Source organism: Lygodium microphyllum, chromosome 5 (genome assembly GCF_053477565.2).
Source record: "Lygodium microphyllum isolate KBCC chromosome 5, Lygodium_microphyllum_v1.1.10, whole genome shotgun sequence".
Classification (NCBI taxonomy): Eukaryota; Viridiplantae; Streptophyta; class Polypodiopsida; order Schizaeales; family Lygodiaceae; genus Lygodium; species Lygodium microphyllum.
In genome coordinates this window covers 116,241,208-116,385,386 of record NC_141139.1, presented here as the reverse complement: position 1 = coordinate 116,385,386, position 144,179 = coordinate 116,241,208, and the positions used below count along the sequence as shown (strand labels likewise).

General features: G+C 39.6%; 1 protein-coding gene and 1 pseudogene across 4 annotated transcripts; both read right to left on the bottom strand.

Annotated features, from left to right (window-relative positions):
* Nucleotides 1–34,960: 34,960 nt before the first annotated feature.
* LOC148036318 (uncharacterized) lies at nucleotides 34,961–37,009 on the bottom strand (annotated as a pseudogene).
* A 50,720-nt stretch (nucleotides 37,010–87,729) lies between these two features.
* PGSIP6 (plant glycogenin-like starch initiation protein 6) lies at nucleotides 87,730–130,046 on the bottom strand. Of its 4 annotated transcripts, none has more exons than XM_087678309.1 (11): nucleotides 129,534–130,046; nucleotides 128,950–129,070; nucleotides 128,673–128,858; nucleotides 128,429–128,583; nucleotides 127,904–128,011; nucleotides 127,636–127,773; nucleotides 127,349–127,477; nucleotides 107,932–108,063; nucleotides 106,795–106,951; nucleotides 106,550–106,673; nucleotides 87,730–88,115 (listed from the first exon to the last, which is right to left on the bottom strand). In XM_087678309.1, the coding sequence occupies exons 1-11, from the start codon at nucleotides 129,816–129,818 to the stop codon at nucleotides 87,974–87,976; spliced, it is 1,677 nt and encodes a 558-aa protein (XP_087534435.1). In that variant the 5' UTR covers nucleotides 129,819–130,046; the 3' UTR covers nucleotides 87,730–87,973. The 4 variants fall into 4 exon arrangements, with proteins under 4 accessions (XP_087534435.1, XP_087534437.1, XP_087534436.1 ...); XM_087678311.1 differs by having other exon boundaries at nucleotides 128,950–129,075; nucleotides 129,534–129,668; XM_087678310.1 differs by lacking the exon at nucleotides 107,932–108,063.
* Between the last annotated feature and the right edge of the window lie 14,133 nt (nucleotides 130,047–144,179).

Genomic DNA, 144,179 nt, shown 5'->3' with positions numbered 1-144,179 from the left:
TATTTACCTTTTAGATAAGAGGAATTCATGGGATGTATACTATTTTTTATCCACATAGCAAGTATATGTAACATCATTTGGACAAAATCACATCATCTATACCTTTAGGTTACCCTTCCCTAGATATTGTCTTTTAGAGAAGAAGCTTGAAGCAACGTGTGTTAAGAAAGCTTACAACAAACATGATGTTTCCCCAATCACCGATTCAATTATCCCATCAATTAAGGCAAACATCCATGGACGAAACGTCACTCTCTTTGATGTGGCATTTTTTCCACCACTTTCTTATGAAAGCTACTTATGTCGTAGCATCGATTTTTGTTTGCACCAACCTCCATTGCTCTCAAATGAATAGGTGCTCCTATTACTTATCTTTCTTCACAAACTTCTTGGTATATTGTTGTAGGATTTGCTTCCAGTGAAACAAGCATGATCTCTCTCTCTCTCTCAACCATCACAATTTTTAGGGCCCCCATTCAAGACAATCTTGATGGAGCCAACCGATTCGCCATTGCCTCATTTAATATGAACCCCATAAAAATCAACATGTGGATAACCACATTACTGTACTATGGAGTTTAACCACTCCCAAAATAAGATTTTGTTGGCGCGATGTCATTGTATTTCATCTCACATGTGACTATTGTCATTAGTTTTTGCACATTGTAGTAGATTTCAACCAAGAGTGATCCTAGGAGCCTCGCATCATATGACATTGCATAACAAATGCTCTTACCTACCCATGTGGATATGAGAAGCCATTGTAACCCAACCAGTTACTCGATGGGTATGATCAAAATGTACCCACATATTGTAAAGGTCTTCATTTCCTTACTTTTTCATGTGATTCACCAAAAGTAGGGCCTTTTGTAGACATCTTGAAAACAAAATATTTCTCTCTAGGTAGACCTTGGCCAAGAAAGCAACTTTCATGAAACAAGGTATACATTAATGTCTTCTTCAAAAGCAACACAACATCATAGCACTCCCCTACAAGCATTACACTCCTCTTCTCTTGTTGTATAATATGTGAGAATCTATAAAATGTCCACAAATTTAGCAACAATTAACCAATGTGGGAGACTAACAAGTTGTATAGCTATGATTTTTGACAAGAGGTACCAACTTTTCAATAAATTTATAAATTCACAATTCCCCAAGGGATTGCCATTGGAAATGTACCTTTACACTATCAATGACTTTATGATAAGGTCCCTTGCTATAGTCATCTATATCTTTCGTGGCCTTGCAGTCCTATATATTCTTAAAATCTACAACACCATCTTCTTTGTTTTTGTAATCATTGACTTAGACATGCCACACTTCACTAAGAGAGTGTTGACCAATATAAAGCATTAGTCTTGTGATATTTGCATTATGTGGCATGACATAGTATACCACATATTTGCAAGTGTCTACACAAATGGTGATAGTAATGACATAATATAGCATTGTTACCATCCTTGGGATAATGCCTAAGTTCCACTTTGTTTATTAACAAAACCTTGAAGAAGACATTGTTAAATTTATGATTGGTATATAGTAGGGACAGTTTATCCCCTGCAGTACTCTAGGGCACCTACACAATAACTAACTCACATAGTGCAAGGGAGTGACATGTTAGATATCACAAGCTTAGTCCAAAGGTGACCATTGTACTTTTGTCTATGCCATCCATTCTTGAGACCTTTCCATAGGTGGGAGGTAGCTCATATATTTTGTTGCTATCATACATTCTAGGAATCTCGGTCACTATGACCCTATCCTTCGTTGCTTGTATCTTTGTTTTGAGTACAATATTGCTCTTCCTCTCAATTATCATATTGATAACATCACTTCGATGAAATAGTCCTCCTTTGATAGTCTAAGTTCTTGATAACTTAGTCTTTTTGGCATCCTATCCAATTCAATAACATTTTGAGAACCCGCACGTGATGAGCTGGCACCTCAAAACAAAGGGCAATCATCAGTACTTATGGTAGAAAAATTTTCTTTGGTGCCAATATCATTGTCTATCATGTCCCATCCTTGACTAGAGTTGCCTTCTTTGGTAGTTAGTGGTGCGTATACAATCTCATATTTAATAGAAAGAGAAAAGTTAAGCATGTAGCACTAGTTTCCCTCAACATCCACTCTCTTCCATTTTTAGACATGCAAATATTGAAGGAGTTGGAGTTGTAAATGATCCATTGATCATCCATAGCCACCACCCTCTCTATACCACCTCACCATGCAAGCAAAAAAGACGAGAAATTCCATCATTAGACATGCAACTATTGAAGGAGATGGAGTTGTAAATGATCCATCGATCATCCATAGCTGCCACCCTCTCTATACCACCTCATTATGCAAGCATAATTTGTTGGGCTTCTCTTTATTATTGAACTACTTTCTTGTCTATATATCCCCCTAGGGGCTCTTTCCCTCTTTCTCTCTCCATATCTCTATCCCCCCTTGAGCCCCCCTTGAGCCCCCCTCTCTCTTTCTCTCTTTACCTTCTCACCATCATCACACATGCTCTCTCTCTCTCTCTCTCTCTCATACCTTTGTGAAAGTTGTTAAAGTCTCACTAATATTCTATTCACATATGCATTGATACCTTATGTATGGGAGGTTATTATACAAACCCATACATTGACATGTTGTGCTAGCTTTTCTTGTTTTTATTTTGAAAAGAAATATAATAATACTTTATAACAGTATAATCATTTAATAACACATAATGTTTCACAACTCCCTTTGTGATTTAAATACAAGGTACATGAGCCAAGACCAAGTACTAATATAAAGTCTTCCAAGAGACTAATGTCGTGTAAAATTGACATGTATTTGCTCCTAGTTTGTATTGATAGTGCGAAGTATCATTAACCAACTTCTATTGCAATCCATTTGAAAATCAAGAGGTCCAAATGTTTGACAATTTCTACGATGTTGAAACGACATTAAGAGTATGCTTTTTTAATTCATTGTGCAAAAAAAAGAAAATTTTAGTTTTATTTCATGCAATAGCATGGAAATTTTGGGTTTTATAAGCAACTTATTCAAGGCCCTATGTACTACAACTGGTTGTGGTGGTATTTCCTTGAGAAGTTCACTATGAGTGACTTATGGAGTCATGTAAGTGCAAGGGAGGGGGGTTTTTCCAAAAATTACATAAGCATATACATTAGGGGTAGGCCCCTATTAATTCTCCCCCACCTCCTCTAACCGTCAAAGTAAGGGAGGGGTTTAGGGGCTCTTTGGTTGGGCCCCCGGGGGGGGGGGGGGGGAGATGGGTAGAATTTGAGTGAATTGATTAAGCTAGGCTTTGAAATTTATGAATGCATCATCCAAAATATTAGTAATATGATATTTTTTAATTTCATGACTAGCTTTTGATGTTTATAAACATATTGTATTTTGAGACTAGACTTTAAATTATAAAATACATATGACGCATTTAGCAAAATTTCTTACTAGTTGAAGACAATACTTGTTTTGAAATTGAAAGTATAACCTACTAATATGTGAAAAAAGAGCTAAAAGGGAGCTAAAGGTGGAGGCTTGTTGAGAGGGGGAAGAGGGGGGGGTGGGGCAACCTATTGAAATATATTGACTTGTGCATGAGTTTATAGCATGTATGCAAGACCTTTGGCGAGCGGCCTCATCCATGCTCTTGTATATCACCACATGCATGTCATCGACTCCGTTACCTGCGAAGGTTACCCAGGTGTGGTTGGGCCATGGCGCACTCACGCCATCAGTAGGTTGCCCCGCAGGTTAACGCTATTGCTGCGTCGCTCTAGGTAGTTGCAACACCATGGCATGGCTCTCACCTCCAAGCACCCCCATGGCTTCAAGCTCAGTGAGAACCAAGATACAATCCTCAATCCCCTCTTTCATTCCTCCATGCCTTTGGCATTGCTATTTGCCTCAACGATCAACCCCATTTGGAAGCTCTACGAGCTCTACACTACCATAGACCATTTCAAGGCTCTCTCAGCTTGCAAATGGGGTCCATGGTTCTCATGTGAGATTAGACGATGAGCTAACATAACACTTATAGTGGAGATAGGGTAATGTTGATTGTAGTAGGTGCTCTGCATGATTCAATTGCGGCAAGTGCATAAATGAAGTGAAAGTCCAAATCTCTAAGTCTACAAAATAACACTCTATTATTGCATTTTGAAGCTGAAATGCAATCCATGGATACCCAGGTTAGTTATTTTATTCCCTTGTGGTATGTAGAGGAGTATCAAAGTTACGCAACCAACAACTTGAAGAGTTTTCTCCATATGCCAATCATAAAATGGCCGTCCTGATTTGACACTACTGCTACCATCCCAACCCATGGTTTTTGAAGACGGCTAAACAATAGTGTTGCTACACTTGGAGCTGTGTATGATGTCACCATCAACCTAAAATGAGCTTATTTTGAATAATAGTCCACTACCATAAAAATAGTGCCAAACCCATGAGACAATGGAACTTACATAGGTTCTAGCATCTTGTGGGTGCAATCAAGCTTCCATAGGTTCTATAACGCTAGTAGGTTTTAGTCCTTGTGTCTTTAGAATTTGGCAAGTTGGGCATGTCCTCACTAATTGAATTATATGCTCCTGTATATAAAAGAATATTTGAATATTTTCTAATGTGTAAGTTTGACTTGTATACCTACCTTGTTTGTAGTCAATGGTCCTCTCTAAGGAAGTTTTCCAATCTCATCTAAATCGTATAACTTGCTCTATGTTTATAGTAATCCATCCTTAATTATATGCATGTTTTCTTCAATGAATTTTTAATAGGCTTAGAAAACTCGCTTATAATCAACATCATGGCTTATAGCTCATCCTTCTAGCTAATCATTCAACATCTCATTTGTAAAACCTATTTTATGTAAGATCTCAATATCAAATTCTGTTAAAAAGCCTTGCCATCTAGCTTACTTTAGGATCAACTTTGGTTGATGTTAAAATTATCTCAAAGAAATGTTATCTAAGAAAATGTTGGTATGTCTATGATGTACATAATGACTTCATCTCCTCAAGCAAGAGCCAATATTTTCTTTTCAAGCATGGACCAACTTTTTTAAGGTGGAAAAAACTTATTAGACTCATACCAAATTGAGTGTCCATCTTGGATAAGCATGCCCCTAGATACATATTTGGAGGCATTCATGTGAATCTCGAATGGCCCTATGAATTGTGATATTGTTTAGGGTTAAAGGCTACATGTGCCTAACCACTTATATTTACTTGTATACTATATCCACACACCTATACACTATAGGTGGGGAGCAACCATTTACTGCCACTTTAGTCTTTATTCTTTGAGTGGCAATAGAATAAGGGAAGGCATGTCACACACTGTGACTATTAGAGTTCCCATACATTGGTCTCTCTCTTCTTGCTTGAACTTCCATGGCTCTTGTTCCCTTCTTGCTTCCACTTTCATTCCACCTTTCAATAGGTATTGGATTAAGCATTCAAGGAGCTTCTTAATCACTTTCATCAGCCTGAGAAGAAGAGATTCCCTTCAAGCTTTCATGGCTACCCACCCTTCATCCATCCAAGGTATGCATTGAGTTTTAGCTTGCTCTAGGGCTTTCAAGACTTGTTCCAAGGCTTCAAAGGGACCGACCCACTGAGCATTGTTCATTGGCCAACGAGCTAAGAAGCATCAATAGAGAGCACAAGAGTAACCAATGCAATTTGCATTGATTTTTAAGCCCCTATTTCCTAATATGCGACTCATACTTCAATCACTCTTGGCTCTTGGGGGCTTTTCCTACCACTTGTCATTCATCCCAATATTTCTTGGCTTATCCTTGAGCACTCTTTGATGAAAAGTTCTTGATCGATAATATACTCATAGTTTGGTATAGATCTGCCCCGCTATGTACACTATATAGATAGCAAACAATGAGTTTCATAATGCCCATGTAATGCTTCAGTGATGCTATTTGCTTGAACATTATGGCAATGCTTTAAGATGATACTTGGATTGGATAGACTTCATTCAGCTCAATTTTGAAGGGTTTATGCTTGCTATAGTAACAATTTGGATAGCAAGCATACAACAGTGAAGCTTTATGCTTTGAATGCATACAAGTACTTTGGGTCCTCTACATGCTTATATGAATGCTTGGCATTAATATATGTGCCCGTATATGCTTATGATGCACTTTGAGCTTTGCATTTGAGCTCTATTTGATGTATTTGGACTTTGGACATTTGCTTTAGTGATCCTTTACTTTTGTGAGTTAAAGACACATTAGATGTAGATACTCCTAAATGTACTTATCATGTATCTTGATTGCCTAGATGTTATGAGCATTATGAATTGAGTTTTTCTTTGCTCTTGGACATCCCAAATTCACATTCAGTGGGAAACACTTGTATTTTTTCTTATAAAGCTTGGTTCTTTAGAGGCCATGAAAGTCTCTTGCTCATGTAAATGCTTAGTCGATGTATGCATACACTATTCATGTAGATATTGAATCTTGTGGGGGCTAACTTGCTTTTGAGAATTCGGCTATCCTATACCTATCATTGTTAGTGGTGGTGGATACTTGATATGCATTGGTTGTATACATCTATGTATTTGACACTTTGTATCCTTTAATAGTTCTTAGTGCTTTATTGCTACACTGTTAGTTGCATTCTATTTATCCCAGATTGCTTCTTGGATATTCCTAGCAATGGGAACTTACTCTGTCTCTCAGTTGCCTTTGATTTATGGTAATTTATTTCAATTTTATGGACAACAATGCTAAATGGTGTTTATGAGCAATTTCTTTGAGTGTAGATGCCTTGTTTTAGCACTTCAATGCAAATTATCTATGGACAGTTATATACTCTATTGTTCCCCATATCTTGCCCGCCTCTTTGGCGGCTCATTTTTGGGATTGTTTGGTTGTAATTATGGCATCCCATACCCTTGTACTTTGCAATCATTTATAGACATAATAATGGTAGATTCTTCCAATGCATCTATCCTCAATAGTTTTATTTTCAACTTTGAAAAGCTTGATAATAACAACTTCGAATATTGGAAGATGCTCAAATATGGTAGGTCTTGGTGTAGAAGAAGAAGATTAGGCTATTGAAAGAAAGGGACATAAAGCAAAAAAATTGGGATAGAGAAGATTGGGATGAGTTGGATGACTTCTGCAAGTATATGTACTCTCTCTGTCTAAGTAGGTGTATTTCAATGTTATCTCTACTATTGGTGGTGCATATAATTTATGGAAGTAGATATGTGATCTTTATGAAAGTAGAGTTATGCATCTCAATTGTAGTGGTTGAATCTTATAGGCCTTCATATGAAGGAAGGAACCCCTACGTCTACTCATTTGAATGAGTTCCACTCTATTTTTAGCTAGATACATTTCATACCACTACAAGTACTAATCCTCAGAAGGATGGTTTTAAATGCAATGATATAGAGAATGCTTTACTCTAAAGAAGTAAATAGGAAGAACATTGATGCAACCCACACTTCTCATGCATTTAGAGTTAGAGGCAAAAATTGTGGAAATGATAATAATAACTATGGTACAGACTCATAGCCCAACAGGGGCAAGATTTAGTCCCATGAGAAATCCTATACTAAGTCCCGCAGTTGTAATTCCTCTTTAACATGTCATTATTATGAGCAATAGGGCCACATTATACCGCAATGCCATAAAATGCACAATGATGGACACAATGGGAAAGGCAAGGGAAAAGTACAGAAAAATGCAAAGTCCACTGAAATTGTGCTTAAGTCCAGTGTGAAGATAGAGGAGATAAATCCCTTGGAGTATAGTTCTGATGATTGCATTCGTGCTACTTTATCACTTGATGCTACTCAATTGACCGATGCTTCATCTACTTATTCTCAATATTGGCTTCTTGATGCATGGGCTTCATTCTATGTTACCTTGCATCACCATTGGTTTCAAAGCTACCGTAATGTTACGGGTTCTATTAGACTAAGAGATGCCACTACATTGGATACCATTGGTATATGTGATATTAGAATGTATTTTAGTATTGGTGCTCCTTTTGTGCTTCATGATATATGTTATGTCCGAAGATTGACAAAAAGACACATTTCAGCTAGACAGTTGGATGATAACAAGTACCATGTATCATTTGGTAATTCTTAATGGAAGATCACATGCGACATTCTTATTTTTACTAGAGGTGCCAAGGTTGGCAACCTCTACCCTTTACTTATTTCTAGGTATATTGACCATGTTTTGGCTGTGACCGATCTTCCACATATATCTTTATGGCATTATTTCCCTGGGTACATGTCTTTGAAAGAAATAAAAGCATTGACTCATCTTTGTACTGTCTCACGCCCTTGGATTATTCTTGTTTTGATTCATGTGATCGTTATTTGTATTATAGGAACACTTGTACTTCACATAAGAAGTTTTGTTTTATGCATGTAGGTGAGCCTTTGGCTCTTATGCATTCAGATGTTTGTCGCGCAATGCCCTGCCAGTCCTTCGTGTACGAAGTACTTTGTTACATTCATAGATGATTATTCGCATAAGATTTGGGCCTATCCTAGTAAGCAAAAGTTTGATGTTTTTATCCACGTTTGAGCACTTTCTTGCCATTATTGAGAACCAATTTGGATATAGGCTAAATGCCTACAGTCTAACAATGGGGTGAATATGTTTCTAAAGCTTTTGGCCAACTTTGCGATAAGGGAAGTATTAAGTGTCAGTTGACCACCCCATACACCCCACCCCATAATGGTATTGCAAAGCACATGAATAGAACTATTCAAGAAAGATTCCATAGTATGCTTAGCGAAGTAGTCTATTAGGCTGATACAGTTACTTCTATATCACATGTGGTTGTTGGGGGTAAAGGTGGCTTCGCCTAGCCGCCCGTGTATTACTACACTGACAGTCACTACCACTGCACACTGTAGGTGGCTGGCGCCCATCACTGTCATTTTATTCTTTATTCTTTTAGTGACAGTTTGAATAAAGGAAGGCCCGGACACACATTGTGACTGTTGGAGTTCCCATTTCTTGTCTCTCTCTTTCTTGCTCTTGCTCTCCTGCCATAGCTCTCGAGTGCAAGCTTTGATCCTTCTCACCTTTCAACTGGTATCAGAGCTCGGCTTCCCGACTCTTGAGCTTGGTTCGTGGCATTCTTAGCTTCCCATCGACTCCCCACTCGCATTGGGTCTCCTTCCTGGCAGGCATATCCGACTCCTTCGAGCTCCTGTCACTCCCCGGCTTCCCAAGCACCTTCCCGACCCCTTTGGGCACCCTCAAGGCATTCACGTAGAGGTATTGCTTCACTCTTTACAGGGTTTACCTTAGTTTTCAGCCCTCTTGAAATAGGGCAGCCATTACACTCCCAGCTCTCATTTCATATGTGGGCTACTCTCCCCTTGTTGCTGGAGCTTGTTTGAGGCCTTCCTTGGCTTTAACTAGACCCCTTCGAAGCGTGGCCACCGTTTTTTGCAGCCCCAGGACCAGCATTTACAGTTGGCAGAATCATGCAGCCCTCCCATTTGTGTCTTTAGCATTGACAGTCACAACAGCAGCTCTCCCCCTCCGTTAGCACTTGGAAAGGCTCCATTTCGGGCATATGAACATGCTTTGATGCTTGGTTTTGATGGTTGATGTGTTGGCATAGCATTTGGACTGATTTAACACTATTTTGGGACTATCATAACAATCCACAGGTAGTTTATGACAGTGTTACACTGACATTTGATGCTACAGCTTGTTTGGCATTGTCATTTGATGCCCGGTTGGTCCCGTTTGATGCCTGGATGTTAGGGGAATGTATGCCTATTGTTTGGAAACCATTTGGAGCTGATTTTGGTGCTGAAATTCTTAGTTTTGAATAGTAAATCACTGCTGTACACAGTTGGGTTGAAGTCATTTTACTCATGTATGCTTATGCCTATGCTTTTTGGGCTAAGTTTTGGGCATATATGGTGATGTATTGACACTTGGGGCTCGACATAGAGCTTGGTTTTGATTCGGGATCGTTGATTGAGCTTTAGCTCGCTTTACAAAGAATTTGGATGCTCCGTCTTGGATGTACTTATGGCATGTATGTTGCTTATGTCTGACCGGTCTTGACATGCTTAGTCTATGCCATTACTACATGCTAATTACATTGTTTGGAGCCTATTGCTACTGGAGCTCGGTCTTGGCTTGACCTTGGATTCCCAGAGCTTACTTGAGATATTTATTAGCTTGCCAGAGTTGTATCTTGGGATGTACTTGATGTCTTATATGCTTATGGATGCTACATACGGATGCTCTACTGCCTACATGTCCAGGATGTACCATTGATGCTTGATCTTGGACACTTGTCACTGGTGCTTGTACATGCTTTGTTCGAGCTTTGTTGCTTGATATTTATGGCTTTTGTGCCAGTAGGAGCATCTTTGGATGCTTGATAGCCATTGAGCAGGCGGTCTATGCTCTTTGAGCTTTTGAGACTATTTGGGATCTTTTACCCTTCAGGATGATGCATGGTTCATATGTCTTGGTTCCTTTGATGCTTATGAGTTGACTCTTTGCTTTGGGTCCCTCTCTTTGTGAGTTGACACCTACTTGTGTCAAGTCTTGGTAGTGGCAGGAACACTTTGCCCCGTTGACTGGGGGGTGTACCTAGCAGATGTTTGTATGACATGTTTGGGTGTTGGATTTATGCTTATCGACTGTCATATGCCTATGTTATGCCCACATGATGCCGGCTTTGGTCTTGGCAGTATTTGATTGACTTGGGATTCGATTTTGGCACTGTTAGCTCTCATTTACTGAAATGTGTAATTTATTACAGCAAGCATATATGTATGGACTATGCTGAAATATTCTAAAATGATGTAATTTCACTAGTATTTGGTGGGCAGCAGCTTTGGTTACACTTTTCTCGCCATTTTCTCTCGATTTTGGTGATTTTTTGGTCATTTTCTGCAGTAAACAACAAGCAATTTTGAACTATCTACAGTCTTCCAGCCTGCATTATGGCGAGTTTGTCCACTGATCATGCTATTTTCAACATCACTAAGCTTGATGGTACGAATTACTCTTATTGGAAGAGCCAGATTTGGCAGGTGTTGGTGCAGAAATTGCAGATCAAACCTTTGAGGTTGAGTGGGCATCCGCCTGCAACTATGCCAGATGAGGAATGGCTTGAGCTTGATGAGTTATGCAAGTCCACTATTGTATTATCTCTCATAGAACAGGTTCATTACAATGTCTTTGAGGAAGAACAGAGTGCATGGCAGTTGTGGGATAAAATCAAGAATCTCTATGACAAAAAAAGTCCAGCAAGTCAGATGTATTGGCTGAGACAGCTTATGGATCTGCGCATGAAGGAGAATGTGACTATGTCTGCTCACTTGAGCCAGTTCCATGCTATACTCAAGAACTTGACTTCGCAGGACATCACTTTTGCCGAGGATGTCACTCCTCTTTTCTTTCTTGGTACTCTTAATGAGTCATGGGATGTATTCCGCACTACATTATGTGCCTCTACTGCTACCTTGAAATTATCTGATGTTGAGAGTGCTCTTCTGCAGGAAGAGGTTAACCGTAAGAATTTGGATGCCTCTCGTGTGTCGCATGCTATGACAGTTAGAGGTAGGAATGATGGATATGGAAAGCATGGCAGTGGCAGTGGCAGTGGCAGTGGCAGTGGCCGTGGACGGGATTCTCAGAAATCTCGGTCCAAGTCTCGTGGGAAGTCACGCAGCAAATCCGGTGGGAAGTCACGTAGCAAATCTCGGTCCAAGTCTCGTGGGAAGTCACGTAGCAAATCCCGTGGCAGGAATGCCGATGTCACTTGTCACCATTGTGGGAAAAAGGGCCATATTAGGCCACAATGCCATGAACTACGCAATGAAAGGTGCAAAAATAAGGAGAAAGACAAAGTGCAGGATAAGTCTTTTGATCGCAGCATAGTGCCTGCAAAGTCCAGTGTTAAAATTGAAGAGATCAATGTTATGCAGCCTGAGGATGTTGATGATGATGATTATATCCTTGCAGCTTCTTCTAGTGCTTCGCAGATGACAGAGATACACTCTATGTATGCACAGTGTTGGCTCTTGGACTCAGGTGCGTCCTTTCACGTGACACCTTGCCGAGAGTGGTTTCATTCATACCGTACTGTTTCGGGCTCTGTGCGCTTGGGTGATGATAGCTCTCTTGATATTGTAGGCATTGGTGCTATTAGGCTATAGTTTCCTTCTAGCAGCGGTTTTGTTATGCAGGATGTACGTCATGTACCTGCTTTGACACGTAGTCTCATGTCAGCTGGACAGCTTGATGACGCAGGTTATCATGTATCTTTTGGAGACTCTACATGGAAGATCACTCGTGGCAGACTTGTGATTGCGAGAGGTGCCAAGGCTGGCAGCCTCTATCCCTTGATTGTATCAGCTTCTTCCCTTGATCATGTTTTGTCTGTGGGTTCTATCCCACATGTATCTCTTTGGCATGCCTATTTGGACCATATGTCTTTGAAGGGAATGAAAATGCTTTCTAGTTTGCAGTACTTACCGCCCCTTGATTATGCATGTTTTGATTCATGTGAGCATTGTCTTTATGGCAAGTATACTAGGTCTACGCATAAGAAGTCTGCTAGGCCACGCATGAGTGAGCCATGTGATGAGAGGGGTATTAAGCGTTAGTTGACCACCCCCTACACCCCTCCCAGAATGGTTTTGGCTGAGCGGATGAATAGAACTATCCAGGAGCGTGTACGCAATATGCTTAGCCATGCAGGCCTACCACAAAGCTTTTGGACTGAGATAGTTAGTACAGCTGTGCATGTCATAAACAGATCACCTTCTAGTGGTTTGGATTTCCAGGTTGCAGAGGAGGTATGGGCTGGAAAACCTCCATCTTATGTGCATCTCCGTGTCTTTGGATGTGAGGCATTTTGTGCCTAGGGACAAGAGAAGTAAGCTAGATCCTAAAAGTGTCAAATGCATTTTCCTTGGTTATGGGGATGTAGGCGAGATGGGTTACCATCTCTGGGATCCGCAGTCAAGGAAAATCATCCGCAGTCATGATGTAGTCTTTCATGAAGACAAGATGCATCGGCAGCCTGAGAGAGTTGTTGAGATCTATAGGATCATATTTCAGGAGGAGCTGAGAGCTCCCGCACAGCCTACAACTGCAGTAGATGCTCATGGTCAGGGTGTTGGACAGGCAGTAGAGCCTGCCATGAGACGGTCTACTAGAGACAGACGTCCACTTGATAGATTTTAGCCCTCGATGCATTATGTCTTGGTTACAAATGCAGGAGAGCCTTTCACTTATGATGAGGCTATGCGCAGGGATGACAGTCACTCCTGGGAGAGGGATATGCCGTTTGAGATAGACTCCTTGCATAAGAATGACACTTGGGATTTGGTTTCCTTGCCTAAGGGCAAGAAGGCTTTGCCATGCAAGTGGGTGTACAAGCTGAAAAGTACCCTTGGATACCCCAAGCCGGCATACAAGGCTAGATTGGTAGCAAATGGTTTTAAGCAGGAGCATGGTGTGGACTTTGATGAGGTATTTTCTCCTATGGTTAAGATGACCACCCTGCGCTTAGTCTTGGATTTGATTGCTCAGCTTGACTTGGATTTATACCAGATGGATGTCAAGACGACTTTCTTACATGGGGACTTGCATGATGAGATTTATATGGAGCAGCCTAAGGGCTTTGCAAAACCTGGCAGGGAGCACCTAGTGTGCAAATTGAAGAAAAGTCTTTATGGCTTGAAACAGGCACCTACGGAGTGGTATCATACGTTTGATGCCTTTATGCAGTCCCAGGGCTACAGCAGGAGTGCTACGGGTCCATCTCTTTATACGAAGAAAGCCTGTGATGGTTCTTTATTGATTTTGGTCCTCTATGTGGATGATATGTTGATAGCAGGGAAAGCTCATGATGAGCTAGATGCTCTTAAGGCTCAACTCAAGAAGAGCTTTGAGATGAAAGATCTGGGACAGGCCACTCACATACTTGGTATGTGCATTAGACGAGATAGGCATCAAGGACTCCTCTACTAGTCACAGAGGGAGCACATTCATAAAGTCCTTGAGCACCCTCTTATGTAGAGGAGGTATGGACTAGAAAACCCCCCTCTTATGCGCATCTCTGTGTCTTTGGATGTGAGGCATTTTGCCATGTGCCCAGGGACAAGAGAAGTAAGTTGGATCCCAAGAGTGTCAAATGCATTTTCCTTGGTTATGGGGATGTAGGCGAGATGGGTTAATGTCTCTGGGATCTGCATGTGCGGAAAGTCATCCGCAGTTATGATGTAGTCTTCCATGAAGACAATAGGCAGCCTAAGAGAGTTGTTAAGATCCGCAGGGTCATATTTCAGGAGGAGTCGAGAGCTCCCGCACAGCCAGTTGGATAGCCTATAGCTATAGCAGATGCTCATGGTCAGGGTGTTGGACAGGCAGTTGGGTAGGCAGCAGAGCCTGCCGTGAGACGGTCTACTAGAGACAGACGTCCACCAGATAGATTTCAGCCCTTGATGCATTATGTCTTGGTTACAGATGCAGGAGAGCCTTTCACTTATGATGAGGCTATGCGCAGGGGTGATAGTCACTCCTGGGAGAGGGCTATGCAGTCTGAGATAGACTCTCTGCATAAGAATGACACTTGGGATTTGGTTTCCTTGCCTAGGGCAAGAAGGCTTTGCCATGCAAGTGGGTGTACAAGCTAAAAAGTACCCCTGGATACCCCAAGCCGACATACAAGGCTAGATTGGTAGCAAAGGGTTTTAAGCAGGAGCATGGTGTGGACTTTGATGAGGTCTTTTCTCCTGTGGTTAAGATGACCACCATGTGCTTAGTTTTGGCTTTGGTTGCTTAGCTTGACTTGGATTTATACCAGATGGATGTCAAGACGGCTTTCTTACATGGGGACTTGCATGATGAGATTTATATGGAGCAACCTAAGGGCTTTGCAAAACTTGGCAGGGAGCACCTAGTGTGCAAATTGAAGAAAAGTCTTTATGGCTTGAAACAGGCACCTAGGGAGTGGTATCATAAGTTTGATACCTTTATGCAGTCAGGGCTACAATCGGAGTGCTATGGATCCGTGTCTTTACACGAAGAAAGCTCGTGATGGTTCTTTATTGATTTTGGTACTCTATGTGGATGATATGTTGATAGCAGGGAAAGCTCATGATGAGCTAGATGCTCTTAAGGCTCAGCTCAAGAAGAGCTTTGAGATGAAAGATCTGGGATAGACTGCTCACATACTTGGTATGTGCATATTACACGCGACAGGCATCAGGGACTCCTCTACTTGTCACAGAGGGAGTACATTCATAAAGTCCTTAAGCGCTTCCGCATGCAGGATGTAAAGCCTATTGGCTGTCCATTGCCTTCTTATGTGAAGGTATCACAGGCTGATTGTTCGCAGACAGATGAGCAAAGGGCCGAGATGGCCAAGATTCCCTATGCATCCGTAGTGGACAGTCTTATGTATGCCATGATAGCCACTTGTCTAGATATTGCCTTTGCATTTGGTGTTGTGGCACGCTATATGGCTACACCTGGCAAGAAGCATTGGGATGCCATGAAGGGTATCATGAGGTACCTGAAGGGCAATGCAAATATGTGCATATGCTATGGCAGCCAGGATACAGGAGTCGTGGGGTACACTGACTCTGATTATGCAGGACATGCAGATAGTAGGAAGTTCACTTCCGGCTATGTATTCATATATACTAGAGGTGCTGTTTCTTGGATGTCCAGGGTGCAGAAATGCACAACCCTTTCTACTACCAGAGGCCGAGTATGTTGCAGCCACTGAGGCTTGCAAAGGAGGCCATTTGGTTGGGTCGTTTGGTTGCTGACCTTGGTATTGATGCTATCTCTACACTCCATTCGGATTCTATGAGTGCTATTCAATTAGCCAAGAATCCAGTCTTCCATGCGAAGACGAAAAACATTGAGGTGAGGTATCACTTCATACGTGGGGTCGTTGAGGACAAGTCTGTTGATCTTGTCAAGATCTCGACTGACCAGAATCCTGCATATCTGCTCATGAAAAGCTTCTCTACAGAGCGCTTTGCCTTCCTCAGGAGGTTGATGGGCGTGGGATGAGATGACGTCTTTCCTCATCCTGTTGTACATGTGTACATGTTGTACTGTCTTTTTTTTTCTTTTTCTTTTCACTCCTCTCTAGGGCAGATTCGCCTTTAAGTGGGAGGTTGTTGGGGGTAAAGGCGCTTCCGCCTAGCCGCCCGTATATTACTACACTGACAGCCACTGCCACTACATACTGCAGGTGGTGGGCGCCCGTCACCGTAACTTTATTCTTTATTCTTTTAGTGATAGTTTGAATAAAGGAAGGCCCGGTCACACATTGTGACTGTTGGAGTTCCCATTTCTTGTCTCTCTCTTTCTTGCTCTTGCTCTCCCGCCATAGCTCTCGAGTGCAAGCTTTGATCCTTCTCACCTTTCAGTGGTGGCAAACTCTTGAGTCCCTTACTTATGAGGAGGCTATGCATAGAGGTAGAAGAACCATACACAAGACTTAGTTTCCTTGCTTGATGGAAAGCATGCATTGCCATGCAAAGTGGGTGCACAAGTTAAAGAGTACCCCTAGTCAACCTAAGCTATAAGGCCAGATTGGTTGTTAAGGGTCTTAAGTAGGAAAATAAAGTTGATTTTGACAACATCTTCTCTCCTGTGGTATTAGATATCTAATGAAGGTTTGATGTGTATATGCCATAGTAGCAATGGAAATGAGTGAGTTGACGAGTACCCCTAGTCACCCTAAGCTAGCATATAAGGCCAAATTGGTTGTTGAGGGTTTTAAGCAAAAAAAGGAAGTTGATTTTGATGAGATCTTCTCTCCTATGATATTAGATATCTAATGGTGATTTGATGTGCATATGCCATAGTAGCAATGGAAATGTGTGGACTTTTTGATATCTTTGTTCAAATGATTGTGAGCCTTTCAATATCTTTGTTTTCAATCTAAGTATTTGTCTTTGTCATCACATCATGTTGCATGTTGCTATTAGTAGCATGATGGTGCCTCAATGGAAATAGCCTTGTGATTCAATGACGTATCATGTTAGTCTTGTGTTCATTACATAGCACTTGTTTTCCATTGACTATGTGGGTGAGGATTTTTCAACTATTAGATTAGTATCTTTAAATTTTCGTAGATGTCGCAACATTTGTTTTTCTATATGTTGCAAATGAGGGATGGTTTGTGATATGCAACATTGCATGACACTTTTCTATTGTCGCAAAGCATGCAATTGCTCATTCCTAAACCTTGACCTTGCTAGTTGAGAGTGCATATATGTATGAGAATGAGGAAGCGGTATGCATTACATTCTTCTATATTGATTTTGAGATGTATTGCATGAAGAGATGTGTCCATAAGAACTAAATTATTTCTTATTGTTAAGGCGAGGAATCTCATGGTCACAATCTTCTCAAAGAAGAGATATTCTTGCCTCATCATGAGGGATAGAGGGGAAGAATTTTCACAAACCCTCTTCAATACAAAGTGGAATATATTAAGGGGAAAAAATCAAGATTGTGCCATATAAGCATACTAAAGTAAGCAACCAATATCTCCAAGGAGAGTAGGAGCACACATTACACTTTTATAGGTAATGTTATATTCAAAGATGTAAGCAATAAATGTGTCTAATGCTTATAAAAGATGTTTTGATAGCAACTAATGGGATACTTTGTGTAGATGGCTATTTTCTACTTCTACTGAAGAGAGAGACACAATAAGCAATGTATTCACTGGATGTGGTGAGGTTGGTCAAGAATGTAAGGATCTTGATTGACATTACTTGGGCATAGAGAAAGACAATCATGCTGATTTTCATACCTTACATGATATTTAGATTTATGTAGTTTTGTAAACTCTATTCATGGCACATGTTGAAGATGAGCTATTTCCTTCGTATGTAATTGTCTTTATCACAAGTTATTGTTAATAATGTTATGTTGTGTCTGTCATTGTGCCTTTGACAACTAAGCATGAAAGAAAAATGAGATACTTTTGCATGAAACCACATAAGATGTAGATGACCGATGACATTTTCTTATTGTAATGAATCTAACTCCTTTCCCTAATGAAATACATGTTAAGCTTGCATTGGATAAAAATTTGTGTCCAAGTGGGGTCCCTCAACACATTTTGTGATACAGTTAGTTATCATAGTTTTTTACGTGCCTCTCTCTTTAGTCAACTCAAATAATTATCTTGCTTTTGATTTTATGTTGGAATACACATATATCCAATCCTTTTATGCATACATTACATTGCATATTTTTTCCATACATACCCCTTATACAATTGAATCCATCTTTAAATAGTTTTATTGACATAGTATTCTCACTTCAAGAGCTCTTCATTCATATTCTTTTTATACACTTTTTTACCCACACACATGCTATACACCACAACTTTTTGTGCACACATATAGAGTGCATCACACTTGTGCACATGTATTTTTTTCAATAATTTTATTTAAAAACAAAATAATAATATTGTGTACTTGATTTTTATTCATTGTCCATAGCACTTGTTTGTAAACTATGAATTGAAAAGAGTAAAAAATATGGATCATGAAAAACTTTCACTCAATAAGTTAAGTTTGCACAAGGAAATGTTTTTACTTCTTATGAAGTTTGATGCTAAACACATTTTATCACTATCATAGGAACCATACTCAATTACATTTCTAAGTGTTCATACATAATTGACACTAATTCATGAATGATAAACAACCTTATGCTTGCACTTCCTAGTCGAATGTGCCACAAGAAAGAATAGCCCTTGTGGATTTTGGAAGAACAAGTACACAAATGTGAATGCCCTTAAATTTCCTTACTTTCAAGTCATATGACCTAAAAGCTTGCCTATCTAGTCCCATAGCTGAAAAGTGTTTAAATGTACGTGTGGTGCTATAGAGGCACATGTAAGTGAGTCCCATAAGCAAAAGTGTAGTGTATGTCCAAGTTGAAAACCTACAAAACAATGTACTTGCAACCATCAAATCAATCAAGTTCTTCTCCATTTCATTATGGTCTCATTTTGTTGGGGGTAAAGGCGCATGTGCCTAGCTACCCATGTATTAATTACACTGACAGTACCCGTATACTCATACACCTGTACACTGCAAGTTGTGAGCGCCCATCACTGTCACTTCATTCTTTATTCCTTCAGTGGCATTTGAATAAAGAGAAGGCTGATCACACATTGTAACTATTGGAGTTCCCACATCATATCTCTCTCTCTCTCTCTCTCGCTCTTGCTCATTCTACCAGAGCTTTTGCTTTCACTTTGTACTTCCACTTCAAGGCTCACTCCCTTCAACTGGTATTAGAGCCATCTTCCTCACGCAACTTGTGGAGAAAAACTTCAGCTCACAGTTTTAATGTCAGCCATGGATTCTTCAACTCGAGGTATGCATTGAACTCCACCTTCTTCCCAACTTCTTTCCCCCTTATGAGGCCTAATCTAGGGTCTTTCTAGAGGCCATTGAACATTGCCACAAGGCCTACTGAGGAAAGTGCTTGAGGCAACCCCTTCAGCATGATTGCACCTATTTGGGTTGCCCACTCCCTTGACAGTCTTAGCCCCATCCTCCAACTCGTGGCAAAACTCTTGACACTTGGCAACCTTTGGAATCTTCCTCGATATCGGTCTTGTCATCTCACACTATCATTTTTATTGCAAGCAAACCACCAAGACCCATGGATTGCTTATTGTTTCAAGCATTTTAAGTTGAGAGCTATGATAGCCATGCACACTCTTCCACATATGATGTAGTGAGCTTACCTTTGAATCCAATCGAGTGTCTTCTCCCATGAATCCACTGGTAGCTCCATGATTCAAGATGCACTCTCAAACAAGCTCCATCTCCAAGCTCCGCGAACTTTGACCTCCATAGCCATGTGTGCAAGAAGGAATAAGAGAAGAAGAAGAAGAAGAAGAAAAAGAAGAAGAAGAGAGGAGAAGAAGAGCTTGTCCACATTCCCTCACTCTCTCATGCACACACTCTCCCTTTCTCACACACTCTCTCTCCCTCTCTCATACACAAGAAGGAAGCAAGAGTAAAAAGCAAGCAAAGAACAAGTTTGGCCACACACAATAATGAGCTTCTTCATTCATTTTTTAACTTTTATACATGCCCTATCTCCTCCTTGGATGGCCATCCTCTTTTTGGTTTGGCCTTTATCCATTCCTCTACTCTCTTTCCTTCTCCTTCTCTCCCTTTCTCACACACTCTCTCTCCCTCTCTCATACACAAGAAGGAAGCACACACTCTCTCTCCCTCTCTCATACACAAGAAGGAAGCAAGAGTAAAAAGCAAGCAAGTTTGGCCACACACAATAATGAACTTCTTCATTCATTTTTTAACTTTTATACATGCCCTATCTCCTCCTTGGATGGCCATCCTCTTTTTGGTTTGGCCTTTATCCATTCCTCTACTCTCTTTCCTTCTCCTTCTCTCCCTTTCTCACACACTCTCTCTCCCTCTCTCATACACAAGAAGGAAGCAAGAGTAAAAAGCAAGCAAAGAACAAGTTTGGCCACACACACAACTTTTTCATTCATTTTTTAACTTTTATACATGCCCTATCCCCTCCTTGGATGGCCATCCTCTTTTTGGTTTGGCCTTTATCAATTCCTCTACTCTCTTTCCTTCTCCTTCCTATTAGTGTAGGCCTCAACCCGCACCTCTCATTTCTTACAACTTACACCAGAGAGAGCTCAGTGCTCTTTTACAACTTACACGGGAGAGAGCTCAGTGCTCTTTTATAAAATGAATTTCCATGAACCTGGCACTTTTTTTGCTAATTATTAGGGTGTATTTAATATTGTGTGCTTCCTTTTATATTTGAGACTTTTTTCTTGCACTTCATATCCTTAGATTTTTCTAAGTGCACCTTTGTCCTCCGTCTTTCACTTGCCTTGGTATTGTCTTCCATTTCCTATTTTTTGACTTTTCCACCTTGGACTTCTAAGGGTGTAACATTACCCCCTTCTAGCTAGGTGCCATGGCACCTGATGGTGGCACGGGCTGAAATTGTAGAGGGTTGGCGTGGAATGGTCCTTAGGGCCTTTGGAGAGGTGGGTCGTGTTAACAATGCTCTATAAAGTGAGTTTGGGACGTTGTTGATGGGGTGAAGATAGATGATTGGTTGAAGAAGGCCTCAATAGGTATTAGCTTGCCACACCGCTGTACAATGACCCTGAAAAGAAAAAGAGTGCACTTCCTAGGGGGTTATGTCTACCTTACTATGCAGTGCACTGTGCAAGTGATGGTGGAGGTAGGAGATGGGTCGAACCATAGGCAAGCCTAAGGTGTTGTCCCACATTTGAGGACCCAGTTCGTGTAAATGGAGGTGTTGTGAGTGACTTAGGGAGATAGGTCTATCAATCAAGTCCTACCCTTGATTTTCTCTAAGTTGTGATATGAAGGAGGGATAGGGTGATCCCTAAGTGTAGTGATTGTGACACTCATAAGGTACAGATGGGCTGATTTGATTTTTGTGTTCCTTTTGTTTTCCACTTCTTTCCTTTCTTTTCTTTGTGTTTTATTTTTTATTTTTTTTCTCTTCCTTGTTCTTTAATTTTTCTTCTCTCACACACACACACACACACACACACACACACACACACACACACACACACACACACACACACACACACACACACACACACACACACACACACACACACACACACACACACACACACACACACACACACACACACACACACACACACACACACACACACACACACAAATTACAAAGGGAGTTCATTAAGTGGCATCTCGTTCTTGTGCGTTTCTTGTGCGTAGGGGCCAAGCTACGTGGAGGCTTAAGGGCTTTGCTTAGAAAGACCATGCTCTGCATATATGCCTTCAAGTTAGTCCTTGAGTGGTGTAGATGACAGAAACGGGTGATTACACCCAATGAATCTACTGTCACTCATGTCTTCTAACAGGTTCATACAAAATGTTGGCAAGAGGGTGGCTCTCATCATGAGGTGGACCATTGCATAACTATATATTCATGCATTAATATCTAAAAAGAAGAGTGATAACCACCCTTTCTTTGTAGTAGGTTTTTGTTTTGATATTATTCCCAACATGCTGAGATAGTTACAAGTGGTAATGAAAGTGGGATTTGGGCATCAAGAGAATTTTTGGAGGAAGCCTACTATTGATGGGGCCAAAGGTCCATTTCAATGAAGATTAGGCTTTCTTCAGGGGTCGAGATATTCACATTGTAGATCAGAGGGAAGTCATATGTACCATACACGTGCCTCCTGATTGAAGTCAACTCCAACTCTCCTCGGGTACGGCATGTAGATAGGATCATCCCTTTTGTGCAGTAAGGTGCTACAAAAAGCCATCCATGCCTCTAAGTTAGAGTCTCAAATGTTTCTACACCACTTAAGCTGAGCTTCATACCCTTTCACTCTTCAAGGCACCTCTGCCACCTTGTCTTCCCAGTAATTAGTAGGCTCATGTTGCCACCTTGTGGGGTGTCTCATTCTTTCCTCCAACCGTCTCTTTCCCAACCTCACCAAGAGCTTTATGACTTCCTCCACCACCCTTGGAGATAGTACCCTATCTAATGTACAAGGGAAGGTGAAGGAGAATTTGAAGGAGTGATTGTGGTTCTCCCATTGTTCCCACACTACAAGTTCATGGCCCTAGTTTACAAGGTCACACTCCTCGCTTTGAGAGATGGCCACTTGTGGAACTTGTAGTGGCTTGGCTTGGAGCTTCTTGTGGGCTAGTTCTACCTACTCTCTACATTTGTGCCTCATCTCCACCATCCTTTTGAGTGGTATGGCTTTCTCTTTTGGTTATGCTTGTGGGTGCAAAGGGGGGCCTAGTTCATGCACTTGTTCTTCCTTTGGTCATGCTCAAAATCCAACCCTTCATCTTGGATTGGCTCTATTGACTCTTGTGGAAGCAACTGCTCTTGCTACTTTGACTCCACAAACCCTAGCAAGTAAAGTCTTTGCAAGGTTAAGCTAGCTTATATCAATTGAGCTCATTGCTCCTCCACTTCCAAGCTAATGCTAGGCTTGGGTGCCTTGGCATGGAGCCCATGTCATAGCACTCTCCTTACCAGCTCTAACTTTCTTTTTACTTTCCCGATTTTTTCTTCTTCTCTTGATTGCATGACATTCAACACTGCTTAAAAGCTCATTGTTGCTCCAACATTCCTATTTCGATAGCTGCAGCTTTGCTCTTTGCCGCCATGATGTGTTCACTCTCTGAATGGGCCAACTTGTAAGCCAAGTCTTTGATTCTATCCTCATTCTTGTGGCTATCCATTCCTCTACTTTCTCTTTCATATGCTCTAGCCCATGATTTTGGTACTAGACTAGAGTGGTAAATACTTGCTCTTGTTCCCGCCATAATACATGCATTTGTTGTTGCTCCCGGTTTCAATGCTCTACTTTCTCCCTTAGTATTGCATGTTCATGAAGAGATGCTTGAAGTTGGCTGTGCAACTCTACCAACTTCTTTGTAGCCTCTTTATCCTTTTGCATCTTTGCCGCGTGTAGCTCTTTTCTTGCCTCCTCTCTTTGCTTCTTCAACTCCTCATTTTCCAGCTCTAGCCGCTTGTTTTCCCTTGAGTTGAAGGGTCACATATTTTCTAGGGCTATATGATTGTCTCTTTCTTCATCGTACAGATCCTTTAAGCTTCTTCTCCTTGCCTTGCCTTTAAGGCCTCTTTTATTCAATTGTCTCCCGGTTTAAGATGGTCATTACCCTTGTTTTTTCCACCTTGAAGGTGTTAACCCTAATGCAAAGAAAGTGAAAAGAAAATCAAAAAGACGCGGGACAAAGTGGAAAAAGGCGGCCCAATGGAAAAACTGGAGGAAAAGGGTCAAAAGCGCAAAAGGTAAACTCAAAAGTCCAAGGCAAGTGCAAAAGGAAAAATACGCATTTCAAATGTAAAAACGCATCCTAAATCCTTATAAAAGAGCGCCAAACTCCCTCCTATGCAATTTGTAAATGTAGACAGGCACAGTTGAAGAAACAATATAAATAGGAAGGGAATAGGGAAAGAGGACCTAGGCTAAAATGATTGGTCATGTAAAAAAGGGATGGGTGCCCAAGAGGAGTAGGGTATGTATAAAAAGGCAAAAAGTGAATAAAGAAGCTCATTCTTGTGTGTGACCGAAACTAGCTCTCTTCTTCTTCTTCTTCTTCTTCTTCTTCTTCTTCTTCTTGCTCTTGCTCTTCCTTGTGCTTGTGCTTGAGACAAGGAGTGTGAGGGAATGAGAGAGTGAGTGTGTGAGGGCGAGGGATCATGGTGGAGAAGCTCTCAATCTTCTCATCTCTTCTTCTTCTCTTCTTTTCTCTTCTCTTGTCTTGTGCACAGCAATGGAGCTTGGAGCTTGGAGCTTGGAGCTTGAGGATCAAGCTTGCACCTTGGATCGTAGAGCTACCAGAGAGCTTGAGGGAGGAGGCAACTTGATTGGGCATGAAGATAAGTTCACTATACTCATAAGTGTGAGAGTGCGCAAGGCTATGTGAGAGATAGCCATTGTACTTGGCTTGAAACACTTGAAACAATAAGCGGTTCGTGGGTGAGAAGCTCTCACATTTTGGTTCCATTGTTAGGATGCACGGATTCAAGCTTTGAGTGCTTGCATGCTCCAAATCAAGTGATGAAGTAAGAGCTCACTCTGAAACAACACTTGGTTTTAGGTAGGAAGCAAGGGAGCTAGAGGCTATTCAATTTCTTTTGTGGATTAATTTAGGTTTGGAAAGCTTTCCATGCATTGGTAGGAGTTGTGCATTTTGATCCGATTTGAGACATTAAGGTTTGGAAAATAAGGAAAAAAGAAGAAGAAAAAGATAACTCTCTGGATAACCAAAAAATAGGAAAACAAGGGAAGAAAGGAAATAGATTTTTTGTGTCCAAGAAGGAAAACAGAGTGTGAGGGGAGAAAGAGACAACACAAAAAGTGAAAAAAGGGGAAGAGAGAGCTCATTTGCATTCAGTGAGATTGAGAGAGAGCTAGTGAGAGAGAGATAGGGAGTGATAGGTCTACAGGCTACAACACCTATGATCCTTGCCTTTGATGCTTTTAGCCCTTCCAAGTATGCTCTGAATCCTTGTTGTTGGTTGTTGCATTGTTCTATAATCCTAGGTTCTGTAAATAGTGAGAATTAAGTCATTAAATAGGGGGTGTTTGTGCCATTCAGTAGGTTTTCGGCCACTGCTCAGATGGCGACTGTAGGCCTCGAACGGTTCAGTCGTGACCTATCTAGCTCAAATGTTCGAACCACTTAAGTGACCACTCATACATCCAACTTAGACGGGGCTGACCATTTGGCCTTGGACATTTGGCCTTGGATAGCCACTTAGATACTCGAACAAGTGCCTCTCGTCCAAGTTTGGAACTCAGACCAATTGTCCATAACCTTGTTTTAACTAATTTTAGACCCTTCAGGGGCTTGTTAGGGCCTATTCCCAACTGACCAGTAACCAGGTTGAAGTCTGGACCAGTAGGTGAAACCATAGGACTGTTTACACTTAAAAAACCTCAATCTAGCAGTCCATGGGGAAACTGAAAGAATCGACCATTGGCCGCCGCTATCTAGATAGAGACCTAAGTTGACTCACTTGGGGACTGAATGCCCAGACCACTTGTTACAACCCATATAGAACCCAATTTCAACTATTAGGAGTAATCGAAACCCACCCAAAAAGCAGCAAGAATGGAAAACTGATTGACGTAGTTGATTCCATCAAAGGTCACACTCGGCAATGTAGGCATTTAAGCATATATGAAAGCTGAAAAGCCTAATTTTGCACAATGCACATTGGGTCACACTGCTTGTGTATAAGTGTTACGCATTGTAAACTATTGGATTAACAAGGAACACTCTAAGAGGGATATTTTATAAATAAATAAATAAATAAATATATAATATTACGAATTTATATTATCAATATCTATTTTTAGCCTCTTATATTCATGATGATGACATTCTTTGTATTAATAATATACAATCTCGACCACTTTTATTTAATGATATGTCTAGATTAATGATAATGATCGATTTCATCCAAATTCAAATTAGTAAAAAGCTTGGCACTTACTTTTATCCTTCCTTTCTTTTATCCCTCTTGTGTTTTTCTCTCTTTTGTGGTAGGCTAGTCCTCTGTGTGTGTGTGTGCCATGGATACAGAAATTTGACCTTCAACAAGGCATTCAAGCTCCCAAATCACATCCATATTAGTGTTTAACTCATTTCAAATAGATGGAAGATGGATTCCTACTATCATTATCAAAGGCAATTGGATCACCATGCAACAGGCAAAACGTGAGAAAAGACAAAGATATGAGAGCTTGTTCATCTTTGCTTGGAAGGATAGAATCCGATATTTCAAGCTTAGAGTAAAAAAAATAGCATAAAAGAGATACTGATGTAACATATGTTTATGTATAGAGAGCTATATTTGGAACCTGGAACTTCAAATCTTTCAATGCATATACCAAATTGTAAGAATTTGTTTCTTAAAGTCTTTCTTTTCTTGAACTTGGTTTAGGGATTTCCATTATAATATTTGTTTGTCTTGTAGATGTCTGTCCCTCTAATCTTGAGGAATGGCAACCGGTCGAGTCTATTGTTGATATTATTGATGTTATGTATGGTTTGATTAGAGAATAAATGTACAAAGGTAGAAAGTAGACAGAGCTTGCAGAGAATAGAATATTCTTTTACGACCTTTCTTATATTGTCCCTATGCAGCGTAGCCAATGGGGATCAATATTCCCTCTTCCTTTGCCAGAATTTTCAGCCTTTGAGTGGCCTTTACCAAGTCTAACTACTAGTGAGGGCTATAGATGAAAAGTATTTTCTAAGATACAGAGAGCATTAAAACCTAATATCTCAAGTAAGCTAAGCAAAGTTACTTTGTTTATGCATATTAATATATTTATTGATTTGTTTTCTAATGCTAAGATAAGAAGATCATCAAAGGCCATGCTTTTAGTGAAGAGACTAACATATTATCTTGTCATATAATTTATTGATGAGGGATGGGACACTAGGACAAAAGGAAAGAAGGAAAGATTATATGTAAGATATATTGACTCTATAGCTTGTAAATATATGGTTGCTACTCAAAATTTCATCGTTAGCTCTTATTATAGTAGATGGCATCATGTTGGTGGTAGTCTGGTTGCTTTAGACAAAAATCTTGATAATTTTAGCAAAGATCCTATAGTGGATCTTGATGTTTGGTTAAATGAGGACATTATTGCAATCCTAAAGGGTAGATCGTCATGTATGCTACATCAAGTAAGGATGGATTTACAGAATGAAGATATTGAACTACCATGCTCATTTGTGTTCCAACTTAATAACAAATGAGTAAGTTTTTATATCATATTATATCTACTTAGGTGTATATCTTATTCCACTTCTTGATCAACAAACATATGTAACATATTTTTTGCAGACATCAATGAGGAGAGAGAAGAATATACAATGCAAAGATATTGAAGAAAGGATCTCTTTACTATCAATATAAAATACATGTATAAATATTGTGGTAAATTTTTGTCAGTCATCTCCATGACTTATATACACAAGGGCTTACAAGCAATGAGGCAAAGCTACTTATTTTTTTTAGGACTTTTCTTAGGAAAAGGGACTTCCTTTCTAGGAATCCTTTTGCCTTTCTTTGATGCTTTGGTTGCCCTAAGTATTGAAGGCACAGCTTCATCTATTGTAGTTACATGCACCTTCTCTCCTTCATTGTCCAAGCCTCCACTACTGTTTGTTCTTGCTAGTTTCATACAATTGATCATTATGTACTTCATGACTGCTCTTATATACCAAACATGCTTACTTATATAGCAATCCCTTGAAAACTGCTATACATTTGTAAGAAAAGATTTTTAGTTTATAGTTATTTTTTACAATAGACTATATTATTATCATTGAGATAAATAAACTTAACCAATATTTCACATTATCTTTACAAGTTTAGTATCTTTTACATTACCTTTACAGGTTTATCATCATTGAGATAAATAAACTTAACCAATCTTCTGGCATTTGCAATTACTCTCCAGTCACAAGAGTGACTATCATATTAATGAGGACATGGCAATCAACAATATAAAATAAAACTATGAAACTTGTTTATAGTAGTTTATAGAATAAATTTTCTTATTATGTTCGAAACATACTAATCAAGACCTTATCGCAACTTGTCTATATTGCATTGTTGCAAGTAAATCAGAAGGCATGTGAGGCTTTTTCTCTAGCACTTTAATTAATCTTTTTATAGCTATGTACCAAAAAGACAATAAATTTTAGAGTAATTGCAAAAAAAAAAGATCAAAATATCAAGGAGACCCTAGATTATATAACTTACAACTTAGTATTTACATGGCTTCCTTTCAAAGAATTGATGAGGAAACCTTGCCTCTCCACACAGACTATTCCAATTAGGCTCCAATGACAATTGAAAACAATCATACCTCAATAATTTAGCAAAAAAAAAACTCATAAAATCTAACAGAATATCAAATTACTTACTTTTCATTGTATGGAATTAGAAGAACCTCCAAATTTTCAAAGTCAATCTGATTGAAACAATGATTAAATGCACTTGCATCAAGCTCACTCCTCATACAATATGAGATAGATGGATCAAGAACCTCAATTTTCTATTGTATATCAAAGGGGAGTTTATGCATTACACACCTAGCAAATGAATGGAAAAAGTGAGCATAAACATGAAAGCCTATTAGATCTTCTGCTAATATCACTAGGAAAAAAGCAACAAACATTGAAGCCCTTACGATCAGCCCTTTCAAGAAGGGTAAATAGCTCTTTTTCAAAAGATGATAACTGCTTTTCTTCCTTTTCTTTTGCCTTCTTCCTTCTATACTCCCTCCATTTATCTGACTGCTCTTCTGTGGCCTTTTTCTATTTGTCATGTAGTCTTGTGTTCTTTTCATGAGTGACATATTCACTCGGGGAAGTTACTATATGTATATCCTCTACATCACATGCGTTCAAGGACTATTTATAAATATCCTTATCTGTGAATTTTTCATGAATAAAACATAACCCTTTTCTATTCAATTTGTAAATAACCCATTTATATTACACCCTTATGTATGTAAAAAATGTATAAAAATGGTATTTTAAAAATACCTTATTTTGAACCCACGTGATGCACACATATATTCATGAGTAACTTATCCGAGCATATTCAACCTTAGGACCTGGATTACCTTTCTTTTTTCTATATGGAGGCACATTTAAAATCTTGAAAGTCTTCACATTAGTAAGGGGGACTAGCTCAAGGACCTTTGCAAATTTGTATCTCAACCTCCTAAGAATTATCATATCTTTGTCCATAAGTGTAAGCCTATGTGCATGAGCAACACATATATAGGAATCTTGAAAAAAGTCAATAAAAAAATCTTTCGCAACCTCCTGAATGCAATTGAGAGCTGCCCTTGTCTATCTAAAACTATCAAGACTATGCTTGTCACAAATTTCTTTGATAAGCCTTTGAAAGGGTAGTTTTGGAATTGCATTATCCAAAGCCTTCATTGCACTTCTAATTTCCTTCAAGCATCTAACATGCTTTGATTTCCTTGCAAGTTTAGAAGGCTTGGAGAATTGATGGATCTTTGAAGCAAGGCCTCTAGGATCAACTTTCTTCTTTCTTGCAGTAGCCTTAGTTCTAGCCATCTGAAATCTCCAAAAGAAACAAAAAAACCTCAAAATTAGGATAGCCCCAAGTCAAACAAGAAAAATATTGACATATCCAAGGATCTTATGTGTCCACAGTTATTAGCTTGATGTATGCCATAGTTGCTACACATCATGAGGTACTTGAATGACACTGGTGTTTGCTTCAAAGTGCATAAAAGATTACTCATGCATTTTGTGTTCTACTAGTGTAGACCTCCCATGGCAAAAAATGTAGTCACAAGAGAAAGCTTTGTAGATGGTTAGTCAATCTACTACCACTCTTACTATGAGTACAATCTAAAATTTCCCAACCCCAAACCAAAATGCACACCCTGTCTCTACAACAAGTTCTCAAGCCCTTAAAAAAATAGAGCAGGTGGTGTAGTAGGAGAATATGGCTCTCTAGACCCAAGTTCAATAAGCAGAAGGTAGAACTCTCGGAGCAATAATAAAAGCATAGTGCAGAAGAAGCCCTCCCTTTGACATCAAGTTGACGTATAAAATGCGAACTAAACACTTTGAGTGAGAGCGTGTTTCATACATCAGAACTTTTTGGAGAAAATTCAGAGAAAACAATTACTCTCCTTTCGACATCGAGCTAACGTATGAAACACAAAGTTAACACTCTAGGTGAAAGAAAGATATGTCATTTTCGTGAGAGAGAGATAGAAAATTCAAAGAAAACAATTTCAGATAGAATTCGGAGAAAATAATTTCAAAGAAATTTTAGTAAAATTTCAGAAAAAATTTGGAGAAAAAATTGAAGAAATTTCATTAACAATTTTGGAAATTACATCACTATTGATCTAGCTAAGATTTGTCAAAGGAAATTAGAGGCCCAAGACTTTAGCAAATACTGTGCATTATGGAACCTATGTGATGAAAACTTACCTTGTACGCTGGTGCTAAAACATTTTGAGCTGTAATGAAGTTGTCGTGCTAGAGAATTGGAGTACGAAAAGAGCTTAGTGGTTGGAAAATTCACTTTATGGCTCAAAAATTCTTTTTAAAAGGACCTTTCCTCACACGCGTAGTAGTTATAATGCCCAATTTATTTCAACGTGTGGTGGGTATACCATTGTCACCTCGAAACTTGTGCCACTTTTGACTCACATTTTTGGACATTATGGCACTTTTATGGCATTATTTTTCGAGTGAAAGGGAATATTTCTAGGCCTTCCGTTGATCAATGAATACAGGAAGTTAGACTGGTGTTTGCATAAACTTTCCTTCTATGCATTTTTTTCTCTCCCCTACAACCACATACTTCCTGCATTGCAAGCCGAGAGTATATGTGATTCTAACAAAACCCATTCATTCTCAAAAAGTAATACATTTCTAAGCTAACAAACTTCTATTTGTCTTTTTTTTTTTGTGTACAACATTGAAAAATGATTGAATCAGCTATTTTAAGGCATTGGGAATGATAAAATCAGTTATTTTAAGGCACTGAGAATGATAAAATCAATTATTTTCTTTTGAAATGATTCAATCACTCAATTTTTTTCGAATGAAATGTGATAACGATCTACAAAGCCTCTTTGACCTCCATTATCGTGTTTCATAAGTCTTCAAATCAAAAATCACAAATGCATGATGAAACGTGAAACATGAAACATGATACTGAGTTTGTTGCCTAAAGACTTAGCTCGGGTTTCATAAGGCAATCCTCTTTTCATTTCACCCTTAGCATAGCGAAAGTCATCCAATTACAAGTTATAACTAAGTTGTTTTCAAACATGTATGATATGTTATACAAACATATGCAAAATTGGAGTACAATATATGGATTTAGACATAAGAAATGTGTAGAATAAAGTGTCATTTTAGTCCACACTTTTATGTTTGGTGGTCCAAGAGGAGGAAGAAGATATTGAAGCTTTGCTCAAGTTCCCTTAATGAGCATGCTTCACATCAAAATGATAAACTTCAAAGCCAAGAGTGAGCACTTCACAAAATGTCAAAAAGCCAAAAAATGGCATTGATGGGATTTTTCTAACAATCTTGCTTTGATCTTGTATATATGTAAAATGATGTGGTTCTAATGTCCTATGTACACCAACTTACACAAATTTAATTTTTTGATTTGGATGTAAGTAAATGTGGATTTGTACTTTGTATTCCTAAACTTGTCTTGTTGTTTTAGAATTTGGTTCTGTGAGTAATCAGGATGACTAAAATGAAGATTTCTCTAGAGAAAATGGAGGAAGATGATCTGAGGATACGTGTGATGAGAAGCTCTTTGATTTCCTCCGTGCAACTAAAAATTCATCCAGATTCAGTTATATTAGAGATATGCTCAATGTTTCCTTTGATTTACAAGAGCTCTTGAAGGAACTTGAAGACAAACTGAAGGATTATAGGGAGCGTTATGTGATAGACATGTGCAGGGCCTAGAGATTGAGGGATTTGTCCAATATAGTGATGTAGTGGAAGCTACCAATAGTTCTAAAACAACTTTGCAAACAAGGTTTATCCTCATTGATGAGGAATTCAAGAAGTGAGAAGCAGATTGCCATTTTCATCAGAATTAGTGTCAATGTCTTCTTGTCCACAAGGATGTTGGATTTCTTATATATCTTTAATATATGGATAGTTGTTCTTTAGACACTATACAAGAGAAGAAGACAGAGGATATTGCAAGTAAAGATAAAGAGATTGAAAAGAAGGGAAAAATGTTTCACGAGGATGTTGAGAACCAACTAGTGTAGAGATTTGATGTTCCTTTGTTTAAAAGTGAGAACATTACAAAAGTGGAAGAAAAAGAGATAGAGTTGAGTGCAAAGATTGAAGAAGGTTCTCTTGATTGTGTCCCAACATTTTCCAATTACCTCATCAACAAAAAGAGATATGTATTACTAAATGATATTCAACACATTTTTGATCTTATAGAAGATTATTGCTTAGCAATCCTTGTAGCATGGGGCCAAAATGATAAGAATTTTATAGGTTATGAATAAGAATTACTAGCAAGTCTTGATTATGAGGGAGAGAATTTTTAAGATAACTTTGTAGCCTTGCATTCATGTATTAATCAGATCATAAAATATGAAAAGGAGGGGCTAGAGGAACAATTCTCACAAATTCAACAGAGGTATTGATGACATGGGGTATGAAGAGAAATTGAAGTCTCCATCAGAGGAGAAACCAAAAAGTTCAATAAATTTTTATGGTGATAGTCTTCTTGAATTATATGAAAACCCTAAGGTATGGAAGATAATTTTAAGATATCCATTGTGGTTTATATAAGAGTTTGTTATGCATTATAGACAAATATTATTGGATATTTATCTATTGACATCTTACACTATTGTGGTTTATTGTGCAGATAGAAATTGAAGATCTAGACAATTTTCTTGGAAGAGCTAGGGGCTCAAGGCCATTGAAGCTTGGAAAAAGTCAAGGCCTTAGTCATTATATTGGAAGCTTAAACAATCAAACAATTGCAATTTATCACACCAGGTTGTTAAGCTCTCCAAGCCTACTAATGATGGCTTTGAAAGCTATCTCCAAGGTGATTGGATCCCAAGTTTTCAATAGAGGATCAGATAAGATAATTTTGGCGGAGAAGGAAGAAGTAGTAAGAGTTTTTTGGCTTAATGCATGGATTTAGTGAATTTAGGATAGGATACTTTGGAGTTCTTGGCTCTTATCGCTCTCCCATGTGTAGGAGATGCCAAGAATTTGAAGCTCGTTCCAAACTATAGGAAACAAGAGTTCTTGAAATGTAGAGGTCTTATTGAGTGGGATGAAAGAAAAGATTCCTCTAGAGGCCCTAGTGAGTTTCTAGAGACTCTTCTACAACAATAGAGTCAATCTAAATGATGTCATGGGTTTTTTGAAATCCATCTTTTTCCATCTCTTTGTCTATTTTGTAACCATTCTAAAAATCTTTACTTTGCACGAGAGTTTAAATATCACTTGTTTCTTCTTTGGGTAACAGTTTATATAGTCCTTGCCAAAGATTATGTATTACATGATGTGGTTGCATCTTTGAGCTTGAATTTGTGCCAAAATTTATTTGTAGAACCATTGGAAGATCTCTAATAAATTGTTTGCTTTGTATCTTCCACCTTTATGTCTTGTGTGTCTACCACCATCTTTTCTCTCTCTGAAGGGCCTGGGTGTTTCACCCTCTCCCCGTACTCTCACCACCGTTTTACCTCCTCGAGACGGAATGATGCTGGTCCCACCCCGCCCCAGTCCCGCTCCGTCCGAGTATTCCCTTAGCAACATTGAATGCACCTCCCTCCTCTCTCTCTCTCATCTGCCACATTTCCAAATAGTTTCTTTCGAGTCTTCCAAATAGTATATTTGGATGCAATTTGTAGTAGAAGGGTTTTAAAAAATATAGCACATCTAGTCTCTCTCTCCTCCAATCTCTCCAATACTTGCACCTCTCGTACAATAGCCTCTTGGGCACCTTCCCGACCTTTCTCGCTAATTCTTCTATCTTTCCCGCAAAATCTTGTTCCCGCAAAGATACATGTACTTTTAAACATGGAAATAGATGCATTGTAATACGGGAATTTTGGTCTAAGGTCTCAAAGTAAATTATTATCTGTACCTTCTAAAGTTTTATACACTACCTATAGGACATAACGAGATATGATTATGGGTGACTTAATCAATACACTGACATATTTTACAAGAAGTTTTAAGTATCAAGAACTAAACTTTGTGGTTAAGTTAGGAGTAGAACTTGTTAAGTCTATTTTGCAACTGACATGATGTGTGACTTTGGGGGGAAGTAACTTATGGAACTTAGGCAAAGGGGGTAAATAAGGGAAAACCCAAGCGCGGCATTTTTCGCAAACATTTTTGAGAGAGAGCGAAAGAGAGCGAGAGAGATCAAGTCGCAAGCTCAATGAAAATGCTAGCATCAAATATTACTTTCATTCAATATTACTTTGTCTTACTCTCATTCACTCATTCTCTCACACTCAAAATTTCCTCCCCCTCTCTCACTCAATATTACTTTTTCTTACTCTCATTCACTCATTCTCTCACACTCAAAATCCCCTCTCTCTCTCTCTCTCTCTCTCTCTCTCTCTCTCTCTCTCTTTTTAAGCTTACTTCACGCACACACACACACATGCATGCACAACTATAATTCATTAAAACTTGATAGGGCTAATACATATGCTTAAAGGCATAGAGAATAAAAGCTCAAATATTTCACAATTTAATAAGAGTACCATAAGAATATAACAATGTAGCATTCCTCCTATCTAGAGGCATGGGCTTCTTCATCTTCTTTATCGGCTCTAGCATCAAGCTTCTCTTGCATTGAGGGCCGTTTGGTTTTGGGTGGAGCCATGAATGATGATGTTGTGGGTGATTCTACCAATCTAGAAACTCTTCTTTTAGTTAGCCGTTTTTCAATGAAAGGCTTAGCTCGTTGTATGGTATTTCCAAATCCATCATTGGTGGGCACAAAAGCTTGTGTATTGCACATATCTTCTCTACGAGCTTCAGAGCTCGAAGTTGGCTCAACATTTTCTTCATAGAAGAACACGCCTCAGAAATAAGCTCCATGTTACCCCCCACCAAATCCAATACATCGTGGCATAGATGTTGCAATGCTGTGGATGGGTGGGTGTCTTCATGGGAGATATTAATCATAGTTGTATCCATGTCTTGGAGATTATCCACATCCAACAGCGTGGTTGGCGTGTAAGGATCATGTGCAACCTCATCCTGTATCACATGAGAGTTACTTATAAGTCCTTTATATTTTCCTCTTGCTTCCACGCCTTTATATAAGTCCATACATTGTGCCACCACTGTAGTATTCGGTACCCCTAAAAGAAGTAGCACCTTGATTTGATGCTTACATATGTTCCCCAACTCTGCCCACTTGCATGTACAACATGCCCATTGACAATCCGCATTATAAACTGTGTATTCAATAGTGTCTTTGGACATGCTTCTTACATACGCACATGAAGCCCTTGCACCATTCATTTCGAATCTAACATACTCAACTGGAATCTTCAAAGCCCTCTCATATGAGTTGGCCACTATCTTTTCAATGTTATTGTTTCTCACAAATCCACTTTCTTTCATAGCTTGCACATACCAATAATATGGAAGAGCTGAACTTGTCAATTTATGAAGGAGCCAATCCACTCGTCTGCCAGTCAATCTCTTTGAGCTACCTAAGAATTTGTACTTTAAAGTGCCATGGTATGCCTCTATAGCACCATTAGTGTCTTGACCGGAATGTGGAAGTGTACGTGTTGCACGTATCCACATACCTTGCAACACACACATAATACAACTATTTAAAATATGTATAAAAATGAAAATATAACAAAGTAATCTGAAATAGATAATTAGGAGTCCTCACCAATCTTGGGCTCCCAATATGTTTTGAAGTAGTGCAAGAATGTTATCTCATCTGCAAACTCCTTTTTAAATATATCTATCATATCCCTTGCTTCCTCCTTTATAGCCACTTCTGTTGCCTTGCATTCACCTTTCATATTCATAATATTGCCTAGAGCTCGGAAAATCGCAGCTCTTTTTGGCCATTGTGGGACTTTTTTAATAAGATGCTTTAACCAACAACGACGGACATGCCATAGGCACAAAAAAATAGGCAAATTAAAGACAACCCTACACACAATACATTCGTAAAAAATGTAATGCTTTTAGTCCATGAATTAAATGTTTTCCAAAAGGACGCATGCATGTGAAATGTACCTTAAAGCATCTATCTCTCTTTCAGCATCATCCACCAAAAAAGCTGTTGGCTCCCATGATTTGTGAAAATCTAGCATGTGATCCCTAAACTTTGTGAGCCAAAATTTGTTTACCTCAAATGTTGCACTTGAGGTTAACACCCAAGCAATTGGGACACCATTTCGGTGGGAGTCAAATACAAGGATTGTGTATAAATTGAACTGTCAAATGCGAGTTTCAAATATAAGCAAAAAGCATAAAATTTTGAGAAGTAAAAACTATAAGTACGCAAGAATAATATTAATAAATTACCTTATACTTGTTTGTACCAAATGTTGAATCCATTGCTAATAAGTTGCCATTTCCATATCTATCACACATATCTCATTGCCATGGTGTTTGAATCCCCAATATGAAATCCTTATTAGTAGAAAGATTTTGTTCCTAATACACAAATGTCATTTCCTTGTTTTCAATGCACCATCTCTTTGTGCTTTCAGCATCATTGTCATGTAATTGATATTGGTCAATGGCACTTCCTAGATATATTCATAATATCTTGGATGGAGAGAAAGTCATCTCTTTCCATAGGATGATTTGGATTGTTGCTTTGGCACTGATGCACATATTGAATGTGACACTCCAATACTTGTTGCGGTGAAAAACCTTTGTCTAACATACTGGACACCCATATTTTTTTCTCTAGTGACATCCATGGGGAAAATAAGGAATGTGAATAGACATTTAAATCCTCCATTGCAATGCCATGACAAATCATATCTGCATCATCAGTATGATACGGATTGATAAATGAGATAAATGCCAAACTAGTGTCATGGGATAGGCGAGTCACTATAAAATGACACAAACAACCCTTGTTAAGTTGTCCCATTGTTTTGCGTGGTCGACGTTTTCTTGGTTGTCCTTGACTGGTCAAGATGTCATTGGGACATAAAACCTCCACATTTCGAGTGTCCTTAGGACCATAAGCACACCAAAATCTGTTTTTGTAGGAAATGAATGTTGTAGCTATAAGTGTGGACAAATAATAAGGAAATCAATATAAGTAGCAAAACAATTATATACACTTACGTGATCTTCTCTATCCATGTGTTGTCTAATGGTTTTTTCAATTCATTTGGTTGTCGTCGATGGTGAGAGTACTTTTTGAAAGTTGTAGGAAAATCATTATTTTTTCCTTCCCCTTGTGCAAAATCATTTACTCGACACCATGGAATAATTGCCCTTCTCAAAACCTTATATTTTGATCTCTCGTCATAAACGAGCTGCCATTGTAAATGCTTTGCGCTAAATATGCCGACAGGCAATGTCAGGGATTGTGGGCTTGCCATATTTAGCAGAAGAGAGTGAGAATATGGGCTATGTATTTGCACAAAGCAAAGTTATCCCATCAATATATTTTATTATATAGACTAAATCTTACTTTCCTCTAAAGTTGTTTGTTCTGTAAAGTATGATTAGTTTACATATTATTGTAGTGTAAAAAAGGAATACATTAGTGCAAGCTCGACTCTCTCTCTCTCTCTCTCTCTCTCTCTCTCTCTCTCTCTCTCTCTCTCTCTCTCTCTCTCTCTCTCTCTCTCTCTCTCTCTCTCTCTTGTGTCATACATTAATAACTTTGAACTTCATGTTGTGCATCACTAATGATTTTGTGGTTACCTAATATAATACTTATAAAATACACATTCTTATATGAGCAAATACGAAATGTAATAGAGGAACTTTATTTCTTGTAGCATATACATTGATGTAGTTTAGCTACATATAGAAATGTATCTATTGCTCATAGTACATGAAATATAGTTACAACTTCGATTACATTTCATGCTTTGCATCATTAATAGTTATGTGCATACCTTTCACCATAGTAGCTTAAAATCAATGCAATCGAGTAGCATAAATTCCTATAGTACAAACATTTTTAATTGCATCCATTATGTGATAGAGTAATGTTGATTCTTGTAATACATAGATTGATGTAGTTTAGCTACATATAGTGGTGTATCTATTGGTCATAGCTGATGACATGAAGTTAAAACTCGGCACACTTTATGCTATAAAACTTTAATAGTTTTGTGAGTACCTTATATGCATTCATTGCATACACTCTTATAGCTCACAATACATACACTTTTAAAGCTAATATTCAATGCAATTTATAGACTACAATACATGCATTCTCAAGACACATAACAAATGTAATAGAGTAGGATAGAACTTACATTCTTATTTTTTGATTGCTCATAACAAATGTAATGGAGGAGCACAAACATACATTCTTATAGCTCAAAATCAATGTAAAAGACCGGAATAATGTTCTTATAGTACGTACATTCTTATAGGTGATAATCGATCTACATACATAGCTAGAATAATCAATGGTACATCAATAGTGCAAAACATTATTTGCACTATAGTTGCATATAGCCCTAAATCTGATTTAATGGTGCCATATATTCAATATTCAAGGCGTTTTGGACTGAATAGTCATCTCCTTTATGCATCATAGTCTGCCATATATTCTGCATATTCAATCATAGGAAGTTATAGGGAATCAACACAATTGCTTACAGCAAAAGAAAACACGGCCTGATCTAGACTATAAGTACATCGACAAGAAAATTGACCAAGGGAACCTATACAAGCAGTCCCAATAGCACGCTGACCTATACGGCCAACGTCCTTTGCTCTGTGGTGGTGGGCAGATGGACTCGAATGCAGCTCCAAACCTCTCGGTCGTTTGTGAGAGGAAGAGGGGGACTGGGCTGGGAGATGCACATAAAAGATGGAGACGTAGGGATTGCGAGAGAATAGAGAGGGAGGGAAATCCAAACCTCTCGATCGTTTGTGAGAGGAAGAGGGGGACTAGGCTGGGAGGCGCACATAAAAGATGGAGGTGTAGGGATTGTGAGAGAATAGAGAGGGAGGGAAATGTGGCGGATGAAAGGGAGGGAGGGAGAGAGATGGAATATGGAGATTGTGGAATAAGTAGAGGGAAATGTGGCAGATGAGAGAGAGAGGAGGGAGGTGCATTCAATGTTGCTAACGAAATACTCAGACGGAGCAGGAGGTAAAACGCAGGTTGCTAACGGAATACTCAGACGGAGTAGGAGGTAAAACGCTGGCGAGAGGGTGAAACACCTGGGCCCTTCGGGGTGGGCCTCCTTGCCACGTAGGCAAGGAGGCCGATTCTTAACGTGAGCCGCGCTGCATGTGCAAGCACCATAGTAGGGCGACACCTTATTTTCATGCATGGCGGAGGTTGCAATATCTTAGCAATGAACGGAAAAAACTCCATTCACTGCACGAAAAACAGAAACCTTCCCCTGAAAATGTAATGCCATTTTTCAGCTCTCCTACACACTTCTTGTGCATCTATTCTGCATTGGTACAATCCGATAGCACACACTTGAATTGGAACTATAGGATCCCAACATACTTCCATGCTTTCCAACTAGTTGCCATTACCAATATATTAGGAAATTTGGGAATTTTGAAACACCTTGGGAATCCCCAATACCTTTATCATTCGACGACATGGTCAAATCTTTTTATCTTACTTAAACATGGAGTTTACCCTAAATTCTATATAAGTTACCTTCTCAAATCCCACTTTCAAATATGCATCAAGATTTAGCCGTGTGATCAAATATTTATCATTTATTTGAAATTGGGACTTAGAAAATTCCCAAATTATGATATTCTTTCTTCTCCGATATCTATACTTGGTCTACATAGACATCTTCAATTGCTCAGCCAACATGAGCCTACACAAACCATCCATGACTTTCATAAACTTATATGTAGGAGATTCAAACCTACATTCAACACGCATCTTCAAGGGTGCCTTTCATATGCTTCTCTTTTTTAGAAGCCTTGAAGGTGCCAGTTACATGTGAAAGTCTTCCTTGCTTCCACTCCATATACTCATCCTTGAACATATACATATGATATGCCTCAACTGACATGTTCCAAACTGAACTATAATCAACCCTACACGTTTTCCACTCGAACTATAATCAACCCTACACGATTTCCACTCCAATGACAACAAACATGTACACCTTTACATGCTCCTTGCTCAATAGCAAGGGCCATTAATCGGACACTAATGTCCACCAACAACAACCCTTCTCTTACTTGAGCATTCTTTCATACTCAAAAATAACAAATAAAGAGACAAAATTACCAAAAATCTTTGACCCCTATTGATAGCTTCTTTGATAAGACATTGGCAGCACGTGCTTGTTGAAAACACCACTTCTAGCTTTCATGAATATATAAAGCACTAATAATCTTGAACAATGATAGTTCCATAAGATTTCATCTCCTTCAAAATCATAAATCAACAATAATAATGAATATATAAACCAGTAATAATCTTGAACAATGGTAGTTCCATAAGATTTCATCTCCTTCAAAATCATAAACCAACAATAATAATGAGTGTGGAAGATTTTTAAGGAAGGGTATACAATGATATATGCTACATACATTAAAAAACACCATGATCAAGAGCCCTAAACCTCGACTATGATACCATGTTAATAATCCCAATGTGAGGTTGATCGTGGTGTGTACAACATGATTGACAAATAATTATGGTGGATTATAATAGACAAGGAACTCCATGGCTACAAAGAGAAGGCACACTCAAATTCTCTCTTCTTATCTTTCATTGCACGATACATATATAAGGGAGGAGATGCTCCATCAATGATCCCTCACACTTTCCATGTGTGTCCCCAAGTGACATACTAGTACTCACACTTTGCATGTGTGCACCTATGTGGCATGCTTCTCTCCACACCTTATATCTATGTCCGCACACCATAAAATATCTAGCACATAGAGTGCTTTCACACATATACACATACACCCACAACACCAAGCTTACATTCTCAACAATGACAATACCCCGCTCCCCCCATTTATGAGGATATTTCATACTATTGCCCTCTAATACACATGTGGAATTTCACATTAAAGACAATTAGATCTTTTATGCTCCCCATATTATCTAGGCCTCAATAGTTGGCCTTCCGAACTCTTGTTGAATAGAAACTAGCCACATAGAGAGCAGAGATATAATCTTTCAGGTACCTCGATTATCACTCATCCTCTTACGTACAATTGATACTCCAACCTCAACCTGTATATCATAGATGATGAGTATGGTAATGCAATCCTTGTGAATTATTGATCCATACCAATCATGATGTTAGGATGAGAAAGGGGAAGAGATTTAACATAGTTTAAGAATCCCATTGAGTGCTAGAACTATGGACAACTCGAACATGTGTCCTCAAGGTGCTTGCAAAAAATTGAGAGAAAATTGAACCACCCAAGGATGGTCAAGAAAATCAATGATACTTAAGAGATTGTTACCATAGTGAGTTGTAGCTTTTAAAACAATAGAACATCATCCAATGTCCTTAATATTCTTCACATTAGGAGAAGAATCATGGATATATATTCACACTAAGGTAGCACCCTTGTATTTACCTAGAAATGCTAGATCACCTAAATGTAAGAAGTGATTGACCCTCCCATAAATTCTGACGCTTCCTTTCTAAGTGTGGGGATATGTTGAGAGTGGAAAAAGACTATCCACACTAGGCATCGCACTTGAATATGTAGAAACCACCTCATTGAAAGTTGCACACGGTGTTAGATGCCTAGGTCGTAAGAGGCTTTAGATCTTGTAATGGACATTCACAAGTACGTCATAGAAACCCCCTTACTAGGGCTAGAATCTTCAAGTAAGGAAGAATAGCAATGAGTCATGAGACTCATAGTGAGCTCATAGTGTAGGGATAGCTCACATTGCCCATGTGAGTAAGGCCATAGCCTCATTTGTGCCTCTCACTCTTTTTGGAGTAGAGATTATGCACGACGAGGATACCATATCGATCCCAATAAATGCAATCACACAATCCCAAAGCAAAAAGGCTAGTATCAACATTATAGGACCATCTACTAATAGATTCATAATAAGAAAAAAGAGTGCTAAGCACATTGATACTTCAAAGATCCTATGACATAAGAAAAATCCCCCCCTTCCCCTATATATGAGGGTATTTTGTCCTAACCCTCTCCTAATTGACACATGGATTCTTGCATTAAAGACCAGTAGATCTTTCACTCTCCTTATGCCACATGCTAACATGTCAAGATCCCATGACGTTGTCGTGACACTGCACCTCCACCATTGCAAACCTAAGGGTGGAGTTTTTCACCAAGAATTTGAACACATTAGTCAGTGTCATTAGGAATTTATTTTCCGTTGTGTGTATCTTTTTGTTTGCATTTTGCATGATGCACGAGCACATATTGTTGGCTTACTTCTTGCATCTCTTTAGGGCAGGGGAAGGACAAGAAGTGAGTTTTTTGAGCAAGTTTTTTTGGCAGCCCCTGTATTCTTATTCCACATAGTTCACTTATTCCAGTCTTAGATGTATCCACCTCCACTTCCACCACCACCACTGCTGCTGCCACCGCTGCCACTGGCACTACCACCATCACCACCACCGCCGTCGTTACTAGCTCTACCACATCACTAACTTCGCCACCACCTTCACTCACTCATACACACACACACACACACACACACACACTCTCTCTCTCTCTCTCTCTCTCTCTCTCTCTCTCTCTCTCTCTCTCTCTCTCTCTCTCAAATTATGCCACCTATCTCACCATCACTACTCCCTCCTACTCCCTCTCTCCCTCTCTCTTTTGCAACCGAAAAAAAATTTGTGCTAGTACTTTGGATTGATAGAATATGTATTATATTATATTAAGAAAGGTGTTTCAACAAATAGTTCTCTCTCTCTCTCTCTCTCTCTCTCTCTCTCTCTCTCTCTCTCTCTCTCTCTCATGTTTGCAATATAGAAACATTTGTGTAAGCACTCCAAATCGATAGAACTTGTATTACATTATTGGATTGTGACATGTGTTCCAACGAACAATTCTCTCTTTACCGATATATAGCTCTCTCTCTCTCTCTCTCTCTCTCTCTCTCTCTCTCTCTCTCTCTCTCTCTCTCTCTCTCTCTCTCTCTCTCTCTCTCTCTCTCTCTCTCTCTCTCTCGTTTGCAATACAAAAATATTTTAGATTTGATAGAACTTGTTTTACATTGGATTGTGACATGTGTCGCAACAAATAGTTTGTTTTTACTTGTAAATGTTAGTTCTCTCTCTCTCTGTCTTTCTCATATTTACAATACAAAACAATTTCTACAAGCAATCCGGATCTAGATTCATATTACGTTGATCTTTGGTAAGTGTACTATTGTTTCACAAATTGATAGATAATGACAGTAAAAGATTATCATAAATTTAATCATAGCTAACCAAAGTGAGATATGCTTGTATTTTCTCAACAAAATAAAATACATTTACTCTAATAATTAGCAAAGTTTTTGCTTTGCTAGCCACACTATGGGCGACTTTGGAAAAGTTCTTCTCTTTCCAAATATGAGATGTAAGTTCTCTTCTGTAAGCATGGGTTGATGTATAAACATATCTTGATTTGCATCCATTCTAAATACTCACTAAATATTTTTCTTTATACATGGCTCTAGCAACCTTATTAAACATTGGTTAAAAAATAAAAACTCATTATTAAATCTTACACATTTTTAGATTATTTATTATGGTGGCAAGAAGGGATATTAATTGGTGAAAACAAGTATAAATTCGATGCTCAATCAATATGCTTAATGAGAGAGAGAGAGAGAGAGAGAGAGAGAGAGAGAGAGAGAGAGAGAGAGAGAGAGAGAGAGAGAGAGAGAGAGAGAGAGAGAGAGAGAGAGAGAGAGAGAGAGACCATCATCTTGGTCTCTCATTGTGCATGTCTTTGCTAAGTTGACATCATGTTGTTGAAATATTAATATTCATAGGCTATAAAATATAGTTATACTTGTTTGAACTAATCACATGTGTGTATATGTGTGTGTGCACGTGTTAAGACTTCTAATATACACATAAATACATGCACACATACATATGTATATATATTAATGAGAGAGATAGAAACAAGTTTTTAATGAGACACACACACATACACGCATACATGCTTGCACACACACATATGCATAGAGAGAACAATCAAGGCAGGTATGTCTAGTGTATATTAGAGAACAAAAGATGTAGCTTTAAATATTATTGCTCATATAAACTCTAATCCACCTTAACTAAGTAATTTATCAATGGTTTGTCTAGTCTTTAAAATAAAAAATTTATTCTAGGTTCTTTGGATGTAAGGAATTTCAATGGAATGGCTTTAGGACTCAATGGAGAAGAGAGGGAGGAGAGAGAAATAAAAATAACTTTTGAATGAGAGAGAGGGAGGAGATAAAAATAGTTATTGATGAGAGACAAGAAAGATCTGTCTTTTTAAAAATCATTGATAAGAGAGGAGAGAAAGAAATGTGAAAAGTAGTTTGGATAGAGAGGTACCTTTTTCAAATTAATGTAGGAGAGGCCCAAAAGTAGCATTATAGTATCATAGGAGAGAGTGCTAGGAATTTCAATGGAAGGGTTTTAGGACTCAATGGAGAAGAGAGGGAGGAGAAAGAGATAAAAATAACTTTTGGATGAGAGAGAGAGAGAGAGGAGATAAAAATAATTATTGATGAGAGACAAGAAAGATGTACCTTTTTAAAAATCATTGATAAAAGAGAGGCCCAAAAGTAGTATTGCACTATTATAGGAGAGAGTGCTAGAAAAATTTGAAGCCAAAGAAGGGGGCGCCAGTCAGGGTTCAAAAAAAGACGGGAAAAGACGGGTTTGCTTTAACCTAGAACTTGTTCACCTTGACAAAAATCCTTCTCAATTCTTTGGAAGAAGGAAATAAATCCTCTTCAAATTTTTCAAAATATAGTTATATTTTTTAAATATATGTATAAGATACCATCTCAATGGAGGATACTTCCTTCTCAAATGATAATGAAAAGGATTTACTTCCTCTTCCTCAAAAATTATTTCTCAAACCCTGGCACCAGCTTTGGCTTCAAAATTTTCTAGCACTCTCTTCTATAATACTACCTTAGACCCTCTCCTACATTAATAGCCTTGGATCTTTACACACCTACACACACACACACACACTATCTCTCTCTCTCTCTCTCTCTCTCTCTCTCTCTCTCTCTCTCTCTCTCTCTCTCTCTCTCTCTCTCTCTCTAACACTACAATATTATCTTTTGACTTTTCTTACATATTAATAGCTTTGAATCTCTCTCTCTCAACACTACAATATTATCTTTTGACTTTTCTTACATATTAATAGCTTTTAATTTTTATCAAAAAACACACACACAATCTCTCTCTCTCTCTCTCTCTCTCTCTCTCTCTCTCTCATGTGGCTCTAAAATTTTCTACCAACTCTCTCCTATAACACCACAATACTACCTTTGAACTTCTCCTATATTAATAGCTTTGGATCTTTATCAAAACACACACACACACACTCTCTCTCTCTCTCTCTCTCTCTCTCTCTCCAAAAATTTCTTTTAACTTTCTCTTACAATGCTACATTTGGGCCTTTCCTATACATTAATAACTTTGGATCTTCAATACACACACACACCCACTCTCTCTCTCTCTCTCTCTCTCTCCCCCCAAATTAGATCAAATTTCTCTATTTAAAAGTTTTTAGCCCAAGTACAATTAGACTAAAAAGTTACATTTTGATTATAATTTCAATAGTATAAAACTTTTTTAAATCTTAAGAGCTTTATTTTTCTAAATACACAATGCAAAAGACAATATCCATTGTACGTTATGTTGATTATTAGTTTTCTATGTTATGAGAAACAAAATCATTAAAATATATCATAAATATACACATAATTTGATCTTTCTAGCTAGTAATTATTTTTTATCTCTTCTCTTTTATATATATATATATATATATATATATATATATATATATATATTCTCTCTTGACTCTATTAAGTCCTAATGACTCTAAAGAGAGAGAGAGAGAGAGAGAGAGAGATGTGCATACACACATGCACTACTTAATTTATTGCTTAGGTAATAACTAAAGTACTAATCATTTTTTAGTTAATTACTAAATAGAAATATAAAGAGAGGAAAGAGAGAGACAAAGACGAATAAGAGGAGAGAGAGAGAGAGAGAGAGAGAGAGATTATGTGACTTACTTAGACTATTTTTTTGGTCGAGAAGGGGGTTGCTAGCAACTTGTCAAGAAGAGGATTGCTTGCAACCCATTTTTGAGATGAAATTTTTTTCACAAGTCTCCTCCATCATTTCTTTGAGAGGAATTGTGAAATTTTTTTCCACCGAACAAGGGGTTGTCGGCAACCCCTTCTCAGTGAATTTTTTTTTCACAAGTCCTCTCTAAATTTTTTTTTACTAAACATGGAGCTATCAACAACCTTCCTAGCCAAAAAAAAATTCATAAGTTCCCTTACAAAGATGGAGGCAACTTCTAAATTTTTTTCACCGAGAAGGGGCTGCCGGCAACCCCTGTCTATGGGGCGACAAAAAATTTAATGTCCCCTTAGAGAGCTGATGTAGGGGACTTGTGATTCAAAGCTCTCTCTCTCTCTCTCTCTCTCTCTCTCTCTCTCTCTCTCTCTCTCTCTCTCTCTCTCCGAGAAACGGTTGCTAGCAACCCCTATTCAGCAAAAAAAATTCACGTCTTCTCCTTAGAGAGATGATGATAAAGTCACATAATCTCTGTCTCTGTCTCTCTGTCACTTTCTCAATGAGAAAACTGCTATAACATTCAAGTGGACAAAGATTTGTTCTTCTAGTTCACATAGGAGATAAAGAGAATTTCAAACCAAATAATGATACTGAGTCTCAAAAGTCATGCAAGTTAGTAGCATGGAGACTTCTCTAGAAGCATAACTCAGTATCCTTTTATAGAAGTATATTTACAATGGTATATTGTCAATGTGCTCTCTATATGTAATACAACTATGAATTGTAGGTTCATGTATAGGCGATTGGAGAAGGGGATGTTGCAAACTTTGCCAAGGAAATATAGGGATTAGGTATACTTGAAGGAGGAGTAGCTCATATATAAGAATCACCAGATTGAGCAGCATTGGAACAAGGAGGTGTACCATGGATGTTATATCTTCCTCGACTATGTAAAGGTGAATTTTCCTCCAACGAGAATTCATTATACCAAAAATACTTGAAAAAAAACAAGTGCAAGAGACATAAGGATCCAGATTCCTAGTAAGTAATTCCACATGTATTCTTTAGAATATGTCACACTTTTATATCTTCTTCAAAAGAGAATATGGTTGATCATAGGAAAGCAATACCTACAGTGCATTTGTTCTTGTAACTCATTCTTTAGTAAGGAGTCAGGGTGAAGCCACAATTTCTAAAAAGTCTTGATAATATTGATTGGCCACACTTTAGTCCTACAATGATACTATTTGTGGATGATAGCATAAAGAATATGCAATATAACCCACCTAACTCCTTTACATATCCATTTACATTTCAAGAAATCCCATGGATACTATCCTGTTCAAATAGATGCTTCCCTATTTGACTGAGAAAAATCCTTTGAATACCATCCTCTTGAAATACATGCTTCCATGTTTGAGTGAGCTAGTAAGTTTTCATAAGGGAGTCTAGGAGTTTGTTAGAGAAGACCCATTTCACCCTCCTACAATGGAGCTAGTTTGATATTTAATGTTTGCAATAAATATGTTTATTTGCTTTGCATATAGCAGTTCACTAACATGCAAATGCATTTGTGGATTTAGATTTTTTTTTGTAGTTTTTATAGTAAGTCATGCAGTATAATGTGAAATATATCAGTATATTAAAATATTTGATTGTTGAAGTTTGGAGTTTAAAATGAATAATTCTTGAAAGGAATAACAGCTACAAGTAATAAAGTAATACATAAGTATATTTTACGGAGATTGTGAAGCAATTGTTTGCAAGGGTCTATTGTAAACAAATGGATAACTTCAATCTATATGTTGTTGGAAGAGAGGGAGAGAGACAGAGTGGAGCGGAAGATGAGCCTCAGCTCATTGTTGTTCTTCTTTCATTATTCTTCCATCATACTAACTGAAAGAGACTTACACACATGGGTATGACTAACCAAGGGTTAAGTCACTAACTACACCGACTTATTGAATATCACACACGTGTATAGCTATATCTAGCTAATGTCGGTCACACACATAAAGATAGACTGACTGATGAGTAATGAGAGCTTGATATTCTAACACTCCCCCTCAAGCTCAAACCATCTGATAAACTCCAAGTAGTTGTCTGAAATATATGAACTTTTCTTTACCAAGAGACTTGGTAAATATATTTTCTACTTGGTCTTCAGTCTTCACATGAATCAAGTCAATCTGCCATGTAAGAACCATTTCTCTTATGAAATGGTACTAAACCTCAATATGTTTGGACCTAGTATGGTAGACAGGATTGCTAGCCAACATAACACTGCTAAGGTTACCACAATGCAATCTCACTCTGCTTTCTAGCTATATTCCCAAGTCTTTCAGAAGTTTCATTAACCAAACTGCTTCGCAAGCCGCTAAGGCAGCTCCTCTGTACTCAACTTCTATACTAGACAATGCATCAGTAGATTGTTTCTTACTCTTCCAACTAATCATACTGTTGCCCAATCCAAATGCATAACCACTGGTTGACCTCCTATCATAGGCACAACCAGCCCAATCAGCATCAGTAAACCCTATCAAGGGATTTTCCATATGCATAAAATAGCCCATAATTTGTAGTACCCTTTACATATCTCATGATCCTCCTGACTGCATCTAAATGTGGTTTGCGAGGCTTCTGCATGAACTAACTAATTAGCCCCACTGCATAACATAAGTCAGGACGAGTAATAGTCAAGTATATCAAGCTGCCCACCATTTGTCGATACATGGTCACATTCTCTATGTCATTCCCAACATCAATTTGAAGCTTGATATTTTGATCAAGACGTGTCTCCATAGGCTTGCATTCAGCCATACCATACTTCTATAACATGTCATGAGCATACTGCTTATGTAACAGTCATATACCTTGAGGCGTAGAGACTACCTCAATTCCAAGAAAATACTTTAGTTCACCAAGGTCTTTGACTCTGAATTCAACCTGTAAACATAATTTAATTTCAGCAATGCCCTCTTCATCATCTCCAGTGATTATAAGATCATCTACATAAACCACTAGAAACACATATCCATGATCTGTCTTCTTCGTGAATAGGCTGTGATTTGTATCACCCAATCTAAATCCATCTTGCTGTAAATAACTGCTAAACCGAGCATTCCATGCTCTAGGTGCCAGTTTCAGTCTATATAAAGCCCTTTTCAACCTTACATACATGTGTAGGAAAGTCCAAATGAACATAGCCTTTAGGCTGCTCCATATATACTTCCTCAACCAAATCACCATTCAAGAAAGCATTCTTGACGTCCATTTGCCATAATTTCCAGCATTTGCATGCTGCCAAAGCAATGACAATTCTGACTATTGCCATTTTAGCCATCGGATTGAAAGTCTCCTCATAGTTAAGGCCATATTGTTGTGCATACCCTTTTGCAACCAGCCTGGCCTTATAGCATTCTAATGAACCATCTGACTTGCACTTAACCTTGTACACCCATTTGCAGCCAATGGGGACTTTGCCTTCAGGCAACTCAACCAATTCCCATGTCTCATTTTAAGCCATGGCTGCATACTCCTCATCCATAACATTACACTAGTTATCATCTGTAACTACATCATCAAACTTTGTAGGTTCTTTGTAACCTGTCACACTAGCCATATATGCATAATGGCAGGCTGAATAACCAGTGCATGTAAACGTGTAAATTGGTTTTTTAACTCTCTTAGATCTCCGTAACTGTGGCTCACTCTGAGCTTGCCTCTCATGAGGCGGTACATAACAACTCTGCCTTACTCCAGGCATCATAATAGACGGAATGCCCAACTCACTATCCAAAGTGTCACTGTTAAATGACTCATAACCTTCTGTAAGTGGACTTGTCACATCCTGAAGCATCTTTTCTTTTCCCTTATCCAATCTCCCCCTCACTGACATATCCGTATTAGTGGACGTAGGAGTACGACTCCACAAGCATCCTGACCAAGGACTTATTGTAGGTGACCCATCACCTATAGGACCACTCATAGATGTACTCACTGTAGGTGTATTTTTAGCATTACTAGTGTTGGTTGATCCATCACTAGCCACTACAATAGGATTACCATACCACAATGCCAACTCATCAAAAACAACATCTCTGCTAATCAATGTCTCATGTGTAGATGGTACATAATACTTGTAAGCTTTCCAGTCTTATGCATAACTAAGGAACACACTCTTGACAGCTTTAGGATCCAATTTCTTCCTCTTTTCATCAGGAGCATGCGCATATGCAATGCTGCCAAATACCTTCAAGTGTGAAATGTCAGGTTTATGACCATACAACCTCTCATATAGTGTTATATCATGAATCCTTGCTTCTATTCAGCACATAAACAATGGTCACTACTGCTTCAGCCCAATAACCATTTGGCAAACTCTTCTCATTTAGCATAGCTCTTGCTGATTCCATCAGTACCCTATTTTTCCTTTCTGCTACACCATTTTGCTGCGGTGTATAACTACAAGTTAATTGTCTACTGATCCCATGTTTAGCAAGGTACCTGTCAAAGTAATTAGAGACATATTCTCCACCTCCATCTGATCTAAGACATGAAATTTTACAGCTCAACTCATTTTCAGCATGCTTCTTGAAGTCCTTGAATGCATCAAATACATCATCCTTATGTTTTAGTATGTAAAGCCAAGTATACCTGCTGAAATCATCAATGAAGGATACATAGTAACAAGCACTACCAAACGAACCATTATGAGACGAACCCCATACATCTGAATGTACCAACTACAAGGGTCATGAGCTATTCCATACATGTCTCATAAATGGAAACCATGCTTGCTTTCCAAACTGACATACATCATATACATATCCGAAATCATGATACTTGAACTTAGGTAGTCCAAGCACAATCTCCTTCTACTGCATAGATTTCAGCTTTTGTACATTCACATGGCCAATCTGCTTATGCCATATCTCAACATCCCATATAGCACCATCATCATGTGCAAACATGGCTACTTTCAATTCTGGAATTGACACATCAAGAGTAAACATTTTGCCATCTCTTTAGCCTCTAGCAATCAATTTGCAGCCATTACCATATTCTTCAACAAAGCATCCATCTCTATTAAACCTCACATGCAAATTATGTTCTGCCATCTATCCAAGTGACAAAAGATTCTTGGTTATTGTAGGTACATATAGTACATCATACAAGCTCTTTTTCTTGCCATCAGGCATCAATAACAGAAAAATTCATGTGTGCTGAATGTCATGTTGGGTGTCATCCCCAATACACACACATAACCATGTGAACATACAACCATCTCATCAAACCATTCTCCATGGGGTGTCATATGATTTGAAGCCCTTGAATCAATGTACCATCTCTGATCTCTATTCTACCTAGATGCATTCTTAGACACATGCTGCATGGAAAACAATGTGTCAACCTGCTCATCATGAGCACCGCTAGAAGATGCATAGTGCCCATGTTGTTTGCCCTTTGCCTTCATATCTACATGCTTCTTGTAATAATCCTTTGCAATGTGTCCATATCTGCCACAGTAATGACAGTCCTTATCTCTGTTTGACTGATCATTTGACTGCCATGAACCGAATCCACCACCTCTACCATAAGGTGATCTTCCCCTGCCTCTAAACTCACCAGATCCACGTTGGCCTTGTGTATTTGTGCCATGCCAAGCATTCTGCTGATGTTGTCCATAAGTATTTCGAGTGCCCGGGGCGGGGGGAGGGGGGGGAGGGGGAGTCCACTAGGGTTTATCGTATGGTACCATGTGAGTGTAAGGGAGGGGGGTTATTTAAGGGAAGGAATGTACATTTTATAAGATGAGGTTCCATAAATAGGGGGTAGATAAGGGGTATTTGCATATATTTCTTGCACGCACGTGACGTCTCCTTATTAATACTAGTGGATCCCCCGTGTGCGAGTGTCTTCTCGACCTCAAAAGAGCCATGGCCTCTGCCGCCTCTACCACACTGGCTAGAGTAAATAATAGTGTCTTTGCTTTGAGACATACTAGAACCTGTATTCAGCCCAAGCTTAACTTCCTCATGCAGCAACAAAGCAATTAGCTCATCCCAATCAGGGGATTTAGCTCTCACAAAAATAGACGTATCAAATGCTTTATACTCTTTGCCAAGTCTATTCAATGTCACTGTAATCATATCATCCTCAGACACTGAAGATCCAATGGTGGCAAGTTAATCCACTATGTTCTTGATCTCTGTAGTGTAGGCCTAAATGCTTCTGCCATTCTTAGACATCTTAGGTATTCAATGATGTATACAACCTGTAAGTATCTAACTTCTTTTCCTACAGTTCACAACCAGTTTCCTTCTATTCAGGACAATTTCCTGTAATTCTGGATAGTTTTTCTCACAACCTGCTTGTTATAAAATGTATTCCAACAATGAAAAAACACAGTCTACTGAGCATAAACCAAGCTCAAATCAGTTCAAAACATTATATGGTAGCGGCAAAACATCCCAGCAATAAACTATGTCCATAGAAGTATCAATGTTTGTACTGTATGCAAGTAGCAATACCAAATATAGCCATCCCACTGCTATAACCAGCACTATTTTCTCTATTAAAACAAGAGTATTTAAACCTCAAAACATCCCCAAAATATCTGATTCAGTTGCCACTCTATGCAGGAGTGGATACATGTCCAACCGATCAAAATATATCGCATGTTACCAACAAAATATCAGTCCAAACTTTGGACTTTCATCACTCACAATATCCCAAAAATCATCTACTACTCAAGTGGTGTGATCCAAGCATTTGTCAGTAACAAATAAGCATCATAGATACTTCAATCCTATAGGTATATTGTTTCCAAATTCAGAACACCAACCAGTTCACTATTTCCAGCCTGTAAATAAGCTCCAAAATTGAGCATTTAATACTCCAATATCATGCTCAAATGCATGATAATAAGGGCACATACATTGTTAGGATGAAAGCCACCAGTGCCCTGGAATCACTTGTTGTTTACTATAGTAAACAGTGTTGAGATATCGAGCTCCACTCGTGATACGCCAGGGTGACCGTTGTGTATTTATGTCACCGACTTGTCAGTTGCAGACGCGGTTGGTACACCGCCCATGAATAATAGCTACATGATAGCTATCCTTATCTACTCTAGTTCGTGGCTCAGTTAGTATGCCACCTTAGTTAGTTGAGTTTGGTTTGAGACCCATATAGAGGGTTCTTCTATTTCTTTGTACTTGAGTTCTTTTGGCTTACACAACTAAGAAGAGGAAAACTGTTTTCAGCCTCCACCCTTGTGTGTCTTCCCCCATTGTGCAAGCAAGAAAGCTTCAAGCGAGACTCCTTCCTTCTCTCCCACAATCTTGACATGGTATCAGAGCCTTGTTCGTGGTAAGGAGCTCAAGAAAGCAAGCCAAGCTCGCGGTGTTCTGGTAAGAGGAGCAGTGTTGCTTTCATTTTCTATTTTGGGAGCAGATCTCTGCAGGCAGCACAGCCGGAAATTGCAGGAGTGCATTGTGTCAGGTTGAGACGCCCTTCGCGGTGAAGCAAGAGACCCTGTTTTTTTGATTTGAGGCCATTTCGGGGCCTGTTTTGGAGGCGGAAGTTTTCTGCACGCACTCAGGAAAAAGCCCTGTTTTATGCTGTGCGACCACTGTTCTACAGGTCGGTGAAAAGTTACCACAGATATTGCATCGTATGCTCATGTGCAGAGACATTGGGAGTTACAGAATCATCCTTGGTTCCTGTATATGCAAAATCGTCACTAGGAAGTGACTGTGTGGTTAAATACCACTTTCGTCAGTTTTGCAGATTTGCCCTTGTGAGGCTGAAGCTGTGTTCTCTGCAGTGACAGAATTTTTTGCAGGATTCTGTAATGGCGTCTGATTCTCTTTCACAGATTGTAACTGAAAAGCTTGACAAGAACAACTTCCAAGCATGGAAGTTTAGAATGACGAATTTCCTTATGGGAAAAGGATATTGGGAATTTGTTGCAGGAAATGAAGAAGAACCAGTTCTTCCTGATGTTCCCAATCAACAGCAAATGCAGGCATTTAAAGCATGGCATGAGAGAGCCAGGAAAGTTATGTACTGGCTGTCTATCAGTATTTCAGACTCTATGATTGTGCATATTCAGGATGCAAGTACGCCAAAGGAGGCATGGGATACTCTGTCAAAGATGTATAGCACAAATACGCAAGCCAGGAAAATGCAGCTCAAGCAAGAGTTGCACAATGTGCAAAGAGAAAATATGAGCATCAATGACTACCACATGAAGGTGAAGAAGATTGCAGATGCACTTGCTTCCATTGGGTCGCCAGTGGAAGATGATGATTTAGTTTCTGTGACATTGAATGGTCTAGGAAAGGATTATGCACAGTTTCGGACATCCATTTCAGTTCGTGAAAGATTTCCTGATTTTGAGGAGCTGATTGCTCTTCTAATTTCTGAGGAGCAAAGAAATGGTGGTGCATCTTCTTCAGGAGGAACTTCAAAAGAAGCTGTCTTCTACTCAAATGCTGGAAGAGGTAGAGGCAGAGGTAGAGGAGGCCGATTTGGAGGCCGTGGCAGAAATCAGAATATGCAGCAAACTCAAGAAAACCAGTCCTATGAAGGAGGACGTGGTAACTCTAGAGGCAGGGGGAGCCAAAGAGGTCGTGGTGGATGGCAAAGAGGCCAAAATGCAAACAGTAATGTTGAATGCTACTATTGTGGTAAAATGGGTCATATGGCTAAAGACTGCTATAAAAAGCAGAATGACATCATGAATGGAAAACTGCAACAAGGAAATTATGCATCCTCTAGTAGACAGGGTGATGACAGAAATGAGCATCTGTTTATGGTGCAGCATATGAACAATTCTGTGACAAGTGCAGAAGAAAGAAACGATGTATGGTATGTTGACTCAGGTGCATCAAACCACATGACAGGTCATGCAGAATGGATGGAGGATGCAAGGAAAATGGAAAAACCAGGATTTGTGGAGACTGGTGATGATACTGCACATCCTATTGTGCAGATTGGAAAAATTCCTTTGTCTATGCAGGATGGGAAAAAGAAATACCTATCCGATGTATTTCATGTCCCGAATATCACCAAGAATCTGGTTTCTGTCGGTCAAATGGTTGAGCAGGGCTTGCAGGTCAGATTTAATCCTCATGGATGCTTTGTTGAGGATATGAAAAATAAAGGTCGCTTGATAGCAAAAGGAAAGAAGAAGGGCAGAATGTTTACGTTGGATGCAGACATGTCTGAATTGAGTGCAGCAATGTTTGCACATGGGACCGGTGTAGTTGCAGATATTGATATATGGCATAAACGCATTGGTCATGTTAATGTACAGCGACTTAAATCAATGCAGGCCCAAAATATTGTTGCAGGATTGCCAAAATTCAAGGTTGCAGAAATGCATAAGGTATGTGAAGCCTGTCAGTTTGGAAAACAGGCAAGGAAACCATTTCCTAGACATGTTCAAGAGAGTAAGAAGCCATTGGAATTAATCCACTCTGATGTGTGGACTACTAAAGCTGCATCTCTTGGAGGCTGTCATTATTTTGTCAATTTTATTGATGACTATAGGAGAAAAGTTTGGGTGTATTTTATGAAAAAGAAAAGTGAAGTTTTTGGGCATTTTAAAACTCTTAAAGCTATGGTTGAAAAAGAAACAGGCCTGCAAATAAAATGCCTAAGGTCAGATGGAGGGGGAGAGTACCTCTCAAATGAGTTTGCAAGGTTCCTGCAGGAGCATGGCATAAAGCAGCAATATTCATGCAGTCATACCCCACAGCAAAATGGAATTGCAGAAAGAAAAAACAGACATATTGGAGAGGTGTCTCGTGCCATGCTCAATGAAAAAGACCTGCCAGATTTTTATTGGGCTGAAGCAGTTGCTACAGCAGTCTACATAATGAACAGGACTCCCACTGCAGCAATACATGGAATGACTCCAGAGGAGAGGTATACTGGTAGGAAACCAGATATTTCTCATTTGAAAATTTTTGGTTGCATTGCCTATGTACATGTGCCAGATGAGTTGAGATCCAAGTTGGATCCAAAAGCTGAGAAGTGCATCTTTATTGGTTACTCTCTGCAGCAAAAAGGGTATAGATGCTATAACCCTTCTACTCGTAAGTTTACAGTGAGCAGAGATGTTGTTTTTGATGAGATGAGTAGCTGGTATAAACCAGTAAATGTGATTGATGATGTAGATGCACAAAATGGTAATGCTGCACAGAATTCACAGCAGCAGTCACAAAATATTAGTGGACCAGGAGCATCCTCTAGCAGTGGTTCACATTCTTCACCATGGACAGGTAGATTGAGATCAGGAGAATCTTCTCTAAGCAATGCAGATAGTGGTATGCAGGTATCACGAAAAGAAAAAGAGAAGGTTGATCAGCCCATGTTTGATGTGAATGCAGGTCACTCTTATGTGGATGGTGAATCCAGTGGCTCAGAACAGAGCATTGATGATGAGTTGGGTATTCCTTCTATTGTTACACCTGGAGTAAGGAAGACCAGGGATGTTTTGAGAGCACCTGGGAGTGAACCTACTTTGCGCAGGTCTACGAGAGCTAGGTACCCTGTGGATAGGCTGAAATATGATGGATTTACAGCCATTCACTATGCATATATAGTTAAAGTGATACAGGAACCAGAACCCACTTCTTTTGAGCAAGCCATGGGAAAAGAAAAATGGGAGAAAGCCATGGATGAAGAAATGGATGCCTTGGAAGCAAATGCTACATGGGAATTGGTACCTTTGCCTAAAGGTAAGAATGCAATTGGCTGTAAGTGGGTTTATAAGGTGAAGCACAATGCAGATGGTTCTGTGAACAGATACAAGGCAAGATTAGTAGTCAAGGGGTATGCACAAACATATGGCATTGACTATGAAGAAACATTCAGTCCGGTTGCAAGGATGGCAACTGTAAGAGCAGTCATTGCTATGGCTGCATCAAAGGGATGGTCTTTACATCAGATGGATGTAAAGAATGCCTTCTTGCATGGTGATTTGCAAGAAGAGGTCTATATGGAGCAGCCACCAGGTTATGTGCATGCTATTCATCCTGAGTTTGTTTGCAGGTTGAAGAAAGCCTTGTATGGCTTGAAGCAAGCACCTAGAGCATGGTCTGACAAGATAGGACAGTATCTTGTCACTATTGGCTTTCAGATTTCCAAGGCAGATTTCTCACTTTATGTGAGAAAAACAGAGAAAGGTATTATGCTACTTGTCATTTATGTTGATGATTTGATTATGACATGTGACAGTGATGAAGATATCCTTCATGTGAAAATGCTATTGAAGCAGAAGTTTGAGATGAAGGATTTGGGAGAGCTGCGTTATTTCTTGGGCATTGAGGTGATTAGATCACCAAGTGGGATACAGCTCTTGCAGAGGCAGTATGGATTGGACATGCTGTCCAAATATGGGATGACAGGCTGTAAGCCTATTTCAGTTCCTTTGGAGCAAAATGTGAAGCTGAGTACAGATGCAGGTGAGCTTCTAGAAGACCCTACTATGTACAGACGCATAGTAGGAAGTTTGATTTATATGACTATTACCAGGCCAGATTTGAGCTATGCTGTTGGATTGGTAAGTCAGTTTATGCAGGCTCCAAGGAAACCACATTTGGATGCGGCTAGACGCATACTCAGGTATGTGAAGTCCACATTGCAGTATGGACTATTTTATGAGACTGGGGTTCAGATACAGTTGCATGGATACACTGATGCTGATTGGGCTGGTAGTATTTCTGATAGACGATCTACCAGTGGATATGTGTTCTCTTTCGGGAGTGCTGCAGTCACTTGGAGCAGCAAGAAACAGTCTACAGTTGCCTTGTCGAGCACAGAGGCTGAGTACAGGGGTGCAGCAATGGCTGCATGTGAGGTAGCTTGGTTGCATAAGCTACTTTATGATATGCATCAGTCTACAGATGGACCAGTTGTCATTTATTGTGACAACATGAGTAGTATACACTTGGCAAATAACCCAGTCTATCATGCTAGAACAAAGCACATTGAGGTGCATTATCACTATGTGCGAGAGAGGGTTTTACTAGGTCTTATTGATCTAGTTTATGTCAGCACAAAGGATCAGGTAGCTGACATATTTACGAAGGCATTGGGCGCAGAGAAGCTGCGCAAGTTCAGAGACCTGCTTGGTGTGCAGGAATTGGGATTGAGCTCGAGGGGGAGTGTTGAGATATCGAGCTCCACTCGTGATACGCCAGGGTGACCGTTGTGTATGTATGTCACCGACTTGTCAGTTGCAGACGCGGTTGGTACACCGCCCATGAATAATAGCTACATGATAGCTATCCTTATCTACTCTAGTTCGTGGCTCAGTTAGTATGCCACCTTAGTTAGTTGAGTTTGGTTTGAGACCCATATAGAGGGTTCTTCTATTTCTTTGTACTTGAGTTCTTTTGGCTTACACAACTAAGAAGAGGAAAACTGTTTTCAGCCTCCACCCTTGTGTGTCTTCCCCCATTGTGCAAGCAAGAAAGCTTCAAGCGAGACTCCTTCCTTCTCTCCCACAATCTTGACAAACAGCCAATCTGCACAGGTCTGTGATGAATATCTCAAAATCTGTGAGGAATTTGAAAAAACTTTTTTCTGCAAAGTTGTAGACCACGTCGAAACTATCAGATTGGACAGGGCCATTTGTCCAAAAACCATTTCTGTAGCAAGATATAGCTTTTGCAAAAAAATGGGCTGCAAGCACAGTCTCCTTTGATGACGTTTTCTTCAGATCTGATGTCTTGATGTCAAATGGCCACTGCCAAGCCTTCAAGCTTCAGGCGTTTAGCTCTAATAAGATGAGCCTCAGCTCATTGTTCTTCTTTCATTATTCTTCCATCATACTAACTGAAAGAGACTCACACACATAGGTATGACTAACCAAGACTAACTGTGGTTAAGTCACTGATTACACCGACTTATTGAATGTCACACACATGTACAACTGTATCCACCTAATATCAGTCACACACATAAAGATAGACTGGCTGAAGAGTAATGAGAGCTTGATATTCTAACATATGTAAGCCTAATCAAATGAGAAAGAGAGAGAGCAATGTGTAAGTATAAGTGGGTGTGTCTATAGTTTTCTCGTGTGTGCATAACTAAAGTAGTAACACATCAATATATAATTATAAAATATGTACAAAGAAGAGAGGGGGGATGTGAATGTATATGTAGTGTGATATCTCATATTATGCATAAGTAATTGAACTATTAACATTGTGATAATATTATCAAAGATAAGCACATAAGATTAATCTAGTGATGTAAATAAGTTGGGAGAGAACTACTAATTCATTGTTAGAGAGAGAGAGAGAGAGAGAGGTTGTTATGCAGAAAGGAGGAGAGGAAAATGGATGATGTGGATCCCCAACATATGAGAGAGAGATGTTTTTTAGGAGAATGACATGTCGAGGGTTAGTCTCTAACATATGAGAGAGAGAGAGAGAGAGAGAGAGAGAGAGAGAGAGAGAGAGTGTGTGTGTGTGTGTGTGTGTGTGTGTGTGTGTGTGTGAGAGAGAGAAAGAGAGAAGAATATGTAAGTGTATCTGGTTTTGCTTATGTGTGCACAATAGAAGTACTAATACATCATGATGTAATTATAACATATATACAAATAATTGAGAGAGGGGAGATGTGAATGTATACGAAGTGTGATATCGCTTGTGTATGTGTAATTCAACCACTAACATTGTGGTAATATTATAAAAAATCATCACACAAGCTTAATGTAGTGATGTAAAGCAATGGAGAGAGAACTACTAATGTGTTATTAGAGAGAGAGAGTTGGAGGTAAAAAAGAAAAGAGAGAGAGAGAGATAGAGAGAGACAGGGTATTATTGAGGGGGAGGAGGAGAGGGACATGCATGTTGTGGGTCTCCAAGATATGAGAGAGAGAGAGAGAGAGAGAGAGGAGGAGGAGGAGGAGAGTAAGATGTGGTGGTGTAGTGGTGGTGCTAGTGGTGGTAATGTTATTATTAAAGGGGAGTGAGATGTCGGTGGTTGGTCCCCAACATATGAGAGAGAGAGGAGAATTGGTCATGGCTCTAATGAGGAGGGGGAGAGTAAGATGTGGTGGTGGTGGTGGTGGTGGTGGCGGTGGTAATAGCATCAATGGCAATGGAGGAGCAGCATTGGTGCTTGATATATGCCCAAAATAAAAGAGGACCAAGTGGACTATGTGGAATAAAACTTGAGGTTGCCAAAAAAAGCTCACTTCTTGCACGCACTCTTCAAGGCATTAATATAAAAGAAATGCTTGCTGGGGCTGTAATTATGGATGAGGCCACAAGATTCCCTTCGGTCATACAAAATCCTACAACTTTGTTGGCACTTTGTTGGTATTGGTCATATGATGGAGTGGGATCCAAGGACATGGTTGTTTTACCGTGCAAAGACAGTTTGTTATTATTTAGTTGATATTTGCAACAATTAGTTATGGATTCCTTGGGTAAAGAGTACGATTTAGATGGAAGTCTAGTCAATCAGGGTCTTGCAATGTATGGTAACAAAGGCAGCACTAATCAACATGCTTACATTCAACAACTACAAGAAGGAGCGCATATTCTTTTTGCAACATTCATTGTAGTGCTCCGTGATAGGCCACCTAGCCATGATTGGGAGCTTCAGCCTGGTGTCATATGTGGAGATTATCTTTTTGGCATGCTATAGAGAGGACGAGATCTGCTTTGTATGCCAATAAACGGAAGTCTATCACTATGACAGTAGAGGAAGTGACTCCATGATCTATAGGAGCTCTTATAGATGGCAAAAAAGCTGCAACAACAGAAGTTTTAGCTCTTCAGAAGCGAGTTTCGACTGTTCTGAATTATGCTAGCTATGTAGAGGCCTGGACTGTAGAAGAGATTGTAGAACGATCTCACTTCCCTCACCCGACTGAGATGATATACAAGATTTTTGCACACATGGCATCAAACGACAGAGCTCTATTTGCAGAAGGGATATGCGGTTCATCGAAAAGCATAAAGGTTTTTACAAGGGGAATGTAAGGTGGAGGATCTGTATGGATAGGTGATATTTTGGACCACCAAAGAAAGACTTGCCTGGTTACATATGTACAATACAACCTAGGTTGACACAGATGGCAAGCAGGATAATGATGGTGTATTGGAGCAGAGTTGGCGCAGGGCTATGGACGCTCAAGCAGGAGAAGTTGTCTTTGCAGAAGGCTTCAAGAAAGCCTTACCGAGTTTTCCCCCTACCTCTCGAGAAAGTAAACTGTGTGGAGCCGTTGTCGTCCACACAGTCAAAGAAGAGGCTTAAAGAAGCAAATGAAGGAGCAGTGGTTCAAGCAGGTTGATGATATAGGAGAAGAAACTCTTGCAGGGAATGTGGAAGGAGCTGAGGCAGACACAAATATGGACATTAACAATACGGGCTAATGAATGGGATGATGTCAAGGATGAAGGGCAAATCAATGACATCAGATATGATCACGAAAAAGCTTAGGGTGGACTCAGACCCGGCAGACAAATAGGCATCCCAAATACAGATGGCCAATCAAATTTCAGCATGGAAAACTATATGTTCACACACATGGTGGAAGGCCAAAAAATTTAGGGGCCTTTTTTGACACGTCATGGCCAAGTTTTTGCTCCTCTCTTCCGACCTGCCCAGCACGGATATTTCTCCTTCGTACCATGTCTTCTCTTTGGCCCCTTTCCTTGTCCACCACTAATGTGAATGAGATGGCGGACAACTCTTGGGAAATCCTTGTGGATGGGTGGAAAAGGGGATTTTCCACCCTTTTGTCCACCGTGCAAGTGTGAACCCATCCTTAACAAAAGCTAAGGCTTTCCAATTTGGAACTTTAAGCGTTAGAAAATAATTGAAAGCTTTTCAAAATAAAAGCATATCAACGTGTGAGGGTATAATGAAAACTATTTAAGAGGATGAGTATGAGGGGTTTTACATACCCTCCTTGATTCTCTTCATCAAGACCAAGTATATGAGAGGCTCTTGAGTCGAGCTTAATGCTCCTCGCCACTTCAAAAGCTTTGCCAACAAGTTCGAGATATGGGCCATCAAATCAAATGTGAAAGGCTAGAGGTTAAGCTTGTATCCCTCGCCTTCTTCGAAGACCGTCATCGAATTTTGGAGAGAAGGCTTGAGGACAAGCTTTAAGCCCCTTGCCTACATCGAAGTTTCGTCATCACGAGTCGCTACTATGAAGATTGGCTTGAGTTGAGCTTTAAGCTTATTGCCTACTTTTGAAGATCGTCATTGAGTTCCTTGAAGTGGCTTTTGAGTTTGAGCTCGATGCTTCTCGCCTTCCTCAATTCCACCTTCTTCTCTTCTTTCTCAGATTGATTTTGATCATATCCGAGAGTCTTTTAAACACGTATCTTGCTTATATCTTAATTCAAGAATTTGTTTTCACATTCAACTTGAAACTAAAACTCTTCTGGATAATTATTTTATGTTGAATTCTCCCATCTTAAAGTGTCCCTGCAGAGAGTGACTTTCAAGAACCCCCCCCCCCCCCCCCCCGGGCGCGAATTCTGTGCGACAATGTCAATAGAATCCCACCCCCTCCCCTCCCTTCACCTATAAAATGATGACCAATAGAGAGTAATTGAAGAAGGAGACAGGTGAGAGCAGAACAATGCTAGGAACATAGGAGAGATAAAAGACAAGCACATGTGAGAGAGAGTGATAAGGTGACTTCTAACGTATATTTTCCTAAGCCATAATTCCGACCCACCCTCTTTTATCCTCATCCATCATCTTTTAACTCATCCTATCTGCCTTCTTTATCCCATATTACCCACTTCTTTTTTCTTCCTTCATCATGCCTCTATGTAAGAAGCTCAACTGGTCGAATAAGACAGGACCCTCCAACATGGTGGGTTTATCATTAGTAGCAACACTTTGTACAGGGGAAATGGCAGCCAATGATGCTATCCATTCCAACATACAAAATCATGTATTCCTTTGCCTAAGTTGTCATATATAATTTCTAAAATAAATAGTATTCTCCTAGGAAACAATTGTGGAATAATAGAATATCTATCAAATTATTTAATAGATAAATTTTCAAGTTTTTAAATTAACCATAAATATACACTTAATCCCACTTACGATTAACAATTTAATAGATATTTTATTTGGTTTTTTATTTACATATATGTTCTTTAAAACCTTGAGATTTACCCAAATTTGGGATGCATCTTTTATCACACTTTTTAATGAATAAATTATTACTATGTCATTCATGCATGTACATCAATATTTTAGAATGTTACAATTCTTGCATAAAGCAGACCTTGGCATTAAAAATAATGCATAGTTAATTCATTGAATTCTTTAATGCATTTCTTAAATTTTAATCCTTTGTTCAAATCTCATTAGACACCCAATTCTGATCATAAAGCAATTATATATTATTTATCTTGTAGTTAGGGAATAAGATTCAAAAGACAAAAAGATATATTAAATTGATACTTAAAAATTATTATCATAATCTAGAAATTAAAATAGAATGGTTGCACCTAGCTAAACGTTGGTAAAAATATATAATTCTGGTAAGTGATGTGTGGGAAATTCAAACAGTAGCTAGGATAGACCCTAGACAACTATCAAACATCAAGGATGTTTAGGATCGGCCACCACCCTAAGTGTAAGAGAAATCTGAGGATTTCTAGGTCTCACAGGTGGTACCTGATTTTTATCAAAGATTACTTCTTGATACCAACACCCCTCATTTAAAATCAAGAAAAATTATGTGGATATCACAAGAACACGAGAGCTTTGATAATTGACTACTGCTCCCATCCTTAAGCTATCAAACTTTACAAATAATTTTAAGTTCATTATCGATGCCAACATCATGGCATTAGGATGTGTTCTTACTACTAAAGAAGGATATCTAGTGGTGTATTATTCTCGCAAGATTAAGCCTTACAAGAAGGACTATACTACAGATGACCTTGATCTTTTAGCAGTCATTCATGCCCTAAAATTATGGCATCACTATTTGCTCAGGGAAAGGTTCACTCTTGTGTCTAACCACAAAATTCTCAAGTGGATATTTACCCCAACTTAATCTCAACATGAGATAAAGGTGATGGATTGAAATCCTCCAAGGATTTGAATTTGAAATAAAGTTTGAACTTGCAAGGAAAATCTTGTAGCTAATGTCCTAAGCAAGAAATCCCTCTTAAGTTTATTACTAATAGAAGATTCGACTAGCAAAGGATTCCTTGCAAGTCTAATCTCCATGCTTAGCAATCCCATCCTAGAAGTTTTAGTAGCTCAAATTCCTAAGGACCTAGATTACCTTGAGCTAAAAAGGCACATTCAATTTGGGGCAAATAGCCAAAATGCAAAGTCCAAATTCAAGCCTTACCACACTGAGGATGTACTTCTATACTATTAGCATAGGTTGTGTGGGCCCAATAATTTGGACCTCAGAAAGAAGATTCTATGGGGTGCCCATGATAATCTAGTAGTTGGACATTTCGACTACACAAAGATTGTAAATGCATCAAGAAAAATGTATCATTGGCCATGATTGAAAGTTGATGTATTAAGGTATGTAACTCAATGCTTGAGTTGTCAGCGACGAGTAAAGGCTGAAAGGATCACACTCCTTGGAGAGTTGCATCCTATCAACATTCCTCAAATGAAGTGGGAGTTCATCAGTATAGATTTTGTGGTCAAACTTTTGATAATGCAAGGAGGTTATGACTCAATCTTAGTAGTTGTGGATATGCTCACAAAGGTCACGCACATTATTTTTGCGAAAACTACCTTCAAAGCATTCAACATTGATGAGTTGTTCATCAAGGAGATGTTTAGGTTGCATGGGCTGCCAAAAAGGATTTCAGCACAATAGGGATTCATTTTTCACCTCTAAATTCTGGACTTGTCTCCTTCAAGCCATCGACACACAACTCTATTTTGATATTTCTTATTGTCCTCAAATCGATGATTAGACTAAAAGGGTCAATCAAGTGCTGGAAGACATTCTGAGGGCCTATTATAGTAGGGAGCCCAAAAGATGGATTGAATATTTACCCCTTGGTAGAATTTTCCTACAGTGCTTCAGGCCAACAAAGCATTAGCATGATCCAATTTTTCCATGTCGCTCAAGCATATCCTGAAAGCATTTCTTCTCTGAGGGTATCAAGAAATCACCATTTCCAATTTTTAATTCAACAAGAGTCTCTGTTGAAAATTTATGGCCTATATGCTCTGGATTCCCCAAAATTGGCTGTTTGGCAGCCCTCTCTATTTGTTGATCACTGTTAGGTGGAAGCGATACAGCTATCGGCTTCACCTTCTTATCCACAGTCTTGTATTTCATGTCAACCCTGGCTTCATTATGATCCTCTGCATTACTCAAATCTTGCTGTAAATCAGCAATTCTGCACTCTAGTGGATGAATATCCTCAGCCCTCTGCTCTATGGATTGCATAGGAACAGCCCTAAACTCTAGATGTTGAAATATTTCAGCAGTAAACTCTGTTGGCTGAAAGTTTTCAGCCCTCTGTGTCTCTATAGGCTAATCATAATCAGCTGGAAACTCTATTTGCTGAATTTCTTCAGCACTCAACACTTTTTGCTGAGTCACCTCAGCCTCTGACTCTATCTATGACACAAAATCTGAAATTTCATGAAACATCTCCAAGAATTGCACTGATACATTACTGTGACAACTCTGCATATCAGTTTTCAGCATATTTTCCATCTCTGTCATTGTATCTGCACAAACCATACTATCATACATCCCATCTATATGCTCATCATCCTCTAAAATACCTGCATTTTTCAAATCTTTCTCCTTCCTACATATGTACTGCCTGGTAGCTCTAGGCAACTTAGAAGTCTTATGATAACTCATCGAACTATTTGCTGAAATTCCAACAAAATTGGAAACACTACTGCCAGGAGGCGAGAACTCCAATCTCCTCTGCTCTGTACCACCGTCGTCTCGCGGGACAGCGGTACCTAATGAAAACCCGAATCCCTCACAGTGGGCAAAGGTGCATCTCGAAGAGTATCCCTATTTCTAGCATGGTTAACACACAGAGTCATAAACTAAACTGCTCTCATACCATCTTTACTGCGAATCCGTGCATAAGCAGATCCATCATCCATTACTTTCATCTCCATGCGCACCTCTGTGATGAATGGCTGTCCAAGGATTATGAGATAAGAGCATGAATCCTGCACAAAGAAATGGAAATCCTCATCTACATCTCCAATAGAAATCCTGATACTGGGACAGGCAGCATACAAATCACCTGCAGTGTTGTTGGCGGCTCTCATACGCCACCCATGCTCTGCATCCATAGGCCATCTATTACTTTCATAAACTCCACGAACTATGAGATTAATCTCTGAACCATGATCCACCAAAGCAACATAAGGCACCTGTTTCTCTCCAATTTTTACCATTGTTTCTGTAGTTGCCATAGCCCAATGACTCCGCGAAAAATGACTACGCGGTATCAAGATAGGCTCATCAGTTTTAGCATAATGCATAGGCTGAATCCTCTTCTCTGTCTGCGGAAAAACAGAAGCATTCTCAACCATAACCTCATCCTCATCCTCATCCAACTCCCCAATCAAAACTCCCTGTGTATTAGTAGTAGGCAATGCATGTCTTTTCCTCTTCAGGACTTCTTGAAACTGATCCTGAAACTCTCTTTTCGAGATGCCCAAAACCTCAGAAATAGTAAAAGTCACCTCACTGCCAAGTATCTTGTCATTAAAGATTTTCTTCATGTCCATAGATGTCTCAATATCGGACATCAATCTAAACCCTGGCTGCTTCCTCTCTTTAGGCTCTTGCCTCTTTTCTTTCTTTTGAGCATCTTCCATCTGTCATTCTGGCCCTGGTCTCAAAGATAGCCCTGCAGCAGGTACCCCCTCTAGTCTTTTTAGCTGCATTTGGATTCTCTTCATCCCTCTTACGCTTCTCCTCAACAAGCACATCTGCTCCTTGAGACTTAGCCAAGTAGGCATAAATAGTGTACCTGTCAACAAGCGAATCCCAACCTGTCTCAGATCTGATGCTAGAACCTGCACTTGTTTGCCATCTCCATAGCATAGGTCCATAATGCTGACTGATTCTCTGATCCTTTCTCAATCTGGACTCCATATGCAGAAGCATCTCCTCTAGCTGCCACATAAGAAGTATGCACAGCCATATCATCTACTAATTTCTTCATTCCGCCTTTTCCAAAATTGGTAGCAAGCGGAGCTCCTATTTCAATCAACCAGATCTTACCATCTTGTCCCCAAAATACCAAATTCTTCCTCCTTGCATCTTGAAAAGATTCACAATCCCTGCAATGCTAATGGTCCGTACTATCACACCAAATACATCTTCGATCTCTCCTAGGTGCACTAGGAGCACTCCTAGGTGCAGTAGGAGCACTAGATGAAATAGTAGGCGCGGTCGAAGCAAACTGCTCTTTCAATTTTCCCACCAATTCTACTTTAACTGACTCCAATGTCAAATCCGTTATGCCTTTAATTATGTCATCAAGAGAGGAAGGAACCGATGGAGCGGATGGTTTTGGAGCAGAAGGAGCCGGCATCGGTCTTGGAACAGGAGGAACAGGAGGAGTAGAAACAGTAGGCACCGGCATAGGCCAAGAAACTGGCTGAGGAAGAGAAGAAATGACAGGGGTAGAAGCAGGCATAGAAGCAAAAGATGGCGTCGGTTTCATGGATCCATTCTGTAAGCGGGTCTTCCATATCCTCCTCTTGGTCAAAGTCGAGACTGCATCCTGGGCATCTTGCCAATCCGTTTTAAGACCCATAGGCTTCGTGCGATCATCAAGAAGCTCTCCTAATTCTTCCTGAAGAGCAGGATCTGCAGCTTGCAAGAAAAGCTCAACTTTCTCAACATCCAATGCTCTTTGTTCAATGGCATCAAGCTGACTATACCTCTCTTCAAATTCTCGTATCAATTCTGAAGCAACTAGACCTTTGTTTGGCATGTAGACCCACTCTCGGAATGACCGCCGTGTAGCCATCCCAAAGTCCTCAAGAAAATACTCCTCTTTCAGGGCCTTCTTAAAATCTTGCCAATGCGAATTTTGAAGGAAAATATCAGTCACTTTTACCCTCAAGGTAGGTGTGACAAGGCGAAGGAAATATTTACTCATAAGTCCTGTTGATACTCCAAAAAATCCCATCTTGATCTCATACGTCTTCAAATAAGCCGATACATTACAACCATCAAATAGCTTCTTTTCATTCTCAACTGCTTCAATCGTCTTAGTCGCGCTGATTGCATTCTCTTGCTCCAAATATAGTTGCCTTTGCTGAGACAATTGTTGTTGATGCAACTGCTATTGCTGTTGCATATACAATTGTGTCTACTGATTTTGAAGTTGCATATACATAGACATATTCTGCAAAATTTTCTTTAAATCATCCGTTGAAGTACTTGAAGCATAACTCGATGATGAAGCTGAAGTAGAGGACAAAGTAGGAATCGTAGAAGGGGCTGAAGTTGATGCTGAAGTATCTCCCATCCTGAAATTTTTTTAATGCGACGCTTTCACGTCGGGTTCACCAAAGATGTCGAAGGGTTTTTGAAAGAAAAGTCGCAACCACAGAGGACCTTGACTAATTTTAGGAAGAGATACTCTACAAGTTGTCCGTTGATCAATACTGTATAAGAAGCTCCAAGATAATCTATATGTTAAAGACTAGACTCTTGTTATTTCAGAGAGGAACACTCTGCAGGTTGTTTGCTAATTAGGGATTGATCACTATCTTCGATGGCATGTATATCAGTTCTTAAGCTCGCCCCTTGTTGAAAACCCTGCTTTACCCATATGCAAGGTGAGTGTCAGAGTAGCAATGCTACTATATTGGTACATGGAAAGTTAGCAAGTGCTGGATTTGCCGGATTCTAAAGCAGAGGAGGCGGCAACATATCACGAACATAAACAGAGCACTAAGACAAAGCCAAAGATGGTGACAGTCATGTTCATGTCTGTGGTCATCACTGTCAGGAATGAAGACTGATTGTTTGCCATCAGCAGGGCCCTGTACAGGCTCTCCTAGGCTTCTCTTCCACAGAAACAGCAACTCAATTTCATTCCAGATGCATTGCCACCAATCTTTTGATAGAGAGAGCACAAGAATGCTAATGTGTTTTATCTATAGTCTTTTTGTGTCAAAAATTCCTCAAATTCTGTCCCATTAAGTGTTTTGTAAACTAAATCCCAGTTTTCAATTTGATCTGACAAGTCTCTTGTATGAATCTTCACTTACTAGCTCTCCAGTTTGATTTGAGGAACACCCAAAAATTGCTGCACCTCATACAATCTCTCCTTATTTTTAACTAAGTCTTCATAATACACAATGGTATGTCGAGTGTTGTTAAACAGATGCAGAGCATCTTGAGTTACTTCCATAATACGTCGCATGTTCGTAGGCAGATATCTGTGGTTGATGATCGGTTTGAACGAAGCCAAAGTGTTGGCCTCTTGTTCGTGGCCCCTTGTTCGGAATGCACATGTGATTTATGAGTTCCATTGAGCTGCTTGGTCTCTTGATCATATGCATTTACGAGAATGGAAACAAGCCTCCTTAGAATGTTCCGCCTTAACAAAAAAAATTATAGACACGCCCTTTTTGCTTGAAATATGAAACAATCTCTCTGTTGTATTCCATCACACCCTTGCATCAAACCCATCAAACTCGTTTCCAACATAGTCTGCGCCACCACATCATCGTTTTTCTCATGGTTCGACATCACTGTGCACGTTCTCCCCCCATCACATTGCCAAGAACTAGCCATTGGAATCGATCCAACAACTACCTTGCAACTTCATAGACCTGCAAGCATAACATATGTGCTTTCTGTCGGGTGATCTTCTTCAAGTTTTTCGGAAAAGCTTCTCCCACATTTTTTCCCTTCGTTGCTTTTTCTTCAGGCTCTCCCCATACACTGCGCTCCTCCCCTTTGCTTTTTCTCCCCAGGCCCGATACAAAGCACTCCCCTTTTTCCAGAAAAGCAACCTTCTTTTTTATCTAATTTTGTCACCTGGCAGATTTGGAGTCCCAGATGCAAGCGGGCTCTCAGAGAAAGCAGTCCAGTACTGATTTGTTCTAGCCTCTATCTAGTTAAGATAACATTCACACTCTCTGCCAGGGATTAGACAGACTGTAGAATGGTTTCCAATCCCAGCAGGAAGTGCAGGATTTACTGAGGTGACACCAACTGCTATTGTCTGCCCACCTTGAAGTGGAAGTACAAAGCAAGGCCCAAGCACAGTGCCCCAGCCAAAGAACAGAGAATTACTAATACGTGTCCCTATAACACCATATTGGGGAATATGGGAATTTTCCATAAGTTTGGGACATGTGGTCAAATCTTTGGATTTGTCATAACTTGAACACTATAACTCCAAATTGAGTGCTCTATAGCTCAATAGATTCCATTTTTCAAGCGCTTTCCAATGATAGGTCACATCATATGGTTTTGAGAAACTTATGGCATGTTATCCGGGTGCCACCTTTTTAGTATTCAAAAAATGGGAATTAGGAGATTCCCAAACTCACTAATATTGTGTTCTATACCAAACACATCCGTCGTAGCACTAGTCAAGTGTATTACCCAGTCTGAAGATTGCCAGCATAGTCAACTCCAACATTCCAGCATGAAGACCTACCCTCCAGAAAAGGCTTCTTTAGTAATAAGCAAGTTTACAAGATAGTTTTCTCCCTGGGATCTACCACCTGCCTTGGTTTAATGCCCTCATCAAGCATTTTGTCATATTGTTTGAGAGCAGAAATACCATCATTGCATCGGACATATGCACCAACCATGGCTGTCCATGCAACTACATTGTGGACTGATAATCTATCAAACAATTGGCATGCTTCCTCTAGGCTATCACACTTAGCATACATATCAACCAGGGTATTACCGATCATGTTATCAGTGTCAAATCCACTAGAGACCATCTGATGATGCACCAATCTTCCCATTTCCACACTATAGGTACTGCCACATGCCTGGAGGATGCACACAAATGTTGCCCTATCTAAATTTATGCCAAATTCGTACATTTTCCGATACAGACGAAGAGCCTTTGCTGCATCTCCCAGCTTGGTGTGAGCCAAGAGGATTGAGTTCCATGTCATTGGATTGTGCTCTGAATGACAATATCCATGTAAGGCAGAAAATCCTGGCCCAAGTCTTCCTTGAGCGATCTCAAACCCACGGCCTTCTCAATTTTCACTCCAGGAGTATTGATGTCATCATGGATTGTTGCTTGTGCAGAGAAGCCTTTGGATTAGTCTTACCCATCACAGTAAGCACTTTACATCTTGGATCCATAGCACCACTTGTCCACCACTTATGACCATTTATAACATAATTATCTCCTTCCCTGGTAATAAAGCATGCAATATTTGTTCCATCTGATGATGCAACCTCTGTTTCAGACATGGCAAACCCCGACCAAATAGTACCCTCTAGTAAAGGTTTCAGCCAGGTGGTTTGCTGCTCTGGGCTTCCATACCTCAGTAAAACCTCCATATTGCCAGTATCAGGAGCATTACAGTTGAAAATTTGAGGCACAAATAAAGAGCGGCCCATTATTTCACTAAGATGTGCATACTCCAGATTACTCAAGCCAGCTCCAAGTAGTCTGTCAATCTCTGCATGAGAACAGACACTACCAGAAAATACTTTTGACACCAGTGCTGCACTATCAATAGGAATCCATAAGTTCCATAAGCCTTCCCCCCTTTGCCAAGTGTTGAAGTTTCTCTTCTAACGGATGCACTGTCCAGCGCATTTTTGACTGAGCATGAGTAGTAAACAATGGTTCATTTGGATAAATATATTTATCCATGAATCTAAGTAGCTTCCTCATTAATTCTTTCATCCTTTTAGAAGGAGCAAAGCCTCTCAAATCCCCTTTCCCTTCAACAACAAGACGAGCACGGCTGCAAGCAGATAGAAAAGATAGTAATGTAAAGTCATCTGGATGTACACTTGCCCTCTCCACTATACTGTCCACGCAGAACAAAATGCAAACATAACAACTAAGTATGTACAAAGTAACAAATGTCACACACACAACTTTTTGGTGGATTCCACACCTCGGATGCGAAGCAGTACGATAGCGGCACAACCCAAAGGCTATATAAGCAAGTACTTGATTCTTATTGCAATGCAATGCTATTGCACTTTCTACTTTCAATATGTATCGTTATCATGTCCTACTCAAGTTTGTGTTTACGAGTCCAATTACTTAATCTTGGAACCTAATTCACTTGAGTTATAGTCATTGTCTCTTGTCTATGTCATCATGGTTCATGTCTATGTATTCTATCCTCCATAGCTAAACCATTCTTAAGATCCGTGTTTCTCAACAAATCATGGAATTGTTACAAGAATCTCCACAATTGGTTTACATTGCTTGACTTTGACACCTTCTAACTTCTCATATCATATATATATACCAAAAATATTCATCCGGTGTGAAGTGTTTTTTTGAAAGCTAAAAACCCTTAGTCAAATTGTAGCTAGGTTTGATTTTTGCTAGCTTAATTGTTTGCCTGAAAGTTTGTTTTGCTGTTTCGTAGTTGGATTTTCTGGGTTTGTCTAGTTTAGGATTTGTTTGTGTCATTTTATTTGGATTTTTTAGTGTGGAAACCTGATAGACTTGGTTGAGTTTGGTGTTTTTTTGGACAAGTTAGACTTAGATTTTGCCACCCAATAGTTGCCGAACATCATGGAGCAGGTATGTTTTCTTGCCAAGACTCTTGCACATCACCGGGATTGTGGTTTTACAAGCACTTCAGATTGCACTTGTTGACTGCACTGCGCTCGAGGATCATCTTCTGATTTTTTCAAATACTTCCATGCCATGGTTTGTTAAAGCACATATTGTACCATTGTTGACTACTTGCATGGTATGAGGCCCGTTGCACGAGAGTTGGGATATTCATCACCAAGTTAGGAATTTCAAGTTAAGTGGGTAAGGTGGTTGGGAGAGTTCAACGATTGTGAAGGTCACCGCCAGTTGTGAGATGGGTGGGTTTCTTTGGTCAATATTTTGAGGACCATCATTTTTTATTGAGTGATAGTGAGATTTGGGTGGGCGTAGCAGAGTACGATATTTTCTTGTTGAGTGTTGAGAGGTGAGGTTAAAGATTAATTGTAAACAAGGAACTGTGTTTGCATTATGCATGACGCACCAATGCATGTAGATAGGCTTTGCACAATTCTTCAGTGCATACATTATTTTTGTGTGGAGCATCATTTGATTGGTTGCATAGCGTTGATCCGTTTTGCTGCATATTTCTCAAATCATGTATGAATGGGTACAAAGTTCTATTTCAAAGCATATTTTCTTACTAGGACAAATCACAATGTAACACAGTATGTATGTTCGAAGAAAACAAAGTGGTTTTTGAAGGCTCAAGCCATCATGTTAGGTCTATTAGAAGTCACGAAAAGTGGAAGGCCTTCAAAAATTTAAAAGCATTATCGGGCAAACCTATTACTCTCTATTGGCTTGAAGCAGTTTACATGGAGTTTTGGATGGAGGAGTAGTGTTGTAAGAGCAAAGAGATGCCTAAGAAAGATCCTATCATGACCTATGGAAGCTCTTGTGTGAGTGTATATCAATATGATTCTAGTGTCATGGAGCATTGAGCCCATGGGATAGCTGGTGTGGCAGCCTTTGAGATTTATTGGAGAAGTTGGATCTACGTGGTATTTGGCATGGCAGTGAATATTTTGGACACCGAGCGAGATTAGAGGTGGCAGTCCGTTCGACTGTCAAACGCCAACGATGACAAGTTGATGACGGGCAAGCAATGGCAACTACTGGGGATGACGGATTGATAAGCAAGATGATGAAAGGAATGACAACGATGGTCTTTGCTCGCAGGCCTGACAAACACGTGCGGCTCGTTTATTTTCCTTGTTTTGGCATGGATAGCGACTTTGATGACGTGGGCAATGAAGGCAAAATGACGGCATATCTCTGAGAAGATGGCGGCGTTTTGAGGTGTAGCGATTCGGCATGTTATGAAGCCACGTAGACGGCAGCTGGCATTGCAGGCAAAACGGTGACCTTCTTCACGAGGCAAGAAGTGGGTTTGAGGAGGGATAATGGTGGCCTGTGGTAACATTCAACGAGCAAATTCGGTATATTCCCTACAAGAAATGGCAGCCGACGAAGACGAGAAGGGTGATGATATTTGGCTGCGTTTACGAAACGCAAAAGGCTTAATTATTAGCCTTCAAAGCTAAAAGTCTTATTAAAAGCCTTAAGGATTTTACCTTTTGAAGAAACGACTTAGGCTTTTTAGCCTTAGAGAAAAGCCAAAAAACTCAAAAAGCTTTATGCTTTTCGAAAGCATACACAACGTATGTGAGTATAAGAAAACTATATAAAGGTGGGAAAAGAAGAGCTAATACCTTACCCTACTCCTTCTAAGCTTCTTCTCTGTGAGAGGGGAGTAGAGGGTCACATGTGTGCAAGCGGAGTCTTGATGTGCTAATGTGAAGATTGGAAATTTGGACCTTGAAGTGCTAAGTGTCGGATAATGCTTCTTGTCAAGGTATAAGAAACTTATTCAATTGGTTTTTTCTTCAAAGTGTTTGTGTTTTCGAATTTGGTGTTGGGTTTGTGTGATTCTCCACCCGAAATTAAGTTTGAGTTGTTTTTGAGCTATGAGAGGCATTGTGTGTTGTTTGGTTTTGTGTGCGGCTTATGGTGTTTGTCGTTAAATTTTCGTGTTGTGTTGTACATCAGATAAAGTCAATTATTCTCATCGGCACTCCTTAACGTCATGGCATAGAAGTAATTAAAGAGATTCAGGAGATAACCCTTAAGTGCAATGTATGTAACAAGCACAACATGAAATGCTCATGAACCCATAATCCCTATGATGTGCAAAGATATCAGTATGAAAGTATACCTTATTCAAGATGTCTAGTAGCTATCGACAAAATCCACCTCCAATCTGTCTAAGAAAATACCAATCTTGATCATGACAATCAAGTTCTCAAGTACAAAATATTTTTTTTAAATGTCAAAAACTACCCTAGTCTAAGCAAATACAACATTTAGCTAAAAAACAACACAACAAACAATTACGCAAAAATCTAAGCACAAAAAGTCATACCTACCTAATGTTTTACTTGGGGTGTTTAGCTTACGTGAAAACAATGTCAAGATCCCATAACATTAGTAAAATCCCACCCCTCTGCTCTCCTCACTTATAAAAGGATGACTAACAGAGAGTAATTGAAGTAATAAATAAGTGAGAGTGGAGCGATGCTAAGAAGAGAGGGGTGATATAAGACAAGCACATGTGAGAGAGAGTGATAAGGCGAAGTCTGATGTATATTTTTCTAAGCCATAATTCCTACCCACCCTCTTTCATTCTCATCCATATACTTTTAGCTTATCCTACTTGCCTTTTTTTTCTCATCCTACTCGCCTTTTTATTGTATACTACCCACTTTTTATCTCTTTGTCCATCGTGTCCCTGCACAAGGAGGTCAACATGTCAAATTAGGCAAGGCCCTTCAATGTAGTGGGTCCATCATCAGCAACACTTAGTGCATGGGAAATGGTGGCCAATGACATTATCCATTCCAATGTACAAAATCAATTGTTCCTTTGCCTAAGCAGTCATATATCATTTCTAAAATAAACCTCATTATCTTAGAGAATAATTATGAAATAATAGAATATCCACCTATTTAATAGATAAGATTTCAAATTTCTAAATTAACCATAGATATATGCTTAAGCTAACTCACAATTAACAAATTAATAGATATTTTATTTATAAATATATTCTTTAAAATCTTAGGATTTACCTAAAATTAGGGTGCATCTTTTATCACACTTTTTAATAATTAAGTTATCACCATGACATTCATGCATGCTCATCAATATTTTAGGAAAAATCAAGATGTTAGCATTCTTGCATGACCCATGAGCTTGTTATTAAAAATAGTGCATAGATAATTTATTAAATTATTTAACACATATATTAAATTATTTTCATATGCTAAAATCTCATAGAACACCCAATTTTGACCATAAATATTTTATAGTTTATTTCTATGGTAGTCAAGGAATAGGTTTCAAAAGACAAAATGATATATTAAATTAACACTTAAAAATTATTCTCACAATCTAGAAATTAAAAGAGAATGGTTGCACCTAGTCACACATTGGTAAAAGCATATAATTCTAGCTAGTGATGTGTGGGAAACTTATCAAAAGACTAATATTGGTATGACTACTTAAATTAGCAAACATAGTCATATTAAACATATAAATCTTCCTTCTCTTTTGAATATGTATAAATCTCCTTTGTCATTTAAATTCAAAAAATATTGTTTGAGAAGGATTAATTGGTTACTCCTTGCATTGGATGTTATATGTAATGGACATCTTAGAAATTTATTGAAAGATTTTGCATATGCCCAGATATCGAGCAAGATTGAACAAATTGTCTCTCCCTTAAGGGCAAATATTGGGGCTTATTTTGAACCCATTTTTTGTTTTGTCTATGAGCGCTATGTCTAGGCAGGAAGGTCCCATACAAAAGGATCCCTCCTATGGCAACACATACCAGGGGGCTCTAGTCGAAAAAGGATAATTACATTGATGGTCCGAAGATGCAAAAAAAATACGTACAAGTATGATGCAGTGAGCATTGAGAGCATGGGAATTTTTATCAATCTAAGAAAGAGAGCGAATCTTTTTGTATCTAGCTCTATGAGCAAGAATCCAATATAATGATTATGAAATAATAAAGCTAATATTTTGGAAAGATTTTCTTTATTATTTTCATATAATTTGTGTCTAACGAAGACATGGAATGAACCTAGTGTTAAATGATAATTAAGGAAGCTAGTTGTATATATCAAATAGTGTGTTAGCATGCTTTGTTTAGAAAACTAAAGAAAACCATTCTTAAATAGAAAGTAGGTGATCATCTTTTCTCGATGCAAAATAGTCCATGGTTGGGTGGACTTGATAAGTTGGGTGCTTTTCTCATATGGAAAATTTAAGATGATGAATTCTATGCAAACTTTTCCTAGGGTTCGCTCTTAGATCCATAACACAAGCTGTTTTAAGAGAATGGAGATGAGATTTTGCCTTATGGTATAGGGGTAGAGTTTAACTCCTCCTTGTCTCTCACTCACTATGAACCAAGGGCGGTAATTGACCTACTCTCAATCTTGTAGGGTCATCATGTGATCACCTGAACTGAGCACTAGAATGCTGTTAGAGACTGTTAAGTCTTGTACAAGCCTTCAAGTCGATCCTCATGGGCTGAGGCCAAGTGCTTCATAGTGAGGTAGACCTAGGGCTTCCCAATGTTCGATAATTCTTGTGGAGTGTAGATGGCTATAGTAGTTTGGATAGACCTTGGATAACTGCCAAACATTACCTTTCTCATAGTGAGGTAGACCTAGGGATGATGCCTAGTGTTTGATTATGCTTATGGAGTGCAAATGGCTATAGTAGCTGGGATAGACCTTGGGTAACTACCAAACATTACCTTTCCTCAATGAAGTGGTAGGTACATTACAAGAACTTTTGGCTTGAGATCAAGGATTGTGTAATCTCCATGGTAAATGAGTACTGGGCTACTGGAAGCTTACCTCCTTCGTGGAAAAAGGGTATAATTACCCTTGTGCCAAAGCAATCATAGTGCACTAAACTCTCCCACTAGAGTCCTATCTCACTTATGACTACTGTGCACAAGGTATTCACAAATACATTAGCCATAAAGGCCACCTTGATCTTGCAAATGCACATCAATCCACTACAATGTGGGTTTGTCAAAGGCCACTCTATTTTAAACAACATGCTAAATGTTATCATGGCTATAAACTGGGTGGGAATTTTTAGATAAAGGGTGGTAAACTTGCAAATGGATGTTGAAAAAGATTTCAATAAGGTGAATTGGGAATACATCAGATGTGTTTGCCTTACCATGGGCTTTGATGAGAAGATTGCAAATTTACCTTTTCTCTTAGGAGAAGGAGTAGAAGCACAAGTTGCAATCGATGGATTGCTATTGAAACCTCTTAGGGTGATGAGAGGAGTGCAACAAGGGTGCCCTCTTAGCCCCTTGCTATTTGCTATAGCAACTTCTCCCCTATTTTTATTAATGGACCAATTGATTAAGGAGGGAGAAATTGAAGGACTCAAATATCAATGCAAATACCTTATTGATCAAGGATTTGTGGAGGACTTGATGATGATGTTCAAAGCCACCAAGAATAATGTCATGGAAAAAGCATTATGGATACTTGGAATCTACAAGTAGGTAGCAAGGTTTCATATTCATCTATAGAAATTATGTCTTAGTAGCATATTTGAAGACTTGTGGATTGAGCTAGGGTGGTTGATAGGGGAAACATTTACAGGTACCTAGGTTTCCCATTTGGAATAGGGGTAGGAGTTAACATTGGAGCTTGGACAAGATCAAGAGGTAGAAAGCATAGGATAAGCATGGGACTCACTAGGGTTAATTGGCAATTTCATTTTGGGTAGGCAAGGCATGTCTAGGTATGTAGCACCTATAAGCATGGAATGTTTGAAGAATGAAAAGGAAAATGGAGGGCTACAACTCGTGTTGACTTGGAAATTGAGGCTGAGAGCCAATTACTAGCTAGGTGCTTGTGGAACTCAAAGCATCATGGGAAATCATTGTTGTGGAGATTATTTCAGCCGAAAATGTTGGACTCCACACCAAATGGGGGCTTGCATAAGGAGGAAGGAATCACACAAAAGCCATCTTCTCATGTGAAAGGTAAAGTCTTGATCTATGATCTATGAGTAGCATGGAGAAAACTATTGTTTAAGGGAGAAACTAACCCTTCTAGTTCAAATGTAGACAGTGAATCCAAGGCTTATTGGATGTGGAATCTAAAGCCCCCTTTAGTTATGACCTAGGGAAGAAGAGTTATCGCCTTAGTCAAGAGCGGCATCTATAGGGTCAAACATTGGATGGGTGACAAATAGAACGCCATTTGCATTAGAGCAAGGTGTTGAGAGATGTGGAACCTCACTTAAGCAACTATACCCACTTCGATTTATGTCTTAAGTATGTTAGCTACTCTAATGGCAATGGTGCCCACATCCAAGTGGGGAGAAATATACCCCTACTAATAAGAGGAAGAAGTGTAGAAGTAGAAATCAAAGCAAGCAAAGCGAGGAAGTTGATAAGCATTAGAAATGTTGAAACTGAAACAATCAGGAGGACTTGGGATCTAGATGTTGAGAATGTGATAGGGATCTATACCATGGGACCGTGCAATAGACACAACAAAAAATACTCTAACAATCATTTATTTATTTATAAATTCTCATTATTTATTTATCACATGATCAGTAATATAGTGAACGAGGTGCACATGTGATACATACCGCATTATGCTTGGCAAATACACAAAAGAATACTAATGTGCTTTGTGATGTACTGACTAGAGTATTATGTAAATAATCTTTAGGTGAATCTATATAATGCATAATAATATGTATTCACGTGATATTTTTTGTTATTAAAATTATTAATTTATTTGTGAAGTACAAGCTTAAGCTTATTTAGTGGTAATTTTAAATGAATCGTTTGTCTTTCCTATTATATTATTTTATTTAATATTTTTAATATAAATAATATTAACATAATATATTTAAGCTATAATTTTATGAAAATAAGATTTTTTTCATGGGATGATTTGTTATTTTCTTAATGTAGTCCATTTTTAGACAGGTTTTCTAGCTTTCTTTACAAAAGCAATGGGATCACATGCAAAATAGGAGAGATTAAAAACTTAGTTTTGTTGTTTCTCCTTCATCCAAAGTTGGAACTCAAAGCTTTTGAAGTCGTTTTGGGGGTTTTGGCACACTCTGGACGAGATGGGGATATCATAATGTCACAGTTCAACACAATGAATTTTCTACATCAACTACAACCAGCTACATGAAATTTCTTAATATACAAAACTCTATAGTTTGATTGATATTTATATTTTCTTTGTAATTAGATAAATTATATGTATGTGAACAATATTTTATAACAGAGGATATCAAATTATGACTTTTATCAAGGGTGGTTTGGCCCTTATATTGTGTGTTTTCTCTTCTCTTTTCTAAAAATTTTAAGTTATTGAATGCTTTTATATTTTATAATGTTGTTTGTCTTTAGTATTTGTGATGTTAAACCCACTATCTTAGTAGACCAAGCTTAGCTACATAGAAAAAATCCAAAGCTCTAATGCAAGATATCCAAGTAAATTCAAATATCTCAAATGTGCATTCATTGAAGTGTATCTGGAGTGTGAAAGAGCAATGAAAGGCTCAGTACATTAAGTACATAACATTCAAGTGCCCATAGACATCAACCAATACATTCGAGAGCATAAAACCCAAGTAAGTCTTCAAACCCGTAATGTCAATCACTAAAGCAACTGAGGCATATAGCTAAAGCTTCAAGACATTAAATGTAACTCAAGTTTGAGTCCCAAAGCATTCCATAATCATATATGGGTCCAAGTATCAATGCTAGACATCAATTCATGCAAGTGGCATACCTAAATAGCATGAAGCCTCAATAGGCATAACCTTCCTAGTTAAAAAAGCTTCAAGACATTAAATGTAACTCAAGTTTGAGTCCCAAAGCATTCCATAATCATATATGGGTCCAAGTATCAATGCTAGACATCAATTCATGCAAGTGGCATACCTAAATAGCATGAAGCCTCAATAGGCATAACCTTCCTAGTTAAAAAAGCTTGATGTCCAAAGCCTCATGGCAATAATAAACCTCTACAAAACTGAGCTAATCAAGCTCTAAACAATCCAAGTAGCATCCCAAAGCATAACCATACCATCTGGGCACCAAAATAGCATCCCCAAAGCATCAAACATGCATTATGGAGTTTACTCTTTGATGTCCATAAGGTATACATCAAGTTTATACCAAATAGTAGAGCAATGACTAATCCAAAAACTCTCCAACAGATGCCAAGAGCAAAGCCAGAGAAAGCTGGAAGGACCCCCAAACAATAGCTAATGTATTGGAAAATAGCCAAAGTATCGGGCAAGTGAGCTAGAGCAATAGACAAGAAGAGGAATAGTAGCACAACCTAAAAATATGTCAAAAATTATGTGGGTTTCTCCTAGGCCTCTACCTTGCATGAACCAAGCACAAGGCTCTCTTTCAGGAGCTCAAATGGTCGGGGGAAAGGCCTAGAACAATGCTAGAACAAGTCAAAGTAAGTCGAGAGATGATAGAGCTCAATGTGTACCTCGAGATGTAGAAGCCATGGCTACCATGAAACCTTGAGATGAAGCTTAGTCACAAGCTAAAGTGAATGATGGAGAAGCTCCTCAAATGGTTGGCTTGATACAAGTTGAAGGGAGAAGCCCGAGTGGAAGCACAAACAAGCAAAAGCAAGAGAGATGAGAGCCATGGAGGATGGAGCAAGAGAGCAAGAGAGCAAGAGAGCAAGAGAGCAAGAGAGAAAGAACCAAGATGTGGGAACTCCAACAGTCACAATGTGTGATCGGCCTTCCCTTATTCAAGAGTCACTGAAAGAATAAAGAATAAAATGATAGTGGTGGGCACCGACCGCAATGACAACCTCCAATGGAAGTGAAGAGAGTCAAGATTACCCAATAGTTGGTATAGTGATTCCATGCCCTCAATGTGTATGGCAGCTAGGGTAGCAATATTGCACCACTTACATTTGAAGGGAAAGGTGAGGGAGCACCAATAGGCCATCATGGTGGATACATGGGCAACTCACAACTTTATCACCCTAGAATGTGCAACAAAGCATGGGTTGAAGCTAACTAAGTCACCAAAGCATCTAATTATGACTTTTGCACAAGGAGAAGCCAAGGAGGTGAAGAAAGCATTCTCACTATTAGTGGAGGCAGGAACATGGAAGGCCAAGTTGAATTTCTTAGTTATATCCATGGATGATTTGGGCCTTGAGTTTTATGATGAAGATGTATTAAAGGAGTATGCACAATGTGATGGCCCCAAAATTATGCAAAGGATTACCTCCCAAAAAACCCAAAAAAAATGTGGATCACAACATCATACTAATTCTAGGATTAGTATCACTAGCTAAGCCTCCATATAGGATGAACCATATAGAACTAATGGAATTGAAGAAGCAATTAGATGAGCTAGAAGAACAAGGTTTCATCTTTCCCAAAAAATCCCCATCATTTGAAGCCCCAATGTTGTTGATAAAGAAAAAGGATGGAGGGTTGAGACTATGCCTTGACTATAGGGCACTTAAGAAAATCACTATAAAAAACAAGTACACAATACCCTTGTTAGATAACCTGCTAAATAGACTACACATAGCCAAGTATTATAGTCACATAGATCTTAGATCAGGCTATCCTCAAATCAGCATAGTTGAGAAAGGCATCCCAAAAATTGCCTTTCACACTAGATGTGGGAGTTTTGAATGGCTAATCTTAAGTTTTAGTCTTAATAATGGACAAGGCACCTTTTGCGGGTTGATGGATGGAGTCTTTAGAGCAAACATTGATATGTTTGTCATAGTTTATATACACAACCTATTAGTCTATCATAAGACCCAAGAGGAACACAAGGAACACTTAACAAAGGCATTTGAGGAACTAAGACAACATAAGTTGTATGCCAAGCCCAAAAAGTGTGAATGCACACAATAAAAGAGTTATAGTTCTTGGGATTCATAGTAGGAGAGGAAGAAGACAAAGTAGATCCGAAGAAAATAGAGAGAGTGAAGAATTGGCCTAACTCTCAAAACAATGAGGGAAGTTAGAAAATTCTTAGGTTTCACAATGTTTTATAAAAGGTTTGTCAAGGATTATAGCATGGTGACAGCCCCACTATCTCAATTTATTTAAAAAAAAAGGGAACGCTAGGTGGGGAGAAGCTTAACAAGTGGCATTTGACCTCAAAGAATGTCTAAGTCCCATATGCTTAAAGTGGAAAATTTCACCAAGCCCTTTGAAATCTCAATTGATGCATTTGATTATGGCATTGGAGGAGTGTTGATATAGGATGGACATCCCATTGCTTATGAATCTAAGAATTTCATCGAGGTAGAGTTCCATTGGAGCACACATGAAAGGAGATGTTAGCTATCATTCAGTGCCTTAGAGAATAGAAGCACTATGTTCAAGACAAACATATAGTAGTGTTCATAGACAACATATTGTTAAAATACTTCCAGTCCCAACCTATGTTGTCCACAAAATAGGTTGATGGCTAAACTTCCTTGCGGAGTTTGACCTTGGGATCTACAAAGAAGATAGCTGGTGCACTTAGTTGGAAGGCCAATTTGAGAGTAGTAATTATAATCAACACTAATATTCACGAGTTGGTGAAGGAGGCACTAGAGAATGACAAGGAGATGCAAATTTTGATAGCATATGTGAAAGCTAGGCAAAGTTCCTATGGCTTATACACCAATCTTTGTAGGCAAAATACTTTATGCCCCAAATAAGGTGGAGTTGAAGAAATTCTTACTACATGAGGTGCATGATGGCAAACTAGGAGGATGCAAGGGGCGAACCAAAACCTTAGAAGCTTTAAGGAGAAAATTTTTCTAGACTAGTATGAAGGAAGAAGTCATTGATTATGTCAAAACTTGCCCAACTTGCCAAATGGTGATTGATGATCCCTCACACAAGGCTAACAAGCTTATTTCAATCGATGCCTATTTTGAACCATCCATGGGATGCCATCAATATGGACTTCATTGTGGATCTCTCTGAGTCACATGGGTATAACATTATCTTTGTAGTGGTGGACTATTTTTCCAAGCAAGCACACCATCCCCGTTGAGCCACCATTCATTGCTAAGGAAGTAACACGTCTCTTTTTCACTCATATCTTCAAGTTACATGGGCTACCATTGGCTATTGTCTCAAACTAAGACAACAAATTCATGAGCAACATGTGGAAGGAACTCTTTAAGATATTGGAGACCTAACTCTGGATCTTCTCATCCTTTTCACCCAAAGACAACTGGTCAAACAAAACAAGTCAACCAAGGCATAGAAGACTATCTCATGAGCTATGCTAGTGAACTTGAAGGATTGGGCATAGTACTTGGATGTGCTTGAATTCCACTACAATAGCATCATCCACAAGGAAACTAGATACACCCCCTTTAAGTTGGCCATAAGAAAGAAAGTCATCACCCCTTTAGCCCTAGCATTAGGGACCGCATAGGAAGAGGACCAAAAGAACTCCTTAAGAAATGGCACAAAAGAAATACAATGGCTAAGAAGAGTCTAGAGCAAAGCAAGATCACCATGGTAGAGCAAGCAAATAAGAAGCGAAAAGAAGTCATTTTCACCAAAGGGGATATGATATTGGTTAGTTCCAAACTTATGCTTTTACCTAAGAACATAAGCCCAAAGTTCAATCACCACTACTATGGACCATACAAAATCATCAAACTCATCAACAAAGAGCCAATACTTAGATTGTAATAGGACTATGAAGCATTGTATCTCTTTTTCAGACTAGCTTGTTATAGGTTAACAAAGCAACGTAATAAGTGGCCATGTGCCCATTAGTTTGAAAGGGACTTCAAGGTCTTTCAAGTAGAGATGAATGTGATGTCCCCTCTCCCCCTTCCCCACTTTGGCGCTTTGTAGTTATTCCTTGGCATTGCAACTAATTTCACATATATAGGGGGGTTTTTTGGGAAGGGGGTGCCACAATTGTGGAAGTGGTGACTCAAATGTAACTTGTGATACACTATTATACATGTGATTCCCTAGACTCAAAGGTGAACCCTCCTATGTGCGATGTCACAAGGGTGTAGTATTGAGGCGTGTCTCTATATTGTACATTCCGCTCTTTTGAGTAATACAATAGCATACCTTGTTCTCACATTTTGTGTGTTCTTTCTATGATATGTCAAGTGAGTGAGAGTGTGAGTGAGTGAGTTGAGGGTAGGTACCTCACATTAGCAATGGGTTAATAAGTTAGGGATCTCCTCAACTAATATCAAAATAAAAAAGCTTAAGTCCTTTGACAATAAGACTTTACATGGTGCAGTTTTGTATACATTTTCGGGAAGAACCTCGAGGGAAACCAAGCAGGGTAGTACCCTTGTGGCTTAAGTTTGTCATAGTAGGTATTGTAGTTGCACAGTACTTGCTATGATGTTATAGTGTGGTGAGGGGTCCATTATGAAGGGCCACCTAGAATGCAAGTATTTATCTTCATATGTAAGCACGACTTTTCTATGATGCATACAGAACCTACTTCACTAACAAGAAGTGACAAAATATCAAATAACCTTTTCATATAGTTGAATCTACCTCATCATATGCTTATTGACGTCCATGCTTTGTTGGTTGTGATCCAAAGGTAAGGGATTAATTTATTCAATCAAATGCAAGGGAATGTTTATTTACAACATCCAATAGTTAGCTAGTTGATTGTTACAATCCAAGCTTGTAAATATCCACATCTACATTCAGATTTCCAACAATATTTTTTGGTTCGTCAAGAATAAAATGGTGCAAATTAATATCATACAACTTACATTGACATGTAACACCATATAGGACATAGAGTCAATAGTCCTCTCTACAAAGACTAGAAAAGAGTGTGATACTCGAGCAATGGAATCCTTTTTGTGGGGGTGACCTTTGATCCTTTGGATGTTGAGGATGGGTGAGGCACACTATGGAATCCATGGGAGACCAATCCTTATCCAAATGCCACATATGTGCATGCACATGCATCACACATACATATGTGCATGCAAAAAGCAAGTGAGATTATAGCAGTTTCTAGTGATATCTTCATTTTTGAAACTCAAACAAGCATACCATCTCATATTGTTGGATATAGGTAGAAATGAATCAAAACCCATTGTTCTAACATGAGATTATCAAGGCTAGATATCTTTTCAGCCCAATCGTCTTCTCAATACTACTGCAAGGGCATCCTTGAGATGACTCCATGTTGAACAATATGGGATGGTACAATCTTTTGCAACTTTTTCTACAGTATGTTGCCCAAGAGACAAGTAGGCAAGTTCCTTGATTCTCTCTCTAACTCTACAACCAACTTAAAATCACCAAATGTGATAACGTGCATTGCAAAAAATTCAGTTTCCAACAATGTATGGAGACAAAAAAAATTCCCTAGAGATGACTTGATTTGCTAGGCTTACTCAATGTTCAAGATTTCAAGATTTATTGGAAGGGCTTGGAAATTGCTGAGAAACAGTTTGTGGGGGAACCACAAACTATGGTGATCCGCCTTTGGCAAACTATGAAAGTCACCCCAACTAGAACATTCCTCTCCTCTCTCTCTAGCTGTCCTCTCTCTCTAGCCGTCCAATATTCCTTGTTACAGGTGTAAGCTCTTGTTTTTACATGAAGCTCTACCAAGCACCTTCAATTTGTGCATTCACAACAAGACTGAACATCCACAAAAATCTATTCGCATGCACCAATTATAAGGTAAAGGTCCCATTACTACAAATATCATCATCCCCTAGATATTCTCAATATAGCTAACGGTGACCTCATTTCATTGATATAATAAAGGCAATAGACAAACCAAAAGTAATGGCAGTGATAAGAAAACCTCAAATTCCTTTGTGTGTTTGTCTAAGAGTTTTCCACCCTTGCAAGTAGTTGGCAATATAGACCATAAATCTAGTGCACTGAGCGAACATATATCTTGTACTCAATAAATAAACTCAAGATGGTTGTTAGGGATTCAAAGTTGTGCATCGAGAGCAATTCATAAGCCAATGTGAGATCAAAAGGAAGATACAATTACCCACTCAAGAATCCCTCTCACAAATCACGTACAAATACGTGATTTTTCAAATACATGCAAAGAGATTAAAACACAAATGTGACTTATGCACGGACACCCATGCATACACTGATACAGCCATGGCTTAATTGGATACTTACAAACAAGGGTTTAAACCAATTGATGAAAGCCTCAAGACAAAAAACATTAATTGGCATTCAACTTGTCAAAGAGACATTGTAGGGCCCTGCAATAAGCAACAGCGTTGAAGCACTTGAGAAGCATGGAGTGGGTTGAGTTGATTTAAATTTTTAAATTAGAAAAAAGGCATGTATACATCATAAACAGCTACACATGGCACACCACTTTGCCCAATGAAGCATTGTTACAATGCAGACGGATCCATCACCCCAATACAATTTTCTCAGAAAGGACATGCGATTCCACATTGCAACATTTCTGTTCTGAAACACTCATGATCTGTATGTGGTACATCTGTTGTCTGCAAAGCAGCAGTTCTGTTTTCAGAACTACTATAATCTGTTTGAGTCAGATGTGCTACGAGATTGGATTGCACTTTCACGTCCTCGCAGAAACCATTGAACAGCTAAATGTTCAGCTGCGTATGTCATGAAAGCCACCAGCACCATAAGCCCTCCAATTACCATGCCAAGTCTGATCATTCAGAACCAAATTGCACAAAAAAGTTAGACATCACATTGTCATGGTCTACTTACTGAAATACAAGCAGAAACCCAAGCCATTCCAAACCTGATGCCATGCCACAAGAAACAAAAGCAAAAAAGAATCCTTATGAAGCATACTTTCATTGCATTTTCAACAAAAAACAACCTACCCCTTTGAAATCCTATTACTGTTTCAGAGAAATAAAATACAACTTAATTGCTAATTACACCTGAACAAGGACGCTCCAGGACCTAAAACAAAACACTATTTAATTTCCGAGGATGCCTCATAAATCACAATCAGTGATAACCACAAAGTTAGGTAAGGACACATCCACAAACTCAATTGCATGATAATTAAAGTTATATGCCATTGTTCTAAATATGGTTTGGCTGAAAACAATGGCCCTAGTGCTGGTGGCTTGAGCACACAAGCCTCTACGCCATGTTGGCTTTTGATCAACCTCTAAGTTATGCAAATGCACCTCTGAACCATGCCTTACATTGGGTTCCTGAGATTCAAGGAGTTATGTTTTCAAGGAGGTTGTAACCACTTTATGCCAAGTTGAACCCGAAAGTTATACCTACATATTTGGCCTCTAGTCATCTGCCCACTAAGCCATGTTGGGTTTCGATCAGTCTCTGAGCTATGCAAATGCACCTCTGAGCCATGCCTTACCTTGGGCTCCTAAGCTTCTCGATAGACCATGTCATGATCATGCTCATGTTACATCTCTCTCATTTTTATATCTCCATTTGAGAATCATTGTACAAGTTTCGATACTCCCTATTTCAAGTTTTTATTTTAACTATATTTACCATCACATGTTCAGACATTCATGATCCAAAGGGAGCCTATATATTGAGACCCTATCAATTGTGCTTTCAGATCAAATCAATTGATAGCGTCCCAATATATAGATTAAGGGGTGCACCTAAACCTTTGACCCTTATTTAATGCTAAGTGGTGTAAAAGGTGCTCATACCTGTTACACCTTTATTTAATGCTAAAATATGTAAAAGGTGTTCACACCTCGGCGCACACTTTTATACACACTAATGTGTGCGCACCCACGGGGATGAATAAAACTAACAAATCTCCCTTCGGATCATGGATGATTAAACCCATGATACAAAATATAGAAAAAAGGGAAATTGGAAAGTCTTACCTCAAAGAGGCAACATCATCTTATCATGTACAATAATTTTGGAGAGAAGATACATAAGCGAAAGAGATCTAACATGAGTTAGGCATGACATGATCTACCGATACGCTCAGGGACCTGAACTGGGATATGGTTCAAGGGTGAGCTAGGTCATGACATGGTCTACCAACAAGCTCAAGGACATGAACTTGCACATGGTTCAGAGGTGCACGTGCATGGCTCAAAGGCTGATTAAAAGCCAACATGGCTCGGAGACACTGGCAAATGACTAGAGGCCAAGAACCCAAGTATAACTTTCAGGCTCAGCTCAGAACTCATACAAGAAGTTGATATAACCCCACCTAAAACATAACTCCTTTGAGAATTGAAAGCAAAGGAAATAAAAAGAAAACTTATTTTGGATTTAAAACCAGGCAAATGACTCCACACAATTATTTAATAATTGATGAAAGGTCTTAGCACATGTGCGCATGGCCAATATCCACTTTCAATTACATTTTTGTTCTTCTTTGCTTTTTATTCAAGATTTTATTTTTACTTTTTAAAATTCTGACAAGATTTAAAATGCCCCCTCAATGTCGATGTCAAGGACATTGCAATCAATGTCAATCACTTGTGATAATGTCACCAAGCACTAGATGCTTGGCGGATCATTTCATGCCTCATGCTAAAGGTGAAGAACCCGAGCAATCTTCAATGTATCGTAGGAGGCCTCAATTAGATAAAGGGCTCCGACACGAAAAGCCCCATATTTTGCCAATGAAATTTTGTACATTCAAGCTTAGATTAAAACAGCCCCAAACTCCAAAAAAGAAATTTGAACAAATTTATGCATGCATGTGAACTGCCTTTGTAAAAAACAAATATTAGCTTTGATTAAGTAAGGCTTAAAAATAAGCTCATCTTTGGCACAATGTTTAATCAAAGGGTTGTGTTGGATGTCATGGAGAACAAGAGCCCACAAATGACACAAGGATGGTGATGTGGCATGGCCCAAGTTAAACTGTGCATGCCATAAACTACATAATAGAGAGCAATCAAGGGGCGTATATCAAAAAACTTCTTCTTTTTCTTCATTGGTATGCAACAGCCCTAGGTATATTATGCACAACACGCAGGGTCTTGGGTGGCTAGTGGACACACAACGTTGAGCTACCAAGGCAGCACGGGTATCACAAGTAGCACCATAGGAGAATATTCTGATGCCATTGTTGACGAGGAGCCCGCAAAAGATAAGACATGATCTAAGGAAAATGGAACTCCCGGGGGGGGGGGGAAGATGGATGGTTGTGTGTGTGAGCCCTTTGATGCAAAAAAATTGGTCCCTATTGTCTACTATTTGGCAGGATGTGGTTGGCACATCACTATGCCGCTTTGATTGGTGGGTCTTTGTCGACCCAAAACCCTTTCTTCGATACCATAGTTGCCAAGAAACTCGTTTCATGCCTATGCATTTCAGAAACCTATAAAACACCGATTTTAAATTTTCAAAAAGATCCTACCCTAAAAAAGGTATTTGAACTTTTATAATTAACATTGATTCATGTGAAACATTGACATGGACATTGACACAGATTGCAAGAATTTTTCTATTTTTGTTATCTATGATGCATGCATATAATGATGCTTTGTCTATAATTAAACCTAATATTGTCATGGGTAATGGACTATGATGCATGTATATGTTGATGCTATGTCAAATCCGTTGGGTATTTGACTCACGCCTCACTTACGCCTACGCTCATATGGGAGTGTCGGTGATCAGTAGGACACTGGAGCACTTTTTACTCTCGGTAGGAGAGGTTTTTTCCCCCAAACTTATAGTCTTATTGTCGTATGTGCTTATGTGCTTATGTTACACACTTATGGGCACTTAGTGTGTGTCGGGTGTGAACACCCCCTACAACCCTAAGGTTTAACGGTTGTACTTTGTACTTTCATGTTACGCTCTTTCAGTCTATTGGATTAGGTGTCGTGCTTCACTCTGTCTCTCTCACTCTCACACTGTCTACTGCACTCTCAGCTGCATTTCGATCCTATCACCATCTTTACATTTGGTATCAGAGCAGTCTGCAGTCTGCAGACTATAGCCCCCACTGTCTGCGGCCCCCGTCAGTTCTGCAGCTCTCGCCAGTAGCTGAAGGCACCATCAGTACCTGTGTACGCCACCTGTCCCAGCAGCGCCTCATCCTCGTCAAGAACGACCTGCAGCTCGTCACCCGTACTTCTCGTTAGCTCCACCGGCCTGTTCGTCAGCTCGCCACAGCGACTGGGTCACCTCCATCGTTTGCCCCATCATCGACTCTGACATAATCGTGTCCGCCTCCCGCGACAAGTCCCTGGTGGTCTGGTCCCTCACGCCCGTTCGCATCGTCGACGTTGCAGCGCCACGTCGTCCGCCTGCGATTTGACAGTCCGCCTACTCCACGTCAGCTACCCGCCCGACTGCTCCGTCAGCCTGCGACCTGACCAGCGTCTGCCCAGTCCACGTCAGCTACCCACCCGACTGCTCCGTCTGCCAGCAACCTGACCAGCGTCCGCCCTGTCTGTCCACGTCAAGTAATTTGAAAATTTTAAATATATATATATTTTTTCATTTTATTCCAGAACAAAGTTTTGGAAGAGGAGGTTCATACGCAGCAGGCACAGCATATAGGATACAAGTGTGGGACAAATTCGTTGCAAATTTCTGGGCACATTCTTCAGAAATTTTGGGGCTTTTATGTATTTTGAGGACAGTTGCATATGAACTGCAGTTACAGTCACAGAAAGACTATTTTGAACACATTGGAGGCAAAAAATTTGGGGATTTTGATATTACAGTGTTGCTGAGCACTGTTTGCACCTTGGGAAGCGTGCATTAAAGACAGTTTTTGACAGAGTACGCCCTTGCACATTAATTGCAGAAGTGTGCTTGCTGCAATTTCTGGAAATTTACAGATTTCCAGTCCTTACTGCTTTGACATTGCTCATTTGTCTTTGGAAATTTGTCATCATGGCAAATCAGGGAGGTGATGTATTTACGTATGTATCCAAGGAAGACAGATTGGACGGAAACAATTATTCGCTATGGTCATTCATGATGAAGAATGTATTAGTGGCCAAGAATTTATGGGATTATGTCAGTGGAGAGGAAACTCGACCGGGAGTTGTAGCTCCCGTTACTCCTCCTCCTCAAGGGGCACGTGGACAATGGGGACCTCAGCCCGCTCCACCTCAGCCACTTCCTCCAAGAACTGCAGCTCAAAAAGCTTGGGATACACATGATGCACAGGACTTGTCGCTGATTGCTTTGGCAGTTCAGCGGTCCATCATTCCTCACATTCGTTCAGCATCTTCTTCACGAGATGCATGGCTGACTTTGGAGCATATGTTTGCAGGAAAGAATGAGACTCGGATCTCTTTCTTGAAGAAAGAGTTAGAGACTTTGAAGATGAATGAGGGTGATTCTATGCAAGATCACTTGAATAAAATTCAGGACTTAAGGGAGCACCTCATGAATATAGATGAGTACTTTTCGGATGCACAGTTGATATCCACCACCTTGAATTCCTTACCTCCTTCGTACTTGTCTTTTCATACTGCATTGAACCTCACCATGAGGATTGCCGAGCACCCACTCACTTTTATTCAGCTAGTTAGTTTGCTTCTAGAGGAGGAGCAAACAAGGAAAAATAGTGGTGTGGATGCTATAGTCTCTGAGCAAGCTTTTGTGGCAAGACAAAAAGGCAAAAACAGCAAGGTGAAAAATGCTCCACAGAGTTCTGGCACTTCGGGCACATCACAGAATCAGACACAAGGGGGGACGCAAGCTAAAAAGGGAAAATGTCATTATTGTAAGAAGCCAGGCCACTATATCACTGAGTGCAGGAAGCGCATTGCCAAAGAGAAGAAGGAGTCAGGAATGTCTGTTTCTACTACTTCTTCCACTGCTAGTGAGTCCGCGTCCTTTGTTGTGAACAAGGACTATTGTTTTTACACTTGCAGTTACGACATCTCTTGGGCCGATAGAGCACTTAGCTCTACAGAGGATGCTGACACTTGGTTCTTTGACAGTGGTGCTTCTAGACATATTACATCTCGCAGAGATCTGTTTGCTTCAGTTAGTGCACCTCCCGTTGGGAAATCTGTACAGTGTGCCAATAATGCATCATACCCTGTTCGTGGTATTGGGGAGATTCAGCTCACAGCCATTGATGGCTCTATTCTCCGCCTGCAGGATGCTTTGTTTGTGCCTGGAATCAAGAAGAATTTGCTTTCTATTTCTTCTTTGGCACGTTGTGGTTTGCAGGTCACATTTGATGATGACCGTTGCATGGTTAGAGATAAAGAAAGCATGACTTTGGTCTTGACAGGATCTTTGTGTTATGGTTTATATGAGTTGGATGCTCTTTCAGTAGATCAGTCGGCATACTTGACATCCACTCTTACTCCTGCTATGATACAGGCGGAGTTATGGCATGCTCGTTTGGGGCATGTAAACTTTGGCAACTTGATGCTTTTGCAGTGTACTCAGATGCTGGATGGCTTACCTCTCTTGGAGAGACCTCCTGAGCACTTATGCAAGGGAAGCATTTTGGGGAAAATGCATCGTTTCTCATTTCCCTGTGATGTTGCTTTCAGAGCAACAAGCAGATTGCAGTTGGTGCATTCAAATGTTTGTGGGCCTATGCAAACAATGTCATCGGGCGGTTGTTATTATTTTGTGACATTCATTTATGACTTTACACGTTTTTGTTGGGTCTACTGTTTGAAAAAGAAGTCAGAAGTGTATGATGCATTTTTGGCTTTCAGTGCACTTGTTGAAAATCAATCTGGATGCAAAATTAAGACTCTCCGTTCGGACCGAGGGGGGGAATACATGTCCTCTATGCTGAATTCTTTTTTGAAGCAGAAAGGCATAGTCCATTAGTACACTACTGCCTATACTCCACAGCAGAATGGGGTAGCAAAGAGGAAGAATCGGTCACTCATGGAGATGGCCAGATGTATGCTGAAGGCAAAGAGCTTGCCTCATAGTTTTTGGATAGAAGCAGTCATGTGTGCTTGCCATATTTTGAACAAATGCCCTACCAAAGCCTTGAAGACCATCACACCTTTTGAGGCTTGGAACAGTCGTAAACCTTCTGTTGGCCACTTCCGTACCTTTGGGTGTCTAGTCTATGCCCATATTCCACATGTACTTAGAAAAAAGTTGGACAACAAGGCTGTTAAGTGCATTTTTATGGGATATAGCAATGAAAGCAAAGGCTACAGACTCTATGATCCCATTACAAAGAAGGTTTTTGTCAGCAGGGATGTTTTTGATGAAAAATCAGAATTATCCTTGGCTGGTTTGGACACATATCAGGCTGCCCGTGATGTTTTTGAAGGGCTGCTGCCCATTACTTTTGGTGATTCAGCTGGAGCTTCAGAAAATGAACCTAATGTTCAGCCAGCTGCTCCTATGGAAAGTGCAGAAATTCAACCATTGGCTGATCGGAATATTCAGCATAATGCTGAAACTAAAATTCAGCAAGAGCTTGCACACAGTCAGGAAGCTAGATAGTTACCTAGATGGTATTTGCAGTCTATGCAAGATAGTCCTTTGGATGCACCCATGGCTGGTCGTACTAGAAGGCAAACTCGTTTGCATGATTCAGCACATACCATGGAGTTTGTTAATATACCATGGAGTTTGTTATGGCAGCAAGTACTTTTGATAATGAAGAGCCTGAATGTTTTGAGGATGCACAACACAGTGTGCATTGGATGGCAGCAATGCAAGCTGAATTAGATTCTATTACTAAGAATCAAACTTGGGATTTGGTGTCTTTGCCATTTGGAAAGAAAGCCATTGAAACGAAATGGGTCTACAAATTGAAAAGGAAAGCAGATGGATCCATTGATAAATACAAGGCACGGCTTGTAGCTAAAGGCTACGCACAGAAAAAGGGCATTGACTATGACGAGACATTTGCTCCTACTTCCCGTATGACGACCATCAGGTCTATGATTGCTTTGGCTGCACATTATGGTTGGACAGTGCATCAGCTGGATATCAAGACTGCATTTTTACATGGGGAACTTCAGGAGGAAGTTTATGTACAGCAGTCCATTGGTTTTGCAGTTGAAGGCTCAAAACATTTGGTATGCAAGCTCAAAAAGGCACTATATGGTTTGAAACAAACTCCTAGAGCTTGGTATGCAAAAATAGATGCTTTCTTGCTTGGTCAGGGGTTTCTAAACAGCTCATCTGAGTCTACCCTTTACGTATGTAAAGAAGGGGGATCTATGCTAATTATATGTCTTTATGTTGATGACCTTTTGCTCACTGGAACACATGCTAATCAGATTTCAACATTCAAACAAAATTTGCAGCAAACTTTTGACATGTCTGACTTGGGAGTTTTGCATTACTACTTGGGCATCCAGTTCATACATGATGCTCGAGGTATTGGGCTATCACAGTCAAGGTATATTGGGCAGCTTCTTGAGAAGTTTGGCTTACAGGATTGCAAGCCAGTTTGTACCCCCATGGAACCTGGACTAAAACTGTCATTACATGATGACAGTGATTTGTTTGATATACATACATATGCTCCTGCAGTTGGATGTCTTATCTACCTATGCAACACTAGGCCGGACATACAGTTTGCAGTTTCAGCTTTGAGCAGGTATATGCATCAGCCACGTATGTCACATTGGAAAGCTGTCAAGCGTGTTTTTCGTTACTTGCAAGGTACTCGATCTCTTGGGTTGCTTTATGCCAAGGGGGGACCACTGCAGTTACATGCTTACAGTGATTCTGATTGGGCTGGTGATTATGATACACGTCACTCCACTAGTGGCAATTGTTTCTTTCTTGGCTCTTCTTGCATTTCTTGGCTTAGCAAGAAACAATCCACTGTTGCCACATCGTCATGTGAAGCTGAATACAAGGCAGCTTTCACTACCACAGTTGAATGCGTATGGCTTAGACGCTTGCTAGCTGATCTGGATGTATCTGTTACGAAGCCTACTCCTTTGTTCACTAACAGTCAGAGTGCCATTGCAGTGGCACGGAACCTAGTGTTTCATGCCCGCACGAAACACATTGAGATCCATTATCACTTTGTCAGAGAGAGGCTACATGCAGGTGATATCAGCCTTGTCTATTATCCTACCACCAGTAATGTGGCAGACATCTTCACCAAAGCTCTTCCTCGTGACAAATTTGAAGCATTTCGCGATGCTTTAAATTTGATATCCTTTGGTGGCGGATGATCCTTGTACTCTTGTCACTCTTCACTCCAGGGGGGTTTGTTGGGTATTTGACTCACGCCTCACTTACGCCTACGCTCATATGGGAGTGTCGGTGATCAGTAGGACACTGGAGCACTTTTTACTCTCGGTAGGAGAGGTTTTTTCCCCCAAACTTATAGTCTTATTGTCGTATGTGCTTATGTGCTTATGTTACACACTTATGGGCACTTAGTGTGTGTCGGGTATGAACACCCCCTACAACCCTAAGGTTTAAGGGTTGTACTTTGTACTTTCATGTTACACTCTTTCAGTCTATTGGATTGGGTGTCGTGCTTCACTCTATCTCTCTCACTCTCACACTGTCTACTGCACTCTCAGCTGCATTTCGATCCTATCACCATCTTTACAAAATCTTCATTTCCATTGTATAGGATTATGAATTATGATAAATTATATCATATGACTCATGGTCTATACATATAAAGTCTCAACATCGTTTTCTTCCATCTTGAATGAAACTCGTTACTAATATTTTAGGACACTCATATGAAACCTATGAAACCCAAAGTGAATGTAGTGATGGAAGCATGGAAAACTATTGTAATAGGCTGCTGAACACAAGAGACAAAGGAAAGAAGAAACGCCGCAAAAGAAAAGAACGCTACACAAAGAAAGAGATGCTCAGGAAATGGAATCCATATACCAACATATAAGACAGTACAAATCAAACGTGAGTCATTGGCTGTCAAGGCATCAACACCAGCTCCCTCTCTCCACCAGAACGTGATGGTGGTAAATGACATTGACTGAGGAGGAGGAGCCCCAAAATGTAGGCATGAAATAGGACTCAAATAGATGTTGTTTAATTTTGGCTGACTAGCATCATATATGCCAAAGCTGGGATAAAACGACCACAATAAAAATGCCTAAAATAAGTACAATGTACCTAGCCCTAAATGGCATGCGCAAACTCATACATGAATTGATGTATCCACTAACATCCTCTCTCAGATCATGGGTGATCTGGTACAATATAATGATACAATGATAAGAGCCCATCATAGTTCATACAACAATAACCACCAAAAGAGACCCATGGATATCTAGGTAGGGAGTAGCCAACCCACCACCAAGATGCCTTAAAGAGAATCTGAGGTCAATGTCGATCGTACCAGCTCTTGAAAATAGAGAAGAATCGTAGCAATTCTCAATATCTGTCAACGTCTCACAATAGCATACAAGACTATCCTATCAAAAATGCCTCTGAACATATGTGACCATGGATTCTCTCCCTTTGGCCAAACAACCAAAGTGTCCCCTCATGTAAACTTGGACTAGAGCTGTCATAAGGACATGTATTTTTGAAACCTCACTAAACATGTGGATTAATTTTTAATCACATGGTTAAGTAAATGTTGCACATGTGAGGTGTAACTGGGGTTAGAGTAAATTTACGAGCCCGCAACCGGAGGAAATCACGGGATGTCAAAGGCAAAAGTTGCTATAAGTTATGTTGCACATGTACTCAGTGATATCTGGTGTCAATTGTTGGCCTAGGTTATTCATTTGGCCATAAGTGTCAGTTGGTGACACTAGAGAAGTAGCGTTTAATGGTACCTAATGCCAATCTGATGGTCAAAGATGGCGCAGTGACACTCGGGAATGGAAGTTGCCTAGCCCATTTAATTATTGGCCAGTCACATTATTTTTCAGGGCACCGAAATAATTATTAGATTAATTTTCAGTATTTAAAGACTGAAAATTCATATTTAGTTATGGATAATGCTGAAAAAACCATTTGGGAAGGCTATCACTTGTCAAAAATGCCCATGCAAGACTGAGAAACGTCTTTAGAGGCTGGAGAGAGACATTTTTAGTATATTCAGCTTGCATTTAGAGGATCTTCTGAGGCAGCTAGGGGTAGGAGAAGACCAATCAACAACAAGTGATAGCATCTACAAGCTGTTGAGACAGGGCAACAGGAGTAAATGACTGATTTTCTTCAATTCTTTGCATCTACAAGCTATTGTGGTAGGGCAGCAGCTGCATTTGACTGATTTTTAGTCATTCTTTGCGACACAACTCTAAATTTTCTCTCTCTACAGCTTTCTCTCTCTTCTCCCAGCCATTTCAGAGCCTTGCTCCGAAGATCTCAGTATTTGGACCCTTGGAGGCTGAGAAATTGCAAATTTCTCTGCTATAAACCCTAATTTACAGCAGAAATTAGGGCTTGGCAGCAGCCTCGGGAAGCGTGCCAGAAATTGGAAGCTCCAAGACTTGGATTTTTCAAGGCTGAAGGTGAATTTTAGCTAAATTCAGGTGGAGGACTAACCAGCCATTGAATTTGGGGCATTTCCATGGTCTATAAAGTGGGTGAAGGCCAATTAAGTGCCCGAATCAAGGGGCAAATCAGATTGAAGACTTGTTGGTCACTTTGGACAGCAAGGGGAGTTTGGTTTGCGAAGGGGATCGGGAGAATCTCATTGTAAATCAACTTTTTCTTCAATAAAGCTAAAGAAATATCGAAAGAGGCGCCAATTTTAGGGCCAATGGGATGTGCATTGTCCAAGATCAATAGATAAATTTGTATTTTCAGATTTGCATTAATTGTTTACTGCTGTAATTAAGTTGTAATCAAGGATTTACCACCATGGAAGGAAGGCTGGTTACAAGAGCCAAGCCCACTCTCTGTCAAACACTAGCCCATCATGAACTTGGATGTCAATGGACTGTCCCACCTCACCAACCTCTCACACTCCCTCTCAGGCATTGGAGAGTTGTGTGGGATGACCGTATCACCTGCACTAGTGACCTGGAAGGAAGGCCCTTGCAACCATCGCTGGGGAACATAGCTAGAGCCTAAATTTGGACCTAAAGATGAGGAAGACGCGCCAAGAGAGTCATCACCTTGTGTCACCGCCCACACCAGCTCCTACCATAAATCTACTAATGTCTTGCAATCCTTCCAAAGGGTGTCCCTTCTTGCCAGAATAATAGCACTGAGACTTTTTTTCTTTTGTCGTATGGCACCCCTCTCTGAAACTAGAACATCTGAAGCTTCAAGAGATAGCATCCTTACAAAAACTTGAAGTTGAACACAAAAAGGATAAGTAAAGAATGCCTACATGTAGATCATTAGGAGATGTCAGAGGAGCCATGATAAGGGAGATATAGAGAAGATGAGGAGAGGCAAGGGATCTTGAGGGATAAAAGGAGGCCAAAAATACAAATTCACAAGGATTGCACGAGTTCAAATCAGTAAAGAATAATGTGACAGCCCTAAATGGCATGCACAAACTCACACATGAACTAACATATCCGCTAACAGTTTCATGCCTTTCATTTTAGAAACTCTTGGCAACTATGTCCAACACAACCACATATGAAGATTTTGTTTTCATTCCTCCATTTCTGGGGTTATTAGCACAATTGAACAACCCGGAATACTTTTGTTGTTGATTCCACATCTGGCGTGCAAACTCACCTTGCCAAGTTGAAATGTCTCCTACATTGGCAGCTAGACCTTATTCAGCACATTGACCTCCTTTCCAAGGACGTCTTGGTCCCTTGGCATATGGCAATCTCTATTGCTTCTTTGCCATGACTTTTTGTACTCTTTTAGTAATCTCACCTTCTATAAAAGAAATTTATACACGATGGTCTAGAGCCATCCTGCATCTTATAATCGTGTGTAATCTTGTGATTTTGTACTTTTTTCGTAATTAATACAATTACCTATTAAGAGTGAGAGAGAGAGAGAGAGAGTGCATACACCAAAGCTAAAGCACGATGAAAATGATTGATTGATCAAAAAGTACAACTGTAAGGTTGAGGTGCGCACCTAAATCTTTGAGCCTTCTTTAATGCTAAGTGGTGTAAAAGTGTTCACACCTAGACACACACTTTTATACACGCTAATGTGTGTTCACACACGAGGATGAATAATAACTACCAGTTTAAATACTACTAAATTGTGAAATTGCGATATGGATACCTGCAACGAAACAATTTGATCCGTGGTGATTGTATAATGAAGCCAATATCGAGCAATCCTATGTTTAGCAACCGATATTACTAGTATTATCTATCTCAATCACACACTCAAATTAGTGTGTCTTCGATCATACACAGCTGTAATCACTCCAATGTTGACCAACATGGCATTAAAAGAAGCATTTGCAGTCTCCCACTACTGCCACACTACAATCAGCGATGAATTCGCACAAATTTCAATCCTAGACCAATCCAATTCATCGAATGAGACCTCAACTCTAATTGTCCAATAATCCTCGAGCTTTTGTTGGGTTTTACTCATACCTACACTCACCTGGGAGTGTCAATGATCCGCACATAGGACACTAGGATACTTTTTACTCTTCATAAGAGAGGTTTTTTCCCCCCAATCACTTTTATTTTCATCTGTGTATTTACATTAACATTTTGGTCACTTACCACACGATACACACATCTGTGTGTGTGAACGTGCTTTAAGTCACTTAACCCTAAAGTCTAAGGGTTGTACTTTGTACTTCGCACTTCACATTCTATTATGCATATAGTCGTGTTGTGACCACTCCCTCTCTCTATTAGTAGTGTACACTTATTTCTGCTCTATTGCTATACTTCAATCTTACATTTCATATCAGAGTTGTTCAACCAGCTGTCTCTCTGCTCTCTTCACTGTCAGCTCAGCCCACGTATTGCCCCTGCCTGTGGCAACTTGTGTTTCTAACTCGCCTTCTCTATTCTACTCAACCTCTGCAACCTGCCATGGCTGTTCAGAACAGTTCGAAAACCCTAATTTCACAGGCGCAGTCCAAAAAACCCTAATTTCAAAGATGCGGTCCAGAAACCCTAATTTTGTAGGCACAGTCCAAAACTGCCACGTCAACACTTGCACAGTCCAGAACTGCTCCAGATCTGTTCCAGCCTACCACATCAGCAGCCACGCAGCTCACAACTGGTGGTTGCTCTTGAATTGCCACATCAGCATATTTTCAGATCCGTGCAGCTGCTACAGGTGTATTTTATTATTTTAGTCAGAATTTCAGAGCCAAAGCAAAGGGCTTTTGTAGAAACAAGTCAATTTTTGCTTCAGCAAGTGCTTCAATGCACGAATTGAAGAAATTTGCAAACATTTGGATCAAAAAATTTGGGATTTTTGTATTTTTGCAAACATTGACATATGTAATGTGTTTTTAGTCTAAAATTGACTAAAACTATGCACATTGGACAATCAAATTTTGGGGCTTCCAATTTTTGGCACGCTTCCCAAGGTTGCTGCTAAACCCTAATTTTTGCTATATATTAGTGTTTACAGAAGAGAAATCTGAAATTTCTCAGCCTCCAAGGGTCCAAATGCTGAGATCTTCGGAGCAAAGCTGTGAAATGGCTGGGAGATGAAAGGGAAAGCTGTAGAGAGAGAAAATTCAAAGTTTTGTCGGGAAGAATGACTAAAAATCAGTCAAATGCAGCTGTTGCCCTGCCACAACAGCTTGTAAATGCAAAGAATTGAAGAAAATCAATCATTTACTGCTGCTGCCCTGTCTCAACAGCCTGTAGATGATGTCTCCTATTGTTGATTGGTCTTCTCCTACCCTTGGCAGCCTCAAAAGGTCCTCCAATGGCTACAAATCAAACTAGCAACCTCTCCTCTCTCTCTCTTGCAAGTTGAATTTATAAAAATGCCTCTCCAACCTCTAAAGACGTTTTTCAGTCTTACATGGGCATTTTTGACAAGTGGCAACATTCCCAAAAAAAATTTCCAGCATTTTTCATAATTAAATATTAATTTTCAGTCTTTAAATACTAAAAATTAATCTAATAATTATTTCGGTGCCCTGAAAAATAATCTGATTGGCCAATAATTAAATTGGCTAGGCAACTTCCATTCCCGAGTGTCTCTACACCATCTTTGACCATCAAATTGGTGTCAGATACCATCAAACGCCACTTCTCTAGTGTCACCAACTCACACTTATGGCCAAATGGATGACCTAGGCCAACGACTGGTACCAGATACCACCAAGTACATGTGCGGCATAACTTATAGCAACTTTTGCCTTTGACATCATGTGATTTCTTCGGATCCCAAGCTCGTAAATTTACTTTAACCCTAGTTGCACCTCACATGTGCAATATTTACTTAATCATGTAATTAAAAATTAATCCACATGTCAAGCGAGGTTTCAAAAATACATGTCCTCATGACAGCCCTCCCCCTTGAAATCTTTGCAATCGTCCTCGATTGCACTGCCAAATGCATCAAAAGCAAAGTACTACACTTGAATTTCCATAGGGCATCATAGTCAACACAACATTGCGCACTGCTGTTCAACCATTCCTATGCCCAACATATGCTGAAAATTACCAGCCAACATAACATAGCATAAGACTCACAAAGAATCTCAAAAACATTGCCAGATTATCATGTGACATATCCATTTATCATGAGTTTAACTCATCTCGTAAAACCAAACCAAAGTATAGCGAAAACCAAGCATAAACCATGGCTAAAACATCAATGGCATCATAGCATATGATGTTGTCCATGGAACTAGATATAAACCATTGAAAACTGAGCATAATCTGATCATAAACTGATCACCTTTTGATCTGAGAACTAATCACAAACTACTGCAAATGTTACCCCAAACTCATCACAAACTCATTGCGAAAACTGACCAGCAATTAGTGCAAAAGCTGATGTACAACTTATCCAAAAAGTGACCCTAAACGGTTCTCAAGCTTATCAAAAACTGAGCTGAAACTGATCAAAATTTGTCTCAAAATTGAGGCAAAATTCATGCTAAAATTGATCATAAGCTGATGCAAAAGTATAGTTTCAGTGCTCGGGTGAAACTCATACTCATCTGCATACATCTCACAGTAACTAATACACTAAGTAGTGATCTCATGGCAAACATACTGTCAGCACAGTACCTTGGATACATGTTGAATACATCCAAGATCCACTACATACGAGAGTTGTCCATAACTAGAGGAGGGAAAGTGCTACCTCCCCCTTGAGCATTAGGTAATACTCCGGACCCTTGCTCTACTAAACCTGACGGAGGCCGCGAACTAAAGTCACCTCTAACTGAAAGGCATCTAGGTAAAGTTGCAACGACTGAGAATGGTCTGTCAAGTCATCCTCTTCCATCCATTTGGCATCCATTGGTGAATAATTCTGAAATTTCACCAATGAAATTTCACCAAGTATCTCCTGGGAACTTTACCTTTCACTTTTTTTTCCTTATGTGCCAAAATTTACTCATGTACCAAAATCTCATCTAGCTGCTCAACCTCTGACTGAGCACACATATCCTCTGGCACATCACCATGAAAAGGCCTCAACAAACTGACACGAAAGGCATTGTATATCCGCCAATGTGGAGGTAATTTCAGCTGATATGCCACATCGATGATCTTCTCCAATACCTTGAAGGACCCACAGTACCTTATACTCAACTTTGGATACAATCTTTCTCTTCATGGAGCTTCAAGTTTTTTTTTTTTTTTTTATGTTATGAAGTTTCAATAATTTTCATCTTGAAAGAATCCTATTTCTTACGCTTTATGTGGATGATATGCTTATTGTTGGTAAGCATAAAAGCCAAATTAATGCATTGAAAAGACATCTAAATTCAACCTTTTCCATGAAGGATTTAGGTGCAATTGAACACATTTTGGGCATGCATGTAACAAGAGATAGGGAGCAGCAGCTCTTACTTCTCTCACAAGAAAAGTATATCCGCAAAGTACTTGATCGTTTTTCTATGGCAGATGCTAAGCCTCTTGGTGTTCCTTTACCACCATATCTTATGCTTAGCAAAGCAAATTGCCCAAAAGATGATAAGGCAGGCAGCTCTATAAAGGATGTTTCTTATGCTTCAGCTTGTGGTTCACTCATGTAAGCTATGGTTGCCACTAGACCTGACATTGCTCATGCAATGGGAATTGTGAGCAAGTTTACGTCAAATCCTGGCAAAGCACATTGGGAAGCAGTGAAATGCATCTTGCGGTACCTTAAGGGCACACAAAGAAAATGTATTTACTATGGAAAGGGTATGTTAGATTTGTAGGGGTATTGTGAAGCTTCAAAAGAAGTTGTTTGGCTTGGTTGTTTGGTTAAGGATTTTGGGCTGCCCACCAAAACACCTATACTTGGATGTAATAGTCACAGTGATGTATGCCTAGCTAAGAATGCCATGTTTCATGCACGTACCAAACATATTGATGTTTGGTATCATTTTATCAAACAGGTTTTGGATGATGGTCTAGTCACACTGACTAAGATCAAATCGCAGGATAACCCTACAGATGTTCTCACTAAAAGTCTTGCAAAGGCTCAACATGAGCATTGCATTAGGCTTGTGGGAGTCAGTTAAAGGTTCGCTTAGAACCTTTAAGTGGGAGGTGTTGGGTGTAAAGGCCCCTGACACTCTCCCATGTATATATTACTTTACACATGTGAACTCACCCTAGTGGGTGTAAGTGTACCATACCCTAAGTATAAATACATTCTTTTATTCTTTGTGTGTACCACACTAGTACACACCTGTCCGTCGACTCTCACTCTCACACTCGCTCACTGTTCAGCACCTCGATTGACGTGTGTGCTCTCTCTGCTTCTGCTCGTACTCATCAGCTCATGGTGCATATAATCATGTAAACCTTTTCGCAAGGGCAGAGTTGAAGTGCTCATGGGGTGCAGGGTATTGCCAATCCCATAGTTCAAATGCAACTCCAGTGTTGTCAAACATACAGTTGTAATGGAGTTTCTGGTAATTAATATGATTACCCTTTACACACACACACACACACACACAGAGGACAGCACACATTTTGCAGGCTGCGACAGCAGAAATACTGCAGTTACAATTCAAAGAGTTGATTAAAAACAGCTTTGGAAAAAGAGAATATATTGCAACAATTGAGATCATGGAAGTGTTGGAAACGATATTTCCCACACATTAATCCATGGTATTGTCATAACGATAAATCTAGTTGTGATTTCCCCTTAACAAAAAAGAAAGGTGCAGGTAAGTACTAAGAATCATTGCTAAGGCTATTGCCTACAGCAGCCCTAACAGGGAAAGAGTTCCACTAATTCATGCTCTACATTTGTGGCAGGCAATTCAGGAATTGCATCCTCCAAAGGATGAATCCAGAGTCTTCCCAAGGTTTCTACACCAGCACACAAACCTGAAGCCTCTATATTAGGACAGACATCCACCTAGACAATGGGGGAGGGCACTAGCCTTGTGTTTATAGATCTTGAAGAGAACTACACCAACTCTCCCATACATCTTGTATGGCACTTATGTAGCTCAGCAACCAGACCACATACAGCATGCTGTACTTTGTGCTTGTTTTTTGGACCTTCTAGCTATCCTTAATTTTTCCTTTCATTGCCATGCCACATGCAGCAACATTGCAAAATGCCTGCTATTAACATCACTGCTCATCAACCAATGCAGCCTCAAGTAATGATTTTTTTAAAGAATAAATACACAGCCAAATAAGTATGACTAGTTTTTTCATGAGAAGGCTGATAGATGTCATGTCAACTCAAGTGTCTCATGTTGTTAACTGTCAATGTAAAGGACTGTAGCCATTAATGTAAAGGCCTTTACCTTATCACCATTGATTGTTGTCCCTATGTACTAGAGGAAAATCTCATAAGAAGAAAACAATCCAACAAGCATAAAAACAAAATAACCCGGGTGTGTATGCTCTCTCCTCTATGAACACCCTGATTTAAATTCATGGAAGTATAAAAGAGGTGAAACATCATTTTAAACTGATGGTTAATACAGGCTTAGAAATAAGGAAAATGTATCAATGAATGGATGTGATTATATGTCATCGCCCCTTCAGGGTTTTCTTTAACAAGTGGTAACTGTGGGAAAACTATCACTGTTTGTTTTTCAAAGGAAAACTTCTTTATAAATATAGCAACAAAGTCACAAAAAAGGTCATTGACAAATGGCCATGATCAGAAAATTCAAAAACTTAAAATGAAACTAACCTGGAAAAAAGAGCAGTAATGCCAAAAAGGAATGGTAGGCATGGAACCATAATTGCAAGACATGCCATAGCAAGAGCATAGAATAAAGTCTCAGAATCCCAAGAAGTTGAATGTTTGAAGTTACCTGCATGGACATTGGGGGATAAAAAAATTTTAATCTTTCTTCTCGTACTCTCAGCAGATTTAATAGTATGAAGAATCAAACATGAGAAAGTAAGAACAGATAGAACTGGGTGCTGAAATACCCTTAGTCGAATCATATTGAAGTACAGCACTTGATGAAACTGCTCCCAAAGATGACCTCCCCCATCCAAACATGGCCTCCAAATACCAGCCATATGTTAAAGCAAAAAGGAAAAACGTCCATTCATATAACAGTAAAAGCCCTGTGAGCGGCATGACCTGAAAGACAGATGAAGTGCAGTTATAATCATTATGACAGTGTAAGATAATTTCAAAAGTAAGTTTCATAACCCAACAAACAAAGTGATAGTGATATCAGCAAAAGGAATAGCCCATGATTTGTGCCGCACTTACTGTATTTATATATAGGTGAATGCTTTGGGATTTTTAATAGATGTAGCCTCAAGGGAGTGGAGCAATTATGCATTAATGTCCTACTTTTGTATTGAGAATTGTATGCATCATAGTACCGGGCGGTTCTGAGCTTCAAGTGATGCTTTAGGCTTTTTAATAGATGTAGCCTCAAGGGAGTGGAGCAATTATGCATTAACGTCCTACTTTTGTATTGAGAATTGTATGCATCATAGTATCGGGTGGTTCTAAGCTTCAAGTGATTAAGCATCCACTCCCAACAAATCTTTCAAAAAAGAAATCAAATACAGCCTCCCAACTACAGATTACCCATTGAGAACTCTCACCAAGTGATCTGATTAAGCCTTTAGGTAGGCCTCATTGATCTTGTACCTTTTCAACGAATACATACTGTGTGGTCAGCATTCACATCACTACTCTTCCTAAAGGAAAGAATCAATTAAAGTCTGCAGAAGTCTTTCAATACATTTCAAATGTGGCATCCAAGCCATACATAAATTTTCAGGACTAAAACGACCAATTTGGGGAATCCCTTGATAAGTTAAATGAATAATATTCATCCAAGGCAAATATATGTGTAAAAATGTATGAGAGCTTACGTTTACCTCTGAAAAACATTAAGAGCAAGCGAGTTCATTCAAAATTAATGAAGTAAACCTAAGCTAATGATGGCCAACCACCTGACACACTGAGCTGACAAAATTTGCAACTAATATTAACAAGGCCATGCACCTAAACATCAACTAGTCCTTCTCCATATCTTATGTCACTATGTGCAACCAAAAAAACCTGAAGCATAACAACTCAGCAGCTGATAGAGCACTTACCTGTCTTGGTATCAAAAACATAGACACACCAGCAGATATTCCCAAGAAAGAAAAACAAGCACCAATTGAAGCAGCCTTCAAAAATGTTGGTAATTTCACATTGCCGGTAAGGTTTGTTGGCACATTAGCATACTGCACAACAATCCACAAGAGAAAATAAGCAAACCAGAGGGGTGGGAACATCTCAGACTGTTCTTCCAAGCCTAACTCTGCCTACAAATAGTGTAGCTGAGAGTTTCAATAATGTGAACTCTCATACAAAAAACAGCTTCGTATAAGATAAGAATGGCAAGAAGCAAGTTTCAAACACAGTTGAGTTAAAGATTATCAATTCACATCAAATGTCTTAAAATATTACATGGATTATAATGCATACTAGGAAACTAGCTGAAACCAGCCTTCCTCCTCAAATAGGGTGGTAAATCATGATCAAGCACTTAATTGCAGCAATTAATAACTCGGCATAAACCGAAATGCACGCATTACCTTAACAATCTTGGACAATAGACACCCGGTGGGCCCCAAAACTAGCACCCCTTTCGGTATTTCTTTATCTTTAATTGCTAATGGACAGTGTACAAGTTGAGATTCCACAATCTCCTTTGACTGATCCAAAAGCCCCTTGCTGTACATACAATCAGGAAGCAAGTTGGGCCACTTGCCCCTTGATTTTCACGTAGGAATTGCACAAATGGAACCACCAACTGGCCAAATGCTACCCCAATTTACATTGGATGACCTAGTATCTCACATCCCTATCAATTCCACGAATTCAAGTGCTAATTTCAGTGTTGTACAATGCCTATTCCTGTTGGCACAGGTCCCAAGGTGGCTGGCAAACCCTAATTTCCCCAAAAATTTAGATTACAGCAGAAATCCTCCTACTATCCACCAAATTTGGTTCAAATCTGCTAAGAATGGCTAAGAAATCCTAAGAACTTTTGAAAAATTACTAGAGAAGGTGAGAGAAAGCCAAGATGAGAGAAAAATCTAATTTTGTTCGCGAGAAAACCTAAAATCTGCATGCTGCCTGCTCCACCCTGCATTTAATGCAGTCACCTACTGCCCAACACCTCCAAAATGTTGTCACCTAGTCAGCAATGTTGTTCCAGCCACTAGAAGGAGTCTCCCTGTCGTCCCTTGCCTACTGAGGCCCCTAAATGGCTTTCTATGGCAAATTGTCGTTCTCTGATCATAAAATGGACCAACAGCTCCCTCTCTCTCTCTCTCTCCAAGGATATAAACTAACCGAATGGCTAAGACCCAACCCCCAAAAAACGTTTTCTCAGTTTGCATAGGCATTTTTGCCAAGTGGCAACCTTCTAAGCCCACTTTTCAGCATTATCCAATTATTTAATTAATTTTCAGAATTATATCATCCTAAAAACTAATTTCAGTCCTTTTGACCCTGTCACTGCTGACACCTATTGGCCAAACAACTATGCTAGGATTAAAACTGACACCAACTGACCCCCAAAGCCCAACTGACATAACTTATTACAACTTTTGCCTTTGACACCCATTGCATCCTCATGAAATAATTGTCAAGTGCATCACATGTGCTAAACAACCTTGCATATTTGATTGATAACTTAATCAAATATTATCGACAAGATTAAAGCATCTTAAAATTTCATGTCTCTATGACAAACCTCCTCAGAATCGCTGCAATCGTCCTCGATTGCACTGCATTGTGCCAAAAGAAAAGCATATTGTACTAGAATTTCCATAAGGCATCACAGTCACAACATTAGCCACTATTGTCCAACCATGCCACATGCCCCAAACCTTGCTGAAAATTTCCAGCTAGCATAAACATCAAATAATACTGAGAATTAGCCCACGATTGTTGCTAGAAACCCATTGGATGCATCCATAACTCATGTTTCTCAACTATTTTGACTCCACAGCCATAGTAAAGCATATTCTCAACATAAACCATGGCTGAAACTGTCAATGGCATTAAATAACATGCTGTGTCCATGGAATGTGTTGTAAACCATTGAAAATTGAGCATAATCTGATCATAAATTGATCACTTGGTGATCTAAGAACTAATCACAAATTGCTGCAAATGTGATCTCAAATTTGATCACAAACTGATTGTAAAAACTATCTGCAATCAATGCAAAACTAATCCCAAAAGTAACCATAAACAATTCTCAAACTGATCAAAAACTGAGCTGAAACTAATCAAAATTCGATCTCAAAACCGAGGCAAAAGCTCATGCCCAACTGATCATGAACTGATCCCAAACTAATGCAAAAGTACAGTCTTAGAGCCACAGTAATAACCATACTCATCTACATACATCTCACAATGACTAGTATACTGAGTAGTGATCCCATGGTAGACATATTCTCAGCATAGTACCTTGGATACATGCTCAATACATCTGAGATCCACTACATAAAAGAGCTATCCACAACTGAAGGAGTGGAAGTGTTACCTCCCCCTTGAGCATCAAATAATACTTCAGATCCCTGCTCTGCTAAACCTGACTAAGCCCGAACTCAAGTCGGCTCTAACTGAAAGGCATCTAGGTAAAGCTGCAACGATTGAGGATGGTCTGCCAAGTCATCATTTTCCTTCTATTTTGAATCCATTGGTGAATAATTCTAAAACTTCACCAAATATCTCCTAGAAACTTTACCTCTAACCTTTATTTCCTTATGTGCCAAGATATGCTCAGGTATCAAAATCTCATCCAACTTCTCTACCTCAAGCTAAATTTCAATAGACATTGCATGGCGCATCACCACGAAAAGGCCTCAACAAACTAACATGAAAGCCATTGTGTATGCACCAATGTGGAAGTAATTTCAGCTGATATGCCACATCGTTGATCTTTTCCAACACTTGAAAGGGCCAATAGTATCTCATACTTAACTCGAGTGCAATCTCTCTCTTCCTTTCATTTTTTTCAGCCTTGCCTTTTTAAAACATACCAATACATGATTGCCCTCTGCAAAGTGCAAAGCACGTCTATGGCGATCAACTGCCTTCCTTTGCTTTTCATGTTATCTCTGAATTGCATACTTTATCTTTACATAGATTGCATCCAAGTTTTCCACATAATGGTTAGCCTCAAAGATCTTATCCTTAGTCTACAAGATAGGTAGTACATTCTTACCAATCTCAACCACCTCAAACAGAGCTTTGCCAATGGAAGTTGTTGGCCTAGGTCATTCATTTGGCCATAAGTGTCAGGTGGTAACGCTAGGAAAGTGGCGTTTAATAGTATCTAACGCCAATCTGATGGTCAGAGATTACGCAGAGACACTCGGGAATGCAAGTTGCCTAGCCAATTTAATTATTGGCCAGTCATATTATTTTTTAGGGTACCGAAATAATTATTAAATTAATTTTCAGTATTCAAAGATTGAAAATTAATATTTAATTATGGATAATGCTGAAAAAACCATTTGGGAAGACTGCCACTAGTCAAAAATGCCCATGCAAGACTGAAAAACGTCTTTAGAGGCTGGAAAGAGACATTCTTAGTGTATTCAACCTACAAGAGAGAGGGAGGAGATGCTGCTAGTCTGATTTGTAGCCATTGGAGGACCTTCTAAGGCAGCCAGGGCAAGAGAATACCAATTAACAACACTTAATGACTGATTTTCTTCAGTTCTTTGCATCTACAAGCTGTTGAGATAGGGCAGCAGCAATAAATGACAGATTTTCTTCAATTCTTCACGAAGAAAGTCTGAATTTCTCTCTCCTCAACATTCTCTCTCATCTCCCGACCTTTCTATAGCCTTGCTCCAAAGATTACAGCATTGAGATCACTAGAGGCTAAGAAATTTCAGATTCTCTGCTGTAAACCCTAATCTGCAGTAGAAATTAGGGTTTAGCAACAGCCTCGGGAAGCGTGCCAAAAATTGGAAGCTCCAAGACTTGGATTCAACAAGGCTGAAGCTGCTTTTTAGCCTATTCAAGTGGAGGGACCAGAAAATCATTGAATTTGGGGCATTTTCCATCTCCATCAAAGCGAGGAAAGGCCAATTGATTGCCCGAATCAAGAGGCAAATCAGACTGAAGACTTACTGGTCATTTTGGACAACAAGGAAAGTTGGAATACCGAAAGGGGCGCCAGTTTTGGGGCCAACAGGGTGTCCAATGTCCAAGATTATATGGTAAAGTGTACTTTTCAGTTTTGTGAATTTGTCAATTGCTGTAAATAGTGCTTAATCAAGTTATTTACCACCTTATCCAAGAAGGAAGACTCGTTACACCCTACATTGCGCCAATTTTTTCGTGCCCTTTCTTTGCTGTTTTGGTATCTTTTTAGGCTTATTTTCAGATTTGCCTCTTTTCTCAGCCTTAAACAGCTTTTTATTCAGCATCTTTTTATGTAGAAAGAAGAGCAATATTGACCACACACCTCAAATCCAATTCAAGAGTTCCTTTGAGATGATCATTATACAATTTGCTGCTGTCACGTCCTTCCAGTCTGCGTTTGCAGCCTTCTAGCTGTGGCCAACCTTCCGGGAGCTTCTGCAGCTGCATTACTGTTTGCAGCAGTCACCTGCATTATCCCAACAATCTTCAACTTGCTGCCCACTCTTTCATGCTACTCCACTCGTATTCAGCCTGATCCAAACTCTCCAAACCTGCATTTCCTACTGGTGACCACATTTGGAGGCTGCCTACTGCATTTCAAGATCCAAACAAAGTAGAACACACTCCACAGCTCATACTCTTTGCCCTGATCCTTCAAAGACACAAGAGTTCGAGGTTTTGTATTCACTCTGCATAGTGTGTTTCATTGTATCTACTCATTCATTCATTTATCTTCTATGCTAATTGTCTCTGAGTTACCTTGACTCCTCTGAGTTCCATTATCCGTCCATGCTTTGTCATACAACTGTGTTTGTATTCTATGTTCCAATATTTCTTTCCATGGTATTAGAGCCAGGTACTCTCTAAAGAAACCTAGGCCCTTGATCAAGAAAGCTCATCAGCAGAAATATGAACTTCCAAACGGAACATGACTTTGAACACTTCCATACCACTTCAATCTCCAAAACATCCTATGCTGAGAACCAAGCAAGAGTGGGCTTCACAGTTTGCCCAACACGCATAGTTTCCAAACACACCATTCCCACCCTCCCAAAATGAAATGGCAATTTTGGACCATTTTCATTTCCTATAAACAATGTTTCATGCAGTGTAGGTCATGGGCAAAGTAACCCCCCTTTCTGGCTATGTTTTTGTGTCGTTTGCTCGTTTCACTTGTTCCCTGTACGTTTTGCAACTATAGCTAAAACCAGCCTTCCTCCTTGGATAGTGTGGTAACAACTTGATTTAACAATAATTATAACAAGTGCTTAATTTACATAAATTAAAATGCACATTACCTCTTAAATATTGAACAATAAATAGCATGTTGGCCCCAAAACTGGCACCCCATACAATATTCATTTATCTTCAATTGCAAATGGATGGAGTACAACTAAGATTCACTAATCTCAACCACTAATTGAAGTGCCTCTGCTATCGTAAATGGCTAACAAGCCTTCACATCAATTCGCCCCTTGGTTTGCTTGGGGATTAGCCTTCACCGTGCTCCTTGCAAGACAAATTTAGCCCCAAATTTAATACTGACTAGCTAGCCTCTTAAATCTTTCTGAAATGTCAGAATAACCCCCTCCTCTCTCTCCCTCTCTCTCTCTCTCTTCCCCCCCATCCCATCCTCAAAAACGTTTTTTCCACTTGCATAAGTAAGTTTTGCCAAGCGGCAACCTCCTAATCCCATTTTTCAGCATTATCCAACTTATTAAAATAATTTTTAAAATTAATTTAATAATTATTTTAGTACCCATAAAAATAAGTTCGCTAGTCAATAAGTAAATTGACTAGACCAATTTGTCTCCCAAGAATCCATGAGCAGTTTTACTGACCCTTGGAATGGCATTAATTAATTAATTAATACCTAACCAGTAACTCTATTTTACAAAGGAAACTTGTTTTTTTTTTAATATTTGATTAAGCTAATGTTGTTCTTATGGAGTGAAAATTGGTAGACATGCTAAATACTATTTGTTCTATGCTTGCATAGGGAAAAATTAGAAAACATAAAGTCAAAATGCTAGAAATAATTTTTAAGAACTCATAAAATACAGTTTTTATGAGAAAAATGGGGTTTTTTGTTTTTTCGGATGGGATAAACCAATACACATAGGATAAAATGCCAATAAAATCTATATTTTTGTTTTTCTAAGAATCAAGAGCCACAGCTCTAAAAATATATCAGTTTTTAATTGGAAAATAGAGAATAATAGGAAAAAATAGGAATATGCCTTAGAAAAATACGAAAAAATATAATAAGCGATTGTGAATGTATGGTAGTGAAAAAGCATGAGGTTCTCAGTTTGCCCTATCTTTTTGTCATAATGCATGATTTATTGCTTTTTATACATTAAACCATGACAAAACAACCTCTATACACCTATGCAACGAAGCAAAACCTAAACAGTGAGGGGAAGGAGAATTTTGTGCAACAGTTTGAGGGCTGAAATAATACAAATTTTGATTGCTTTTTCTATGAATAGCATTTAGGAAACGGCCTATTTGAAAATAAGGGATCTCGTAGCACAAGGTTCACCTTGGTGCTAGATTCTTGCAACGAAGCATATACGTATTAGTTGGAATTCATGAAAAGACTATTTGCGTACCAGTACATAGGTTGATTTCGAAACATAACTGTTTATGCACGATGAGACATCCACTATTGCATTGATCATATATATGGTATCAACTCCTGGAAATGCATAGAAATTGTTTGAATTATAGTTGACCCACGCTTGAGAGGATGAGATTCCCCTTGCCGTAGGTTAGCCGTTCGTTTCTTGGGGTAAATTATTGGTGAGGAAACATGGTATCTCCTGGATCTTGTTGAAAAAGAGGGGAGTCTTGTGCGAATGTGTTTATATGTAAAAGAAGCACATCAAGGGGCCAATCGCTAAGATGTAGAAGAGCTGCAGTGAGGCCACATCAATTAGTCGATGGGGTGCCTCCAATGTCTGTGATATGTGGAACCTATTGCCAATATGTGTGGGATACCCCCTTTGAGGGGTTTTGGGAAAGGTGCCGTTGGACTCTCATCTATCTAAAACACAATATTAGATGTATCTAGTGTGCATTTAGTTATTACAGACGATCCTGGCCTGCGAGGCCGTGTGGTGGTGGGATTGTTTGTTGTGTACAAAGGTTCACCAGCTAGTGCCATAGCCAGTGGCGGTCCATTTTTGTTCCCATTAGAACTATATTATCCTTAAGCCGATGGTCAAGCTGAGCCCACTAACAAGATCCTAGTCAATGTTCTAATAAAAGTAGTCTCTGCTTCATATAGTGTGACTGGGACAACAAGCACTGGAGCTCCCCATCGTGTACTACTAGGACGGATGTAGCCTTGATCTAACAGTTGCTTGAGTTGCTCCTTTAGCTTGGCTAAAGGAATACGCGGACGTATTTCCTGAAGAGTTGACTGAACTCCCGCCTCAAAGAGAAGTAGATCATGAGATCAAGCTAGTGCCAGGAGCTGCGCCAATTGCAAAGAGACCTTATAGAATGTCCATCCCAGAAGCAATTGAGCTGAAGGAACAACTCAAGCAACTGCTATATCAGGGCTACATCCGTCCAAGCAGTTCACCATAGGGAGCTCCAATACTGTTCCAAAAAAAGAAAGATGGAACGCTTCAACTATGTATTAATTACAGAGGGTTGAATCAATCAACTGTCAAGAACAAGTACCCTATTCCTAGCTTCAAAAATTTGAGATTGTGACTATGATTGTGATTGTGAAAGAGAGTGAGATTAAAAGTGAAATTGGATCCCTTTCATATACATGACATAAGCTCAAGGGTGGTCGGGTGAAATGAGCTCCTAATTGGAGTTTATATTCTAATCGCGCTATCGGCTACATTTGTCTCCATCATATTAAAGTAAAATTCCTTTTTCGCTCTTTACTTTGTGATTCTCTATCAAAACTCGTGTTAATTATTATCAAATTGTGACTAGTTGTGTTTCAAGTGGTATTAGAGACGTTTCAATCCGAGAAGATGGAAAGCTTAGAGAAAAGATTAAGAAGCAATAACTTATTCAACGTCTTCTTGTTGATTAGAGAAGAGAACAAGCCGGTAAGGAAGCTGCAAAGACACCAAAGATTGTTGTAAATCTAGGAGGTAAGGCAAATACGACTGGTACGGGCGGGTCAACTAGAGAGCCACCTCAACAACCTAGATCACAATAAGCAAAGAAAAGAGATAGATCTTTTGAAGTTAATGCTAGAGAATCTATTATTAAGTATTCAAGAAGGTGAAACCGAATGAGTTTAACGGTGAAAAGAAGACACAGAAGATCTAGAGGCATGGCTTTAAGAGCTTGAAGACTTCTTCGCATTGCGGGAATTTTCTAAAGAATCAAAAGCCAAGATTTTGGAATTGCACAATGTGGCAAAGCTATGTTGAAAGTTTATATGCAAACTAGGACTCCAGTTGGCCATGTCACATGGGAGGAGCTTCGTACGTAGACCTAAGAAGAGGTATTATTCACCCCACTGCAATATGGAAAAAAAGATGAAATTTTATGATATCAAACAATGTTAAGAGAATAAGCACCATAAGTATACTCCTAAAGTGATCGGAGATGCCCTAAAAAGTAAGTTCATTGAAGGACTAAATGATGACTTGAAGTATCAAGTCAAGGGATCATGATGTACTTATTTTCCTGATACTATAGCAAAGCAAAGAATTATGAAAAGATGCAAAAATACAAGAAGAAGAAAGTAGCAAATTTCTCTAGTCCATAGATTCTCCATGGACCATTGTCTGCAAGGCTCCTATTTTGCTACCTCAAAGAATAAGCCAAGCCACAATCCCAACAACAATAGAGGTCAGAATACTACACAAAGAGGGCCCATACAAGATTCTCAAAAAGCACCAATGCAAAATCAAAGCATCTCCAGCAATAACAACAATCAAAAGACAAGATAGCCTTTTCGATGGCAACAAGACCCGGAATTCCTTGAATAAGAAAGAAGATTGGAACTATGCTATCATTGCGGGAAGCAAGGCCATCGTACTTTCGAATGTCCAAATAAGGTGGTGAACAATGCGTTGCAAGCCAAGAAGACTAAGATGGATACAGTTGTAAAAATTACACGGCGCAACAAACAGAATCTAAGAAAGAGATAGAGATAAGAGAGTACACAACAAATAGATGAGAATTAGCAAAATTCTTTAGCTCCAAACAACTGATACAAAGATGGCTCTGTCCACCCATGCGCTTCCACCGTGAAGCTTAGATGGCGATCTAGACAGAAGATAGGTGAAGAGCTTAAGGCTAGCTGGAACAACTCTGACTGGGTGAAAGATAGATGATCGATGACTGTGAAGGGGTTTAGCTTTTATAGCCCGCGAAAGTGGTTAGGTCGGCCTAACCGACCTACCATATGAGCCTCCACTAGTCGGCCAGGGAATATTCCCTTTACCGTCGGGCCAACTCGATGCAATGTGCCTCGAGTTGCTACCAACTTAACTACTCAGTCCAACCCAAAGATTAGACCCACAATGGTCACCTTTTTGACGTCCGGTCACATAGACCTCATCTAATATACAAGTCAGGACTCAACCAATATCCGGGCTCACATTTGGTTTCTCCTCATAATGGGGGCCTTACAACTTTGAGCACCATGGATCATTCGTGGCACATTATGAGGATGGGGCATTGAGCATATCTAACAACGACGATTGAGGAAGCAGATGAATAAGGTAAATGTCTAAATTCTCCCATCAGATGCATGATTTCTTCTAGTAGGATCTTAGGGCTTCTGTTATCAAAATGTCTAGTAAAATTGATAAACAGAAGGTAAACTTTCTTATTGATTCCAAAAGTACACAATGCTTTGTGTCCTTGAAACTTCTTAAAAGCTAGAACCTAAAATTTGATGAAACAATAAAACAACTTGTGAAATTAGCTAAAGGGGAGAAACATTTTACAAAGGGCTTGATACAAAACCTATCCTTCATGTTAAACAATGAAACACATAAGGGAGATTTTTATGTACTTGACATGGGGGAAAGAAATGTGATAATTGGAATGGATTGGTTAACCAAAAATCATGCCTTAATTGATTGTAAAGAGAGATCTTTAATTTTCAAAGGGAAAAATAACAAATTCCACAAAATTCAAGGAAAGGAGAGAGATTGCAAATCCTTAATTATTTTAGTCACAAAACTTCCGAGGGAAATTAAACAAGGATGTGAGACCTTATTGATCTTTACTAGAAAATTGAAGCCAAAGGAAACGGAGAGGAATCTTGAATACATAGAGAAACTGCTTGATGACTATAATGATGTTTTTCCTGATGACCTACCAAGTATACCTCCTCCTACATCAGTTGACCATGCTATAGAGCTGTATCCAAGAATAAAACCCTACGCTAGAGCACCCTACTGGTTCAATATAGAAAAGCTAAAGGAGCTAAAATTGCAACTTCATAATCTCTTGAAAAAGGGATTTATTAGACCCGATGTTGCTCCTTGGGATACTCATGTATTGTTCCATAAGAAAAAGGATGGGACATATAGACTCTATATTGATTACACAGTCTCAATAAGCAAACCATAAGAAACAAATATCCTCTTCCACACATTGATGATTTATTAAGCCAACTAAGTGGTGCAAAGGTGTTTCCAAAGATAGACTTACAATCAAGTTACCATCAAATCCGTATAAATCTGAGGTTATTCCAAAGACTACTTCTTGGACTAGATATAGTCATTACGAATTTACAATTCTAGCCATTGGATTAGTATTAATTACAAAGGTCTCAATAAGCAAACCATAAGAAACAAATATCATCTTCCACATATTGATGATTTATTGAGCCAACTAAGTGGTGCAAAGGTGTTTCCAAATATAGACTTACAATCATGCTACCATCAAATCTGTATAAAGTCCAAGAATATTCCAAAGATTGATTTTCGGACTAGATATGGTCATTACAAATTTACAGTTTTAGCCTTTGGATTAACCAATGCATCAATCACATTTATGTTTGATAAGCAACATTTTCCATTCGCATCTTAATCAATTCATTCTTGCATTCCTGGATGATATCTTTGTATATTTTAAAGATCATCAAGAGGAGCAATTGGGGTGTGTGTTGACACATGAGAAGCAAATAGTGGCTATAGTAACATGGGACAAGTTTTGGGGACGAGGATGGAAACGAGGACGGGGGCAAGAATTGCCATCCCCTGCTACTACTAGAGGGGATTCTAATATGGGGACGGTACTAGGATGGGATGGGACTAGAACAAGCAACTAAAAAATGATTATCCCCTATTACTATGATAGTGGCTTATGAATCTCAAAAAGTAAGAAGGCATGAGCTAAACTATCCTGTACATGATCTAGAACTTGCTGATGTGGTTCATGCTCTAAAACATTGGAGACATTTGTTACTTGGAGTGAAATTTGAGCTAAAAACCAATCATCAAAGTCTAAAATACATTTTCACTCAACCATTATTGAATAATCAACAAAAGAGATGATTGCACTTGTTATGTGAATATGACTTTGATATCAAGCATATATCTAGAAAGGAAAACAAAGTTGCTTATACTTTAAGTCGTATGTAATAATTTATCTATTATATGAACTGACTTGATTGATGATGTGCGACTTGAAGTACAGGATGACCCCATGTATTCTAAAATCTTGTTGTTCTTGAATGAAAATTTGCCAATACTTCTCGAGATGAGTGTCCTTCCCACAATGTGGACACTTCGGCTTCTCCTTCTTCTCATCCTTCCTGTCCTTCTGATCCTTGTCCTTTGCCTGTGCCTTCTTCTTCTTTCCTCCATCTATACCTGCAATAAATGCCTTAGTGGAGCCAAAACCACTTGCCCCAACCTCTATAAGTTGCTCGCCATACTCCCAAGACAAGTGGTGAAAGCTCCTCACATAAGAGGGTCACACAGATCCTCTATGTAATAAGGCTGCTATAGAAGACATTGAACCAAGGAGATGGCAACTAAGTCAAAAGAATCATAGCCATGTCTTCAAAAGATATCATCTGACCAAGAGAGACAAGCTCACCCCTTGTCTTCCATCTTCGTGATGTGCTCCTTCATAGAGAAGGAATCATCAAGACTGAGCATCCGCAACTTCTTCTCAAGGGAAATCTTGTGGACAGACATCTTGTGCTGATACAAAGACACAAGCTTCATCCACACTTCCACCGCGGTCTTTGACCTGTGAACGTACACAAGGACAAAATCACGCAAACTCGTTAAGAGAAAGAATCAAGCTCAAGAGTTGAGCTGATCCCACAAGGCTGCGAGGTCCATAGAAGTCCTATCTCAGAAACAAGAGCCCAAAGATCAAAGGTATCGAGTATGCACTCCACCTTACACAACCACAATGAATAGTTCGAACCATCGAGTTTGTCTTCTTTGGGTAATGAAGGTAAGACAAGCACCTGCACCGAGGGTATCAAGGACAACATCTTTACTTTGGATGGAGCCTTCTGTGATAGATGAACAGAAGGGGGACGGGTGCGAATGGGGGACTCCTCTCGCCGACTATATCCACGATAATCGTGTCTCTGCTCAAAAGAGTGTTTGGAAAGAAGCTCCACCTTTGAGTCATCAAAGCTTATGAACTAGTACGACATCTTCAATCTACAATCATGCAAAAAGCTATGTTTCGATGGAGATAGCGCAGAAGACAAAAGATAGTCAGCTACATGGACTATAGATGTGTCATCTATCAGAGGAAAGTTGTCATCTGCCACGAGAAGGGGATCGCCTATACCAAGAAGCTGTCGTCTATGCCAAAAAGCTATGCCTGTAAAATGTAAATTTACGTTTTCTACAAAACATAGAAAACAAGGGCCACCTGATGCCTAGATGTTGTTGTTGAGTCCCAGATGATGTCGTCTTATTATAACTTTTGCCTTTGGCACCAACCGAAATCTCAAGGTTCTGGGTCCCACATTGTGAAATAATTAACTTGCACCTCACATATGCAAGTCACATTAACACATTCAATTAACTTTTAATCAAATGCTAAGCAAAGCAATAAATTTCACATCCTCATGACACCGACCAACAACCAGCAATAAATGCTAGTCACACTCCAAAAAATGCCATAAAAAATAGGAAAGCCTCGAAAAAAATCCCAAATGACAATGACAATATCTAGCAAGTGTACACAAACTGTGGAAAGCATAAACTAGCCTAACAATGCACACAAGAAGCCGACAGCTAAAGAAAATGCACCTAAATTGCTAGAGCTCCTATCGACTCTAACAAGAGCTCACAACCGAGAGATGACAGACTAACATGACTAACGTAGGCAAACTAACAATTTTATATACTTCAGGGAAATCTTTATTATTTGAATCGTTTGTGTATCCCTACTGCCTCAAAATTCAAGGAAGAAATTCTTAAGGAATGTCATAATTTACCTTTCTCTACTCATCCTCAATTTTCAAAGACTTATAACAAAGTTAAGAACTCATTCTTTTGGCTAGGGATGAAGAAGAACATTAGAACATATATGAGGGAACGTTTGGAGTGTCAACAAGACAAAATTGAACAGAAATGCATGCCTGGTGAAATGCAACCATTGGATATACCTAACCAAAAGTGAAAACCCCTGTATATGGATTTTATCACAAAGTTGCCTATTGCTAGGAAAGGATATAACACTATCTTTGTGATAGTGGCTCACAAAAATGGCTTGTCTCTTTCTAATAAAAAAGATTGACACCTCTTTAAATGTAACCAAATTGTTTATAAAAGAATGTTTTGTTTACATGGTATATCCAAAAGTATTGTTTTTTATAGGATTCAAAATTTACACCTAACTTTTGGCTATTAAGAAAGCTGTGAAGCAGTTGCTAGGGTTTACAGTAAGGAAACACAAAGTGTACGACCATGACAGAAACATAACGATACAGACACATACGTGCAAAACTCAAACCCTAAAAGCAAAACTCAAAACTCAAATACAAAAACAAACACAAGCAAGAGAGAGAAAGAACACAACCAACTCTAAAGTGAACCAATAGACCATTCTCCTTAGTAGTTATTGATGCTAGTGGATCCAGAATAGGAGCAATCCTTATGCAAGATTCTCATCCCATAGTATACTCTAGCTGCAAACTCAAACCATCTGAACTTAAATATTCTACCCATGAAAAGTAATTGTTAGCTGTATAACAATCCGTTCCTGATTGCATTAGGCTGACATTGTCGGTCCTAGCATTCCAAATTCAAATCGAGTTTCATCCTTTTAACAAGCGATCCTTAGGGTAAAAACCCTAGATCGTCTCTCGCAAGTACGTTCTATTGTCCCTACGTTTCATGAATGTGGGCAAGTTTTTAGGTTATAAGAGTTTCAGCATTGGCAATAAGAGCGACTAGGTCACGTCCTCAACGTGCTAAATCCTAGTTAGCACTACCCAATGGCCTACCAAGTCCTACAAAGGTTGATGGAACCACAATGAACTTTTTTTTTTTGTGAAGGTGTGTTGAGAGATGGTTTGCAGTCAATGAAGTAATTGTACAATACAAAAGAATGAGAAGGGATGGTTAGGTCCAACCCATTACAAAACAGACAAGCTACCCATCCACTTGAGGGTGTCCACGATCAGGAAAGGGTAATGAAGTAATGGTGGCATGGTGTACAAACTACCGATGAAAACAGCTTAGGATTCGTCTAGTGGTACTGTGAAATGCTCATGCAGCAAGTGCCACTTGGACAGTATCCCTTGTGGAGAAATTCTTTACTTGCCCAAGTGCCCTTTACAAAGATTATGAAATCATGCAATGCAAAAGGAGAAGGTACAATAGGAAAAAATAACTGATATCAAAGACAAGTGCTGAAACCTGTAGAATACCATGAAGGCTAGCAACCCCCTCTCAACCTTAAATGTTGATGCTGAAGGAGAAATAGGAGTAGTATGTCGGTCTTCGTGTGGTACTAAGAACCATGGATGTGAGAAAACATCCCAACTAGAAAAATAAGATAGAAAACACCGCCATGATAGCATCAAGAGAGATATTGCACAATCGCCGCCTCGAGGGGAAAACCTCCATGCTAGTAGAAGAGCAAAACTTCTAGAATGATGAAACCATAAATGGAACGGCGCACATCCCAAGTCTTCAACCTAGGTAGGACTGGTGCAAATCTGCAAGTTAGATCAATAGTAAAATGCTCCCCAAAAAGAAAACTAAACTACAAGGAAAAGATAATTGAATGATCAATGCAATGACGATAACGCGTACGTGTGTGTGAGTACATGCAACGAAAGACTTAAGAAGGAAAATCTAAGGCCAAAATCTTATGGGCCCGACTCAATAGCCTAAGACCTAAGAGTACAAAGATGGAAATAAGCTAAGGATGTGGCTAACATCGCATATGCCCACTATCAAGGCTTTGCCAATGAAACGCCTGACCATTTTTGTTTATGAACTCTAAGAAAGATGAAGATACAAAAGGTTAATTTCTCCACCAATAAGTTTTGGCCCTTTTTTTCCTTCAATTTCTTCATCTCAAGGTCATTTTGAAGTAGGTGAATCATCTCGTTCTTCATTTCAATTCAATGCATTAAATGGACAAAAGGAACCTAAAAAATTTCCCACAACTACACCCACAAATCCTTTTAATGTCCCACCTATCCTCCCTCTTCTTCCGTTGCACCTTCATTCACATATCCATTAAGCACATCTCACATGTCTTCACACAACACACTAGGGGATCCTTCACCCTTAGGCACACCCTTTAGGACCTCTTCTTTTCATTAGCCGATTGGTGTACCCATGATGGAGGCTCATCCTCCCTTTCACATACTTTCGAGCTTCTCACAAATTGGGATATTCTCCCAACCATTTCTGCATATGGATCAGTTGATACCACAATTTGCCTCCATGGATTTGTTAGCAATCTAGTCAGCTCATGTGTGAGCTTGAGCTATGCTTGATATTACTAGTAATTTAGGCATTTTATAGTCATCATTTTAGTGAATATTTAGGCATTTATTGCTGGCTGACCAGCTGCCATTTTTGGCATATATTGGCCCTATTTATTTAGTAGCTCCTCCTACTCCCATTCAATCATCATTCTTCAAGTGGTCTTCCCGTTGGAGAGAGGAGCTAGCGTTGGTGCCCACACAGCCAGTGACTCATTGCTATACGCCTCATTCTCGTATTTGGTATATGGATTCCATTTCCCAAGCACATCTCTAAGTTCTCTTCCTTTGCACTGTTCTTTTGTTTCCTTTCTCTTTTGTCTCGTGTTCAGCAATTTATTTCAGCATTTGTCTATGCTTCCATTGCTGCACCATTGACATGGTATCAAAGCACAAATCTCAATTCCTACTGCGATTTTTCTACTGATTATAGGTCTTTCTTCCCCTTGCTAATCAGGCCTGCATTTTTCAGACCAGCAACCTGCAATTTCAGCCTAAGCCTAGATTTCAGCCTGCAATCATCAATTTGGTACATTCAATGCTCCACCAGCTTGCGTTTTTTGTTTTCTACCCCTAACTATGGCTGGGTGATTGTTTGTATAGCCCGTTGTTTGTGCATGCCGTTTTTGCTGTTTTAGGCAGTTTTTGACTGGTTTTTCTTCATTTTGCAATAGTTGGTCTTTGTTTTTTATCAGATTTTTTGTTACACTGCATGTGAACTCTCATTTTGTGAAGTCTTTGCTGTTGGTTTGGCTGTGTTCCCTCTTCGTATACCCTCTATCCTCTATCTTCTCCTCTCCATATTGCTGCTCCATGCACTTCTACAAATGATAAGTTACATGGACCTAACTATCATACATGGAGTGTTGTGATGAAAGATTGGTTTGTGCAGAAGCAGATTCAGTACATTGTATGTGGAACTATTCCTCGGCACCTCAACATCCTTTTCCTCTTCCCGAAGATTTTGATGAGGACAACCATGAGAAAGCTGTGCTTACATGGGATTCAGACAATGCCCGTGCATATTTTGCACTGCTTCGGTGTATTTCTAAAGTTGTTCTCCCAATGATTACCTCCTGTAGTAGGACCCCGCCAAAGATATGATCGAAGCTTCAAATGTTGTACAAGGCACCTCCCCTATGCATGCTGTGACCCTTTATGGACAGCTTCAGCAGATGAAGTTTGAGTTCAAGGACATCATTCAGTCATTTTGCTCCGTGTTACACAGGTACGAGACTATCTTCGACACATGTAATATGCCCTTCCAGAGGCACATCTAGTGGATACGGTACTCTACAAGCTCCCCCTAGAGTTTGATGGAGTGGTGAATGCTTTGAGGGCGTAAACATTCTCTACACTTGTAAGCTTTACTTTATGTCCTCGATGCTGCTTGAGCATGAGACATCTTTGCATTTACAGGGCAAACTCTCATCTCATTATGGCGGATCCAGTGAGGCCTTTATAGCTTCAAAGAGGGGTGACAAGAAGAAGTTGAAGGCCCAATGTTATCACTGTGGTAAGAAGGGTCACTTGCAAAAGGACTACAAGGAGTTCGCAACCTCAAACAAGAAGAAGAAAAAGAAGGATGCAGATTCCTCCGACGTGTTATCCTCTTCCTCATACTCCGACTCCGATCCTCCGACCAAGGCAAAGTCTGCGGTGCAGAAGTGATCCACTTCTTTAGACCACGGGAAGGGCTTGATTGCCTCTTCCTCCGCTGCTTTCTACTCTAAGTGATGTGGCTATCCCTCCCAACTCTCCAATGCCAAAGAGGAAGTGTGAGAGGGTAGTGAGATGGGGAAGCCGAGCCTCATCTATACAAGTATACACGTACACATGTTCCGAAGAGGGACATTCCTAGCGCATCGACCAAAGTCTAGCATGTTTAAATCCTAGAGCTGGGATTGACATCTAGGTTCATGCTGAGCTATTTCTTTGACAACGGGCAGGATTGGCTCTTACTCTTGAGCTCACATGAGGGCGGTCTTGGCCAAAGGCAAAAATCCACTATCACATATGTTTCGAGGCATTTTTAACAAGATAGTCTTGTATGCTATTGCAAGACATCATTGACAGACATGGAGATTTGTTATGACTATTTTTAAGAGCTTATACAATCAACATTGACCTCAGGTTCTCTTCGAGGCACCTCAGTGGTGGCTCGATCACCCACTACTTGGGTATCCATGAGTACTATGATGGTTTTTTGTTGTATATGATTATCATTGTATCATTGTATCGTACTAGATCACCCATGATCTGAGAGAGGGTGTTAGTAGTCTAGTAGGGTCATGTGTGAGTCTAAGCTATGCTTGATATTATTGGGTAATTTAGGCATTTCATAGTGGTCATTTTAGTGATTATTTAGGCATTTATGGCTGGCCGACCAGCTACCATTTTTGGTATATTTTGGGCCTATTCATTCAGTGGCTCCTCCTCCTCTCATTCAGTCATCATCATTCTTCAGATGGTCTTCTTGTTGGAGAGAGGAGCTAGTGCCAGTGCCCACACAGCTAGTGACTCACTGTTGTACACATCATTCTCTGTTTGGTATATGGATTCCATTTCCCTGGCACATCTCTAAGTTCTCCTTCTTTGTAGTGTTCTTTTGTTCTTTTGTTTCCTTTCTTTTCTGTCTTGTGTTCAGCAATTTATTTCAGCACTTGTCTATGCTTCCATTGTTGTACCACTTCTGACAAGATTACCTAGTGGACCTCCACCAACACCTTATGGAAACACTCATGTTCCACTGCCTCCACATCAATTGATATCCTTTGGAAACTCTCAGTCTATTTCTATCTATCCATCTCCTCCACCACCTCCTTCTTATCCCCCTCCACCACCTCCTTATCCACACTATTCTTCTTACCCCACCTATCAGACACCTCATGGTTCTTTCTCCTCATCAATCAAGCATGCTTTCACTGACAAGACTCATTTAACGAGTCTAACTACACTACTTGGTCCAATCTAATGAGACATGTCCTTGACTCGCAAAACATATGGAATATTGTGTAGGGGTTGGAATCCCAACCCGATCCTGCACTTGTTCCATACCAGGTTATCTACTCATGGAAGGCTAGGAATGCCTCCACCATGCTGATGTTGGACTTATTGCTTGAGTTTCATTCTCAACTTCAACATTTTGACTTGGCATCAAGGGAATGGGCACACTTGACTACCTACTATACGGCTTAGGATAGGACCCATGGTATTAATCTTAACCATGAGCTCCAAAACTTTAACATCATTGACTGGGTTCAAGAGCTCTATCCTCCTGTCCTCAAGAGTGGCTATAGTAATCTTTGCCTAGGTCTCCCACATCGAAACAAAGTGATCTACTAGAAACTCCTATAGCATTCTCTAGAACTTTGACCACTAGAAAGGAATTCAATTCTTTAGGAGAAAAACAACAATTTGCCAACCTGTAAGCTTGACACATGAGGTGGAGAACCATTCATAGTTGAGAAGTAAGGCAAGCTATTTCCAGTCCTATGTTTATAATATCTTGCAAATCCAAATAATGAGCCACCTCCCAGAAAATATTGATGTACCTGGAAAACAAGAGAGGAGAGAGAAAGTAAAGATGTACATTTAGATATCCTCTGTAACCATCGACAAAGCAGAAATAAAGATCAACACTTCTGTTTACAAAAAGCAACAAAGCAATTAGTAGCACATTAAGCCACAGTCATATTAGGGTTACACATACCCGAGACAAACAATGGCGACAAAGAAAGACTGAAATTAGAAGGGGAGCAACGAGCAGCATCCAAACATAAAATGATGTGAAAGGTTCTTGGCCTCCTTTTGTTCCAGGTAATGAATCTTCCAAGGTGACTCGAACATCCTACAGGTATGCTCCAAAGTTCTCAAAAGGATAAATTGTGCTTCCAAATAGATCGTGCAGACTATATAGTATAAATCCATCCAACCACATTCTAATGAAACAGCTGGACTGCTATAACTGGCTCTAGCACCTGCCAATATCGCACAGGTTCCAAGAGCCAAGCTGTCCACCAATCCCATGGCTTAAGTGGGCCCAATGTATAATGCACAACCCGCAGTTCAGTCTCATTCACCATCCACTGCAACAAAATTGAAAAGCAACCACCTATCAATAACTTCCTGCCAGAATTATAAATGATTATTGAGAATTCACAGCCTGGGCTCTAGAAAGCTGCAAATAACAAAACACAAAGGCATGGATCATTGCATGTTCTGACATGGTGGTTTGCCCATGTTGATGTTGATTGACAACAATATTGTTAGTGCAAATCTGCATCAAAGCTTTATTAGAATATGAAATCCATGGCATATTCAGTTTGTCTTTCTCCTCATAAATATAAACAGATGAGTTTACCTCAAGCTCAATCTGTTCAATGCTGGTGAAAGGGTTCAACAAGTAAAGTGTATGGTGGCTAAGGTCTACAATACAATCTATGTGCACAAACAAAGATACATGAATATTTCTATACATGCTGATGGCCAAAAAGACTTCATACCTTGTTAGCAAGCATGTAAAGGCCAACATCTGCATTGTAAAGTGTTGAAAGTCTCTCCATGGACAACACTGGTCTTTCTTCTTGAGACAGATTAGGATCAAACAGATGAGCATTTGGAAAGTCTGAGAAATATGAATTCAAAAATCCTTGATCGCCTGCTCAAGAGGAAATTGGATAGTGAGCAACTCAGAAAAAGAAAATCAAGAGTAACATGCAATGGCAGTTGTAAAATATTCAGCCAGACCTCCAGTGTAAGATGGAAGGGTATTCACTTTACTCATCATATCCTCAAAGACTTCTTGAGATGGCTCAACAACCATTACTCCTGAATTGAGCCTTTCAGAGTGTTTCAAGTTTGCACAGAACTTCTGGCAAAAGAAAAGGTCATCAATACTCTTCCGAACTACTGTATCAGCATCGAGATACACAACTGTAAAGACATAAAAAAGTGATGCATTATAAGCTTTAGAATTAGGAAAGCAGTGGTATAAAGCAGTAACCAGGAGAGATCGATCAAATACCCTTTTTGTAGTTTGTCATGTTGAATATTTTAAGCTTGGTGTACACTCCCCAAAACCGTTTTGGCCTTTTCAAATTGGGATTCGCCAATAGCTCTATCTTTTCTATAATCCAACCATCTGCCTGTCCTGCCATGATTAATTAAAATAAGTTTCTTGGATGCAAAAATTTAGTGAACCACAGTCTGGCTAATCTTTTCCACTGTTGATATAGGCAACAGAATGTGGGCATGCTTAGTTTTTACGCACATGGTTTGTAACCTTCAATATGAGAGGGAAAAAACCATGCAAGCGCTGCTACAATAAAATATCGAATTGTGTGGTCACCACCGAACCAGGACATCACGTTGCATATTATGACGGCATGACTCAACCAACAATTCATGAGCTCTACTAACAACCCCAACGGGATAGGTTGAAAAGGCTGGAGTCAATGCCAATAAAATTTTCACTTGAACGCTAAGCGCAGAACGCCAATGCCCTTCACCACCAAATACATGCAGAGAACAGACAAATAGAAGGGGAAAACGGCCGAGCATCAAAAATACAACAATCATTATTAATTACATGTGAACGAGAGAACACACCTGCAGAAGTTGGATAGCTTTGTTGGAAACGCCCCCCGAGACAAGGATGACCATGTCCCTGGTTGTTCCTGTATCGCGGATAGACTTGCCAAGCACGCGGACACCGAGTGCAAATTCATCACCGTACAGGAGAGTGACATAGGCTTCCGATGAGGCCTGCTTCGGTCTATGCCTAGAAGAGCTCCCATCCTCACCGACAGGCCCCCTGCCAAGGGCCTCCCGTCCGAAGAGAAGCAGGCAGACAAATACATGGAGGCACCATGATCTGCTGCGGTTGAGCATCATAATCGATGGTTTGATGATAGATCAAACGGACGCATACAGTCTTCTTCTTCTTCTTCTTCTTCTTCTTCTGTGGATCGAATCAGCCCAGCCTCTGGGGATTGAAATTGAGCTGGCGCTTCGAGGACTCCTTACAGAGCTACCATCGAAAGCTGAAGACCGCGATGGTTGGCACTTCGAAAAGCATCGAGAGAGAGAGAGAGAGAGAGAGAGAGAGAGAGAGCAGCAGAGAGACTCTCGAAAAGCAAAATTGAAAATACGGATGAGGAATTTCACTATATATTTTTTAAAGGAAAAAGCGGTAATTGTATAAAAGTAAGAGTAAAAAATGTGAATTTCATTATATATGTTTTAAGGATTACAAATCTACAAGGATAAAAAAATTATCTAGGGCCTGCCCGCCTAAGAAAAGGATTGACAGGAAAGGGGGTAATTTGTATTTGGAGGAAAATCGAATCGTGCACGTTTCAGCGTAGAATGGGTACCTTAGACACAAAGCACACATTTTGTTAAGGCACATTTCACACACTCCCACATGGACATGTGGCATGGTCAATGTTGACCAATGACGAGAGACTTGCTTGAAATGTGCGTCTAGAATGGAATGTTCGGACCCATAGCAAGAGCTTCTCCCATGTAAAAGGCGTGATATTTGAAGTGTCATGTAGATGTCATTGACATAGCTCATTGTATTGTTGTAAGTCCATTTGGGAGTTGGTGGACATGCTACTATTCAGACAACGTGGCTCTACTGGAGGGGCACAAAATGGACCAATACACATATTTTTGCGCATGTACACTAATAAGGGGGTGCACATGCATAGGTCCTCACACAATGGAAGCCATTTCTTTGCATTGGATGGGGAGCTCAAAATATTGGGCACCCCATTCAAAAAGGAGGGGAGCCTTTAGGGTTTACGACCCGCCCCCCTCTACATTCTCCCTTGCAAATCTCTCTCTCTCTCTCTCTCTCTCTCTCTCTCTCTCTCTCTCTCTCTCTCTCTCTCTCTCTCTCATTTACACACATGTACATACGTATATCCGGTTGCTCCTCGTGATGGATGGTTGCCCCTTGTGTCCTCCCTCCTTGCCCAAGCATAATCCTCAACCTTCTCTCACTCATATGATGTTTTACCTCACAATGATGATGACTACATTTCAATATGATGGCCAAGCAACCCTACCTCTTTCATGCTAGTAGAGATTCATGCCATGGTTGTCACATCCACATTGAGGGGGGGAGTATTGGTCCTCGTTGAGATGTGATTGGGTGTATCATTAATCTTTTGTGTGTGTGTGTGGGTGTGGGTGTGGGTGTGTGTGAAGTTGTTGGGAGAGTAAATTGAAACTCCTCCTTAGGGAGCCCTCTTGTCACTCGCACACATGCGTGCACACACACGCACACACACTTAAAGAGAGAGAGAGAGAGAGAGAGAGAGAGAGAGAGAGAGAGAGAGAGAGAGAGAGAGAGGAATTCCTACAATTGACACGTGAATCGACATGTGGTGTGCACACCTCAAATCTCAATTAAGTATCATAATGGACACAATAAAACAAGAACTTATATAAAATATGCTCTTAACACATGTTGTCAAGTGTAAAAATACATTGGGGTGTGCGCAATACATATATTTGCTCAAGGCAAAGTTGTGTTTGTGTTTGTGTTTGTGTTGTGTGTACTCCTCTATTTTTCACAATTTTTTGTTGTCACTTTAGACAAGTGCACATGGCTTATGTGGACTCTATATATTTAAATAGAACCCTGTGTGGGTTGGTAGTTATACATGTCTATAGGGGTGTGAACTTATGGGTTCAAGTATTGTTTTTTACAAAGGTTTGTCTATTAATCATCAAACTTAAAGTCAATTAGAACCAAGCATAGTTCCATGTATAAACTCAAAGGAAAAACTTATGTTAAACACATCAAATCTCCTAAAACCTTTCTCATCGATCAAGAACATGGTAGTTTATATTGTCCTAAACATTTTGTAAACAAAATAGAGGTTGTAGAATAGAATAAATTTCTCATTATCTTAATAAAATTTCATGCATTCTACCTCCTACAAGATAAGAATTCATTCATCATAAAGAAAAGTTTCTCTAAACTTTGGAACTTTATGCATAGATTATTAGTTATATAATACAAGGGTAGCTTGCAATTTGATTCACTTAAACATGTGCATTCATCAAATTTTAAGAATATCACTAGTGTCTTGTATGGTAGTATACAGGCTCCACCTCTTTGACTTAGGGATTAGGCACTCTTAGCTTGTATGTAAACTCAACAAACTAGTGGGACAAGATCAAAAGCTCATTGTTTTAAGTTCTCTAGTAGCTATAGTTGGCTCTCACATAATCAACTCATACTCAAGCTCCAAACCAACTATGCTCTCTCCATTCAATCCATGAATGCAACAAAGTAAATAAAAGTCTCAAAGCTAGTTATGTTAGACTCACCATACTCTACCTCTCTCTACTACAAGTTGTCTAGCTGGCTGTACGGGACCAAGAGGCTCCTCCTAAAAGATCACACTGCATACCTCAACCACTTGCTTAGGCTACTTATGCATCTTTTTCTAATGGAAAATGACATCATGGTTGTGGATGATCTTGCAAGCTTGTAGATCCTATAGGTGATAGCCCACCATCTCACTTGCATCCCCATAACCAAGAAATTTGCATTTCACGGACTTAGGATCCAGCTTATTGTGCTTGTCTTCTATGCAACATGGCAATCAATAGCAGTGCAAGGGAACAGGTTGATCAAGTATACGACAGTAGTCACGGCCTCACCCCAAAAGTGTTGGGCTAAGCCTACCTAGCTAAGCATACTACAAACTCTCTCCTGGATTGTTCTATTCATGTATTCAACAATACCATTCTAGGGAGGGGTGTAGGGGGCGATCAACTGATGCTTAATACCTTGCTCATCAGAAAACTACTCAAAAGCTTTTGAGATATACTCACCCCCATTACAAGACCTTAGGTATTTCAACCTATTCCTAGACTAGTTCTTAACAAGAGTAAGCCAACATTGAAAGGTAGAAAAGATATCTGATTTTTGCTTAATAGGCTAAGCCCAAACCTTATGTGAGTAATCATCAATGAATGTGACAAAGTACTTTACATCACCTAGCGATTGATAGGGCATGAGACCACATACATCGAAATGAACAAGAGCCGAAGGCTCACCCATGTGCTTCATGCTAGACTTCTTATGCATACTACGTGTTTGCTTATGATATAAACAATGATCACAAGACTCAAAACTGTCATAGTTTAAGGGTAGAAGATATTGCAAGTTAATAAGCATTTTCATTCCTTTCAAAGACATGTGTCCAAGGTGACGATGCCAAAGAGATATATGTTGAATTGCAACCATAGCCAAAACATGGTCCATGGACCTAGATATAAGTAAAGGATAGAGGGTACTAGACTTAGCACCATGTGCAATAACAAGATTCCTATGGGTAAACTGAGTCCCATTGTCTCACTATGATAAGCTCAAGCTCAACTACATACACCAAATGCTCTATACTATATCCAAGTGTTAAAGTGGCTCAATGCATAGAGCCAAATAGCTCCCACTGAAGTAAAAGTCGAATGCCAAATGAGTAAGCAAAGCTCAGAACGTCATAGCGATGACATCCAAGATCCATAGAGCATACATCCGAAATCATAAACCCAATATATTCTTCAAGCCCATAACTACATAAGCTAGTGGAGCAACCAAGGATTGAACCATAGTCAAGATGAATAATGCCAAGCCCAAAATTGAAACTCAAGAGCATCCCATAGTGTATTTGAGTGCATAAACCAATGTTAAGCATCAATACATGTATATGAAACACCCGAATGACATTCAAGAGCAATATGCATTTAGTGTTCCTTGAGAAGAGCTTAATGTCCATTGTATTACGATAATGAAATCTCCATTAAAGCAAAGCCAATGCAAGCTCAATCGAAGCCCAAAAGCATTCCAAGTCATGTGTTGAGCATCCCCAAGTGTTAAGCTAATGTTCATGCATCAATACCAAGCACCAAAAGCATCAAATGATAAGAGGCATACACATTGACTGTCAAATGCTTACTGCCTTGCAATATTTCAACAATGCTAAGTACAAGCTCAAATCAAGCTAGTAGCATTATAAAAACATTACCCAATATTCAAGCATCAATGTGATTACATAGGGCATGAATGAAAACACATGTGGGCTCCGAATTGTGAAAGAGACCCTATTATAGACTTGTAATAGCAAGTTTGCTATGAATAATAGTAAATAGGGGAGGAGGAGAACTCAGATCCAATGCCAAATACCAAATATTAGTTCCAAGAGTGGTCAACATTGATGGGGAGCCTTTAGAGGAGCATCCAAGAGCCAGGAAGGAGGTCAAGTGGGCCACGAAGAGGAGCAAGGCAATAGGCGCAAACACACTGCCTGCAACCCCTCTTGCTACTACCTATGTTGGTGATGATGAGACTTTAGAAGCACTCTAAGATGCTCAAGTAGGCCAAATGAAGTCCTTGAATATGCCACAACAAGTTGAGAAGAAGCCACAAGAGGATAGAGCTCAATGTATATCTTAAAGATTGAAGTTATGACTCCCCATAATTGTGAATTGTAGGAAACGAATGGAAGCGCAGTGTCGGGCTCAAGCTCTCAAGGAAGATGGCTTTGATACCAGTTGAAGGAAGTGAGCCTGGAGTGGAAGCATGCGAGCAGAAGCAAGAGCTATGGTGGAGAGAGAGAGAGAGAGGGAGAGAGAGAGAGAGAGAGATGTGGGAACTCCAATAGTCACAATGTGTGACCGGCCTTCTCTTTATAAAGAATGAAGTGACAGTGATAGGCATGTGCCACTTGCAATGTACATGTGTGTAGGTACTGTCAGTGTAGTAATATACGGGTGGCTAAGCATAGGTGCCTTTACCCCCAACAACCTCCTAGTGTACAAGTGTGTAGGCACTATAAGTGTAGTAATACATAGGTGGCTAGGCATAGGCACCTTTACCCCTAACAAGAGGTGTGTTGAGCGAGGGATAGAGGGAAGGTGAAGCTCTTCGTCATCTTCTTACTTTTCTCTTCTTCTCTACTAGCTTATTGACTTGTTGGTATGCTTGGTGGTGGATAAAAAGGAGCAATGACATTGGATCATGTTGATTGAGGTCATGGAAATATCGTCAAGCCTTTAAGCTTTTGGACTACAATACCGGAAGGTAAGTTAAGTGAGCTCACTACAACTTGAAGCTGGTCTTATATTCTTGCTTTCTTGGGATAGAGAGGAGGATGCATGGTTAGGTAGAGTGGAGTATTGAGAGACAAGATGAGAGATTATCACCAAAGTGACTTATAGCTTTTGAGACAATAGAAGTTCGTCCAAAGTCTCGACTGTTGGTGCATTTAGCTCAATATCCTTCTACATTTGACACCTACATTAGATAGCTCAAGGAAATCATTACCATTGAATCTTCTCTCTACTCTTCTTGCTTCTCTTTTTCTTCTTATTTTGTCTCCTCTTTACTTGTGGTGCTGTTAGTGACTTGATTGAAGAGTGAGCCTATAGTGAACAAGGGAGCTACATGCAAATCGTGATGCTCTAGTCACCAAGGCCTTGCTATTGTGCAGGATCATCCTAGTTTGAGATACTCTACTAGATCTAGATGTCAACCTGAGTGCTTTACACCCTCCATGGATTATGTTATGGTGGCAAATGTAGGTGAGCCTCTCTCTTATGATAAAGCCATGCATAGAGATGATAGTCTCTCATGGGATAGGGCTCTTTGCCTTAGTGGCAAGAGGCATTACCATGCAAGTGGGTATACAAATTGAAAAGTATCCTTGGATACCCCAAGTCCACTTATAAGGCCAGATTGGTAGCTAAGGGTTTCAAGCAGGAATATAGTGTTGACTTTGATGAAGTATTTTCTCTCGTGGTCAAAATGACGACCCTATGCTTGGTACTGGCATTGGTTGCTTAGCTAGATTTGGACATTTATCAAATGGATGTAAAGACTGCTTTTCTACATGGGGATTTGCATTATGAGATCTATATGCAATAGGCTAAGGGCTTTGAAGAAAAATACATGGAACACCTAGTGTGCAAGTTGAGAAAGAGCCTTTATGGCCTTCAGCTGCCATCTAGGGAATGGTACCACAAGTTTGATGCTTTTATGCATTCACAGGGATATAGCCATAATGCTATGGATCTGTGTTTATACAGGAAGAAGGCTTGTGATGATAGCCTTATGATTTTGGTACTCTATGTGGACGATATGCTTATTGTTGGGAGAGCTCATGATGAGCTGGATGCCTTGAAAGCTGAACTTAAGAAGAGCTTTGAGATGAAGGACATGGGACATGCCTCGCATATTCTTGGGATGCACATCACACATGATCACTCTAAGAGGCTCCTTTATATGTCACACAAGGAGTATGTCCAAAAAGTCCTTGAGAAATTTCATATGCAAGATGGTAAGCCTATTAGATGCCCTCTACCTTCTCATATAAAGGTTAGTCAAGTCGATTGTCTATAATTTGATGAGCAAAAGGCCAAGATGGCCAAGATTACCTATGCATTCTCCATGGGCAGTTTGATGTATACCATGATAGCCACTTGTCTCTTGATATAGCATTTGCAATGGGAGTTGTGGCATGTGATATGGCTATACCTGGCAAACATCATTGGGATATTGTTAAGGGTATCATGAGGTACCTGAAAGGCGCAACAGCTATGTGCATATGTAATGGTAGCCAAGATATAAGATATGGAAGAGACTATGATACAAGTAGCATGGCAAACATAACTTTCCCAAAATTCCAAATATCAATACTCTACATGAGAGTGGAAGCTATTCCTTTGAGTTGTGTGATTTGCTGCCCTCTTTCAATAGTTTCCTTAAACTATACTCAAATTGTCCGAATCCCACATTCATAGTTACTTGTAATTATCTCTATCTCATAGTCAAGCTCTTACAATAGCCATCAACTCCCTATGAGAATGGCCTACCACCTTTGTTCTTCAATATCAACATAGGGATTGATTGCATTGCCATCGCAAGACTTCTCCTTCGAGCTATATCGTTTCCATCTTACTATATGTGGTCTTACTCGAGGATATGATGGACAACAAATTTGCTCGATGTACACATCACTTCTATCCAGAATCACCCATTTACCTTCAAACCTTCCTTGAGGCCATATCTATTGAGCAAAGGGTGTCTTTCACTCACTTTGTAGCCACTTCCTGAATAGCAGTGAATCACTTGTACATCTTCTTGAGAGAGAGAGAGAGAGAGAGAGAGAGAGAGAGAGAGAGAGAGAGAGAGAGAGAGAGAGAGAGAGAGAGAGAGAGAGAGAGAGAAGAAAGAAAAGAAAAAAGAGCAAAAGCTCCATGATTAGTTAGGTGCACTCACATATCATTGCACTTAGGGATCATCAAGTTAGGTATGTCTAATGGCTTTAGTCAGCTGCCTCCATCTCTAATCCCCTAGCCCTCCCCTCACTACACAATCTCAGGGCACATCAAGGGTAGGACATCTTGGGCTTGCTCAGACGACCTATCACCCTGAGCTTATCACTACACAATAATATTTTGCCACATGGGTCCTCAGGTATGGGACAATACTTTGGGCTTGTTTTAAAGTTTCGATCCATCTCCCAGTTCCACCTACACGTTCACAAATCACTACACAAGTAAGCTAGCCACAACTCTTAGGGAGAGCACAAATTGGCTCTATAATATTTTTGCAAAATACCATTTGAATAATAGATGAACCATCAACATCGATGGCCTCTGCATCCTCACCGTTCCATGATTTCTTCTTCAATAGAGCCATCATTGATCCTTCTTGCTACCATCATCTTTCCATCATTGGGCCACATCTTTTGGACATCATCTACAACATTAGCAAAAGCATCATTGCATTTGATACAATTTTTTTGTCATCAGGCACTTCATTCTTTATCAGCAAAAGTTATTTGTCATCAGCATTCATCACTTCTCCATCACAACTACTTCTTCATGGACTATTCCTAGCATTCCATGTCTACCTTTGATGTGTGTCATGGGATTGACACTCGTCTTGGAGGAGGCTAATGTTAATAGTATTTTGTGTAGGCTAACATCAAACAAGGTTAAAAGCAAGGTCAGAGTACAAGTGCTGAATTTATTTGATGGTGGATATATATTTTGTTGAGCTTCATTATATTAATTTTGGACACTTGTGGGCACTTATGTATTATTGTTGTACTTCATGAGCATAAAATTATCATGTTGTATTATTTTGAGAGTGTTAAGCTCACAAATCTATGCACATTGTATTTGGCACACCTGTAACTATTGCATAGGTTGTGCACATGTATTTGTAATTAGATTGATATATGCTTGGTCTATTTAGACTAAGGTATAAGCATCTACAACCTTTCCCTTTCATTTGCCAAAGTCTCCTACTACCCTAACAATTTCTTCCTCAACTCTCTGTGAGTTGAAAACTTCCTTCCTCCTCATGTTCTTTTCGGATGATTTTAACATTGTTGTGGCCAAGTCCTCCTTTCCCTCCTAGAGAACTTCTTTCAAAGGCTCTTGGATTTTCCTTTCTTACTCCCTTGCTGGCTCATTTTCTTGAGTGGCTTCTCAATCCTTGGCTCCTATTCCTCCCTTGGTCTTTTGTCCTTCAAAGACTCTTGGATTTTCCTTTCTTACTCCCTTGCTGGCTCATTTTCTTGAGTGGCTTCTCAATCCTTGGCTCCTATTCCTCCCTTGGTCTTTTGTCCTTCATTTGATCCACCTTTGCTACTGTGAGTGCCACGTGGCAAGGTTTTGGTAATCCCAAGGCTATGGTGATGACTTGACTAAGTGCACCACCATAATTGATCATGCATAGCTTGGCCTCAAAAGTGGTGAAATTCCCATCAGGAGTTTTGGGAAGAGTCTCATGTACCTTGGCAAGAGACTCACAAACTTGTTCCAATCAAAACTTATTCAAATCCTCATTAAGTATCCAAATTGATAAGATATCTTCCATGAGGCCTTTGGTTATTCTCCTTGCGCACATGCTAGTTTTGTTGTAGGTGAAAAAGTGGTCGAAACTTGTGCAATGGCCCTAAGATCCTTCTCCTCAATGGCATAGAGAGCAACAATCCATTGGAAGTGACATTAGGGTTATCATGCTTGTTTGACCCTTGACAAAGACAAGGCATGTTCTATCAACTTGGAAGTGAGTGCTACCTCCCCAATTTGCTGCTCTTTTTCTACTGAGTACCTCATCCTACTTGTTTTAGTCTTAGGATCATAGTTTTGAACAAAGTTGGAGCAATTGGCAAAGTCGGAGGGTGAATAGTCACCAAGTGTAAAACTTAGGGTTATACTCCAATTCCGCAAATGCATCAAGGTCAAATGGTGGCATAGCCAAACCACACAAATAAGTGGTAATATATGTGAGTAGACAAGGACTAACAAAGCGACTAGCCACATGTAGTTCCTCCTTTGTGAGAATCTTATTAAACAATGGATGGTGCTGCAGATTGGATGGCATTGCTAAGTCATGAGCCAAAAGGATGGCATGGAGTGAGATATTAGAACAATATGTAGGATTAGCCTGAAGGTTACTAATGGCATATCGTTCCTCAGTAGCAGTCAAGAGATGACTATCGGCCTAAGTGATCTCAAGCCAATGGCCATACCAGTGGCATAAAAAAGGACTAGAAGTGGTTTGTTTGGTTGTAAGGTCTACAATCGCAATGACATCATCAAATCCGATCACTCGAGCATAAGAAGAGATAAAACATAAGGAATAGAGATGCTTTGAAGGAAGAGTCTTGACATAGTGAGCTTGCACTAAGAGACTCTTGTAGAAGAGATGTTCATTCTCCTCCCAAGTTGGATTCCATTGTGTAGCAAGTTCATGTGCCTCATTATCGCCAAGGCCAAGGTCAATCATAGTAAATAATTTTGCAAAAGCAGTAAACATAAAGTCAAATAGGAGGAACTAATTAGCTTTGAGGAGTTGGTCTTCGTGGCCAACTCTACTACCATGCGACTCAAAGAGCAACAGATGAGCAAAGGTTTTAGACTAGAAGGTGGATTAGGAGCAATGGAACTAATGTGACGATGAGTTTGTACCAGCTCCTTGTGTTCATATTGGATTTTAAATTGGGTGGCTTGATCCAATTGGTGGACTAGCCGAGAGAGAGTGGAAGGGGAGGATACCTCAAAGGATTTTGAGGGCCCAAGGGAGAGTGGGGGAAGAGGATCAATAGGTAAATCCAAGTAGTGAGAAGGAGCAATAGATGGAGAGGGTGGGTTAGATGGAGGCAACGGAATAGAATCCTTGTGAAGTGGTTGTGCAAGTGGGGTGGAAGGGTGGTAGAATCTAACTCAACATGAGACAGTATGGTCGGGGATGATTGAGAAGCTTGCGGGGGATAGGAAGTTCAACACTTGGATTTTCTTGAAACAATCGTAGATGGAGCTTGAGGAGAAGGAACATATAAAAAATTGAATCTTTTGGGAATCCAAATGTAGGCATTACCCTTATAATAACATTGAGCCTCCAAGAGAGGGTGTGTCCCCCAACACAAAGAAGTTTTTTGCTGCAAGGGGTCATGCAGCATCGAATGGGTTTTCTACACAATGGCTTTGAGGGTGAAGGTGGAGATGGGAGGTGAGGACACCACTTGAAATTAGGAGACCTCAAAGGTTTGGGTTTTGAGGCTCGGACTAATAAGAGTAGCTTGGTGATGTTGGGCTTGGAGCAAATATTGATGAAATAAGGAGCTACTGGATTGTGAAGGGGTGAGATGAGGAGGTGGCATTTGTGTCACAAAAGGATTCCCTTTACTCAAAACAGAAATGACACGAGCACCTAGAAACTACAAAGTAATGCATTGATCAATATAGTTGATGATGCAAGGAATTTGATAAAGGGTCGTCCTAAGAGAAGTTCCTTCCCCACATTCTCATGGTTCAAATTAATGTAAAAAAGAAGAGGGATGCTATTAGTTGCAACACTAAGCAAGAGCTTACATTTACCCAATAACGAGTAAAATTAGCCACCATAGGGACTAAGCTTAGAGTGAGTGGGTGTCAAAGTGGGTTGGCCCAAATCTAGCCAAAGATTATATGGAAGGGTGTTTGAAGGCAAAACATTTATTAATGAGAGCGTTAGCCTACTTAGTAGTAGTCAACAAGATTTTAAGAAAGGCCGGATGAATGACAAAGTCATCCTTAGGGTCAATTAAAGAGATGGAAATAGCTCGTACATTAAAAAATAAATAGGAATTCTGTGTGGGGCTGGGTGAAGTCAACTGATGAGCATCATCTTGCTGCTCAAGTTGCTTAGACCATGTTTGTTTAGCCACCATGACTACACTGACAAGAACATCAGGAGGATGCATGGGGCATTCATGTAAGTAATGGCTTGGGGCGTAATACTTATTAATATAGATACCACTAGTGTCCAACGCATTCCCCCTCTAGGGCCTCCAAATCAACATTACCTGTTCTGCTAATTTGATAAACACATTACAGTCCTAGGCCTCGAAGTTTCAATTTCAGCTTATGGTCTTTAAGAGAATACAATAGTACTAGGTCACCTTTATCATCAAAGGAATGATGTAGCACATGTTTATCAAACTAGGCCTTACATTGGGCCTTTTCGGCAAGGAGGGCGTGTGTGGCCAAAAGACAAGTTTTAGTAAGACATTCCAACTCCACAAGGTAGTCAATCCAAGCACTAATGCCTCCCCAATGCTCCTATTTTGCAATGCGAAGATCAGGGAGGAGAAACTCAACTAGCATAATAGCATCAATGCCATAGGTGATTCAAAATGGAGTCTAGTCAGTTGTGGTCTTAAAAGTCGATCAGTAGGCCCAAAGGGCAACCATAAGCTTGTTAGCCCATTCAGAGCGTGAATTAGAAATAGTCTTGGTCAAAACATTAAGCAAAGAGTAAGTGCTCAATGACCTCATTTAGAAAGCGAGTCCCTTGATCACTAACCAACTCAATTGGGCAGCCGAAGCAAAAAATCACTTATTCCCATAAGAACTTAGCCATTGTACGGGCATCATTCTTGTGGGTGGCTCATGCCTCATCCCATGTAGTCATATAGTTGGTTGCCACAATGATGTAGCATGCTTATGAGTACTGGACAATTGGAGTGATAGGTCTTACAAAGTCAATCTTCCATTTTTCAAAAGGTTGTATAGCAATGACCGGAAATAACTCCATCTTGTCCTTGTAAATAAGAAGTTTGGTGTGTTGGCACTCATCACAATGCTTAATGAAACGAGCCACATCCTTGAACAAGGTGGACCACCATAGCTAGGCCTGTAAAACCTTACATGTTGTAGCTTGACCATCAGAATGTCCACTAGCAATGCCTCCATGGGCTTCTTGAAGCACACACTCAAGGTGATGCTCACACACATATTGTCGAAGGACACCATTCTACCCTAGTTGATAAAGTTGACCCAATGGGGCATTTAGGAATTCCACTCTCTAAAATAGCAACAATATTATTAGCCGAATGAGGGGCGAGGTCAGCTTGAACAATTGGGCCTTTTGTTGAAGTTGAAACAAATGGGCATCGAGTAAATTATCATCAATGCTCACCGGTCAAGCGAGACATATTATCAACCATGTGATGCTTCTTTCCTTTCCGCACAACCACGGAGAAATCAAAATCAAGCAAAAGCAATAACCATTTGGCAATTCTATCGATAGCACATGGCTTGTTCATAATATAAAGTAGAGCTTGATGATCAATAAAATATGTGAAGGGAGTAGCAAGCAAATAATTTCGAAACTTCTTAATTGCATAAACCATTTCTAAACCTTCCCATTCAATGGTGGAATAATTCATCTCAATCTTAATGAGTTGCTTTCTTGCAAAGCTCACTAGAATGTCCATGCTATGCTCACCAGATTGACACAAAACAATTCCAATGGCAATTTTAGATGCATCAATATGGACATGGAACATGATTGTCCAATCTAGGGCTTGTAAAGTGGGTGTAGAGACAAGAGTCTTCTTCAGGGCCTCATGGGTGTCTTGACATGTAGCAATCCATTCCCACATAATCAAAAGCTTACAAAGTGGCATGGCAATAGCAGCATAGTTTAGCACAAAGCAGCAATAATAGCCAATATGCCCAAGAAAACATTGAATACCCTTTGGATCAGTGGGAGGTGGAAGCTCCATAATAACTTTGATCTTAGCGGTATTAGTGGCAATGCCATTCTTAGACACAACATGTCCTAGGATAATGCCATGTGTTACATGGAATTGCCATTTCAGCAAATTTAGGGAAAGCTGATAATATTGATATCTTTCAAAAACAAGGAAAAGCTTAGCTAAGTGTTCTTCCCAATTGGTATGGACATAGAGGTCATCAACAAAGGCTTCAAGCCACTTATATAACATGTCTTTAAAGATGGTGCACACCAATCATTAAAAGGTGGCGGGTGCATTGTTTAGCCCAAATGGTATGACAATGTAAGCAAAGATGCCCCACTCAATAGTGCCAAAAGCAGGCTTATGCAACTCATTAGGGTGAACCTAAACTTGATTGTATCCAGAGAATCCATCAAGAAAATTATAAGCCTCCTTCCTAGCACTCTCAATCATGTAACCTATGTACAATAGCAGATAGTGATCTCGTTTGGTTGCTACGTTGACCTTCTTATAGTTGATGCATACTCGAATTTTCCCTTTCTTCTCGAGTACTACAAAAATGGGTGATACCCAATCGGTGCGCTCAATCTCATAAATGAATCCTACTTTTTGCAATTTTTCTAATTCCTCCTTCACATGGCAGGCATAGCAGGGATTCATGGGATAAGGCCTTTGCTTATTAACATGTTTGGCATCTGGTTGCATGGGAATAGTGTGAGTAAGTACCTAAGGTGGAACTCCTTTGTTGAGATCTATGTAATTCCAAGCAAACACGTCACGAAACTCCTTGAGTAATTAGATGAGCGCCTCCTTATCTTCCTTGCCTAAATCCTCAGCTATAAAGGCAAGTTTAGGTTTTTCTTCCTCCTCAACAAGGTCAACTTCTTTTACTTTAGCTGGGCCTTCAATAGATTCACTAATTGCACCTTGGCATTTGGCACTAAGCATAATGACAATCTGATCCCCTTTCTTGAACCTAGCAAAGTGTTTAGGGAGATCATGGGGCTTATGTTGAGAGCATGCATTAGAGTAAGGTTTTTTCTGAGCTTTGTGAAGATTCTTCCTTCTCAAGCAAGTTGACAAGTTCATCTTGGAGCATGGAGCAAGGGTAGACTTAGGGATTTTAGGATTCAAGTCAGTGCTAACATCTAACATCAAATCAAACTCCTCTGATGTTGGTGGAGCATCAAAG

Bases quoted from the DNA above. Each gene is read 5' to 3' on its own strand.
- PGSIP6 (XM_087678309.1), bottom strand. From the start codon at position 129,818: ATGATGCTCAACCGCAGCAGATCATGGTGCCTCCATGTATTTGTCTGC. The intron at 128,584-128,672 runs GTCTGGCTGAAT...CCTCTTGAGCAG, and splicing joins CCTTCCATCTTACACTGGAG to GCGATCAAGGATTTTTGAAT. The intron at 127,478-127,635 runs GTATGTGTAACC...CTTGTTTTCCAG, and splicing joins GTCGCCATTGTTTGTCTCGG to GTACATCAATATTTTCTGGG.